This window comes from Taudactylus pleione, unplaced genomic scaffold, assembly GCF_031769625.1.
Source record: "Taudactylus pleione unplaced genomic scaffold, aTauple2 ptg000179l, whole genome shotgun sequence".
Taxonomy (NCBI): domain Eukaryota; kingdom Metazoa; phylum Chordata; class Amphibia; order Anura; family Myobatrachidae; genus Taudactylus; species Taudactylus pleione.
This window is the reverse complement of record NW_028284581.1, coordinates 23,726,620-23,870,798: the sequence shown is the minus strand read 5'-3', so window position 1 is coordinate 23,870,798 and position 144,179 is coordinate 23,726,620.

Genomic DNA, 144,179 nt, shown 5'->3' with positions numbered 1-144,179 from the left:
CATATACAGTAGTTGCATACACCTCCTAACATAAATCTTGAACAGCGATGTGATAATAACACAGGAACTGTGCAGTGCTGTGTTTTACCAACCATCTAAATAAATGTTTAGTACTGTAAGTCACTGTGGAGAGCTGAGAATCTGTCAGTTTTGAAAGCCAATGCTGGACACACGTTAGACACTTTTTTGGCCAATTTGGCTGATTCCGACGACAAATTGTCTAGTGTGTACCCACTATGTCACTGACAATACGCGCTCCTGTGGGTCATAAGCGACAACCCCTGTCGGACCTAGATGCTGGTCCAATGGGATGTCGTTAGCGAGGGCCATGCTACCGAATGCAGCATGGCCCCCATCGTCGTTCCATCGCTGCCCACATTGGCGAGTGTGTATGTACTTGCCAATGCCAGTTCCTCCAGCAGATCCCGTCACTGCAGATGTCGGGCTGGGTACACATCATCTAGTATGTACCCAGCCTTAGTCTTAAAGTTTGATACAAAACAGTTTCTGTAACCTCTTACCTGGCACAGTCGCATGAGATATTACCACAGTCGGCTGGGGTTTAGCTGACACAGTCGCTATAGATATGTGAGTGACTTATATGGAGCTTCATTTCTTCTGATGTCTGTACTTACAGCAAATTTGTCATTTCCAAAGTTTGGGGGTAGACTCCTGAAGGTATATTTACTAAAGGTCGATTTAAATATACCCCCTTATGTGCTCTTGTATTTTGGGGTGGAAACCTATTGGTTCGTGTTTAAGAAGCTGATGAATAGTCGAACACTGTTGTGACCACTTTAGCGTCTGTTGCCGTAGTTGCACCTGCGACTGTATGCTAATGCCAGTATCAGCGCTTCCCCCAGGTGTACAAGTGTCTTCAATCGCTGTAATACCCCTTGATGCATCTCTAGATGCAACCATTAGTCACACGATGGAAACTTGCACCAGACGACTGCTAGGTGCACAATCTCCGTCATTCACCAACATGCCAGGACACTCTCATAACACGCCCATACGACACTGCCCAGTATGCACCTTGGACATTTTAGTGACTTTCACACATGGGCAGTTGAAAAACACTGGCCATTTGCGAGAATATCAGCATTGTGTGTGACTCAGTATCAGGCCCATAATATGTTTTAAATAAACACTGTATTCACCTGGGGGTTTACCTTTGTTCAGTCTAGTATAAGTTAAGTAATCGATTGGTTTGCATGAAGGGGCGTATCTATAATGGGTGCAGGGTGTGCGGGGAACATGGGCCCCTGGGTCCAGGGGGGCCCCGCACTGCACACCCTGCACCCATAGTATTACTTACCTCTCCGGAGTCCCACATCATAGCGGGGGTCCGGCGCAGTAAAAACCACTGGAAAATGGCCACCGTAGCCATTTTCCCGTCATTTGCGCATGAGCAGTACAGGGAAAATGGCCGCCACGGGCATTTTCCTGGTGACCAGCGCATCCTCTATAGACTCTGGGCGCACTCTGGTGCCCAGAGTCTATAACTCCGGCACTGGCCGCGCACAGCTCAGTGCGCTGCCGGCCGCCGGACAGATAGGAGGGGGCCCGTGTCAGAGAATGCACATGGGCCCCCTCCTCTCTAGAAACGCCCGTTTGCATGGTTTTTGCACATTTTGCCTTTGGAAGCAAACTGGTGACCCTTATTTGTGGCTCAATTTATACTGACTTTGTGAAATGCATTGTGGGTGGAGAACGCTCTTCTGACTGCTGTGACATGGGTATTTTTCAAGTCATATTTTTTAGGCCAGAAAAAACATGCTTTGTTCAGAAGCTGTTAGAAGCCAATGTATTCACTTAATACAGTCAATATGAAACAGTGTTTCTCTGCCACACAAGAGAACTTCGGCAGTAAATATGCTTCATGCCAAGATTTTATAGCTACAGTGTGCTCCTGCAACTGGGAAATAAGGTTTCTTACATAGGGGGACAAGTATCAAGTGTTGGAGAGAGATAAAGTGGAGAAGTTGCCCAAGGCAACCAATCAGCTTCTGTCATTTCATATATTGTGCTAGATAAATGTCAGGCAGAAACTGATTGGTTGCTTTGGGCAACTTTTCTTCTCCACTTTATCTCTCTCCAAAATGTGCTGTCATTACTTCTCTTATAAATGAATATTTGACACCAACCTATGTGATCATCATTTTGTACCTTTCTTTCTAAAATTAATCCAGATTTGAAAGAGACACTGGTTCAGCTAACATTCCCTTCCTTTGTAGCATTCTTTTTCTCACTGTCCTTACCTAAAAAAACCTTTTCCTCTGCTCATTGATAAAATCAACTCTTGAGAAAAAAATATTTTCCTTAACTCACAAATCAAATCATTTTCCTTTTGGCATTTATAATATTGACCAAGTTAAGTTCCATTAAGACTAGCATTGGTTAATCTTAACTTCAGCATGAGCTTGGATCCCACCAATAAAAAGAGTTAAAGACATTGGGGTCTATGTACTAAGCCTTGGAGAGAGATAAAGTGGACGGAGATAAAGTGCCAACCAATCAGTCCCTAACTGTCATTTTTCAAACACAGCCTGTAAAGTGACAGTTGAGCTGATTGGTTGGTACTTTATTTCAGTCAACTTTATTTCTCTCCAAGGGCTCTATTTATCAACATTATTTTTATTAAAATAATGTGAAAAAGGGTGTTTTCACACCCTTTTCACATTATTTTAGTATCACCTACAGTTACTATAGGGCAATTGGAGTAGAATTCGTAAAATTCTACTCCAACCCCTAATTATCACTTATTTTTAGTAAAGCAGATAGCATTTCCCATAACTGTAATGGGAAATGTGATCCGACCAGAGTTACTAAAAATAAATTGTGAAAAAATATCGGGGAAAGCCCTGGAGGTGGCGTTATCCAGGGTCTCCCCCGGTTACCAGCCTCCTGCCCTGCTCTAACGGGCAGAGCAGAGCCGGGAGTCGGTCCCAGTAATCAGCTGTGTGGTCTAAACAGACCGCAAGCTGATTACTGTAAAAAAAAAAAAAAAAAAAGTACTTACCTGACTCCAGGGACCGGTGATCGGGCCTCCGGTCATGACTCCCCTCCGGTCAGCTGGTCTCCCATAGTGCACTGCAGCCCGGTCATCAGGTGATCGGGCCCCAGTGCAGTATGGGAGATCACCTGACCGGAGGAATGGAGAACATCACCGGAGGCCCGGAGCATGCAGGTAAGTGCTATTAAGGGAGGGGGGGTTGCGGGGGGTCCACGATCATGGGGGTGGGGCTTAGTGCGGGGCGGGGCTTAGCACCGGGGGTGGGGGTAGCAGCGGCGATCAGTCGGCGCATGCGCGGGCACTTAATCACGGTATTTTTTGCGAAAATACCCTGATTAGGATCCGAAGGGGATTTGCAGGGACAGAGCTTTATGGCAAGATCTGTCCCTGCAAGGGATTTGTAGTAAATCCCTGTAATATTTCCTGAATTCGCAATGCGAATTCACTCGGTAATATCACACTACAATCTGCATTCAGTATGCGGATTGTAGTAAATAGAGCCCGAAGACTTAAGCTGGGTGCACATTTAACGATGTGTAACCAGCTGACCTCTCGTGCGATGGTATACACACTTGACGCATGCAGGTCCAACGGGCGATGCCGCTGACGATGCGCGGGAGCGTGCATTGTCAGTGACATTGAGGGTACACACTAGATGATATTGCTGGCATGTCGTCCGATCTGGCCAGATCGGATGACATGCCAGCAATATCGTCTAGTGTGTACCCGCCAAAACTGTAGTAAATAGACCCCAGGTTGTGTGTACTGCATAAACACATCTAACTCTGGGCTTGATTCAGCAAGGAATGCAAAGGAGAGAATGCACGCACTTGGCCGATGTTTTTGATCTGTGCGTGCGTATGCATTGCACTGTGCGTGCGCGAACTAGCCAGTGCGATCGGGTTATGGTACGCAGACTGCATGCAGTGTGCACACAGACCCTTCCGATATTGATTGACAGGAAGTTCCGCTTGTGGGTGGTGATGGGGGATGGTCAAGTGAACGCAGGTGTTATAACGCCGTTATAAGGGCGTGCATAATTAAGGCAGTGTGGCGGCATATGCAGCCATACCGTAAGCTGTACACAGGAAACGGCCAAAATCTTGCGGCAGGACAGGTCAACCACTATTGTGTGTATGAGTCCGATGGTTCTTGATGTTACCGATGTTTACACTAAGTTGCGTACTGATCAGGCTGTGAGTGAGGGAAATGGGCGGCTTAATATGGGGCTGGGCATCTGCATCTTGTGCTGCGGTCTCCGTGCGTATGCATTGATTAGCATATTCTCACAGTGTAAGCGTGCGTTCCTTGCTGAATCAGACCCTCTGTCTGAAAACAGGATGGTAGCCAGGAAGTCAGAGTATTGTCCAATATGATCAGAAGACTATTTTCTGTATACATTTTTTTATGATATATATATATATATATATATATATGTTTATCACCAAATGGTGGAACAAGTATTGGCACCTAACCAAACCAGATGGATGACAGTTACATTTTGTTTTTTAAATCCTTGTGGTAGAGAAACCTTGAAGAGTTCTCTGAAAACTCACCTCTACAGACGAGTTTATCAAATTCCTGAACCACCCATTTTACCTCAATAATCTATTCTACCCAATTACCTCCCTTTTACACAGTTCACACAAAACTTGCATTTATTTTAATTCTGTACTCAAACAACAATTAGGGGTCTATTTACTAAGCAGTGTTGGGAGACACAGTGAAAAGTGATAAGGTGCCAGCCAATCAGCTCCCAGCTGCCATTTCACAGGCTGTGTTTGAAAAATGACAGTTGGGAGCTGATTGGCTGGCACCTTATCACTTTTCACTCTGTCTCTTAACACTGCTTAGTAAATAGACCCCTAAGACTCCAGATCAACATTTCTGTGCGACCTGATCATGTAACTCACCGATCACTTCTTAATCTTGCAATCTTGCTGGACCAAAATGTTTGTGGCACTTAAATTTATTATATACCTACATCCTATAGACTGTATTCTTGTGAGCAGGACCCTCTCTCTTACCTCTCTGTGGCTGTTAATACACCAGTTTGCTTTATGACTGTTTTGTTCCCAATTGTAAAGTACAATGGAATATGCTGGTGCTGTATAAATAGATACAGTACCACTGATCCCTCAGAACAGTAATTAAAAAATAGGTGCTTAAAAAATAACAAACGTGAATTTTAAGTAATGTCACAGCGCAGTATTTGTCCTAGCAATACACTGCAAATTACATGATAAAATAACTGTGCTGATAATATATTCTATAAGGAAATGAAAGCTTTTGCATCTTCTCTCTTCTGTTTTTGCACTGTCTTAGCTCCTTGTCTTCTAAACTGACCTTCATGAATACAACTACTGGAGTATAGCTAACAATAGCCATAAAGCTATTTTATTCCGTTTTCCAAACAAAGCATCTTACAGCAATAGTAATTGTAGTTTTACTAGACCTCTAAATGAGAAGCAGCCACTTATTAAGTTTTGATGTGGAGAGCTGATTAGACAAGTTAAACAGAAAGGTACAATTTATGCTTAGAACCACATGTTCATGTACTATAGTTGCTCTAATGCTTGTGCTTGGCACTCACTCACATAATGAGTCCTGCCAGCTTCAGTTTTATGCTATTTACAAGTTACAAGCAGTAAAAAGGAAAGATGCTGGATTTTACATGAAATAATATTCATAAATCTTCTCATGGGAAATTACCATACCATCTTACAAATGGAAAATGCCTATATTTACTAAGTTCCATTATTTAGGTGGGGGGGGTTGGGTTAAATACCAATAAATAGAACAATTTTATTTACATCCCCAAAAAATAAACCATAGGACTGCTTCTGTAAAACTAAAATCTAACAGCTGAATCACATATACAACAGTTAAGGCTAGTGAACGCACTAGAGCGACCTCTATTTCTGAATAGAGTTAGCTTAAAATGTGGCAAATAACTGATAATTCAGCAACCTTCCCTCCAGTAATATAACCTCGCCGGGCACGTATGTAGTATTAGAATAACCAACTCTTTGGGCACTTGTAATGGCACTTTCTGTCTGGCTGACAAGTGAGTGTACTTTGGGTTGATTCAGCAGCGATCGCAAATGCAGCTTCGTACACAGATCGAGCGATTGTTAGCCATTGGGCATGCGCATAAGCCGCATTGCATGTGCGCTGCAATCACACTGCAATTACGTATGCACAGAGGAATCCATTGCAGAGTGACAGGCTGTGATCGTTTGGGAGAAGTGACGGGGGAGTGGGTGGAAAAACTTAGGCGTGCCTGCCTGTTTGAATGCCATTGCTTGGGCATGAATAAATTAGCCACTGCGATTGCATACGCAGCTTGAGAGCCCACTGCGTGCGAGGAGACATGCAGTTTCTGCAGCTGGTCAGACTTGGTCTAAATGCTCTGCACCTGTCCGATGTGCGTCAATGGTACGGATGTTTACGCAGAAGAGCGACATTGGCCATATGTGAGAATGCAGTAGTGGGGCGTTTTTATGCTGGCTAAACTTTGGAAAGCATTAGAATATTTTCGCCGCTGCGTTCTGTAAAGAATCGCAGCTGTGAACACTATTGCGATCCCGACTGAATCAGGCCCTTTGATAGTAAACTGTATGTTTTGGAGAGTTGTTGGTGGAGCAGGACACATGTCCTTGCAGTTGGATAAAAGATCCTCATAGCTCAGGGCCGGTCCCAGGTCTGCTCCCTAATCCAGCTATATCCGCCTCCCAAACACATTGACCCCACACAGGAATTATGCCACACAGTGCCCCATTATAATGCCACAGTGTCCCATGTTTATGTCACACAGTGCCCCATTATTAAGCCACACAGTGCCCCATTATTATGCCACACAAATGAATGCCCCATTATAATGCCACACAGTGCCACTAATATGTAGCAAAATGTCTCTTTAGGTTGACCTCTGTTGTGGCAGGTTCTAACCTCCTGATGACATACTGCCATGGGTGCAGGCAGCGCAGATTTTGGCTCCCTTAAATTAAGTCTTGGGAGCAGGGAGGCAGAGCTTCAGCACTCCGCTTCTGGCAGTAACAGGTCAGGTGTTCCTGCCCTCCATATCTGGGTACAGGTACCGCTGGGCACCTGTTCTCGGAAAGTTCCCCTGGCCCTTTACTTCCATTAGTCCAGCACAGTCCTACTAGAATTATAAAAGAATGATCTGGCAGGCTGTGCTGGTCGGACGGCGCCTAATGGGTGTGCAGGCACAGTGCTATAATCATCCCCGTGGCTGCACAGCGCCACCAATAGTTGGCGCCCCTGTTTGCCTGCTTTGCTAGAACGGCCCTCGAGCCACCCCTGTCACAGCTGGAATGGCATGGATATCCCATAAAATCAGGACTGACCTGTTAGGAGCTGGGCAGTTAAGAGAAATGTTTAAATTGTGTAGTCCATGTTCCTAGCTGCAGGTTGAAATACAGGATAACATAAAGTGGGTCATGCCACAGATCAACAATCCTAGACAACACAGGTAATTCATTAACAGAATGAATGAAGCAGAAGTTGTTTGATTTAGTTAAATTAATGCCCTGACCATAACACAATCTAGGCCTTGAAGTAAGTAGTTTATTTAAGATAGACTTAGGGCCATATTCCATATGGGGTGATGACGTAATTTTCTCCTATTTCCATTATCCCCGTATTCAATTTCATTGACTTTTCACCGGTGCATTGGAGACAGACTTTTCGCTAGTGCGAAAAGTCAATGTAAAAAAATTGGGATTATCTTTCGCTTGCCTTTAGCAGGTGAAAAAAAGTGCAGAATTGGGGTTTAGGGGTGTAGGCTTAAAAAAAATAGCCTGCACCCCAGGGAATGGTCCCTAAAAATGATCTGTGTTAAAAAAAAAAGTAAAAAAAAAAATAGGGACACCCCAAAAAATGTATTTAAATGTTGGGGTGTAAAAAAAAAAATAGTGAACACACTTCTAAAATAGCGGAATGGAGTCCAGAGGGGTTCCCTTATATGCGGCAGCTGTTTTCTTCATTGCGGGAGTAGTGGCAGGTGCATTTTTGCAGAATTTTTAAATATCATTTTAGGGACTTAAAAATATACTTACCCCCATTTTCATGTACCCCAAATTTGATAGATTTTTTTCTTTGTAAAAATAACTATTCCTAAGTGCTATTCTTCACCCCTTCTTCATAGCCGCAAATATGCACCTGCTGCGGCTATTAGAAACCCCGACTTCCTTCAGCAGGTAAAAATGGGGGTACCCATAGTGATCCCCCATGTCTAGACATATTTAGGGGGCTCCCTGCAATTTTTCCAGAAAAATCCAGTTTTTTGGCAATACTTACCTTTCTGCCGACTCCCTTTTTTGTTGATTTCTAATTGAATACGGGGATAAAGCAGGCACGCGCCCATTACTTTATCCCCGGTAAACCTCCGATATGGAGCGAAAAGTCCAGCACTGACTGTTCACTCCCATATTGAATACCCCCCTTAAACTGTCAAGGAGTGGAAAGCAGGTCTGTAAAGAGAAGGAGGAATGACACAAAATACTGCCAAGTGTTTGATTGAGCAACAGGTACAGGAAAGATTTATTGAAACTACTACAGTAAATGATCTTCTGCAATTAGCTATAATTTTTTTTAATAAAAATTGTGAATGTTGTACCAGTATGTTAGTAAACATGTTACTGTACTTGCTTAATCACATTCTCATTATGTATAATTGGGATGTGGACTTATAAAGTTCTCAGTTTAGGATCCACAAATTTTGACCTGATCCTAGTTGTGACTGCAATGCACGTGTCTGCTAAACCTAATGTACATGACACAACCCTTACTGTGTGTGCTTTGCACGTTAGGCGTGATGTGCACATGCATGCTGGACTGAGGAGAGAGAAGACGACGGGAAGGGGGGTGGTAATTATAATGGGTCTGAAGGGGGAGGGGGTAGGGATGGACGTGTATGGGGAAGAGAGGGGGTGAGAATAGGTAGAGCTGCTGAGGGGTGAGTGGCTGATTTATTTGTTAGAATATATATACCTCAGGCACAGCAGATAGTTGAGTGCCATGGATGAAAGCCTATTGTCTATAATGATATTTAATGGTCACATTTTCTCTTGCACCCCATTTTAGCATATGTAAGCCAATTCTTGTCAGCTACAGTCGCAAATCTTGTCAGAAACCTCAGTACCAAAGCCTGTCACTTGCCTGTCAGGAGTATCTGCTGGTGTACCGGGAGATGTCAGCATCCCTATTCATCATCCGCAGCCATAACAGTCCCCACTGTCCCAATCCTCCAGCTGCTTCTCTCCACAGGCAGCCATGACGCACTTTCCCCGGCATCCCAAGTGGATCAAGTCTGGTCCCATCCTGGTGCATCCAGTCTGATCCCATTTGGGTTCATACAAAACCACAGCTATCCAAGAGTGATTTCATTACTCCAACCTAGGGGTGAGCGGGTTCGGATTTCTGAAATCCGAACCCCCCCGAACCCCCCGATCCGAGGCTGATCCGAGTCATGCTCGACTTTTCCCGCCTGACTCGGATCTGAAATTGAGGCAAAACGTCATCATCCCGCCTTCCGGGTCTCGCGGGTTTTGGATTCTATATAAGGTACCCGCGTCGGCGCCAGTTTCTCACTCGGCTGTGGACAGTGAAGAGGGAGGGTGGGAGTTAGGGCTGGCTGGGCTGTGTAGTGTAGTATAGTGCAGTGTAGTGTTGTGCTGTGCTGTGCTGCTGTTGTCCATAGGGGCTGTTTCCACTCCTCCAAAGTCCATAGGGGCTGGCTGTGTTGTGCTGTGCTGCTGTTGTCCATAGGGGCTGTGTCCACTCCTCCAAAGTCCATAGGGGCTGGCTGTGTTGTGCTGTGCTGCTGTTGTCCATAGGGGCTGTGTCCACTCCTCCAAAGTCCATAGGGGCTGGCTGTGTTGTGCTGTGCTGCTGTTGTCCATAGGGGCTGTGTCCACTCCTCCAAAGTCCATAGGGGCTGGCTGGGCTGTGTTGTGCATCAGTTGTCCATAGGAGCTGTGTCCACTCCAAAGTCCTGTGCAGTGCCCCAGTCCTAAAGGGGTGCTGTAGTGTTGTCCAGGGGGTGCTCTGTCCATCAGGGGTGCTCCCCCAGAATGCAAAAATAAATAAATATTTTTTCTGTGTTTGTGAATTGTGTTCGCAGTAGCCGCATGTGCATCAACAAAGTAGCGCCAAGCGTGAGCCTGTGTCATAAGTAAAGGGCCAGCTGGCTCATCCGTTAAAGGGTGCTGTAACCCCCAAAGTGCACTCCAAATAATATATATTTTTTTCTGTGTTTGTGAATTGTGTGCGCAGTAGCTGCACGTGCATCAACAAAGTAGCACCAATGGTGCGCCTGTGTCATAAGTAAAGGGCCGGCTGGCTTGTCTATTAAAGGGTGCTGTAACCCCCAAAGTGCACTCCAAAAAAAATAAAAAAATATATTTTTTTGTGTTTGTGAATTGTGTGCGCAGTAGCTGCACATGCATCAACAAAGTAGCGCCAAGCGTGCGTCTGTCTGTCATAAGTAAAGGGCCGGCTGGCTCGTCTGTTAAAGGGTGGTGTAACCCCCCAAAGTGCACTCCAAACAAAATAAAAAAATATTTTCTGTGTTTGTGAATTGTGTGCACTGTGGCTGCACGTGCATCAACAAAGGAGCAGCGCCAAGCATGCACCTGTGTCCCATAAGTCTGTTAAAGGGTGGTGTAACCCCCAAAGTGCACTCCACAAAAAATAAACAATTCTTTTTTTTCTGTGTTTGTGTGCGAAATGTATGCGCAGTAGCCGCACGTGCATCAACACAGCAGCAGCGCCAAGCGTACACCTGTGTCAGAAGTCATGGGCCGGTTTGGACATCTGGTCCGGACTGAAGGACGTGCCAACAATTTCTGACATGTCTACTGTCACTGCATATGATACTGTCACCACTGACAGAATGGTGGAGGAATTATTTTCTGTGTTTGTGAATTGTGTGCGCTGTGGCTGCACGTGCATCAACAAAGGAGCAGCGCCAAGCGTGCGCCTGTGTCATAAGTAAAGGGCCGGCTGGCTTGTCCGTTAAAGGGTGCTGTAACCCCCAAAGGGCACTCCAAACAAAATAAAAAAATATTTTCTGTGTTTGTGAATTGTGTGCACTGTGGCTGCACGTGCATCAACAAAGGAGCAGCGCCAAGCGTGTGTCTGTCTGTTAAAGGGTGGTGTAACCCCCAAAGTGCGCTCCAACCAAAATAAAATAATCTTTTTTTCTGTTTTTGTGTGTGAAATGTATGCGCAGTGGCCGCACCTGCATCCTCAAAGCAGCAGCGACAAGCGTGCTTCTGTCTGTCAAAGGATTACATCGGTGACAGCATCCAAGTAGGCATGTCAGACAGTCAGTACCTGTACTGGCAGGAAAAAGAGGCAATTTGGAGGCCCTTGTACAAACTGGCTCTATTTTACCTGAGTTGTCCCCCCTCCAGTGTGTACTCCGAAAGAGTGTTTAGTGCAGCCGGGAACCTTGTCAGCGAAAGGCGTAGGAGGTTGTTTCCACAAAATGTGGAGAAGATGATGTTCATAAAAATGAATTATCAACTCTTCCAGGGAGACCAGCCTCCAGAACGTACAGAGGGACATGTGGTGGTGGATTCCAGCGGGGAAAAATTAATACTCTTTGAGGATGAGGATGTACATAACACTGAAGAGGGTGAGGAATCGGTGAATGAGGAGGAAGAGGATGACATCTTGCCTCCGTAGAGCCAGTTTGTGCAGGGACAGATTAATTGCTAGCTTGTTTTGTGGGGGCCCAAATGAACCAATCATTTCAGCCACAGTCGTGTGGCAGACCCTGGCGCTAAAATGATTGGTTTGTTAAAGTGTGCATGTCCTGTTTAAACAACATAAGGGTGGGTGGGAGGGCCCAAGGACAATTCCATCTTGCACCTCTTTTTTTTCTTTGCATTATGTACAGTTTGGGGCCTAGTTTTTCAAACTGCCATCCTGTCTGCCACTGCAGTGTCACTCCTATATGGGCCACATGTTTGTGCCGCCCACTCGTGTTGCTTAGCATAGTCATCCAGCTACCTCGGTGCAACCTTTTGGACATAAAAACACTATTGTGTGGTGTGAGGTGTTCAGAATAGACTGGAAATGAGTGGAAATTAAGGTTATTGAGGTTAATAATAGCATAGAGCAGAAAAACCAACATATTCTGTGCTTTTTAAAAAAAAAATACAGATCCAAAACACAAAACCCAGAACCCAAAACACGGAAGGGTGGTTTTGGCAAAACCAATCCAGATCCAAAACACGAAGAAAGATCCAGATCCAAAACCAAAACACGAAAAGTGGCCGGTGCACACCCCTACTCCAACCATAGTCCGGTTTAGGGAAACCCAAACAGAGGACCGCGACCTGCATGTCGGGCACAGCCAAGCCCAAATCCCCTTGTGTGGGTCACTGGTGAACACCACCGCCATGTTAGTTATCTGTCTTCAGTTCTCAGCCCATGTCTTGGAATTTCATCAAGCCTCCCAGCTTCAATGTGTGTATTCCTGAACACTTGCCTACTAGTGTCTACAGCTTGGGTTCACAAACAAACCACACATGTGTGACAATGCCACAGTTGCCCATTAATTGATATGTTTGGGGGTGGTTCTGTCTCTTTAAGTCTAAGAGCTAGCAGACTTCAACCAATGAAAAAAGCATAGTTTGTGTCCCGTTTCAATCTTTGACCTCCTGCTTCTCTGCATTGTAAATCAAATCCGCTGGATTCTTTAGATTCTTCACTGCAGCCAGAGTGCCACCAAGGAATTTCTGGGCAAATACAGTGATTTGCTGTAGTCACTATAACTGCTGTCTGGGCTCATTGGTCTCTGCTGTCGACTCTCAGCAAATCCATGTTGGACCCCAGCAGGATGTAACACATTTTTCCAGAGCCCTGTGATCAGTGTCTTCTTATCTCAGTGTCTGATACTGTTGTTAGTGTGTGTGAGCTGTGGCTGACGGTGAGAATGTTTTATAAGTAATCTTTAGTTAAACACACACAAAGGGCAATACAATAAATAGTTTTAAAATTTGTTTATTTACCAAGAGATGATCATTTAAGAAAGTCTGTAAATTCTTATCGTTTGTGGTAAACCAATTGTAATTAGGCAAAATATAGGTTCAAAAGTAGTTGCATCGGCATCACATTTATCATGTATATTGAGCTGAGTGAGAAGAAAAGAAACATCACAGCGAATATATGAAAACAAGAAATCCATTATTGGAGGCAGCAATGTTAGTACCAAAACTTGCAAAAGTTCCCAAAATATATTGCTATTAATGTCATATAGAAATATCTTGCAACAAGCATTTAAGCATACAGTATACTGTATATATGCTCATATGTGGAGATAGACACACTCTTTATGTGGAGCATGACACACCCTCAATGGCATGTGGTGCATTCTACTACCAACTAGAATCTCTCTGAAACTAGTTTACAAAAGTAGGAAAGTATGGTATAGTGACTGACTAGAAGGAAAGACTTTGACGTAGTTAGCCGTGTGAAGAATTATTGATTTTATATGATTGTGAGTTTGTTCCATAATAATTTGTTGTTGAACGTTGGGCCCTCACTGATCAATAAGATGCTAATGTCATATGACTCACATGTTACTTATTCTTTGAAGTATACAGGGCAGGAAGACCTTTTGGTTAACGTCAGTCAGAATAGCTCAGGTAACGAATTCAGGAAATACTAAACAGATTTTTCTAGTTTAGAGCCCATCTGCCAGTTCATTCAATTGGGGTACCATTGTCATCAGGACATATTTATTGCTCAGCCCTTTGTGTTTGTATCTATAGGAAGCAAGTGTGAGGTTCTGAATTTGTTGTGGATCCGGGGTGGTGATAGAAGCAGACACAGGAGCAGACTTAAATGAAAAAGTGGGGTTTTTAATAAGTGACTTAGAAGACATGGGAATGGCAAACAAAAGGTCCAGGTATAGCACTAAAGTGCACTTGATAACTGTAGTGAGGGTTAATGAACAAATGTCCAGATAGTGACAGGCAGGAACAGTCCAGTATAAGTATGGTGAGATAAAACAGAATGCAGGTATGATGAGCTGTAACAAATGCAGGCTTGATGAGCTGTAACTCAATGCAGGTTTGGTGAGCTGTAACTGATGCAGACAGAGGTAGTGAAGTCCAGCTGGGAGTGAAGTGAAGCAAGGTGCAGGGAAACAGCAGGTTCAGGTACTCAGGCAGGTAAGAAGGTATATGGAGGGTGCAGGGTAAGTCCAGCAGGTTGGAGCAGGCAAGGTTCAGGCTAGAAGTGTATACAAGCAGGCAGATAAGACACAGGTACTCTCTCTCAGCCGCAGCTGAGAAACACGTTGCACTGGCAAAGGAAGGAAGGCTCTGGACCTTACTAAATACTCAGTGCCGCACTGTGACTGGCTGGAATGAGCACATGACCTACCAGGATTGGACACCCGGAATCACATGGCCGCAGGCAAGATGGCGGCGCCCATGCCTACGGAACGGAAACACCACCAGACCTCACCAGACCTAGTGACAATGTGCACGCACAGAACCACGTGCAGCCAATGCCCCTCACCAAACACCAGCACCGCTGCCAGAGACCCCCCGCGATAACGACCTCACAGGTAATACCCAGTGACTACTATGCCGAAAAACCCTGGTTGTTACAGCAAGCACCATAGGGGGTAAAACAAAGAGTAACCAGGCTGACATCACAAGGTGTGATGAGATATAGCCAGATCAAAATAGCAGTCATCTTTGGATGGTTTATGTGACAAAATTGATGTAAAATTTATGTATAGCTGGTAGCTGGGAAAATTAAAAACACATAACTGGAAACAACATCCAGGTTGGGTGTGATTCCCAGATCACTGAGACATACAGTTTTAAAGATATGAGATATCTCAAGAAGAAACCATCACAACCCCATCATATCTACACTCCTATAATTTATAAAATAAGGACCAGAAAGATGAACACCAGGGCCGGCTCCAGGGTTTGGAGCACCATGTGCCGACCCTTGAGAAGGCGCCCTAACATCGTGACCAAATTTGGGGGAATGGCCTAATTACCATAGGCCACGGCCCCTGTGTGACATTATTTTGAGGCGTGCCCGCATGGCACGCCTCCAAATAACGTCAGGCTGGGGGTAAAGCCAAGCACTCCGTCACTGGCTGGGCTTCCCCCAGCCCTCTCCCGTCAGTGAATGGTTGGCGCGCGCATGCACTGGTCGAACACCCCTTGAGCCGGCCCTGATGAATACCCCGTATTGTAGGTAATCCATCCGCAGGGGAAGTTATTAGGCTTATTCTGTTTTAAGTTTAAAGGGATTTAGAAGCTAGCTGGGAATTTCCTGTCCCCCAATTATCTAATCCACCAATCAGAGACGACTGTTATGACATCATATTAGGTGTGATGCTTTTCTGATAAAAGGGATTGAAGTCCTGGGTTTTGTGTTCAAACTGAGGGATCCATTTCACATGGGAGTTTACCCTGTAGTCCTTGCATTTCCTACTGTTTCCTTCCAGGCAAGTTAGCAAGCTAATTTGTAAGTATTCCTTTTTAGTTGATATTGCTATACATGTATGTACCTTTGTAACCAGTGGCGGGCTGGGCCGGGGGGCAGGGTGCCATGTGCCCCCCGGGCCGCAGCGTCATGCGGGCCGTGGGCCGGTGCAGTCTGTGTCACTGTGACACAGACTGCACCGCGTGTGTAGCGCTGACCGGACGGAGTCCGGTCAGCGCTACACAGCACAAACACACAGCCGCCGGAGCCGGCAGCTGTGTGTTTGCTGTAATCAGCAGCCGCTGAGAGTCTATCAGATTCTCATCAGCTGCTGCTGCTCCCACTGCGGGAGCCATCTTCCGGCTCCCGCAGTGGGTAATGGGAGAGCCGTCGTCATGAGGAGCCGGTGGAAGCGTCGGGACCAGGAGCGGGAGTTTCAGGTAAGTGGTTTTTTTTTTTAATTAAGTCTCTCGCTACTGGGGGCACTACCAAGGGGGGGATTACTATGGGGGCACTACCAGGGGGGGATTACTATGGGGGCACTACCAGGGGGGATTTCTATGGTGGAACTACCAGGGGGGGATTACTACTGGGGGCACTACAAGGGGAGGGGACTACTACTAGGGGCACTGCATAGGGGGGAGGGGACTACTACTAGGGGCACTACATAGGGGGAGGGACCACTGCTGGGGGCTCTATATAAAGGGCAATACTGGGGGTACTGCATAGGGGGGAGACTACAACTGGGGCCACTATTTAAGGGACATTGCATAAGGGTTACCACTATTGGGGGCACTGCATGGGGGGGTGGACTGCTACTGGGGGCACTGCATAGGGGGTACCACTATTGGGGGCACTATATAAGGTGCTTACTACTGGGGGCACAAGGGGCACTGAACAGGGAGGACCACTACTGGGGGCACAAGGGGCACTGCATAGGGGGGGATCACTATTGGGGGCACTACTGGAGGCCTGCATAAGGGTGTTATCTCCTGTGGCACACGGGGGCACTACGACAGGGGGCTGCCCCTAATCTTTATTTTTACCTTACATTAATCCCATATGGACCCGCCTCCTCCCTGAAACACTTGAGGGGGGGCGGCGCCGTAGCACGCACGTTATTCGGGCACCCTGGCTACACGCTACTCCTCTGCCAGGGCCACCTGCATGCATTTGCCCCCCAGGCTAAAAGTTGCCAGCCAGCCCCTGTTTGTAACCATTCTTTTCTTTCTAACATACTTTCTAAGCATTGTACTCCTTTTTTGTAAATAAAGTATTCTTTATTAGTTTATTTAATATATGCTCCAAAACCTAGTCTTTGAAGAGATTATTAGTCTGCTAGGGTGACGCTACACCTATTGTTAAGTACGGGAAGCAGAGGGTTGGTCTCAGCGAACTGTGTGGTCGTCTGGGACGCAGATTCTGCGCATTTGTGGAGAGGTTATGCAATAACTGTGATAATTGCTAGAAGCAGCAAGCAACAGATTAACTGTGTGGGAATCTGGTTGCCGAGTCAGTGCAATTATTGGGGTAATAGAGGACCGGTGGCCTCTTTAAATCTTTGCAAAGGTATTTGTATTACGGCGCTCTGTCTATAGCAGAGGTGCACCCCCACATCAGGGATACTGGGTACGGGTCCCTGGTAGCCGGTTTAACAAATTATTGCAATATTTTGGAACATACATTCCTTGAATTCAAATGACATACAGTTTGGATTGTAATTAGGTGAGTGCATAGCATGTATGTTTTTTTTATTAAATGGTGTTGTCACATACCTCATGCACCGCAGATAGTTTTATTTAGATGAGTTAATGCCCTGGATTAAAGTTTATTGTTTATAATAAAACGTTGTTGTCACATTTTCTCTTGCACCTCATTTTCCCATATGTAAGACAATTCTTGTCAGCTAGTTCCCCAGGTGAACTATATGGTTCAGGCCCCCATTTATCAACGATATTAAACACCAGTAAAATTTTTCGTTCAGTATTACTGTGATACAAATGAAAAATGTACTGGTATTTAACAGTGCTTATCCCTCTGGCAAGGTCCCTCGAAGTGCTCATTCTCAGTGAGGTCCCCTGCTGGGCTGCTGGGTTCCGGTGCTATGCGCATGCGCGACGGTCCCTCTGCGCATGTGCATGACACAGGGACCCGGCAGTGCCTGGAAGGCTACGCTGAAGCTGCAAAGACAGCACCGGGTCTCCATTGCAGGCAATGGGGCCTATATCGCTCCCGCCATCTAAAAGATGGTGAGAGCGATGCTTGACAAATAGCGGTAATCTTAGATTACTGCTGTTTGTTAAATCCAGATACCTGGCATAACCCCTTTAACGAGCACTAAAGGGGTTATGCATCATTGATAAATGGGGACCTCTGTCTTTTTATGCTTATGAGCTAGCAGACCTCATTCCATGAAAAAGAATTGCTTGTGTATAAAGTCTGTGTGGTATCTGATGGCAAATGATGCAGAGTTCTCATGTTTTTGTGAGTCAGTAAGGGCTGGCTAGATGGGAAGACTTTGATGAAGCTGACTGGCTTAACAAATGATTGCAAGAAGAGCAGCCAGCATCAGGGGGCGATCCTAAGGATCCTATGGATCGCCCATGACTTCTGGCTGGGAAGGGAAGAGTACAAGGGAAGATGGGATGTTAGATTTCATGGTGAGTCCAGCAATGGACACTCTACAGGTCGCTCTGCACAGGGAGTCAGTGCATATGTGAATACAAGCAATTCTTTGGGTCTTCTTTCACCCTCCATAGAGGGTTATCCCTGGGAGAGAGCTGCAGAACAGGCATGAAATGTTCTCTGTGCAGTGTTTCCAGTGTGTGAAGTATACTTAGTTGTGCTGTGCCACCTTTAATTTTAGGCAGTTGTAGGGGGTTACTTCTCTAGATTACTGTACAAACTTTATGTGCCACTCGGGAGCAATGCTTTGGCTCTCTAGCTGTTTATACCCAAATGACCTGCCGGGCGTGTACCAAGATGAATCACGGAGACCAAGGTATGAACTAGCCACCCTGCCTACTGACTTTCTAAGTTGGATGTGAGCAGGAAATGGGTGGGTAGACATATTAAGCCCAGTTACTCTGCCAATATGTGTGTGCAGAAAGTATATGGGTCTCAGAGCGATGTACTACAGAAATCGTTCCCATATGTATCAATAGTATGGTTAATCTTTGGTGCCAGCACTCAAGGAGGATCTCATATCTTTTTTATGTGCAAGGGTGGTCATGCAGGTCCTAGTCATGAGTGGTAAGATTTCCCGTGATAACACGGTTAATATTGGAACACTGCATATCCACCAACATTTGTTGCCTAACCTATCAGCAAGTTGAGTGATAAATTGGTCTTATGGATTCGGATTCTTTGCCAGGATGAAGAGCCACCGATCAGAGGCTGTGGTCACGCTGTGCAATTTGTAAGAGTTTAAAAGTAGTGTACACAAGATCTGCAGGCAATTGCTGGATGAAAAACAGTGGATATAATTAAAGCTTACAATTTGAAAGATGGTTTATAGCAGTGGCCTAACCATGAGGCAGTAGCCATAGTTATTGTACCACGCAATAAATCATTAAAAAAATTAAATAGTGGATTTGCCACTAATCCACTGCCTAGTAGCACCACGTAGTGCCAGTCAGTGTCTGCAGAAGTAAATAGAATCCTGGGAAAGTGGCATAAATGCATGCAACACAAACATGCTATTACCAGTTAATTAATCAGTTGTTAGACCACGGGCCAAATGTTATAGGGTGAGAGCTTCGAAAATGTAGAGTTTAGCAGTAAACTCTTACATTGGTCGAGTTTTATCTTCAATATGGGAAAACATCTGATTGAGAGTTTAAAATCATGAGAGTTTTTTTAGTCTAAAAACAGGCGAGTTTGCATGTTCTCTAACTATTACATTGGCTGAGTTTAAAAAGTGTGAGAGTTTACTGCTAAACCCTCACATTTTCTAAACTCTCACCCTATTACATTTGGCCCCACATCTACTATTTAAAAGCGAAAATTTGTCCTTCTGTCCCTCTGTCTTTCTATACAAATCCACAGTTTAAAAGCCATGATCGTGAAATTTTACATACAGTACGAGTGTATTAAAACACGACGGAGGCAACTAAAAATTTTTTTAAATCGAAATTAATTACTGTTCATTTTTAATTAATGAAAAACCACAATTTTTGCATAGCATTCGCCCTCTACAGGTCAGGTACGGAATTAAAAAAGGATTTAGCTTATCTACTATTTTTTCTTTTCTATCTTCTCTACTAAATCAAAATGAATTACTGTTACTTTTTAATTAATTAAAAACACAATTTTTGCATCGCATTCGCCCTCTACAGATCAGGTACGGAATTACAAAAGGATTTAGCTTATCTACTATTTTTTCTTTTCTATCTTCTCTACTATATCAAAGCATAAATGTTTCCTTCTGTACTTCTGTCTTTCTATACAAATCCACAGTTTACAAGCGAAGATCATGACATTTTACATACGATCATATTAAAAAACGGCGGAGGCAACTAAAAGTTTTTTTTAAATCAAAATTAATTACTGTTAATTTTTAATTAATTTAAAACCACAATTTTTGCTGAGCGCTCATTGTGGGGCCTCACGGCATATGGGTAGGGCCTCGGAGCAAACGTTTTGTGTTGTCGTGTTTTGTCATGATCTTAATGTTTATTATCGAAGAGAGCTTTAGCGGGCTTTGCCAGCATTCTCAGCTCTCTGACTATACCAAATGACGCAACAACATTTACTTCTTTCTTCCAACTGTGTCAAAATGATGACTTTGCAAGGACCCTGCTGTACTGTGAGCTACCAAAATATTACACATGGAATGCTTCTCCCAAAGTTTTTCTGCGCAGAAAACAGGGAGTCGCTGTAGATGGTCATCCTGGTATCAGAGCAACAGAAGCTCTTGACCGTGTTTACACTGTACATCCTACAAATTTTGAATGCTTCTATCTCCGAAGTTTGCTTTACACTGTTACAGGTCCTACTTCATTTGAAGACCTTAGGACTGTTGATGGGGAAGTTTGTCACACTTTTTGTGAGGCCTGCTTAAGGAGAGGTTGGTTGGAGGATGATGTGCAAACAAACATTTTTAAAATCCCGAGCAACGCCGGGTACTCCAGCTAGTCTTTAATATGGTATTACTATATACAGTAGTATACCTCTCAACTGTACCGATTTTGTTGGGACTGTCCAGATATCCTGTCCAGATATGTGCTATATAAATTTTTCACCATTGGGTGGTACATAGGGGCCCTTATAAATGTTTGCTATAGGGTTTTATAGAAAGAATGAAAATTGAAACGTCATTTGATTTTTTATTTTACTTAGAATAAAACTGAAAAAACCCCCATAAAAGTAGTATTTTCTTTTCTATTTAATTCAACAGAAAGAACAAACTAGGAAAAAACATTTCCTTGTAGTTACAGAACCTTTAGTTTTGTTCTCGTTCTGATCTCGTTCAAGATCCAGTAAAATAAAAATAAATGTACAGTAGAACAAGTGCTGTTAATTGATAAGGCAAAGCACGAGTTGGTCCTCCATATGCTTTCTCCAATAGAGTACAGGTATGTCACATTTCACGTTCATGAAGACTTGGGCGGGTAAATACATCACTTATCTAATTAATGTTATAGACAATGGTTTAAAATATATGTATACACATTAGGCTGGTGGTTTTAATGTTATGGCAGAATGGTGTGTGTATATATAAATATATACTGTATATATTACAGAGAGAGAGAGAGAGATGGCATGTGATGGCACTCAGGTATAATAAAGACACAGGTAATTTCCATAATTTCAATGTATATTCACATCGTCACCTGTGCTAGATACAGTACATTGGCCTCCTTGCTTGGAGTGTCTACGGAGGTCACTGAGGACTATACCACTAAATGGTAAAGTATCCGATCAGCCGATAGCTAGGCACTTTGCTGAGTTAAGGCACATGTTTATCAAGCTTTAGACATATTTAGATCATGACCCGGGGGACAAAAGAGGTGGGGACAGACACAAAAAATTGCTTTGATTGGAATCCAGGTGGATTTACACCTTGGATACGTTAAAACCACGTGGGCTAAATGACCACTTAAACTGGAATGTATTTCTGTAGCTTTTTCATATGATTGATGTCTCATTAGTATGTTATAGGGTTAATGAAAATATAACTACTGGCTCATACCTTCCAAAATGACCCTCTCGAGGAGGTACACAATGTTCTGATCCTGGACTTCCCTGGTAATTTATGATTGGTGCCGGCTCCAGAGGTGGGGCTGCAGTACAGTCCAAAATTCAAATAGGGGAGTCATACCAACTGCCTGTGAGTCCCAGCCAGTGATGTTTGGCAGCGTGTAAAATAGCAGTTGGTGTGGCTCCCCTATTTGAATTTTGAACTGCGCTGCAGCCTGATCTCTTACCAGGGAAGTCCAGGACCAGAGCATTGTGTCCCTCCTGGAGAGGGTCATGTTGGGAGGTATGCTGGCTGCATGCAATATTGCTATATTTGCAGTAATATATACTGTTCTTATTGATACAATGTATGATTAATGAGATTGTGATTGCTGGTGATTTGGCCATATAGAATTGCTATATTTATATTGATAACACAATGTCCTTAATACTTATTGTTATTGGTGTACTGCTATGGAATATTGATTCTTTTAATGTTATGTATATTTGTTTATCTTGACCAGATTACACATTGGTGGTGGTCACTGCACTATTTTCACTGAGCAGCTATGGTTACTGTGGGAGCAAGCTTGTGTGGGAGTAGCCGATTTCCACACAGAAGTCCGACATGCACTGCTGAGGGCACCGACAGCTGACCAGCGTTCAGCACTCACGGGGTGCCTGCAAATAGGTAAGATTAAACTTTTTGTACTTTGTATATACTGCCTGAAGATGGGGATTAAACCCCAAAATGTTGCAGGAGCTATGCACTGTGTCTTTTTTTTTTATAGCTGATGGGAAGTCCACAGAGTGTTGCTGTATTGCTGTATATAACTTTCTTCTGAGTGTGCACCTTGGCAAATACAGCAAATAGGAGAGTGCCGGCTGTTGGGTTGATTTTATATATATATATATATACATATATATATATATATATATATAGTTGTGAGAGGGCTTGTCTCTCACCTGAATTGCCCACGTTCTGGTGGGATAAGCTCCCTCCAAGGGAGAGGAAAACAAGACCAGCACATTCTGCAATTACACTAGAAATTTGGAATTCCGTATTTTCTGGACTGCACAGCTCAAAGTGGAGATATGGAACTCCTTTTTTCCAGGTCGCCCAGAGCCAGCAGAAAGTCAGCAGCACAGGAAGGGTTTAAAACTCTCACACACCAGTTGCTCATTGCTCCTCATGCTGGACAAACTGGCCAGGCGATAGGCCAGGGGTGGTGGTTAGCATTAGGGTGCCCAGACCTGGAGGGTCCACAGACATTAGCACAAGGAGTGCTGAGACATTTACTTTTATGTTGTTTGCTTATTTTCTGTTATGTGCCTGTGTGTGTCCAGGCCTATGCTCACGTATGCTAAGGTGCAGTGTCTGCCACCATTAAAAAGACACTGTTCACCAAGTACCTGCCTGTCTAGAGTCCTCATTTCAATACCCTGTGTTATAATATATATCAGTCCAAAATGGTGGCACTCACAGGGTTTGTTAAACAGATAAAGGGTGGTGTAAATACACCTAACTCACAGCAGGAACCTGTCGTCCTGACAACATTTTTCAATAAATGAAACGTTGACCTGAGTAAGGTTCCTGCTGTGAGTTAGGTGTATTTACACCACCCTCTTTTGGACTGATTTTGTATTATGCAAGTTTGGGAGGCACCCAGGTGAGATGGACATGTAAAGTATTGAGTGCCAGCCATTTTTTGAATATATATATATATATATTAGGGGTGTGCACCGGCCACTTTTCGTGTTTTGTGTTTTGGTTTTGGATCTGGATCTTTCTTCGTGTTTTGGATCTGGATTGGTTTTGCCAAAACCACCCTTCCGTGTTTTGGGTTCTGGGTTTTGTGTTTTGGATCTGTATTTTTTTTAAAAAAAGCATAAAAACAGCTAAAATCACAGAATTTGTAGGTTTTTCTGCTCCTATGCTATTATTAACCTCAATAACCTTAATTTCCACTCATTTCCAGTCTATTCTGAACACCTCACACCTCACAATAGTGTTTTTATGTCCAAAACGTTGCACCGAGGTAGCTGGATGACTATGCTAAGCGACACGAGTGGGCGGCACAAACACGTGACCCATCTAGGCGTGAAACTGCAGTGGCAGACAGGATGGCAGTTTGAAAAACTAGGCCCCAAACTGTACATAATGCAAAGAAAAAAAAGAGGTGCAAGATGGAATTGTCCTTGGGCCCTCCCACCCACCCTTATGTTGTATAAACAGGACATGCACACTTTAACAAACCAATCATTTCAGCGCCAGGGTCTGCCACACAACTGTGGCTGAAATGATTGGTTCGTTTGGGCCCCCACAAAACAAGCTGGCAATTAATGTGTCCCTGCACAAACTGGCTCTATGGAGGCAAGATGTCATCCTCATCCTCCTCATCCACCGATTCCTCACCCTCTTCAGTGTGTACATCCTCATCCTCACAAAGTATTAACTCGTCCCCACTTGAATCCACCACCACAGGTCCCTCTGTACCTTCTGGAGGCTGGTCTCCCTGGAAGAGCTGATAATTCATTTTGATGAACATCATCTTCTCCACATTCTGTGGAAGCAACCTCCTACGCCTTTCGCTGACAAGGTTCCCGGCTGCACTAAACACTCTTTCGGAGTACACACTGGAGGGGGGGCAACTCAGGTAAAATAGAGCCAGTTTGTACAGGGGCCTCCAAATTGCCTCTTTTTCCTGCCAGTACAGGTATGGACTGTCTGCCATGCCTACTTGGATGCTGTCACCGATGTAATCCTCCACCATTCTGTCAATGGTGACAGTATCATATGCAGTGACAGTAGACATGTCAGAAATTGTTGCCAGGTCCTTCAGTCCGGACCAGATGTCCAAACTTGGTCCTGCCTGCCCTGCATCACCGCCAGCGGGTTGCTTAGGATACCTAAGTTTTTTCCTGGCAGCCCCAGTTGCAGGAGAAAATGAAGAAGGAGCCGTTGACGTGTCACGTTCCGCTTCAGCTGACAGTGTGTTCACCAGCAGGTCTTTGCACCTCTGCAGGCTTGTGTCGGCCGGAAAGAGAGACACCACATAGGCTTTAAACCTAGGATCGAGCACGGTGGCCAAAACGTAGTGGTCTGATTTCAACAGATTGACCACCCTGGAATCCTGGCAAAGCGAATGAAGGGCTTCATCCACAAGTCCCACATGCCGAGCGGAATCGCTCCGTCTTAGCTCCTCCTTCACTTTCTCCAGCTGCTTCTGCAAAAGCCTGATGAGGGGAATGACCTGACTCAAGCTGGCAGTGTCTGAACTGACTTCACGTGTGGCAAGTTCGAAGGGCTGGAGAACCTTGCACAACACGGAAATCATTCTCCACTGCGCTTGAGTCAGGTGCATACCCCCTCCTTTGCCTATGTCATAGGTGGATGTATAGGCTTGTATGGCCTTTTGCTGCTCCTCCATCCTCTGAAGCATATAGAGGGTTGAGTTCCACCGCGTCACAACCTCTTGCTTCAGGTGATGGCGGGGCAGGTTCAAGAGTGTTTGCTGGCACTCCAGTCTTCGGCATGCAGTCGCTGAATGGCGAAAGTGGCCAGAAATTTTTCGGGCCACCCAAAGCGTCTCCTGCACGCCCCTGTCGCTTTTCAGAAAATTCTGCACCACCAAGTTTATTGTGTGAGCAAAACATGGGACGTGCTGGAATTTGCCCAGATGTAATGCCCGCACAATATTGGTGGCGTTGTCAGATATCACAAATCCCCAGGAGAGTCTAAGTGGGGTAAGCCACTGGGCGATGATTTCCCTCAGTTTCTCTAAGAGGTTGTCGGCGGTGTGCCTCTTACTGAAACCGGTGATACACAGCGTAGCCTGCCTTGTAACGAGCTGGCATTTCTGAGATGCTGCTACTGGTGACGCTGCTGCTGTTGCTGCGTAAGGTGATACATCTACCCAGTGGGCTGTCACAGTCATATAGTCCTTAGTCTGCCCTGTTCCACTTGTCCACATGTCCGTGGTTAAGTGGACATTGTGTACAACGGCATTTTTCAGGACACTGAGGACACTTTTTCTGACGTTTCTGTACAGTCTCGGTATCGCCTGCCTAGTGAAGTGGAATCTAGACGGGATTTGGAACCGGGGACACACTACCTCCATCAATTGTCTAAATCCCACTGCACTAATGGCGGATACCGGACGCACGTCTAACACCAACATAGCAGTCAAGGCCTCAGTTATACGTTTTGCTTCAGGATGACTGCTGTCGTACTTCATCCTCCTCGCTAAGGACTGTTGGAGGGTCAATTGTTTAGTAAAAGTAGTGGTGTTCCTACTTCCTCTCTGGGATGATGAACGACTCCCAGCAGCAGCAACAGCAGCAGCGGCAGCAGTAGGCGTAGCAATGCAGGATCCTCCGGAGGAATCCCGGATAGGAGAGTCAGTCATGCCAGTGACATGGCCTGCAGGACTACTTCCGATCCTAACTAAGGAGGAAATTGACGAGGAGGGAGTTGACGGTGTGGTTTGCAGGCGCTTGGATACAACAGGACAACGGGATTTAGGTGTCCCTGGACTGCTTACGGTCTTAGCCAAAGTTTCTGAACTTGACAGTAACTTTTTATGAACGCGCTGCAGGTGCCGTATAAGGGAGGATGTTCCTAGGTGGTTGACGTCCCTACCCCTACTTATTTCACCTTTACATATGGTACATATGGCAAGACAGTTGTTGTCCGGATTTGGATAGAAATATTGCCAGACCAAAGAGGTGGAATGTTTGGTCTTCTGCCCAGGCATGACCGTGATGGGCTTTTTCATCCCACGGACAACAACTGTCTCCCCCGGAGCCTGATTTAAACAAACCACATCACCATCAGAATCCTCCTCGCCAACTTCCTCCTCAGCGCCAGCTACACCAGTATCCTCATCCTGTTGTACTTCAACAGTGACATCTTCAATTTGCATATCAGCAAGTGGACTGTGGGTGCTCCTTTCAGCACTTGCAGGGGGCGTGCAAATGGTGGAAAGAGCCACCTCTTCCCGTCCAGTGCTGGGAAGGTCAGGCATCGCAACCACCACCACACTTGGACTCTCCTTGGGGATTTGTGATATCTTCTTAGAAAGCACAGTTCTTCGCTGTGCTTTTGCCAGCTTAACTCTTTTGATTTTTTTAGTGGGAGGAGGGCTTCCATCGTCATGAGAAGCTGAACCACTAGTCATGAACATACTAGGGATCGACCTTAGCCGTTCCTTGCCACTCCGTGTCGTAAATGGCATATTGGCAAGTTTACGTTTCTCTTCAGCTGATTTAAATGTCTTTTTCAAGGTCATTTTCCTGAACTTTGCCATTTGGGATTGTATGTGCCCTCTACTATGACATTGGGCATCGGCCTTGGCAGACGACGTTGATGGCATGTTATCGTCTATGTCATGACTAGTGGCAGCAGCTTCAGCACTAGGAGGAAGTGGTTCTTGATCTTTCTCTATTTTATTTTTATCGGAGAAAGTTTGGTCCTCCATTTATGTTATATCGATTTGATATATACGTGCGGCTAAACACAGAAAATAATTTTTTTTTGGGTTTGGACTGGAGTGTACTTTGTGGGTTACAGCACCCTTTAACGGTCAAGCCAGCCGGCCCTTTACTTATGACACAGGCGCACGCTTGGCACTACTTTGTTGATGCACGTGCGGCTACTGCGCACACAATTCACAAACACAGAAAATAATTTTTTTTTGGTTTGGACTGGAGTGTACTTTCGGGGGTTACAGCACCCTTTAACGGTCAAGCCAGCCGGCCCTTTACTTATGACACAGGCGCACGCTTGGCACTACTTTGTTGATGCACGTGCGGCTACTGCGCACACAATTCACAAACACAGAAAATAATTTTTTTTTTGGTTTGGACTGGAGTGTACTTTCGGGGGTTACAGCACCCTTAACGGTCAAGCCAGCCGGCCCTTTACTTATGACACAGGCGCACGCTTGGCACTACTTTGTTGATGCACGTGCGGCTACTGCGCACACAATTCACAAACACAGAAAATAATTTTTTTTTAGTTTGGACTGGAGTGTACTTTCGGGGGTTACAGCACCCTTTAACGGTCAAGCCAGCTGGCCCTTTACTTATGACACAGGCGCACGCTTGGCACTACTTTGTTGATGCACGTGCGGCTACTGCGCACACAATTCACAAACACAGAAAATAATTTTTTTTTTGGTTTGGACTGGAGTGTACTTTCGGGGGTTACAGCACCCTTAACGGTCAAGCCAGCCGGCCCTTTACTTATGACACAGGCGCACGCTTGGCACTACTTTGTTGATGCACGTGCGGCTACTGCGCACACAATTCACAAACACAGAAAATATTTTTTTTTTGGTTTGGACTGGAGTGTACTTTTGGGGGTTACAGCACCCTTTAACGGTCAAGCCAGCCGGCCCTTTACTTATGACACAGGCGCACGCTTGGCACTACTTTGTTGATGCACGTGCGGCTACTGCGCACACAATTCACAAACACAGAAAATAATTTTTTTTTTGGTTTGGACTGGAGTGTACTTTGGGGGTTACAGCACCCTTTAACGGTCAAGCCAGTCGGCCCTTTACTTATGACACAGGCGCACGCTTGGCACTACTTTGTTGATGCACGTGCGGCTACTGCGCACACAATTCACAAACACAGAAAAAAATTTTTTTTTTGGTTTGGACTGGAGTGTACTTTCGTGGGTTACAGCACCCTTAACGGTCAAGCCAGCCGGCCCTTTACTTATGACACAGGCGCACGCTTGGCACTACTTTGTTGATGCACGTGCGGCTACTGCGCACACAATTCACAAACACAGAAAATAATTTTTTTTTGGTTTGGACTGGAGTGTACTTTCGGGGGTTACAGCACCCTTTAACGGTCAAGCCAGCCGGCCCTTTACTTATGACACAGGCGCACGCTTGGCACTACTTTGTTGATGCACGTGCGGCTACTGCGCACACAATTCACAAACACAGAAAATATATTATTTTTTTAGCACTTGGGGGGAGCACCCCTGATGGACAGAGCACCCCCTGGACAACACTACAGCACTCCTTTAGGACTGGGACACTGCACAGGACTTTGGAGTGGACACAGCCCCTATGGAGAACTGACTGCACAACACAGTCCAGCCAGCCCCTATGGACTTTGAAGTAGTGGACACAGCCCCTATTAACAACAGCAGCACAGCACAACACAGCCAGCCCCTATGGACTTTGAAGTAGTGGACAACAGCAGCACTACACTACACTACACTACACTACACTACACTACACTACACAGCCCTAACTCCCACCCTCCCTCTTCACTGTCCACAGCCGAGTGAGAAAATGGCGCCGACGCGGGTACCTTATATAGGATCCAAAACCCGCGAGACTCGGAAGGCGGGATGATGACGTTTTGCCTCGATTTCAGATCCGAGTCAGGCGGGAAAAGTCGAGCCTGACTCGGATCGGACTCGGATCGGGGGGGCTCGGGGGGGTTCGGATTTCAGAAATCCGAACCCGCTCACCCCTAATATATATATATATATATATATATATATATATATATGTACATACATACACAGTACCAGTCAAAAGTTTGGATTATTTTCAACATAGTAGATTAATACTGAAGACATCAAAACTATGATAGAACACGTATGGAATTTTGTTGTAAACAAAATAGTGTTAAACAAATCAAAATATGTTATATATTTTAGATTCCTCAAAGTAGCCCCCTTTTGCTTGGATGACAGCTTTGCACAGTCTTGGCATTCTCTCAGTCTGCTTCATGAGGTAGTCTCCTGGAATGGTTTTGAATTAACAGGTGTGCCTTGTCAAGAGTCAATCTGTGGAATTACTTGCCGTCTTAATGTGTTTGAGACCATCAGTTGTGTTGTGCAGAGGTAGGGTTAGTACACAGTGGACACCACTATTTGACTACTGTTGTAATCCATATTATGGCACCAACCACTCAACTCAGTAAAAAGAAATGACAGTCCATCATTACTTTAAGATATGAAGGTCAGTCGATACAGAAAATTTCAAGAACTTTGAATGTACTGTATCCTCAAGTGCAGTTGCAATAACCATCAAACGCTATGATGAAACTGGCTCTCATGAGGACCGCCCCAGGAAAGGAAGACCAAGAGTTACCTCTGCTGCAGAGGATAAGTTCATTAGAGTTACCAGCCTCAGAAACCGCTACTTAACAGCACCTCCGATTAGAGACCACATAAAGTCTTCAGAGAGTTCAAGTAGCAGACAAATCTCAACATCAACTGTTCAGATGAGACTGCGTGAATCAGGCCTTCGTGGTCGTATTGCTGCGAAGAAGCCACTACTGAGGATGAACAAGAAGAGGAGAATTGTTTGGGCCAAGAAACACAAGGAATGGCCATTAGACTAGTGGAAATCTGTACTTTGGTCTGATGAGTCCAAATTTGAGATATTTGGTTACAACTGCCATGTGTTTGTGAGACGCAGAGAAGGTGAGCGGATGGTTTCTGCATGTGTTGTTCCCACTGTGAAGCATGGAGGAGGAGGTGTGATGGTGTGGGGGTGCTTTGCTGGTGACACTGTTGGTGATTTATTCAAAATTCAAGGCACACTTAACCAGCATGGCTATCAGAGCATTCTGCAGTGCCATGCCATGCCATGCCATCTGGTTTGCGCTTACTGGGACCATCATTTGTTTTTCAACAAGACAATGACCCCAAACAAAACTCCAGGCTATGTAAGGGCTACTTGACCAAGAAGGAAAGTGATGGAGTGCTGCGTCAGATGACCTGGCCACCACAATCACCCGACCTAAACCCAATTGAGCTGGTTTGGGATGAATTGGACCGCAGAGTGAAGGAAAAGCAGCCAACAGGTGCTCAGCACCTCTGGGAACTCCTTCAAGACTGTTGGAAAACCATTCCAGGAGACTACCTCATGAAGCTGATTGAGAGAATGCCAAGAGTGTGCAAAGCTGTCATCCAAGCAAAAGGGAGATACTTTGAGGAATGTAAAATATAAAACATTTTGATTTAACACTTTTTTGTTTACAACATAATTCCATATGTGTTCTTTCATAGTTTTGATGTATTCAGTATTAATCTACTATGTTGAAAATAATTAAAATAAACAAAAACCATTGAATGAGAAGGTGGGTCCAAACTTTTGACTGGTACTGTATATATGGTGCTTCTTGGTGGCCTGTTTGCCCTGATGCAATTGTTGTGTGGTTGTGCCTCCTGAGGATGGTCCTATATGCACTGAAACGTTGAGATACCTCCTCAAGCCTGATGCCTGTAGTATGGTATACATGGAATAAATCAAAATATTTTTTTCACTTTTCCAAAATCTGGTGAGTGCTCCATATTATATTTTTTATTTTCTCTCTCTCCACCTCTCCTCTCTCTCTCCCCCCCTCTCTCCCCCCCCTCTCTCCCCCCCTTATGCTTTCTTTAAAAATTTATAAAACCAGCTAAAACCATGTAACTTGGACCTGCTTTTGTTCCTAGAGCATTATTAACATCAATAACATTAATTTCCTGTCAATTTTGACCACATCACAGCATCTGAAATCACAAGGGAGGGACTTAAATTAAATTAAAAATGTATTCGATCCAGTTTTTAAATCCAAGTTCTACTCAGAACCCCAAAGTGATTCCAAACTGAGCCTGAGACCCAAAGTTCGGGTGTTACTAGTAAGTGAGCCCTCTATCTATCTATCTATCTATCTATCTATCTAAAATAAGCTATTGATTATAATGTTGCTTGTATCATTTTATTGTTGCTATTTTGTAGCTAAATGCAATTGTCTCTGCCTAGACAAGAATTACAAATGACTGTACCTGCTGGCTTTAACTGGAATCCAAACATCAAACATCTCATGTATTTCAAATTCAGGGACCTATTCATCATTACATAATTATCACTAGTGATAATTATGTTTTAAACTCGCTGCTAGTTTAAAAGATGTTTTGGCGGCATTCATCATGCCCTAATAAAAGTATCAGTGCTGCCTGTGTCCGTCCCTGCCTGTCCCCCTTCCCCCCACGGCCGCTGGTGTCCATTGCCCCCTCCACCCTCCTGCGCCACCTGTGTCTGTCCCCCATTCCCATCGCGACCGCTATTGCTTTTTCGGAACTTGATGAATAGCCCTGACTATTTTTTACAAAAGTATGTGAAAATGTTAATTTTCACATACCTTTGTGAAAAATAAGTGATGATGAATAAGCCCTTAAGTCACTTTAACCCTCTTTAAAGTGAGTCTGTGGAGGACATTATGAAACACTAAATGGTCAAGGCACAGTGTAAAATCAGCTTTGGTCCATGCACAGACATGCATGGACTTCTGTTTATTGTATGCAGAGAATGATGTTTTAATTAATAGAGGAACAGAAATTGGGCATAGTGAAGGCATTCCTTGCACAGTATGGAATAGGTGCAGTCAGTGTTGCAGATCAGTGCAAAGATAATGCAGGGGTGGATCTAGACTTTTAGGGGGGAGGAGGTTCAATATTTAATATAGCCTCTACCTACAGTTGTATTCCTGACTCCTCCCACTTCTTAGCCTGTACAGGTTGAGTCTCCCATCTCCAAATATTCCGAAATACGGAATATTCTGAAATACAGAATTTTTTTGGCATGACTGAAAAAATTAAACCTTTAATTTTTGATGGTTCAATGTACACAAACTATGTCTAAGGCACAAATTATTAAAAATATTGTATAACATTACCTTCAGGCTGTGTGTATAGGGTGTATATTAGAGATGAGCTGGTTCGGATCTCAGAGACCCAAACCAACCCGAATTTTGAGATCTGGGGCGAGAACCGAACATGCGTTCGGTTTCCCCGCCGGCCCCAGATCTCATTCACTCCACGAAGTGGCAAGGAAAGGATAAGACCTTGGCCTTTCTTTAAGAAGACTGATGATTCTGAGTCTGATAGCCCATCTGCTTGTAGTAGTAGTGGTGGTGGTACCATTAAAAAATTGAAAGTTGTTAAGATGAGTAAGACAGCTCCGGAAAAAACAACTGTGTGCCCTGAGAAATCGAAATCACAAATCCCCGAGGAGAGTGCAAGTGTGTCCGCGGTTGCCATGTGTGAGCCAGACCTAAATACTAGTGTACTGGAGGATCCTCCAAGTTCCAACATTTGTGTGCCCTCTGTAAATGTGGGGAAGGACAGTCAACATCTTGCAGACGTAGTCAGTGAGGATGCTTCTGTGGAATTGCACATGGAGGAGGAGGATATTTTGGTAGTAGAAGGCGCTAAGGATGATGAGGATATTGGTGATGAGAATGTTGATGCCGAGGATGTCCTTTGTGTAAGTAAGGCAACAGCTGTTGCCCATGGATTGAAAAAAAGCCAAAGCCCATTATTGTCATGCCAGGGCAAAAGACAAAAAAATCCACTTCTCACGTGTGGAATTATTTCCACCCCGATACGGACAACAGTTTTCAAGCCATATGTAACCATTGCCAAGTAAGAGTGAGTAGAGGGAGGGACCTAGACCACCTAGGAACCTCCTCCTTGTTATGTCACTTGGAGCGCATTCATCAAATATCAAAGTGTATGTCGCGAAGATCCAAAACTCAAAATGTAACAAGTCCAGTGTCACGGACCTGCTCCCTCTCTGTGGGAACCAAGCGCCTGCATCATCAACATCCTGTCATTATGTCCACAATAGTCAGTAGTAATACTAAAGATATATCTTCAACTGGAACATTTATTATGTATGGTGAGCGCTCCTACTATTTATGCATTGATTACTTATTTGTGCAATAGGGTTTTAATTTCCTTATATTATTCCTATATTGTACTGTTTAGAATTATATATTGTTAGTTATATGTAAGTACACATCTTTTAGTTTAATATATGGCTGAATATATGCTCTAAATATTGTGTTAACTATATTAAGTATTCGGTACATTTGTGTTTGCAGTGACAACCCATTCCCCTTTTTTATTCAATGTGTCTTTTTTGAGAGCATTGGCATTACTCCAGTAACGTGCAGTGAGGTCAATGGCTGGGGAGGCACACATGGAGATGGGTCGGAGTGCTAGGAGCCTGTCTCACCCTCTACTCACTAACTATATCCTCACTACACTAAGCTTCATTGTTCATTGATTCTCCTACTTGCATCACTGTGTCTTCTCTTGCTGCTGCTGACTGAGCTGAAATCCAATCTCTAAACACTGCAGTGCACGTCCTGATCAAATGACACATCCAAGGTGTCCATCAGTGCTCAAGGCATGCCCCCATCCTCAGAGTCTTGCCTCTATTAGCTTTCTATCTGTGCAGCTTACTGCCAGTGGTGTGGCCCCGCCCCCAGCTCTGCAAGCAGTGTATGACTATACAGAAGCGAGGCTGAGCTGTTGCTGCCTCATCTATTGTCTCCTTGCAGTTCCAGGGAGCTCCACAAAGCTGGTGAGTGTTAACTATAAAAATTATTTCAATAAACAAAGAAGATGTTTATGAGTTATAAATATCTACTTTGTATTATTCTAATCATTTTTACATAAAATCTCAGGAGTATGACAGGGGAGACTCTGCCTCCCCTGCCTATCCTGACTACACATCCCTGCATTAATCTCAGGTGGTGTGCAGCAGCCTTCTCATTTGGGTTACTGACTACAAAGTGGTAGCTTGGTGCCTGATTTACTCCTTTTAACCTACACTTGGGACCCATTTTGTGCTCCTTGTTACACTCTAGCAGAAAAATGCATGTTCTAGGCACATTTCAAAGTCATAGAAAGCTTTACACACACACACACACACACACACGTTGCTCACATATAATAATTATACACGTTCTATGAAGACTACAGCCAGCCTATATAATATACATATGTCAGTAAGTAAAAAGATCTGGGCCCCATAGCAACATTTTGAAGGGGCCCCTTCACCCTACTAGAGAAACACCTCAGCAGTTTATGCACCAAAGTAGTGCCCTAGTTCAGTTTATGCACCATAGTAGTGCCCTAGATCAGTTTATGCCCCATAATAGTTCCCTAGTTCATTTTGTGAACTATAGTGGTGCCCTAGTTAATGTTATCCCCCATCATAGTGCCGTAGTTCACTTATACCACACAGTGCCCTCAGTTCATAAAAAGTCGCATTGTCGTGCCCCGAGTCAACAATATTTCGCATTGTTTTGTCTTCAGTACACATGCCATACAGTTCCCCCAGGTCACATTATGCCACACAGTGCTTAGCGGGCAATCTATGGAACCTGGTAGACAACTTAATAACATGGGTGCAGTTGAGTCATGCACCAGAGGTGGGCCCCCTAAGCCTCTGGACCCCATAGTAATGGCACTCCCTGCACTCACTATAGTTATGCTCATGGATGTACCCATCTTCTTGTGTCAGGCCCCACAATGTCATATTGGCTCTATACAGTACATAGTTTCACCCACAACTTAATTTGCATTCCCCAGGACTATTCAGTTGATCGAAAGCACTTACAGAACATTTCAGATACATGATCAAAGAACTTTAATCCCAATTAAATTTTTTAAATTTCAGTTGTTTTTGTTTTTTTTAAATGAATTGCTCTGCATTTTGCAATAGTGTACAAGAAAGCTTATCATCATACATTACCTCCTGAGAGAATGACTGACTATGTTTCAGAACAGACACCACACTTGAGCTGTGAATAGACAGTCCGTGATTTAAATTACAGATGTATAGGCTTTTAAGCAACATAAGATCTATCAAAGCAACATTTCTTATCTACATATAAGCATGTAGTAGTATAATATCTTCTGGTGAAATGAAAAATCATTTTTTAACAGTTCTAATGTGTATTACTCTAGTCTGATAAATGTTTTACTGTCTCTTTATTTTTCCTGCTGACAGAAAGCTAAAAATACATTATATTACAACAGTGAAAAAAAGTATTGGAATTTTGACTTTGTCTATTCTTAAAATATAAAATTAATGACACAAAAGTTCAATGTCAGATTTCCCAAAAAGTTACATATTCATTTTAATAATGAAAAGAAAATGTATACTTAGTTAAAAATAAAACACATAAACACCTTGGTAATAATCAGCTTATATACTAATCTATCTATATTCCTCTATAGGGTGTTGTGTGTAGTTTTTGTATATGGCGTGTGCTGTTACCTATGAAATTATGATGTCATTAATAGGATTTCAGACACTGGGCTCTATTTATTAACATTATTTTGACTAAAATAAAGGGAAAAGGGTGTTTTCACACCCTTTTCACATTATTTTAGTATCACCTATAGTTATTACGTAAAATTCTACTCCAACCCCTAAGTATCACTTCTTTTTAGTAATCACATCGCATTTCCCATAATTGTAATGGTAAATGTGATCTGGCCAAAGTTACTAAAAATAAATTGTAAAAATATAATCGGGGCAAGCCCTGTGATAATAACTCCACCTGGAGGTGGCGTTATCCAGGGTCTCCCTCGGTTACCAGCCTCCAACTCTGCTCTAACGGGCAGAGCAGAGCCGAGAGTCGGTCCCAGTGATCAGCTATGTGGTCTAAACAGACTGCAAGCTGATTACTGTAAAAAAAAGAAAAAAAAAAATTAAAATTTTTTTTTTACTTACCTGACTCCAGGGACCGGTGATCAGGCCTCTGGTGATGTCTCCCGTCCAGTCAGCTGGTCTCCCATAGTGCACTGCGGCCCGGTCATCAGGTGATCGGGTCCCAGTGCAGTATGGGAGATCACGTAATCGAAGGCATGGAGGACATCACCGGAGGCCCGTATCATGCAGGTAAGTGTAATTAAGGGAGAAGGGGGTCATGGGGAGGAGGGGGGGGGTCACAGGGGGTCTGCGATCGGGGGGGGCAGGGCTTAGCACCGGGGAGCATAGCTTAGCGCCGGGGGGGTAGCAGCGGTGGCCGGACGGCGCATGTGCAGGCACTTTAGTCACAGCATTTTTGCAAAAATGCCGTGACTAGTGTGCGGAAGGGATTCGCAGGGACAGAGCTTTATCGCAAGCTCTATCCCTGCAAGGGATTTGTAGTAAATCCCTGTGATATTGCCTTAATTTGCAATGCGACTTCAGTCGATAATATCACACTACAATCTGCATTCAATATGCGGATTGTAGTAAATAGAGCCCACTATCCTGTGTTAGAGTATATCTATGCTTATGTTATTGCATGTAAAAAAATACTTTGTTATTAATATCATACATGGATTATACGAGTAGTTAACAGTAGAAAACAAATTAGTGCATATGTGAGGCTAATTCTGAGTTGGGTGGGGAGAGGGTGGGACCGAGAGGGGGCTGGATGGGACAGAGTGATGGGCAGGGGCAGATCTCAAATTGTTACCTAAAGAAAAAAAGTTTACAAACTTTACATAAATGATAAAGGGATCCACATGACTGCATGGCCATAGGGATGGGCATTGAAAGCCTGTCATTGAATGGTGGATGGGCATCCAACATTGAATTTTGCAATGCAATGGTTACTTATCATTGAGTCCATTGGACCAACTATCGTAATGGTTAATGCATACGCAAAACACAAGGTTCACGCATGGGCCCTCATCGCATCACAGCAGTCGGGCAGCGCTGACAAAATATAAAATGGTCTAAATTTGAAACATCCCCCAAAAAAATCGATGGTTGTAACCATCGAATATTGATGTCCATCCTTAGATGACCTCCAGTCTCCCAACCTTGGCTTTCAATGACAGTGTCTCTGATGATACGACTAAGAATCATATTTGTTTTGTGGCCACGCAACCCCAGTCTCCAGTCTCAGCATCAGGGCCGGATTACTAATGGGGCTGATGGAGCTAGAACTCCAGGCCCACTATTACAATAGGCCCACACAGAAGGATCTGCTGCGTGTGCCTGCTATAGACAAGATTATGTTTCCCCTTCCACAGCAGCCTGCCAGTTGACGTCCGAGGCCCAGCCCCCCCGCCGCGCACTAACCTCCCTCCAACCCGCAGCTCAAAAGCCAAAAGTAAAACATGATGGCGGCATATAGAGGGCTTTAGTAGCCCTCCAAGCGCCAATATGCACCCTCAGTCATTTGGCGGCGGCTCCACCTCCGCGCCACGTGACGCACTGGGAGTTACGTCACATGTAGGTGCCGCCCGCCACCACAGCAGCAGCAGGCTGAAGGAGGCAAGCCAAGCAGCCCAGCTATGTCTACCAGCACAGGCAGGCACAGCAGCTCCTCATGAAGACGGCCTGTCAGCAGCCGTCCTGAGGTGAGTTGCTGCTTGTCATTACTGCTGGCCAGGTTGCCTGGCTGCTGCTGTATTATAGTGTACATTTTATACATAATAATGAGTCAGTTATAAACGTTTAAGAATTATATCTAAACACATATTTTGAGTATACTCCAAATGTTTGTAATATATACACACATTTATACTTTATATATGTATATACACTGTATGTGTGTGTGTGTATATATATATATATATATATATATATATACATACATACATACATACATGCACGCACACACATATATATATGTGTGTGTGTGTGTGTGTGTGCGCGCATGTATGTATGTATATATATATATAACCCCCCCGAGTCCCCCCAATCAGAGGCAGATCCGAGTCAGGCTCGACTTTTCCCGCCTGACTCGGATCTGAAATCGAGGCAAAACGTCATCATCCCGCCTTCCGAGTCTCGCGGGTTTTGGATCCTATATAAGGTACCCGCGTCGGCGCCATTTTCTCACTCGGCTGTGGACAGTGAAGAGGGAGGGTGGGAGTTAGGGCTGGCTGGGCTGTGTAGTGTAGTGTAGTGCAGAGTAGTGTTGTGCTGTGCTGTGCTGCGCTGTGCTGCTGTTGTCCACTACTTCAAAGTCCATAGGGGCTGGCTGTGTTGTGCTGTGCTGCTGTTGTTAATAGGGGCTGTGTCCACTACTTCAAAGTCCATAGGGGCTGGCTGGACTGTGTTGTGCAGTCAGTTCTCCATAGGGGCTGTGTCCACTCCAAAGTCCTGTGCAGTGTCCCAGTCCTAAAGGGGTGCTGTAGTGTTGTCCAGGGGGTGCTCTGTCCATCAGGGGTGCTCCCCCCAAGTGCTAAAAAAATAATATATTTTCTGTGTTTGTGAATTGTGTGCGCAGTAGCCGCACGTGCATCAACAAAGTAGTGCCAAGCGTGCGCCTGTGTCATAAGTAAAGGGCCGGCTGGCTTGACCGTTAAAGGGTGCTGTAACCCCCAAAGTACACTCCAGTCCAAACCAAAAAAAAAATTATTTTCTGTTTGTGAATTGTGTGCGCAGTAGCCGCACCTGCATCAACAAAGTAGTGTCAAGCGTACGCCTGTGTCATAAGTAAAGGGCCGGCTGGCTTGACCGTTAAAGGGTGCTGTAACCCCCAAAGTACACTCCAGTCCAAACCAAAAAAAAAATTATTTTCTGTGTTTGTGAATTGTGTGCGCAGTAGCCGCACGTGCATCAATAAAGTAGTGCCAAGCGTGCGCCTGTGTCATAAGTAAAGGGCCGGTTGGCTTGACCGTTAAAGGGTGCTGTAACCCCCAAAGTACAATCCAGTCCAAACCAAAAAAATATATATTTTCTGTGTTTGTGAATTGTGTGCGCAGTAGCCGCACGTGCATCAACAAAGTAGTGCCAAGCGTGCGCCTGTGTCATAAGTAAAGGGCCGGCTGGCTTGACCATTAAAGGGTGCTGTAACCCCCAAAGTACACTCCAGTCCAAACCAAAAAAAAAATTATTTTCTGTGTTTGTGAATTGTGTGCGCAGTAGCCGCACGTGCATCAACAAAGTAGTGTCAAGTGTGCGCCTGTGTCATAAGTAAAGGGCCGGCTGGCTTGACCGTTAAAGGGTGCTGTAACCCCCAAAGTACACTCCAAACCAAAAAAAAAAATATTTTCTGTGTTTGTGTGCGCTTTAGCTGCACGTATATATCAATATAACATAAATGGAGGACCAAACTTTCTCCGATAAAAATAAAATAGGGAAAGATCAAGAACCACTTCCTCCTAGTGCTATTGCTGCTGCCGGGAGTTGTTCATCATCCCAGAGAGGAAGTAGGAACATTACTACTTTTACTAAACAATTGACCCTCCAACAGTCCCTAGCGATGAGGATGAAGTACGACAGCAGTCATCCTGAAGCAAAACGTATAACTGAGGCCTTGACTGCTATGTTGGTGTTAGATGTGCGTCCGGTATCCGCCATTAGTGCAGTGGGATTTAGACAATTGATGGAGGTAGTGTGTCCCCGGTTCCAAATCCCGTCTAGATTCCACCTGCATCCTCAAAGCAGCAGCGACAAGCGTGCGCCTGTGTCATAAGTCAAGGGCTGGTTTGGACATCTGGTCCGGACTGAAGGACGTGCCAACAATTTCTGACAAGTCTACTGTCACTGCATATGATACTGTCCTCAAAGCAGCAGCGACAAGCGTGCGTCTGTCTGTTAAAGGGTGGTGACACCCTCAAAGTGTGCTACACAAACAATAAAAATATTGTTCTTTTTTTTTCTGTCTTTGTGAATTGTGTGGGCTGTAGCCGCACTTGCATCCTCAAAGCAGCAGCGACAAGCGTGCGTCTGTCTGTTAAAGGATTACATCCGTGACAGCATCCAAGTAGGCATGTCAGACAGTCCGTACCTGTACTGGCAGGAAAGAGAAGCAATTTGGAGGTCCCTGTACAAACTGGCTCTATTTTACCTGAGTTGCCCCCCCTCCAGTGTGTACTCCGAAAGAGTGTTTAGTGCAGCCGGGAACCTTGTCAGCGAAAGGCGTAGGAGGTTGCTTCCACAAAATGTGGAGAAGATGATGTTCATAAAATGAATTATCAACTCTTCCAGGGAGACCAGCCTCCAGAACGTACAGAGGGACCTGTGGTTCCAGCAGGGACGAATTAATACTCTGTGAGGATGAGGATGTACACACTGAAGAGGGTGAGGAATCGGTGGATGAGGAGGATGAGGATGACATCTTGCCTCCGTAGAGCCAGTTTGTGCAGGGACAGATTAATTGCCAGCTTGTTTTGTGGGGGCCCAAACGAACCAATCATTTCAGCCACAGTCGTGTGGCAGACCCTGGCGCTGAAATGATTGGTTTGTTAAAGTGTGCATGTCCTGTTTATACAACATAAGGGTGGGTGGGAGGGCCCAAGGACAATTCCTTCTTGCACCTCTTTTTTTTCTTTGCATTATGTACAGTTTGGGGCCTAGTTTTTCAAACTGCCATCCTGTCTGCCACTGCAGTTTCACGCCTAGATGGGTCACGTGTTTGTGCCGCCCACTCGTGTCGCTTAGCATAGTCATCCAGCTACCTCGGTGCAACCTTTTGGACATAAAAACACTATTGTGAGGTGTGAGGTGTTCAGAATAGACTGGAAATGAGTGGAAATTAAGGTTATTGAGGTTAATAATAGCATAGGAGCAGAAAAACCTACAAATTCTGTGATTTTAGCTGTTTTTATGCATTTTTTCAAAAAAATACAGATCCAAAACACAAAACCCAGAACCCAAAACACGGAAGGGTGGTTTTGGCAAAACCAATCCAGATCCAAAACACGAAGAAAGATCCAGGTCCAAAACCAAAAACACAAAACACGAAAAGTGGCCGGTGCACACCCCTAATATATATAAACACACTATATATTGTGTGTGTGTATATATATATATATATATATATATATACACACATACATACACACACACTGTGTATGTATATATATTCACTGTGTGTGTGCATATATAAATCATGTATATGCAGTTGTGTGTGTGTGTGTATATATATATATATATATATATATATATATGTATATTTATGTATGCATATCTATATATAATAAAAAATATATGTATGTGTTTATATATAAAGAGAGAGCGCATGTTTGATTTTTGGATGTCTGAAACAATTGTAAATAAAAGTGCAATATTTGAATGAGATAGGAAGGGGCAGGTGCAAGATTAAAATTTTTATATAATTACCAAGCTAAATACCGACACTGGGCCAACAATGGTGATCTCTATCACACTCTGTTTACAGCTTAGGCCCGTATTCAATTTGAAGCGAATAGCCGAGATCCGCGAAAAGTATCACCGATTGCGACTTTTCACCAGGCGGAAAATTATCTCCGTATTTAATTGCAAACACTTTACGTGTACGCGAAAACGCAATGCAATGTAATAGGCGAAAAAGATTTTCCTCTATATAGGTGGAGAAACATTAGCAAAATCGCTATTTTGTGGTGCAAAGGTGGGGGAATCACTCAGTACCCTTGGGACAGCCCCCCAAAGAATAAATGCGTCAAAAACCCCTAAAACAAAATGAGGAACACCCCCAAAGAAACACTATGAAAAAGTGCAAAGTGGGGGTACAAACGTAAAAAGTAGCGAAATAGACTTTTGGGGGGTCTGCAAGTATGGGGGAGGTGTTTTTTTGATTGCAGGTGTTTGCTGAAGATGCGTTTTTTACGTTTCTTATAACTTCACTTTAGCAACTTTTAAATATGCTTGCACCCATTTTCAAGTACTCCACATTTGACAGGATTACTTATTTCCGCCAAAAAATACTGCTTTATGCTATTCTTCACTACTTGTGCAAAGATGCTAATTAGAGGCAATTGTGTGAACTTAAGTACCCCAAACTGTTTCATTAGGGCTAATTGGGCACTACTACATTGATCCCCAATGTTTCAGCATCTTTTTGGGGGGCTGATTTTCCCGATTCAGACACCACTTTTCACCTGTTCTGACTTCGCTTGTCTCAATTTTTGCGTCTTTTGGAATTGAATACGGCAAATCGTGGGTACGTGCGTGATAAGTTTCCGCTGTGTGATGACTTGGGGTATTTAGCTCGGCAGAGGGTGGATGGGTGCAGTGTTTAGGTGCTTATTGAGGGTCCACACACGGCTTTCAAGTAAACAAATGATGCTTTTACTTCCAGCTTGTGAATTCAGGATACAGAAAATAACAAACAAAAAATAACAAAACAACCTAGCCCCTGTTTAGGGCATCTAGCTCACTTCTTGAGCCCTCTCTATAAGGGTGCAGCTAGTCTGCCAACACAGTCTCTGTAATTGGGGGTCCTTCCTGCCATGTGCAGAACTGGACCCTGGCCTCCTGGCCTGATATAGCTTCCTTAGCCTGCAGCCTCGCTGCTTTATAGTACCACAGTCTGAGAGTTTGATGGTCCCCCCTTGCCTCTTGCAAGAACCGGACTCAGGCCTCCTGGCCCCCAATGGCTCGCTTAGCTTCACTGGGCTCTCCTGGCTGCTACAGTCTCCCCTAGACTGTCCCCAGCAGCCTGACTGCTCGGCCTTCTCATTAGCTCACACCTGAGCTCTCTCCTCTCAACAGGTGTATCACCACACAGTAGTTCAACCCTGTGTGGGAGGATCTCTCCAATCCCACACAGAATCTGCTGCTCACCAACGCCATCTCTGGTGACACTGCCACATATCCCCCTCCCCAGCATGAAGCCCCTGGGTTCAGCGACATGGGACGAGGCATTCTCATGACGATGTCCCTTTTTACTTTCCTCATGAGGGAACTCTACCACATCCATGGTCATACACACTCTTGTGATCTCTGGGGGTCTCAGAGTTTATCTTCCACCTCACTTTTCTCCTTACTTTATGGTACCAATTGTACTTATTGCTTTCATGACGCAGTACTTGAGGCTCCGCGCTGGGTACGATGTCAGGCAGCGAGAACTTGATGTTAATTTTCCCGAAGTGACATACTTCCTCTTCACCCTTGTCAACTTCAGCAGAACCCCGCAAGTTCTTTTCCTCATCTTCTGGTTCATACAAAGAACGGCTTTTCCTTTGTTTCTTTTTAACCAAACAAAGGTTTCTCTTGCTTACACCTCTTGGAAGCACACATTTTTGCCAACTGCTCTTTGTCACATCTTTAACCTTCAGCCTGGAAGCCCTGTATTGGCTACTGGCATACTTCACTAACAGCTCCTCTTCTGATTTTTCCACTACCATGTGGAACTTTATCTGAGCCCTAGACAGCTGCTCTCCCAGCTGCGCAATTTTCACCATGGCGCTTTCCAACTTGCTCTCAGATTGCAGTAGTTTGCGCTCCACAACTTAATGTTCAGCAAGTCTCAACTTTTGTACAATTATGTCAGACTCCGCAACTTTTAATTCATATTGCAATTCCATTTCTTTGGTATTCCTCTCCACTTGGAGTCCTTGTAACTGGTCCTGTGTACTTAGCAGACACTTCTCAAGGTTCTCACGCTGTACTTGCAACTCCCAAGCCCTGCCATGGGCAAGGTTAAGCTCTCCCTCTAAAGATTAATTTTGCTTTGCAGCTTTATGTAGACTTTCCTCCAGGAATCCATTTCTCTCTGTCAGACATTCTGAAACTGCTTTAGCTGCAAGTAAATGAGAATGGAGAGTTTGTACTTGCTCCTCACAGCTGACTTCAAGACGGACCATCTCCATCTCTTTTCTTTCATGGTCAGTTTCCCACTGAGCGAGAGTCTGCAGCATCTGGAGATACTTCTCTTTTAATTCACAAAACTTTTCCGCCAGAGAAGTTTTCTCCAATTCACAATCTTTAAGCATTACTTGAGTGGATACAATTAGAGAGTCTTTTTCTTTTAACACCAGAGCCAGATCCACCACTTTCACTTGTGCGTGCTCTGCATCACTCTGATATCTCTGGACCCCTTCGTTCAACTCTTCTACTTCCTGCTGAAGTACAATACACTTTTGCTGCAATTCCACAACATCTTGCTGCAATGCATCAATCTTTCTTAGCAGCACATCATTCTCATACTTTGTAACACACTTGAAAAGTTCAGCTTCCTCAAGGCATTCAGCCATAGCTGCCAGTTTGAGGTCTGTCTCTTTAAGAACTTCACGGTTTTTTATTTCTTCCTGCTCAAATGCCATTTTCACAGCGGACAATTCACTCCGTAATTTCTTTACAGTTTGTTCATGAACATTTCTCTCGTCAGCTAATTGCTCCGTTAAGTCATCAACCTTCCCAGCAAAATACGCATTACCTTCATTCAAAGCGTTACGCATTCTGTCAAATTCTTCCAGGCTGATATAGCCCTCATTGGACGGACCTTGCACCATTCACTGACCACACACACACACCGACATATTTATTCTGCTTTGAAAATGTCTCTTTCAACGGAGTAACACTGTTTACCCCATCAATTAGAAAGGATTCACCACAGAGGACTTTAAACAACTCTAAATCCCTTCCCTGTAATAGTCTTTCTTCACAGTTAGACTGTAGACTCCAGTCCTGGATTTGCAAATCTCCAGCCTTAAACTAGACCTTTGCAGCAGGCATTCTGCCTTTAAAATTTCTTTTTTTATTTCCCATGATTATTGGCCCAAAATACACAGGAACAACTGGTTTTTATTTTCACTGTATCACACTTTTGTCTTCATAGGTACCTTTTAACATAGCAAAACAATTTTTCTTCATGTGGCACCACAATTACCAGCATGTCAATTACTGTCTGTTTAACAGCCTTTCAATAGGAGCCTCTGCTCCCTCAGTACCACACCTTGACTTAACGAGCTTGATGATTCAACAGAACTTTAAACCACACAATTTCTTTTTAACCCTTCCAATGCTGAGGGAAAGTGCACATTTGCAGACAATTCTCTTAAACAGTTCAACTTGCGTTGTTTCCACTCACCACCTTGACAAGCCACGCAAGTGCAGTGAGCCACTTTATGTCCATTTACTTGCTGTAGTCCACTTTTGCACAGATCTTTTTGCATAGAATCTCTTGTGCCCGCATTCTCCACCATATTGTGATGACTTGGGGTATTTAGCTCGGCAGAGGGTGGATGGGTGCAGTGTTTAGGTGCTTATTGAGGGTCCACACACGGCTTTCAAGTAAACAAATGATGCTTTTACTTCCAGCTTGTGAATTCAGGATACAGAAAATAACAAACAGAAAATAACAAAACAACTTAGCCCCTGTTTAGGGCATCTAGCTCACTTCTTGAGCCCTCTCTATAAGGGTGCAGCTAGTCTGCCAACACAGTCTCTGTAAATGGGGGTCCTTCCTGCCACATGCAGAACTGGACCCTGGCCTCCTGGCCTGATATAGCTTCCTTAGCCTGCAGCCTCGCTGCTTTATAGTACCACAGTCTGAGAGTTTGATGGTCCCCCCTTGCCTCTTGCAAGAACCGGACTCAGGCCTCCTGGCCCCCAATGGCTCGCTTAGCTTCACTGGGCTCTCCTGGCTGCTACAGTCTCACCTAGACTGTCCCCAGCAGCCTGACTGCTCGGCCTTCTCATTAGCTCACACCAGAGCTCTCTCCTCTTGACAGGTGTATCACCACTCAGTCTTTCAACCCTGTGTGGGAGGATCTCTCCAATCCCACACAGAATCTGCTGCTCACCAACGCCATCTCTGGTGATACTGCCACAGCTGCTAAAATACGCAATGTAAGCGAAAATTATTGAATACGGGCCTTACTTGTAGTGTGGATGCTCCTAAACTACGTTAGACCTATGACGTCATCATGTGCGATGAAGTAGCACCATGATAGGTCTGGTGTGGGTATTTCAACTAAATATTTTTATTAGCGAAAAATTTTCAATACAGATCATATATATCAATACAGAAATATACTATACAGAACAAAAATAAAAATATAGTAGTAATGAACATAACAGATCAAAAAAATTGGAGATAAGATAGAAAATAAAACAAAATAAAATAAAAAGAAATAAAAAGAAAATAAAGAGAAAAATAGTACCACATACACATGATAATCACTAATAAAGATAAAGAAATACAACCACCGTATTACATGTATTATCAATGTGAAACACGGACAATACTAATAGGAGATGGCTTCGATATGTGACCATCATAGAAATCAGACCAAGGTCGCCATTGACTCAAAGGGGATGAATTTAAAATAGAATATTTGAACCCAAAAGTTTCCATTTCAAAACTTCAGTGGATCTTGAAGATTATTGTCGAGAGAAGAGGGGGATCAGATCTCCTCCAAAATTGTGCCAAAGCCACTCTAGTAGCTATAAAGATATGCCCAATAACATATTTATTACTATTTTGCACTGAAAGGGGGAAATAATGGAAGAGAGCAGTTTCAGGCAACTGTGGAAGGGCCTCCCCTGTGATCTGGGTAATCAACTGAAATACCTCCGTCCATAAAGAAAGGATCACGGGGCAAGACCAGTATATATGTAGAAGGGTGCCCTCATTTCTGGTGTGGGTATTAAGTATTATGTCTGTATGCATCCTGCGGAAAATTTGGGTCTTGCAACTGTATCTATCTATCTGATCTATCTATTGACTGCAGTCCGCAGGTGGACTATGGTCTGATCCCTATGTACCAAATTCCAAAAAGCGTACCTTTTTACAGTTTGGCCCCATACTTATGGAGCCATTTTTGCAGTCACAGTTTACATATATTATTTGTATTTAATATTAATATTTTATAATGTGCATATTAAGTAATATGCAGATCACATATTTTTATTGAATATTTATTTAGTATTATTTATAATGTTTTCATGTTCTGCACCTTTTTACTTTGTTCAAAGGGAAATATTGGAAAACTAGCAATTTTCAGGTATATTTCTGTTAAAGCTCCTTATTAATAAATATTGTTGCATTTTATTAATAAACCATAGTTTGTATTTTTTTTTTTTATAGAATAGGTGGTGTATGGTTCATATAATCAAAGAGGGGAGGGAGATTGAGATGTTTGAATGTAGGTGGGTAGCTATGCTTCATTGTGCTAGCCACACCCCATGGTACAGACCACACCCCCACATCACTGGTCACACCCCCATATCAGTAATCACACCTTCTGCGGAAGCACGCAATAGGCCCTTCATAAATTTCAGCTCCAGCCCCACGGGGGCCTTAATCTGGCACTGCTCAGCATTGGCAATCTGGTGGGGGCGGTTAGGACTCCAACAACATCCAGTGATTCATGGCTTCATCTCAGTTATTTCTGCAGAGTATGTGTACCCTCCTGCATAACACTGTAAATGTACCCTCTCTACTCCATCATACATATTACTTATAGGGGACTATATTGTGATAATAAACCATAGTTAACCACCTGAACATTGCAGGAGAGATTCTCATTACTCCAGCCAGCAGTATCCTCTGTAATATGCGTGTCTGCCAGCTCCTGACTTTTTACTACTAGCGCAAAAATATTGCACAGAAATGTTTTACCTATGAAATCAATGGAACTGTTTAAAAATAATATCACAATCCTTTGTTGCTAGAAATCACATTCCTTTTTTCTTACTCATGTAAGTAATTGATTTTATAATTCCCTGCTTGATGTTTTATGTACTCCTATCAATGACGTAATTGAGCAGCATATATTCAAACATGTCATTCAGAAACCGATATTCCTGGCATACCGCATGTAAAGGTCTGGCCAGATTAGGGATGATAGTACATTGAGGAAGGGTAGGTTTCTTCTTACATCCAGATGGCTCATGTTTGTATCTTGGCAGGAAATTCAATGTGATTGTTTTTAGATCAAATGCTAAGTTTCTTAAGGACAAGGATTTCTAGGCGATTGGCAATTTTCCTATTATTGATTTAGAGATTTGTTCAAGTTAACTGCGGGAAGCATAGATACTCCATTCAATGCCCACATAAAAGGAATGTGTTTTTCAATATGCCCGCATATCTTACTTCATGATCGTTAGATTCATTTTAACCTATTACTTATTAGCAATCAAATTACACAGGTCTGCAAACTTTAAGGTATTGAAAGCTTTTTTTAATAATACTTTTATATTCTTAATTATACTGCTGTGTACATCAAGAAACAGTATATTAAAAAAAATACCACATTCATTTACCTATAAGGGGGTTACATACATTTTTAAGAAAAAAACAAGACGTTTAATTATTTTTGACATATTTATTGTGAAATACGAAGAAGTATAGATGATATCACTGTGTTTTTGTCTTAATTACATAATAAAATAACAATAAAATCAAACAATAGTAGAAACAAAAAACATAATTACTGAAAAAATCGTTAATATCATGCTGACGTCCCAACTACCCTGGTATCTTCTTTCTACATCTTTAATGTCTTGGTGGAACCATTCACCCTGTTCTTCACTGTAGTCTCTGAGATTATTCGGGAAATGCTCACTATGGGAATTCAAAAAATGTACCTTTAAACTCATATTGAAGCCAAGGTTTCTGTAACTATTAAGCATTTCCCTGACAATTTCTTTGTAGTTTGGATCCTTGACTTATACTGTATGAGTGATGTGTACTGTATATGTACTGTGTGTGTGTAGTGTGTACTGTGTGTGTGTATGTGGTGGTAGGCAGGGGTTAAAATATGGCGGGACAGGGCAAAACTATGTTGCATCTGTTGTATTTGGTTCCACCTTTGCCATCTCACCTTGTAGTTGTTGTGTGTGTGCAATGTTCCTTTAGACAGTATGGGGTTTAGGCCCTTTGTAAATTTCAGCTCCAGGCCCATGTGGACCTTAATCTGGCACTGGGCGGGGGGAAGTTTTATGACGAGAACTGAATTGCAACATTCTATACTACCGACTGAATTCATTTAAGACAATGTTTTATAATAAATGTAGGCAGAATACATTTATTACTTTAAAGAATATGAAAAAAATTACTTATTCATAAATACACGTTTTGCAGAAAAACGTGATGTGATATGCAAAATCGGGAGTCATTTTCGTGTTCAGAAGCCAAAAATCTATAAGTGTCACATAAATTCGTTAAAAAAGCTTTTTCATCGCAGACCTGTGTTATTAGAAAATATATATATTTATTTGAGGATTGATATTGTTTTTAGACTTACTGTAAAACCTACCATTTTAAAAAAATTTCCTGGCTTTGCAAGTAGAAACAGTGATCCCAACCAAGTAACTGATGAATAGTTAAGTAAAGACCATTTAATGCATAATTGCACAGGTTGTTTCAATGTTATATCTCCTGGCTGTTTGAAATTTGTTTGCCCAAAGTGCACAAACCCTTCGAACTGTAACCATATCTGTATTTCTATCAACCCCTATTCTAGACCTGAATGGCCTGCAAAAAGCAATATGCTAGGTAATTAAAGTAACAAAATGATTGTACCTTGAAACTGTTTATTATGAATAAACTCATGAGAGGATGTCATTGGTGAGTTCAATTTGAAAATGTTAGATAAGCAAGTGGCAGCATTCATCAGCGTCTGTATGTCCCACAACTGAGCTTCTGTAAATAATATTCTCTGCATTTACGACACGCCCTATTAGCTTTTGGAGCACATTAAATTCCCTGACAAATCGACCATTTAAAAAACTCTGACATCCCCTCTATTTAGTAACTTCACTTCCAGAAGGTTTTTATTTTTTCTCTAGTTTCAAAAAATAACATCAAATGTATTTGTTTGGCTCTGGGTCTCATGAAGGCTGGGGTATTCCATCAATCTTAATAAAACTCTCATAAGACAAAGGTAGGCAGGTGATTATTTGCTTATTTCTATCCATAATTCCAATATGCAGATTATAGTCATAAACTTTTTTGTTTCTGTGTGGAATTGCTGGTTAACTCAGGAAATAAGCAGATATACTAATAGAAATCAGACAAATGGATGTCAGACAACCTGTGTCGTCATCTGGTAGGTAGCAACCTGTGATCTTATCTGGTGGCTAGTAACCTACACCCTCATATGGTGACAAGCAACCGGTCTCCTCATCTGTGTCCTCAAGTGGTGGCTCACAGCCCGTGTCTTCAACTGCTGGCTTGCAACCTGTGACCTAATCTGGTGGTTAGTAACCTCTTCCCTAATCTGATGGCTAACAACCTGTATCTTCATCTGAGGGCTCGCACTCTGTCTCCATACCTGGTGGCTTGCAGCCTGTATCCTCATCTGGTGGGTTGCAGCCTGTGCCCTCATCTGGTGGCTAGTAACCTGTGACCTTATCTTGTGGCTAGTAACCTACTCCCTAATCAGATGGGTAGCAATCTGTCTCCTCATCTGATGGCACTAAGCCTGTGTCCTTTTGTGGTGGCTCGTAGCCCGTGTCCTCAATTGATGGTTAGCAATTTATGCCCTAATCTGGTGGCTAGCAACCTGCGTATTCATCTGACAGCTCACAGCCTGTCTTCATATCTTGCAGCTCGCACCCTGTCTCCATTTCTGATGGCTCTCAGCCTCTCTCCTCATCTGGTGGCTCACAGCCAGTGTCCTCATCTGGGGAATAGTAACCTGTGACCTTATCTTGTGGCTAGTAACGTACTCCCTAATCATATGGGTAGCAATCTGTCTCCTCATCTGATGGCACTTAGCCTGTGTCCTCATGTGGTGGCTCGTAGCCCATGTCCTCAATTGGTGGCTAGCAACCTATGCCCTAATCTGGTGGCTAGAAACCTATGCCCTAATCTGGTGGCTAGCAACCTGCATCTTCATCTGACAGCTCGCAGCCTGTCTCCATATCTGATGTCTCTCAGCCTCTCTCCTCATCTGGTGGCTCACAGCCAGTGTCCTCATCTGGGGGCTAGTAACCTATGACCTTATCTTGTGGCTAGTAACCTATGCCATAATCTGGTAGCTAGCAACCTGTGTACTCATCTGGTGGCTAGCAACCTGCTTCCTTATCTGGCGGCTCGCAGCCTGTGCCCTCATCTGGAGGCTAGTAACCTGGGACCTTATCTGGTGGCTATTAACCTATGCCCTAATCTAATGACTAGCAACATGTGTACTCATCTGTTGGCTTGCATCAACAAAGTACTTATTCTGGCTGCTATAATACAAAGTACAGCTGATTATATAAGAGATGTAGATATATAGGCTGTCCTAAAAACTATTTTTGCTCTGTATTTACTGATGAATTGGTCACCTACCTAAAGGGAAATTATGTACACTACTTTGCTGTGGACACAACTATTTTTACTACTGTACATAAGAAGTGATAGTTCAATTCTCAATTTAAAAGTAGATAAAATTTGTAAGTAAATCAGGGGATATCGTGAATTTATATTTTAATAGGGCTTTTGATATAGTCCTCCAAAAAAATGAATTTAGAAACTTAAAAACCTTGGATTTGACTCAAAGACATTGGAATGGTTAAATGTTTGGATAAAGGACAGGAAACAGTGTTGTAGTTAATTGAGTAAGCTCAGACAAATGTCTGGTTACCTCAGGGATCAGTCATGAGTCTTGTTTTGTTTAATGTTTTCAGTGGTTATATAACTTGTACTATACAAGGCAGGTATGACTTATAGATGAACAAAGATATCAGCATTGTTTTCAATGACAAAAATGTACTGGTACACAGAAAAAATGCACTGGTACTAAGAAAAAAAGGTACAGGAGTTAAAAAAGCTTCAATACTTTAAGAACTTAAAAATCGTTAAGAACTGCATCAATATATCCTTGTTTATCAACTGTGACAGTTTCTTTAGTCAAGTTTTGCAAGATTCTTAAACCTAACTGGTGATGTGGAGGCCCTAAGTCTTTCAACTTGAACTTCTTGACTGGCTATGTCCATTTCTTGACCTGCTAGAAACAAGTCATCCACATACACAACAATGATGAACAGTCTCTGCTCTGTTGTTTTTTGGTAAAGACAGTGAACAGTCTCTGAACATACAGTACAAAGGGCCTGATTCAGAGATGTAGGTTAATACGATGGTTTAGGGCCTGCGCATGCCCATGACCTGTTCTGTGCTTGTGCAAAATGGGTCCTGCAATCAATCTCGCACACCCCTAGGCCACAGAATAATTGCCATGCTGCGGTGTTTGGGGGGGGGGCAGAGCGGTGGTGTGGCTGACCCCTGTTCCCAGAAATGGAGGTGAGTTGCCCCTGTTTTCCAGGAGGGACATGGCCAGGGTCTGTGGACATAGATTTCCTGTCCTCACAGCTTCCAGGAAGCTTCATCTTCCACAGCCTAGCTAAAAGAGCAACCATCACTACCATCGGTGATGGTGATGCCAGGCTGTGACCTCACAGAGCTGGGATCACAGATGCAGCAAGGAGGTATCTATTTTCTGCAGACACCTCCTACTGCATTTGCATTCTAGATGAACGGAATGGCACAACCGATTGTGTGCAGCTCTTCAATTCCATATCCAAGGTGACCTAGCCACCTGTATCACAGTTTCATGGACTGACTTATCTCAAAGGTTGTCGTCGCACAATATTCCTCTGTGTCTAGGACATATAGTTGCTGGCACCAAGTTTCTGTTGCTATCACAGTCCCTCTTTTATTTTGCACAACACACTTGCCCTCTGAGAACTTGATCTTTATTTTCTAAGATGCTTATGGTTTGTCCCAAAATCTGATACAAATAATACATCTTGGATGTCTATGACTATGGTTTCACCTTTTATTTTCAGATGCACCGTGATTGTCCTGACTTTTGTGGCTGTAAAGACTTTGGGCCAAATGTAATAGGGTGAGAGTTTAGAAAATGGGAGAGTTTAGCAGTAAACTCTCACATTTGTTGAGTTTTATCTTCAAAATGGGAAAACATCGGAATGAGATTTTAAATCGTAAGAGTTTTTTAAGTCTAAAAAAACATGCAAGTTCGCTCTGTTACTTTGTTTTTGGACTCTATTACATTTGCAAAGTTTAAAAAGTGTCAGAAACTCTCACTTTTCTAAACTCTCACCCTATTACATTTTGCCCTTTGTCTCCAATCCCTCTGACTGTTATAGGATCACACATGCTCAGTGATGTAAACCATTCTTGATTGCAACTGAAATGCCTTGTGGCTTCTAAGTCCATGTACCTTCTTGCGACTGTTAAATCGCTGAATCGTTTATTTTGTCATGCTTCATTTGTTGTGTACCACTTGCATCTCTCTGTATGCACTCAGAGACTTTGGGTATATTTACTAAAGTGTAGGTTTTTAAAAGTGTAGATGTTGCCCATAGCAACCAATCAGATTCCACTTATCATTTATCTAGCACCTTCTAAAAGATAATAGCTAGAATCTGATTGGTTGCTATGGGCAACATCTCCACTTGTAAAAACCCACACTTTAATAAAAATACCCCTTTATGTCTCATCTTGTGACTTATGAAACACTTGTACTCATTAATATCTCTGCATGTGCTCAGTATGATACCATACAGTGTATGCCTCAGGTTTATTTTCTCATAAGTCTCTTAAGCTGGGTACACACTAAATGATGTGTGTACGCAGTAATGTCGACGACTATCCCAGCCAACATATCGGGCGGTCTGTACACACTGGGTGATCTGGTGCCCGATCGCCTGATATGTCGCCCCCCCACATAGTGCTGCATGGGATTATCAGCTGCATCACCTGATCTTACATGCAGTACATTAGATTAGATGATGAGGCTGATGACCCCATGGGAGTGTGCACTACACAATATAGTGCATACATACTACACATTTTTAACGATTTGTCATTCCAATGTGTCAGAATCGGCCAAATCGTTAAAGATATTGTGTAGTGTGTAGGGGTCTTTATCTTCATACACTGCCTGCAGGGCTATCCACAAGTCAAGTGTTGACATTTTCACACATGCTGCTCCCATGGCCCTACCCACTTTCTCAGGATTTGGATTGTCATCTGGATCATTTGTGATTTTTCACAGCTTTTCCCATTTCAGCTGCATTTCCATAATGAACTTCCACATGGTGTAGTTCTCTAAACCTCTCAGTTTGGAGAAGATCATGCTTGCAGCTACATTGTTTTTCTGTATATGCTGAATAAAATACAGGAACTTTCTGTTTACTTCACACTTGGTGTCGCTGGGCCCATAAACTAATGATGTAGCCTATTGGGGTAGTGGTAAGAATAGGTATCAGGAGGAATGTGAAATTGACTGTTGGGCCACACAGAGAGTCCTTAACCAGGATGCTGGGTTTATTAATATCAATAGGCTAACAGGTAACAGTTTTAACACAGTAGTATCAGCAGTAAGCAGAAAAGCGGTATTGCAGGGGTTAACAGCAATATTTAGTTGTCTTACCTCAGGAGCTAAGTACTGTGCATCCACATAGTACTGTGGTCCTCTACACAGTAAATATGGCACCAAGTGCACATGAGAAGTAGCCCAGCAGTGACATAATTAGGTTGGAGGTTGGTCCTCCCTCTGACTCTGAGTCCTAGTACCCAGCATGTATAGTAGAGAGAGTAGACAGTGCCAGAGTGCACTGCTCTCTAACAGATATTCACTAAGAAACAGCATCAGAGTGTCATGCTGTAAGGTTTTTTAACCATGGACGAGTAGAGCTGACAAAACAATAATTTTGAATGTGCCACTGTCTAACCTGCCTCTTATGCACACCAGAAGGTGGTTCTAATACTTCTGCTTCCTCACTGTGTATAGTGACAGGCTCAGGATGTCTATCTAGCTATATTGTGCAGAATACAGAAATTATTCCCAATTGCAATCACATTTGCAGGGATGCCCCACTAGATTTGTTAAGGCACCATATCCAGGTCTTTAAAAGTTCAATGGTGCATTCTATTACAGCCCTAGTGGTTATATGAACCTCATTATAGATGTTTTCAGCAGGAGTCTAATGATTCAATAGTGGAATTATTAACCAGGAGAAATCCATATTCTGGATCACCTGAAATTATACATAGCAAACAAGTTAACTTTACTAAACCTATAATGCATTTAGCAGATGTAAAGCATAGGCCAAAAAAAAACCATCAGACAGAAAACAATGCTTATTGTAGATACCCAGTAGCCAGCCCTATGGCATTTTTCAAATAGACATTAGTAAGATTTGAAAAATTTAATCAGTGAAGGGCTACTGGAATGGTGCTTGGATTGCATAAAACAACTTAACATGTACAGCTTAGAGGACAGAAGGGACACAAGTGATATTATGGGAACATTCAAATATATCAAAATTATTAAGAGTTCTAAAAGGCAGTATTTTTAATGGGAGAATTAGGGGGACGCACATTCAAACTGGAGGGAGGAAGACTGAAAGGTAAGATATTGAAGGACTTTTTATTTTTTTACAGAAAGGTGATAGAGCCATAGAGCTGTCTTCCTGCAGTTATGGCGGTGACTCAAATAGGAAAAGACTTCAGGAATATATGAGAGTAACACAGGCCCAGCGATAGGGGAGTACAAAGGGGACCCTTGTACCGGGCCCCGAGATTCTGAGGTGCCCCAGCCCCCCAGGAATATCCGGAGCCCAGGGCACAAAATACTCTGCAGGGCACAAAGAGACAACATGGGCAGTCAGAGAAAGTTGGAGTAAGGCCTGGAGCAAACAAGTTTTCTTTGGGTGCCAGTACCGTGCGTGAAGTCACGCCGCTGGGGCAGAGAGGAGCCAGGCCCGAGCCACTGGAGAAGAGGAACACGGCAGCAGGTAAGCATTGGCTAGGGACAGGGCTGTCATCAGAAATTGTGAGGCCCGGTACTGACAAAATAGGCAGCCCCCCCAGGGCTATGGGGCAGAGGTGGGCATTTGGTCTAGAGGGGCAAAGGGCAGGGAAGACCGGCTGGACATGGGGGGATAGGGCAGGGCAGCTAAGGCAGGCTGCCTAGCTGGACTGGGGGGGTGGCAGTGAAGGCTGGCTGGACTGGGGGGTGCAGTGAAGGGTGGCTGGACTGGGGGGTGCAGTGAAGGCTGGCTGGACTGGGGGGTGCAGGAAAGGCTGGCTGGACTGGGGGCAGCCTGGCAGGGAAGGCAGGCTGGCTGGACTAGGAGAGGGGGGATGCAGGGAAGGCTGGCTAGACTGGGGGTGACAAGACATGGAAGGCAGGCTGGCTGGATTTGGGGGGCATGGGGGAGGCAAAGCTGGCTGGACTGGGGTGTACAGGGAAGGCTGGCTGGACTGGGGAGAGACAGTGCTGGAAAGCTGGCTGACTGATCTAGAGGGGGCACAGGGTAGAGTGAGCATACCTGGTTTCTTCTGCCGGCGACGGAGCCCTGAAAAATTACACTTCTTCTATTGGCCTCCTGGGTTGCAGGGTAGAAGGCCATTGGGGTGGTCCTTGGATGTGACTCCCTGGTCCACTGAGGACAGGGCCAGGGGAGGTGAGGAGGATTCTTCCCCCGGAGAGTGTGGGTTGATGCTGCTGATCGAGAAGGAGGGGTCCATGCTGGATCATGGCAGAGACTGGATGTGCTACTGTCATCTCTGATCAGGACCCCTGAAGTGATTGTGCCCACCAACTGCCGCAAGTGTGGCTGCTGCCCCTGTCCGGGCCTGGGACTGGAGTCCCAGCAGTCCCCCCTGATGGCAGCCCTGGCTGGGAAGTAGAGCCATGGTATGGGCGGTGGTTGGCGAGGGAGAAGAGCTGGAGACGAAGATGATGTGGGAGGAGAGCTGGGATATGAAGATGCTGGGGGGGAGCTGGAGATGAATATGTTGAGGGAGCTGTAGATGAAGACGCTGTGGTGGCTATGAGACATGGGCTGGGGGTTTTGAGACACGGGCTGAGGGCTGTGAGACACAGGGGCTGGTGGCTGTGAAGCATGGGGGCTGTGAGGCACAGGGGTTGGAGGCTGTGAAGAACAGGGCTGGGGGCTGTGAGGAACAGGGGCTGGGAGTTGTAAGGCACAGAGGCTGGGGGTTGTGAGGCATGGGCTGAGGGTTGTGAGACAGGGGCTGATGGGTGTGAGACACAGGGGCTGGGTTTGAAGCTGGATGACATGGACTGAGACACAGGGGCTGGGTTTGGGGCTGAGAGACACAGGCTGGGTTTGGGGCTAAGAGGCGCATGGGGCTGGGTTTGGGGCCGAGAGACACAAGGGGCTGGGATTGGGGCTGAGAGATGCAGGGGCTGGATTTGGGGATGAGAGACACAGTGGATGGGTTTGGGGCTCAGAGATGCAGGGGCTGGGGCTGTGACTGAGAGACAGAGGGGTTGGGTTTTTGGCTGAGATATGCAGTGGATGGGTTTGGGGCTGAGAAATGCAGTGGATGGGTTTGGGGCTGAGAGATGCAGAGACTGGGTTTGGGGCTGAGAGACAAAGTGGTTGGCTTTGAGGCTGAGAGATACAGGGTCTGGGGAATAAAGCTGAGACATGCAGGGTCTGGTGGAATGAAGCTGAGACATGCAGGGTCTGGGGAATGAAGCTGAGACATGCAGGGTCTGGGGAATGAAGCTAAGACACACAGAATCTGGGGATTGAAGCTGAGAGAAACTGGGTGGGGGGATCCAGCTGAGAGACATGGATGGGGAATGAAGCTGAGAGACACAGAGGAGATGAGTGGATGGCTGGAGATGGAGACATAGGGGCAAAGATTGGAGACACATGGATGTGCTGGAGAGATGAGGGTTGAGGCTGGTGCAGCCCAGGTGAGGATGAGGATAGAGAGACACAGGAGGTTAAGGTTGAGAGACATAGTTGGGGATGAGGCTGAGAGAAAGTTGGGGATGAGCCAATGGCGACCTGCATGTACCTACTGGGAGGGGATAGGGGTCCCCAAAAAACATGAGTGTGTCGGGCCACAAGATTTCTGTTGCCAGCCCTGGAGTATCATATTGGCTTTACTTTGTCTTCTAATCAACAGATAAGTTCCCAGTTTTTTTCTGACCATCAAGAAATGACCAGTTTGTAAACTACTCTACCAAAGCAAAATGCATTCCATTCACCAGGAAGGGTCTGTTTTGTACATTAGCTGTATAGGAGTCTGATTTACATATCAGGCTTCTTATTTGGGTCAGTTTTGTATTCTTACACTTCTTTATTGCTTACAATATACAATCTTATACATTTTTCTCTTTAACAAGTACAGTATTTGACTACTGTTTGGTCCTTGCAGATTATATCACCTGATACACTAGTTAATATGGATTCTTGAAACTGTTATTACCAGTACCACATGAACCCTTTTGTGTTTGGCTAATGTCACCTTTATGATTTATGTTCTGTGCCATATATTTTATTATATAAGGCAGGGGTGGGGAACCTTTTTTATGCCGAGGGCCATTTTGATATATATAACATTATTTGCGGGCCCAGTGCAGGCCACGCTCCCTCCACATGATGTCACACAGGGGTGGGGCCACAATCTCCAGTGATTACAGCAATACCCAGAGCATCCTGAGGATGAAGTGCCCTAAGGACGCTGTAGATGACACTGCTACATAGACTCTGGCTTCAGGGTGCCATTCTAGGCACCCTGCTAGCCAGATGAGGCTTGCAGAAAAAAGCTCAGAGGGCCAGACCAAATGATTCCCAGGGCCTTATACGGCCCCGGGCAGGAGGTTCCCCATCCCTGATTTACAGCATTAAGAGTAATCTTAAATCTTAAAGTAATGCCCCATTTAAATTTCCTGTCTGTCTTCCATGTTTATATACTATAGTTTTGTATTCTAGTCACCATACTGGAGCCTGCAAAGCAATTGGTCTGTTTTGTATACTTCCCATCAGTACTACAGTATGTTTTCTGTACTAGCTGACACAATTAGTTCAGTTTTATATAGTTGTTACCATAATCAAACATGGAAACATAGAAATCTACTATGGAAAGAAATAAGAGATCATTCTAGTATGTCAATGTTGTATGTATGTTTCTTTTTTATGGAATATATGAGAGTAAAACCAAGAAAGGTGGACCTTAAACATAGAAACATAGAATTTGATAGCAGATAAGAACCATTTGGCCCATCTAGTCTGCCCCTATAGGGTTACATTATTCGGGTTAGGGTTGTTTGGGTATTAGTGTTAGGGTTTTAGGGTTAGGAGTGGGTATTAGGGTATTAGGTTAGGGGCTTGGGGGTTAAGGTTGATAGAGGATTAGGATGTTTGGTTTTAGTGTTAGGGTATTAGGGTTAGGGGATAGTGATATCGTATTATGGTTAGGGAATAGTGTTAGGATATTAGGTTACAGATTTAGGGGGGTAGGGTATTAGGGTGAGGTTTAGGGTAGGTAGACAGATACTCACATCCAGGTCACCGAGAGCCATAGGGTGTTTAGTAAGTAGTGTCCAGGATATTAGTGTGGCAGAAATTATGGAAGGTGGAGACATGTCTGATGTTGAGTAGATTTTACAGTGCTAAGAGTCACTTCAGTTGCAAAAGTACATATCTAGTGCTACACATAATATACTAAGAGTCTGATTCTGAGTTGGACACAGCAGCGATGTTGGACGCAGTGGAGCACTTTTTTTCATGTGACTGGGTTTGCACTGCGCATGCATCTCAAATTTATACGTACATAGTCATTGTACAGATTTGGATGCACGGTATCAGAAATGGAAGGGGTGCTCCAGGAGATGTAGTCATAATGTCGCCATTCATAATATAGTAGTCAGGCACAAGGGGAATGGTTAGGGTTAGGCGACAGGAGGAGAGGGATAGTGTTAGGCACCGGGAGGAGAGGGTTAGTGTTTGGTGATGGGAGGAAAGGGTTACGATTAGGCACTAGGGGGAGTGTTAGGATTAGCAATAGTCACTGTGGGAAGTACTGCATGATCTGCCTGAAGTCAGCAGTACATCATCGCCAGACCGGGAAGACACCACTGGAGCCGGTGGACCCACCAGACTAGTCAAGTCATCACTAGATCATCAAGGACGTTTTGTCAACATTCTAATAATGTCATAATTTCATCAGTGTCAACATGCCAAGCATTTTGACAAGCTGCATATCAACATTATAATCATTTCAACATTCTCATGTTAATATTATGAATGTCAACATGATGAATGCTGACAAAATATGCAACACCCATTCCTGGATGGTGGCTGGGAGGTAACAGGGGAGGTGGCTGAAAGGATGCACGGAGATGTTGCATGTTATTGGAGTGTTGTGGGCGTGTCACTTAAAGCGATTGCGTAGAGAGACTCTGAACCACTTACAGAGGAGGCCATACTCGGATAGAATTTCTTCACCTAGCTCTAAGTTTTAATGGTGCGACCTATGCTGTGTTTAAAGATGCACCAAGCAGTATTTCAGTATTTCAGTTTCAACGAATGCTGACAGTGGGCGTCTCAGTCCTTGTTCATCTAGAAGCATGGATGTACACCAGGGATCTGCTTTACAGCAGCATTAGAATAAAGACACAGACGCGACTGCGGCAAAACATGCAGATGCGGCCGTGTCTGTGTTTGATTCTGATTCATTATCTGGTGCCAACTATAGAAAACTAATCCAGATCTTACTATTTTGATATTATTTACTTATATACACTGGTGTGAAAGGTTTTTGCCCCTTCTAGATTTTTTCTTATTTTGCACATTTAACTGCTTCAAATCGTCAAACAAAATTGAGCATAAGACAAAGACATCCTGAGTAAACACAAAATACCGTTTTTAAATGTACATTTTGTTTATTTAAGGAAAAAGTTATCCAACACCTACAGCGGGTATAATAAGTATTGAACACATCAACATTTTTCTCAGTAAATATATTAGTAATGGGGCTATTGTAATGAAATGTTCACCAAATGTCAGCAACATCCCATGCAATCCACACATGCAAAGAAACAGGGCAGGATTAAGGCATGTGGGGGCCCTGGGGCAACTAAGTTGTGGGGGCCCCCACCAAGCCACATGGAGCCTACCCCTTCCCCCGCCACACCGCGTTAAACACGGACACACACATATAATACATATGTAGCAAACATGTTTTCTATAACATACATACTAACACACACATGTACAGTATACACAAATACCTACACAGTATACACACACTAGCACATACTGTATATACACATTAACATATACATACACACTAACACATGCACAGTATACACACACACTAACACATACTGTATATACAATAACACATACACATATACACACTAACATATACAGTACTGTATACAGTATACAATAACACATATATACACTTAAACACATACATATACACATATAGACTATAGTAAACTTACATTCTATGCAGGCTGCTGCTCACTTCATTAGGCCCCGCCCCCTCGCGCTGTACTGCCGTGAATCTCGGGTCATATGGGGGTGGGGCTTGCCATGTTGGCTCCGCCCCCATTTTGGGAAAAGCAGAAGGGGGGATTGGTCGTCAGGGGGGTGGTATCTAGCTGACCTGCAGCAGCAGCAGGGTGCAAGGAGCTGGCTGGCTGTGCACTCTCCCTCCTCAGCGTGACACTGACACACCCCCCGGATCATGCACTGAGATGAGCAGGCTGTAGTTCAGCCTGTACTATGATCGGAGCCTGTGTAATACGCTGCCCGCGCATTACACAGGCTCCGATCACAGCACAGGCTCAGCGCATGATCCGGACTGTGCTAGGGGGGCGATCGCTCCAATCGCCCCCCCTGGATCCGCCGCTGGTGTGGGGGCCCTCTGTGTGTGGGGGCCCAGGGACGACCGCCCCTGTCGCCCCCCTTTAATCCGGCCCTGCAAAGAAATCAAACCATAGATGTCCATAAATTAAGTTATGTGGAATAATGTGAAATGACAAAATGCCACGCAGCCCTCTACATATATTGAAAATGCCACACAGATTGCTGCGTATGCCCCACAGACTACTCAGACATTCATCAGGCCACTAGGACCTCCCCAAATCACAGTCAACTACTCTCTCATTCCACTCAGATCTCCCTACATGCTCCCACCCAGTGGCTGATCTATAATCTAGCAACCTAAGTCCTATAATTAAATCATTAATTTGAATACATTTTATTGATGGCAGCCTAAATATTCCTTACATTTCGTCAAAAGCTCACAGAGGAAGTATGGAGAACATGTGGTACAGAATATACTATACCCCCCCCCCTACTTCTCTGGTGTGTTGCCTGACCTCCTTTCCTTGTGCAGAGGAGGTCATGTGATGTGCAGAGGAGGTCATGTGATGTGCAGAGGAGGTCATGTGATGTGCAGAGGAGGTCATGTGATGTGCAGAGAAGGTCATGTGATGCGGAAACCGATTGTTCCACTGCGGTCTTATGCTTTGCTTTATGCGAATGGCGCCAATTCAAATACACACAAGGAAATTTGCAACATGTGTCCTACACACATAACAGCAATTACCGCATTACTGAGAGCAGGAAAGAGCAAGAGACACATGTACGGAAGCCATTATGGTGGAACCTCATGTGTAATTGAAAAGCCTATTATAAGAGTGGGAACACCCAGAGCTGGGGACAACAGGATGCTGTTGGCTCGCTGGCCAATTGCTGCCCATTACTGGGTGTGCTCTTACGTTTAGTTCTGGGGTGTTTTATGCATTGTCTGACCCCTGATATTGTCTGTCATCTGTCGGCCCTGATTTTAGATTTGGACTATTTTTTTGGATACTGATGTTCTACACCTGCCTGGCTATAGCTGATCTGGCCAGACATTGACCTTAACTTTTGTATTTCTGAATTTCAATACTCTTTTGCTGTCAGCACAACATGTTTTAGGGAAAGGAGGCGGCTCTAAGCACGCTAGCTTAGTTAGTGGGAGTGGGCCCAGACGTGACATTGTCTTGATTAAATTCATGTAAATATGTAGCCTACAGTCTGGAGAATGTTGAGTGACAAAAAGCATTTGCAGAAAAGTATATGCTTTACAACGTGTAACAACTTTTGATTTTGATAAATATATCTCATCTGTAAGAAAAACCACATTCTGTAATGTTTACACTTTAAATGTTATATGACATTTGAAATACTGTAATCGTTTTGATGCCTGAGAGTTGAATATTCACTAGAGATTTGTTTTTCATTTGGAATTGGAGTAAGTCAGTCAACAGTCATCCATCTTAGAAGAATGTTCATTATTATGAGGCACCCAAGACTGAAAGAAGTTGTTTGCAATAAATTAGAACAGCTTACAAATGATGCCTTGAGACACGAAGGTTAGTTCTCAGACTACACACGAGGCAAACTCATCTAGTGTGATACGCAGTCACAGCCATTTACATTTAGCCTACCTAAAGGCAGCCTTGTATTTTATTTTGCACTGCAGTATTTCCATTAATAGATATGTTTCCTAAATATGTCTAAAGGGGAACAATGATTGTATTTATTAAGTGTGAGAATGTGTTGAGGTCTCCAGTTGGCTAGAGGACTCTACACAATTGGCTCATTCTTCACTGTGATTGTAAATATTCAATTTAAGAGGTTTCCCAAAATACTAACCCCAACCTACAACACTTTACCCACTGCACTTCAATCTTTTTAATAAAACATTTAAAACTTATAAAGCTGTTGGCATCCTAGACAATGTTAATTTCATTCTAAGTTCTAGATTAAGTGGAATATTGCCCACAGACAGTGCACTATCTGCATCAATATCCAGCAATTGGCTCAACATCTAGTAGATGCTGTCTCAAAATGGCCGTTATGTGTGATAATGTTGGTATACGTGGTTATAAATTGCCTCTATTGGCATGTATGTGTGTAGTCTTACTCCCATTTGCTCTGTGCGACTGGCCCCAGTGAGGTTAGAAGTTACCTGGTTGTCCAGTCTTGTGCTGAATAGACAATTGATGACAACCATGTCTCTTGTGTGTGTTGCCATATTGGATATTTATTCTGTTGCTATTATCTTGTAGTGAGCTTTAGTTGTGTTTATTCTGTTGGCTGTAGGTCTCAGTTGTCCTAAGAGAATAGATTCAGACCTTTATATATTCCTAATAGGCCCGATATATGTGTTATAAATGTCTTAGCACTGCAAGATTGTAAACTTTCAAGAGAGGGGCCCTCTTTCCTTCTGTCTTATTATCTGCTCATATCTAAAGGTAAATGCATCTTTGTAATTTCTTTTTGTTTCACATAATGTCAACACTAAAGGCCCCCATGCATCAGAACGATATCATTCCAACCAACCAACTAGCTGGCTGGTTGGAATGATAATCGGCTAGTGTGTGGGAGCAAACGATAGTCAGCCACACGCTGAAAAGCGGCCAAAAACTGTCGTTCCAACTAGTTGGTGAAAATCAAACATGTTTGATTTTCACCAACTATCGTTCTAGTGTAGTGGGAAAGTTCCCCCCAACTGAACGATAAGTAGGTGGACACTGGCTGGTAGTGTCCGCCTACTTCACCTCCTGCCGGCTGTACTGCCCCTTTCAATGGGCGGCTGAGCGGGGCAGAGGATCACTACAGCTGCTGCACAGACCAGGTCCTCATAATAAGCTGCACCCCCCCGCAATCACAGGTGAACACCTCACCTGCGATCACAGCTGCAGCACTCCCACGATCACAGCAGCACCGCCCGCGGGTACATACTCCCCCTCCCCCCGTGATCACAGAAGCACCCCACGCGCGTACAAATCCCCCTCCCCCAGCGATCACAGCTGCACCCCCCCGCAGGTATAAACTCCCCCTCGCAATCTCAGCTGCACCACCCCACGGTTGCCCCCCCTCCTGCGGGTGTACCCCTCCTCCCCCTGCAATCACGAAGGCACCCCTCCCCCCTGCCCTGCGGGTTCTGACCACCCCCCCTCCCAGATCCCGATACTCACCTGCCCTATCTCCGGTGCATTGATGAAGCCGGAGTCCTCCTGACCTTCCTCCTGTCAATTCTGTGACTACCTGGATGCTGCCTGACTGACCTCTGATCCCTGTAGTACAGGCACTGGGGTGCTGTGGATGGCCTCCCTCTTCAGGTTGTTGGACCTGATGCCCGTTGGTACCATATTGTGAGTGTATATTATATATATATCTGTCTGTATATATAGATCTATCTGTATATATAGATATTGTTACACAGTCGAGATAGGGGTCCCTCTCCTGGGGTAGATGGACTCCCTCTTTACACACACAGCAGCCGTAGAAACAGGACACAAGTCTGATGTTCTCATACAAACTGGTCGGTGCCAGTATTTATTGTGCCAAATGAATATAACAAATCATAAACCAAAATCCTAGCCCGTCTGGGCAATAACTTAACAGTAGGTACCCTCACTACCAGGACGGTAGGGCCTACTGCCCACACCGTCAACAACAGCACGTACACAGTACTTACAGGATTGTCATAACAGTGTCTCTGGACATGCTAGCCTGCATGTCTACTTCCCCAGGTGTGAGACTTTCAGCTACAACTGAACACAGCTTATATCAGCCAGTTCCAGCTGTAAGCCCTAATGAGTCTGCTACCAGGCTGAAAGGCCCAAAACCTGGAGTAGCCTGTGGATGGAGCCCTCCCTCTCCTCACATCCACACCCACAGGACCAAAACTGGCTTTTCCAAAAGCCGATACTCTGGTCTGCTTACAAAACAGACTTCTCCTGGGGTTTTTTAGAGCACATAGCCCAAAAACCTAGGACAAATGTACCTGCCATTGACCACTTTACCAGTGCTTCTATCACAATATTTAAATATATAAATATTGGATTGAAATACCGGCGGCTGAAATCCCGACAGCAGATGCCCAACAGAGGAGATCCCGACTGGGGTAGGTAAGTATACTAACCCTCCCCCTAACCCTAACCAACCCTCCCTTAGGGGTGCCTAACCATAACCTCCCCCCCATGGGTGCGTAAATCTAACCCCCCCTCCCCACACCCTAAACCTAAGCCTCCCGGGGGATGCCTGACCCTAACCTCTGCCCTGGTGCCTAACCATAACCCCCCCTTACCCTAGCCTAACCCTAATCTTCCCCAGAGGTGGGGTGCCTAACCCTAACCTTGAGATACCGTTTGTTTTTTTTGTCCCTAGATGCCTACTTACTTCACATAGGAAATGGTGAGTAAGGTTTCTTATCACAGGTCCACTATGGACAATCTACTGGACAAGTGGACCGATGCTACAGGGATACATAGGTGAGTATGAGTACATGTGTGTGTACATGTATGTGTGCATGTATGTTTAATAAACTTATACTTTGTATGGTGTGTTTGTCCTCTGTTTATTTTCATTTGCAGTGTAACTAAAGGTACCAGAGGGCCTGTAATACCCCGAATGCTGGTAGTTGTGGTTCTCTAAGTACCAGCATACGGGGGAGGCTTGCTGGGACCTGCAGTTCCACAGCAAAAGACAATATTAGTTCATCTATTTTTTACACACACTATATACAATCAACTCGACACTCACCGCCAAGGGTGCCGGGAATAGCCCTGGGCTATCAGCCTGGCCCAGGGGTGTCCTGGAGAGGGGGACCCCTTTATTGGGGGAGTCCCCAGCTCCCCAGGGATCCCAGGCCTGGGCTGACTAGTGGTCAGGGTTAATGCTTTGGTTGGGGGGCCCCCTGCCTGTGGCATTAGCCCCCCGCTAGAAAAAGTTTGGTGCTGGTTCTGGATATTACAGGGGGACCCTACTCATTTTTTCCCCCTGTATTTCCAGAACCAGGTCTGGATCAAAGTCCAGTGCTGGTTGCGCAAAATACGGGGGACCCCTACGTCATTTGTCCCCCGTATTTTGGCAACCAGGGCTGGTTCTGACTAGCCTGTTGCTGGTTGTGCTTAGGTACCCCTACATCGTTTGTTCACCGTATTTTGCACAACCAGCACTGGGTCACTAAAGCCCGGGGCTGGTTGTTCTTTTGGGGGAGGGGTCACGCCATTTTTTTTAAACACAGCAGCACAGACAGGTCTCACTGTTCCCATCCCTGCATCTGTGTTAATTTTTTTACAGACAGATACATGTATCATGGATATCCCTGATCCATGCAAGCATCTGTCTGCTATCCTGCACGATCTAAAGATCGGCAAATCTTTAGATCGTGCACGATAGATCTTGTGACACATCATGCAGCTTTTGCTGTACATCATGTACTGGAGTGCCGGGGAGCTGCCGGGGAAAGTCCAAGGGAAATCGGACATGATATCGGATTGTGACCACACTGCCTAGTATGTAGGCACCTTAAGTTCCCCCCGGTGGTTCCTAAACCTAACCCCCCCATCCCCGGGCTAAGTGTCGTACTTACCTGGCAGGAGGACATTTGGTTCGGCGTCGGGATTAACATAGGCGCGGTATTTTGACACCTCTGTTAAATCTCTTGCAGGGATTCTGCATTTGGAATTGAGACCGTCGGTCTCATAACTACATCCCTATGGATCATATGTATGTATATATATGTGTGTGGCCCATTTGGTAATGATCGCATTTGCAATGTGATCTGGGCGCCATATTAGCGCTCATAATTGCATTGCAGGATGCGATCATACCACACGGATGTATGAAGTTCCACCTGCAGAGACAGCGGTCACTTCACTCCTGTGCTTGGATCCTGCGCATGTGCTGTCTGCAGACCACGCATGCGCTGCGGCCATTGCCAAGGGAGGATTCCTATGGAACTCTCTCATGGACAGATTTGTGATGTGTAGCCCTTAGGCTACAGCAGCTTACATCATCTTCAGATGGCTTATGCTGCGTGCATCAAGGTCCAGAATGTTTTGTATTCCTGAACTTAATAAATCTGTCAGCATTGCATCCCCTATAGAAACTAATGGTTGTTGCATTGCCGATGGAAATGGAGGGATAGCAACAGATATCGGAGAATACTTAATATTTGCAGCTATCCCCCGAAAACGGGTGTTTTCGGGGAATACAGCACAAATATTGAATGATAAACAGGCCCCTATATATTTTATGACAATCTGACATCTACTGCATCCGGCCACCATCCTCCCAACCATCACGGCTACGTATCTGCCGATCCATCCCAACTCTCCTCCCGTCATTCGGCACTGTCCAGTGTCACACACACATATATATATATATATATATATATATAAATAATTGAAAAAAGAGCGCACTCACCAGGCTTTTCCAAAATTGAAAGGTATACTCAACAGTTTATTGCATCATGTAGTCATAGAAGGTCAACCTTTCGGTCCACACAGGGACCTTTCTCAAGACCAACAACCTGCACAGCAACCACACATAGTGAAGATGAAGCCCCATACTGACACCTGTGTGCCCTTATATACCCATAACAACGATAGTATACACCTGCAGCATAATTGCCAACCGGAAGTCACCATCTCCAAGCTCCAACATCGTTATGACCATAGCTCATATCAGCCTTAGTATAACAACATCTTAAATATATAACATACCTAGTGCGCCCGTTCACACTGTAACCCATCTAGGTACAGCCACGCGCTACTCAAAGCGTCGCGGCATACTCCCCGCAGTCTCTCTCTAAGCAAACAGCCAGGAAGTCCCACACTAAGCGACTACGAGGCGTGGAACGCATAACCTGACAACTGAACAGGCTTGCGTTCCACCTGCATTAGGAGCCGATCACATGATCAAATCACAAGCCGAATGAGAGATCCGGAACACATAACTAAATGGCAGTTAGTGTTCCACAGTGTCATAACAGTCTCCCTGTCCATTACCATGAGCCAGAAAACTTAACGTGTAGAGCCCAATACCAACTCCTAATCTACGTTATATCACTCATAGTCAGGGTCCAGAACACACAGGTGTCAGTGAACACACCCATAAATTACCATTTTGATACTTCTAATATGAAAATGCAACACATGTACATATTAAAAACATAAAACACATTCATTATAATTAACCTGATCACCAGCTGTTTTAAAACAAAAAAACTTAGTGATACCGAATCATAACATCTCAGGTATTAATCTAGACGATAAGCCCTTAGACAAAAATAGAAAAAGAATTCATCTCATTAAGGCCCCTGGGGGCCACTGTTCCCAGATGGTGTATCCACCACGCTTCCTTCTTTAGTAACCTCAAGCCTCGGTCACCACCCCTTGATAATGGGGGTATCCAATCTATCATCATACAACGTAATGTTGCCAACTGGTGATTTTCCTTGAGGAAATGCAACGCCACAGGTTTATCAGAGGAGCCACTGTTATAGGCCAAACGAATTGATGATCTATGTTGGTTCATCCTTTCGCAAAAAGTGCGTATCGTTTTCCCAATGTACATCAGGCCACAGGGACACATCAACAAATAGATTACATGATCCATAAGGCAGGTCAACCGATAACGAAGGTAGATCTTTCTCCCAGTGTGTGGGTGACTAAAGTACTTCCCCACTATCATTGCTCGACAGGTTGTACATCCGAGACATCTATAACAGCCTTTCTGTTGCGATAACCAATTATCGTCCCCGCATTTTACAGGTTGCATATTAGGTCTCAATAGGGCGTCCTTTAGATTGGGTCCCCTTTTCACACTCAATAGTGGTCGATGACCATGTAATTTCTTAAATGCAGAGTCACTGGTTACCAACGGCCAATGGCCCTCATTCAGAGCCGCACGTTAACAACAGTACGCTCGTTGCGTTCCGATGTTGACTAACCGCGCATGCGTCGGTGTTACACTGCGCATGTGCGTACGGCAGATTGCGTTTTTTTTTTCTCTCGTTCCTAAAATAGCGTACAGGAAGTGACATGTCAAATGTGATTGACAGAACAGGGCGTTTTTGGGTGTTGACGGGGGTGGAGATGAAAAAACGCAGGCGTGGCGAGGCGTTTTTGGGGCGTACATACATTAGCAGATGCGAACGTCAAATGTGTTCGGACCGTCTCATACGTCACTGAAACATCCGCTTTCCCTTCAAAAATTCTCGCACAGCTTAGGGTCAGGATTACTCGACCACATTGGCGATGGCCTTCTCCTCCGTCCCGGACTCCACGATGGTGCTGCGATTAATCGCGGCTGGTCAGTAAAGTAATTAGTGTTGGATTGAAATCCGGCTTGGTATGTGTTTGGAAAGCAGTTTATTGGGATAGCACAAAAGCGTACGCAGGTGGAAATCAGAGCTGCTAATGTCATGATTACACAATCAATTAGCGTACATTTTTGGGGTTTTATTTTGGCCACAATTTGTTGGTTATGGCCTATTGTAACAATAATGTCATCATCTTTTAATTAGCTCCCCATTTTTTTGGTTTACTGTGGAATTTGCATCGCTATGTGATTTTTGAAACGTTCCTTAAAGAGGCCTTTTTTTTGTTTTAAGAGGGTCAGTTTTTGCCTTTAGGGCCAGGATTAAATGTAACCCATTTGTACAATAATGTCACAATACAATGTCAGTTTTTTGTTTTTAATTTATTGTTTAAACACAAACAAATTGGCCTAATATTTTGTTGCCTTTTTTTGTGGCAAAGATATTTGATCAAAAAAAAAAAAAAGCCATAACTGGTAACATAAACGTAAATACCAAAATTAAAAACATTTCACAAGAAAGGAGAGGGAAGTTTTGACCAGAAAGGAATATGAGCCAAGCACAGAAGGAGTGTGGGAAAAGTCGCCATTGCTGTCACCGTTTTCTCGCCCGTTTGGCTGGGTGAGGGTGGGCGCCAGACCGGGTTCGGGATGCCATCGGGCTGGCCTGTCCAGAGGCAGATGTTGTGGCCTCTGGACTAGGCACAGGGCTAGGCACATTTGGAGGATTGGCTGATGTTGTGCCAGAGGTGGAGGATCCGGATGTTCCGGCAGGAAGGGAGGTCGGCTCCACCATGTGCTGGCGAACGAGCTGCTCCAGGGCATCGGCGATGCGGATGTTGGCCCTGGTATTTTCCGCCAGGGCCTGAGCAATGGTCACGTTGGCCGCAGCATTTTGCTCCAGGGCCTCAGCCACCCGTATCAGACTGGCGTCCATCCTCTGCAGAATCTCCGTATGGAAATCCGATTTAAAATTGAGTTCTGTGAGGAGGCCCACTGCCTGCGAGGGGGCACGCCCTGGACTGGCTTCTGCAGGGTCCTCAGCCGGATGTACTGGTTCCTCCCCTGCAGAGCCAGCAGAAATTCTGCGGCCAAGGCTCCCCTCTGGAGCAGACTCATCCGCCTCTGTCTCTGTTAGGAAATTGGAGAAAAGACTCACATTAGAATCTACATATTGGCACAATAGCATTTCAGAGTTGGTGACATCACAAGACTTACCTTGGCCAACATGAGGAGCCGCAAAGTCTGGCATGTCCGTATCCATGTTGGACACGCCAAACACCTCCACAGCCTGCACACACCCCTGTGCCATCTCTTCTAAGTCTGTCAACTCCAATGACACAGGGGTGGGACCCCCACCTGTCCCCCTTGCATGCCTAGCCCTGTCGGCAAGTTTTTGTTTGAGACGATATTTGAAGTCTGCCCATCTGTGGAATGAAATTGGAACCATTATCCTTTTTTTTACAATGGGGTTTGTTTATAGGATGGGAAAGTGTTTACTTACCGCCGTTTGACATCCCGGGCTAGACGGACATAATCACCCACCCTATTGACAGCAACGGCGACCTCCTCCCACATTCTCCACTTCTGGCTTTGGCTCATATTCCTGGCTGCCTGGGGCAGGATGTCAACGCACTTCTGGATCAAAACCTCCATCTCCTTGCTTGTGAAATGTGGCTGCCTTTTTTTTTTGGCAGCTTTGGCGGGTTGACTGGGGCCAGCAGTCTCTTCCATGTCATCCTCCTCACCTATTTGGGTAAATATGCAGATTTAGCCACTTCACAACTTGACCAATATATTTGTTTTAAAATAATCATGGAGACAAAATGCATGAAGGCCTTACCGCCGGATTTTTGACCATTGTTTCCCTGGTCTGAAGCCATGTTTCTGCTTCCAGAATGAAATCAACCAGAAATTCAATGTGATTTCGTGACGTATTTATACATGCGTCCTTTGTTTGCGGCCGCATCATTGATTGTGCGTCCCTATGATTCATCCTTAATTTGTGCGGGAAAATAAACACTATTTATGGCTTGGTGTGTGTGGAGTCGAGGTGGGGTTGTTGGATTGTTGGCGGTTAAGTTGTTTGGATTTGGTTGTTTGCGGTTGGAGGATTTGGCAGAGTTGGTTTTTTGTTTGTTTTTGCTACAGTTCTTTTGTTTTTCCGTTCGCATTTTTTTCCTTTTTTCAACATCCTTTCCTGATTTGGTAAGTTTTGTGCAGTCAAATTTGTGGGCAATTGGTGTCTTCTTCTGTTTTGTGGTTAGTTAATTTTTTTAACACTCATTTCATCTTTTTTAGTTTTTTTTGGCTTTCGGACCCAAAGACGTTTTTTTTGGAAATCTTATATATTCGAGTTGGGTAAGTCCATTTTTTGTCTTGCATTTGCGAATTAATTACCGCATATATGACTGTTGGTGTAGTGACTTGCATTTGCGAATTAATTACCGCATTTTTGACTGTTGGTGTAGTGACTTGCATTTGCGAATTAATTACCGCATTTTTGACTGTTGGTGTAGTGACTTGCATTTGCGAATTAATTACCGCATTTTTGACTGTTGGTGTAGTGACTTGCATTTGCGAATTAATTAACGCATTTTTGGCGGCTTATTCATCATGTAATCCAGTTTTGCTTTTCCCTTTTCCATTTTTGGGGTCCATTTGAACCCTATTTGACGTACGGTGTGCAATGTCGTTTTCATCGATGGCCAAATGTGTGTTTCGGCTATTTTCTGTGTTGGCTTGCAACAATTTGAAAAAAAAAATTCACCCTCTAAATTTTTGAAGTCTCATTTTTGGCTTTTTTACAGTTTATACGTATCATGACCATACCCCGGCATGTAAGCAGCTATGGATGGTATCAGAAAGCTAAGTTGTTTTTTGTTACTTTTGGGGTGGGTCAAAAGCCTTACATTGTAAACTTTGAATTTCAGGTAGATCTGGGGCGAATTGTTCTGGCCCTGCTCCCGGAAGACGACCAACCTCAAACTCGTCCCAGGCGTAGGCATCGTAGGCATGCAAGGCCCCAGATATTTCGAACACGTGTCACCCTTTTTGGAATGCCCGATGATGAGGTTTTAAGACGCTACCGTCTACCTCCCAAAATCATCATAGACACTCTCTCATTAATAGAAAGTGATCTTGAGCGGCAAATTGACAGTCCAACAGCAATACCACCACTGACGCAATTTATGGCGGTGTTACATTTCTGTGCCTCAGGATCGTTTCAAACAACGGTGGGAATAGTGGCGGGCATCTCCCAATCCTCCTTTTCCCGGATCCTGAGGGCAGTGATGGAGGCACTTTTCAAGCACCTCCATCATTTTATTAAAATGCCTTTGGATATGGGTGCCCTTAGTGTGGCCAAGGCCAATTTTTACCAAATAGCTGGCTTCCCACACATCATAGGGGTTGTGGATGGTACTCACATACCACTTCAGCCTCCAGCACGGCTGGAGGCAATATTTAGAAACCGTAAACACTATCACTCCCTGAATGTAATGGTGGTATGTGATGCCTCCCTCCAGATCCTGTCCCTGAATGCTAAATTACCCGGAAGTGCTCATGACTCCTTCGTCATCCGGCAATCAGGGATATGGCAGAAATTAACCAACCTACAAGCTGGTGATGCGTGGCTTCTGGGTAAGTGGAGACCTTTAGTACATAACAATGTTAAGCTTGATACACAGTGTTCCTGATGTGGTCTATTTTTGTTCACAGGAGACAGTGGATACCCTTGCATGTCCTGGCTGCTCACTCCTTATTTGGCTCCCACACCAGGGCCACAAAGTGCGTATAATTCCGCACTTACAGCCACCAGGCAAGTGGTGGAGCGCTGTATCGGCCTTTTAAAAGGCCGATTCAGATGCCTCAACCGCTCTGGTGGCGAGCTCATGTATGTGCCGGATATGGTGTCTAAAATTGTGGTCCTGTGTGGGATATTTCACAACATTGCCATAAGGAGTGGTGTCCCAATGCAGCCAGAGGATGCCTTACCTGAGGATGGCCCCCCCGAGGTTGGTCGAAGGTCAGTATGTGGGGGGGCCATACGCGATGATGTGGTGGCCAGATTTTTTAGGTAAGTTTGAACAAAACTCCAGTGTTTATACCTAATGTGTTTGTGTTTGTTTGCGAACATCTAATTTATTTTTATTTTTCTCACCATCTTCTGTTTGTTCACATAATCTTTGGCACTCCAACGCTCACTACTTCCTGCTACCCTTACCAAACCTGGATCTGGTCCTTTTGGGCATATATTCTGGAACCCATATCGCAACGCCATGTTTGTGGAATCATGTTGGCATGGTCCTTCGTCAACCAGTTCTTGATTTTGTGTTTTTATTTAATTATTTCTTGGTATGTGTTGTATTTGAATTTATCACTGTGTTTTTTTTTTGGGAGTGACCACTTTGTTTTCTCTGTTATGTTGTGAATAAATGTTTGGAGAGTGAAATGGTCTTCCTTTTTTGGGACGTTAACAGCAAGTGTAACCAGGTTAACACAAGTTACATTTGACTAAGGGGTAAACCAGTACTGACGCCAGTTGAGCTAAACTGAAATATGTTTTCAGCTTCACAATCCACACCAAAAGGAAGCCTGGCCCAACCTTGGGATTTGTAAGATTGGCCTAAGCAGCTTGCGCACCAAGTAGGAACCTGGAAAATGTAGAAATATGTAATTGACACTACACCCAAAAAGGGAAATTACATTGTTACTGTTATGTGTTTCTTGTGTCTGTTTGACATACAAAGACAAAACACAATCTAACTTTTAAAAAAGGGAAATCCTTGCAGGAACAGTCTACTTATGTCAGGCTAAACTATCTTGGTTTGGGTTTTTAAAAATGAGCCACAACGTATATTTGTCTTAATAAATTTAATTGGAAAATAGAACAAAAATAAAAAAACTAATGCCGAAGGAGGCCAGACAGCCGGTCGAGGGCCACCAGAATGCCGATGACATGTTGGCGCATCTGCCCCACAACATCCGCCACCTCTTGCCGACGCCTCTGTTCCTCTGTGGGTGAGAAAAGTGTGTGGGTTAATACAACAATAGGGAATCCACATAAAAAAAAAAAACACAACCAAATCACTCCTAAACCCAAAACCAAAAAAAAAAAGGGGCGGCTGGCAAAAATACAAGGCCTAGGTACAACTTCCCACAGGTATGATATGTGTATGTTTAAATCACCAGGAAGAGGTAAAGGCAAACCTTCACAATCACCAAAAGTCAAGCCACAAAAACACGAAGAAAGGCACGACACATGATTACATACAAACAGTTTGTGCTTTAAAAAAAAAAAAAAAAAAAACATACCGGGAGACAAAACGGGAGCTCCGGGCAAACCTCCATGATCCTCCTCGGAGGATCCGTCATTACCCAAAGAATGGGGCGGAGTTATGATGGACTCCGGGGAGGGGGTAATTGGAAGAGGGGTGGGTGGAGGAGAGGGGGAAGTGGGACGGAGGGGAAGGAGGCCCGACATTTCCGGGAGAGGGTCTGGGAAGGATGGGGAGGAGTGGGGAATAGGGGAAAGATTTGGGGTGGAGTGTTGGCTGGGGGTTGGGGATAGTGGCCGGGAACGCCGTCTGGACGGACGGTGATGGCGGAGTCTTGGCTGTCCCCCTAAAATATGTCAAAGAAATTGCGTTTAGTTTATGGACAAATCCGGGCAACCAAACTAAAAATAAAAAAAAAAAAAAAACAAATAAGCCAAATAGCAGTAGAATTAATAAATCAGAAATAGAGGGGAAACATGCACACGCAGATATGAGTACAAATAATAAATAGAACAGACAGGAAAACATGCACACGCAGATATGAGTACAAATAATAAATAGAACAGACAGGAAAACATGCACACGCAGATATGAGTCCAAATAATAAATAGAACAGACAGGAAAACATGCACACGCAGATATGAGTACAAATAATAAATAGAACAGACAGGAAAACATGCACACGCAGTTTGCCCCACAAACACAAACATTAAAACCACAATACATAACACTTACTTGCCAGGATCTGCATGCGAAAGCATGCCAGCAAGCGGGGCGTGCCGTTGCAGGTCGGACCACCTGCGCTCCAGCTGCCCGATGTTGCGGCGTGAGCCGAAGGACCGCAGGCGGGACCGTGCCTCCGCATACGCGGAGCGCTTCTGCCGGTTGGTCATGGGTTGAGGCTGGCTGGTGATCCGGCGATCCATGACCTCCGTAAGCACCAGCAGCTCGCGCCTGGTGAATGCGGAGGCTCTCATGATGGCAATGGTGTTTTTCTTAAAAATCATTTTTGATAAAGTGTGTAAAAATTTTCTGATTGGCTAATGTATTTTGGAAAATAACAGGAGCAATTTTATTGGTTAGTGTATGAGTCATGTGTTCGACAGGGCCAGAAATCTCTGGAGAGTTAGGATAGGCTTGATGCAGTGACATGCGTAAGCAAATTTAAATAAAGAAATGAACCCAGGGAAATATGCGGGGATCCACAGCAATAGTACAATTGTTTAATTGTGGTTCACATGTTTTTTGAACAATAAAAGCGAATGTTTCATCCGTACGTATTCTGCGGGTAAACACAAACACGGACAAGAGTAAAGTTTCTTGCATTGTGTTGAAAAAAACAAACAATTAAGCTAACTGATACATTGATTGGCATGATACGATTGATGGAGGTAGGCAGAATAAAGGAGCAGGTAATCGACATCTGACAAGGCCACTTCCTGTTTATACTTGTGCGTGTGTTCCTTTCAAGCCATTTCGGGGATGTACGCTCGCTATTTTGTACGCTCGTTAGTTAGAGGAGGGGTCGTCAGAGTTTTGGGAGGAATTTTAGATGCGAACGAAAATACGAGCGAGCCATTGAATTTAAATATTTTTGTACGTACGCCTAACGTACGTGCGCCCGCTTGCGAGTGGGTCTGAATGAGGGCCAATGTCTTTTCACCGTTCTCTGTACTGTTTTCAGGCTGGTGTCACAATGAGTGTTGAGAATCACTCTATTAGAGATGTTCTTCTTGGACCCACCTTCATTGGATCCCATATAGAATGACTTTTTAGCTCTGGTGAGGCACCTTTTTACCACCTTGGGACGATAGCCCCTCTCAATAAATCGCCGTTTACACTCCTCCAATTGTATCTCAGCTCTGGAGTTGTCAGAGTTGTTCCTCAATATGCGCAGAAATTGAGATATAGGCAAATTCGATTTGAGTGAATCTGGATGGTGACTTGTGGCCCACAACAACATATTTCTGTCAGTGGGCTTCCGATATAGGGTGAATTCAAGTGTGCATCCCATTTTCAACACAGTAACATCCAAAAAATTCATAGTTGCTGCGTCAATCGATGCTGTAAATTTTATAGGGCTATTCAAATCATTCAAAGATTTAACCATACTGTTAAATGATTCGGCATCATTCCCCATATCAAAAATACATCGTCTATAAATCGACGAAAGTACAGTATATCCTCAAAAAATTCTTGCAGATTATATTTATGCTCAAATCTATTCATGTAGATATTAGCATATGCGTGTGCGATATTCAATCCCATAGCAGTTCCCGCAATTTGGAAATAGTACTCCCCCTGATACATAAAGTAACATAGATCATCAATTCGTTTGGCCTATAAACCTCTGATAAACCTGTGGCGTTGCATTTCCTCAAGGAAAATCACCAGTTGGCAACATTACGTTGTATGATGATAGATTGGATACCCCCATTATCAAGGGGTGGTGACCGAGGCTTGAGGTTACTAAAGAAAGAAGCGTGGTGGATACACCATCTGGGAACAGTGGCCCCCAGGGGCCTTAATGAGATGAATTCTTTTTCTATTTTTGTCTAAGGGCTTATCGTCTAGATTAATACCTGAGATGTTATGATTCGGTATCACTAAGTTTTTTTGTTTTAAAACAGCTGGTGATCAGGTTAATTATAATGAATGTGTTTTATGTTTTTAATATGTACATGTGTTGCATTTTCATATTAGAAGTATCAAAATGGTAATTTATGGGTGTGTTCACTGACACCTGTGTGTTCTGGACCCTGACTATGAGTGATATAACGTAGATTAGGAGTTGGTATTGGGCTCTACACGTTAAGTTTTCTGGCTCATGGTAATGGACAGGGAGACTGTTATGACACTGTGGAACACTAACTGCCATTTAGTTATGTGTTCCGGATCTCTCATTCGGCTTGTGATTTGATCATGTGATCGGCTCCTAATGCAGGTGGAACGCAAGCCTGTTCAGTTGTCAGGTTATGCGTTCCACGCCTCGTAGCCGCTTAGTGTGGGACTTCCTGGCTGTTTGCTTAGAGAGAGACTGCGGGGAGTATGCCGCGACGCTTTGAGTAGCGCGTGGCTGTACCTAGATGGGTTACAGTGTGAACGGGCGCACTAGGTATGTTATATATTAAAGGTGTTGTTATACTAAGGCTAATATGAGATATGGTCATAACGATGTTGGAGCTTGGAGATGGTGACTTCCGGTTGGCAATTATGCTGCAGGTGTATACTATCGTTGTTATGGGTATATAAGGGCACACAGGTGTCAGTATGGGGCTTCATCTTCACTATGTGTGGTTGCTGTGCAGGTTGTTGGTCTTGAGAAAGGTCCCTGTGTGGACCGAAACGTCGACCTTCTATGACTACATGATGCAATAAACTGTTGAGTATACCTTTCAATTTTGGAAAAGCCTGGTGAGTGCGCTCTTTTTTCAATTATTTATATTGGCTCCTTTTTGGATATACAAGCCTGAGTGTGGCACCCCAGCAAGAATGTACATTTAATAGTGAGTGCTGCTCTATTCCTGATATATATATATATATATATATATACATACACACATATATATACATTTATATATATGTATCTATATATATATATATATATATATATATATATAGTATACACACACGGACTTATATGTGTATGTGTATATATATATATATATATTATACACACACAGTATAATATATATATATATATATATATATATACACACACACACAGATATATATATATATATATATATATATATATATATATATGTGTGTGTGTGTTCAATATATTTATTAAAAACATGCAGAAGTAGACAGGCAGTCTCCGCCTACTTCTGTGACATCACAAGTTGGACAGAAGTTGGCTGGTCTGATGAAAAAAGTTGGGAGGATGGCTGGTTGGATGAAAAGTTGGTTAGATGTGTGGGGAAGCATTTTAGTTGGACAGACAAGTTTGACGGTTGGTCAGTTGGTTGGTTGGAGGAAAGTTGGTCTGATGTGTGGGGGCCTTTACCCTAACCTAAAATTCTAACCCTAACGCTAATATCAACATGTCATATGTCGGCATTTTGTCCATGTTCACATTTTGCAGGTATCGACATATTAGATGTTGCAAGTTTAACCATATCGACATTATAGCATTCATCATTCTGGTGTCGACATTATAAATGCATACTCTCTGACACAGGTGGGCAGAATAACATATAGGGGTAATTTACTAAATCATAAAAAAAGGAAAAGTGGAGGAGTTGTTATAGCAACCAATCAAATTCTGGCTACCATATTCTACAATGTACTAGATAAAATCTAGAATTTGATTGGTTCCAACTAATCCTTTTTTAAAGTATTAGTATTTCTAATGTAAATGCGCTGCTGTGGGTAAGCACTGACAGCCTCATTTAATGAAAGGAGTAAACCAACTAAAAGGGGCAATTTTGCACTTTGGCAAAAAATGTTGTGCAGAATGTGTGTGTGGGGGGGTTTAAAATGTGCAGACAGATTTGAGAGGGGTATCCTGGCACAAGTGTAAATTGAAGTGCAAATATAAATCTACCCAATATTATTATGCCATATGCAAAGACTGCAGCATTTCCCCTTATTTGAATATACTGTACAAATTGCACTATAGCTTTATACTAATACCACTCTAAGCTCTTTAGGATGTAGTTGGGATACTGGCAGTCGGGATGCTGGCAGTCACAATCCCGGCTGGCTCCACAATCCCGACCGCCAACATTCTGACGGTAAGTATTAGGCTTGGGGTTAGGGTAGTGGTTAGGGTTAGGCACACGGATAGGGTTAGGGTTAGGCCGTGGGGGGAGGGTTAGGGGGAGGGTTAGGATAGGGGATCCCATACCCAACCCAGCTCTTTTCAGGTGTACATACATGTGTATAAATATGCAAGGACTGGGACGCCCAATTTGAGCATCTTTATATGTTCATATATCGGTTGGTGCTTCTTTAGACGCCACCATCAGCCATACCATGGAAATTTGCACCAGCCAGATGTTAGGTGCAGATTCTCTGTCTGAGTATGGCCTCCAATGTGAGTGTTTGAGCTTTGTGTATGCAAAACTTTCAGTGACATGCCCACGACACTCCCATAACACACCCATAAGACAGAACATCTCCAGGCGTCTGAATGGCCACTTCCCAGTCACCGCCCAGGAACGCCAAAACATTTTCAATGCATTTCTCCATGTGTACATCTGAAATCACAACTGGGACTCTATATGACCACAATTGGGACTCCTGCATGGTGCGAATTAGAAATGAAAAGAGAAATTACTCAGACTCAGACCCTATGTGACAGAAGCGTAATTATGCCGATTGTCAGTTGGATCTTTTATACTGTACCAAGGATAGGTCTGGTAAAAATGCGCACTGATGATGATGATAGCGCCTACAAAACAAAGCATACGGATAGAGATACATACAACTCTGTATACTGGCGAATTTACGCAATGTGGGAGCTATTACAGCCGACTTGCGTTTTGCTATTCATCAGCCCGTATGAGTTAAGTGTTGGGCCAAACAAGTTAAACAATGTAAGGATAGTATGCCAGATTCTCAATTATATAGATAATTTTGCTTGGTTAAAAATAAAGAAACTGATGAGTATGTGTAAATGCAGTCATATTCATTTTCACATCTTCAAATCTGTAATGCAAAAAAGTAGGTCTCTGTATGGAAGCATACAAACAGGGTCAGTGCAAATAAATAACGGTAACTGCATTAATGATGTAAGTGCTAATTTATGCTACCAAGATAATTTTTTTCCCTTCAGCATTAGAGGAAAATAGACACACTGCTCTTTGTAGTGTCTAGGAGCAGTTCAAAAACCTGACATAGTCGCTCCAGTTTATGGGAAAATTGACATAATTTAAAAAAAGAGCCAAATCATTTGTAAACTGGATTTTGCATAATGGGATTAATTTGGTTGACTGTCACATCTACTCTGCTGCTGCATGCAAAGCATCATTCTTATCTTATTCAGAGAAATAAGGATATTTCTTTTTTATTTGACTGTTCATTCATTTGAATATGTGCAATATATTTCAAGCAGATGACAGGTAAAGTTTGAGTACGGTAATACAGTTATAACAGGCTAATGACCCCTTTTCTCCGATGACTGAGTGTGTGAACCTCGGTAGCAGGGGCTGAATCTATACAGTTTTTACTTGAATTGTCTGCTACAAAGACACTCACATTTAATTGAAAGAAATACATTTGCATATCTGCAAAACATTTGAACAAAAAGTATTTGTAAATCATCATTATCTTATCAGTCTCCACAATATTTGTATGAAATAAATATCCCAAGAGCTAAGCACACAGTAAAGCAGAGTTAAATAATATAATGTGGGAGCTTAATAAGTGTGACCTAATTATGCAACTAAGATAAAACAGTGGTGAATTATTAACTTATTTAAACCTAAATAATATATATGTAATATTTCCAGGTAAAAGAAACACATCTATGATGTTCTCAAATGAAGATTTCAAAGGCATCCTATAATTTATTTATGCAGCAACAATATATCCTGCTGAGATTTACTCTAAAAGGCCTATAACTTGTAACAAATTTACAAAATGTATAAAATAATATAAATGCTGTTATGATTAATGTTTAAGAGTAAAATGAACCTAAAAATAATGTAACATGAAAAAAGCTATTATCTCATAAATTATGAAAATGTTAACAGCTCGATCATCTGCACTAAGGTGATTGGATGAATGTATATGAATCACCTCCGCTGATTGGATGAATTTATGTAAATCACCTACACCCAAAAACACTGCACACTAATTGCAGAAAGTGCTGGGGGCTTTGCCATCTGGTTATGACTATAAAGTAGTAAGTAGATTGCTTTCTTCATACTTTGAACAGGTAGGTCTCCAGGGGTGGGGAACCTCTTTTCTGCCAAGGGCCATTTTGATATATATAACATTATTTGCGGGGCCGGTGCAGGCCATGCCCACTCCATGTGATGTCACATGGGACGGGGCCACAATCGCCAGTGATTACAGCAATGTCTGGAGCATCCTGAGGATGCTCCGGGGAGCTGTAAGGGCAACAGTGTGACTGTCTGAATGGTCCTAAGGATGCTCCAGGCGGTACTACTGCATAGATTCTGGCTGTAGGGTGCCATTCTAGGCACCCTGCTAGCCAGATGGGGCTAGCAGAAAAAAGCTCGGAGGGCTAGACCAAATGATTCCACAGGCCTTATATGGCCCCCGGGCCTGAGGTTCCCCATCCTTGCTCTATAGCGACTCAAAAATTCTGAAATATCATCATCATTCTGGGCTCTATAGAGTCCTCAGAAGAGCTATAAGGGCTTGTATTTCCCCTGTGGAAACAGGAGACTGGTCTCTAGTGTCTTGTATGTGTGAACCAGTTATAAGCATCACTTTTTATGATGGTAATCAGGATTACCAAGTTGGGGGGAGCAGGTACCACATACCTGGGCCCAAGCTTGACTGAGAGGCCCGGGAGGAGAAAGGCCCTCCTTTGCAGCTAAGCGCATGGTATTTTTCTTTTTCTTTTTCAAGCGGGTGTGGCCATACCTCCCAGATTTGACCACATCTCTTGTATCAACCGGGCGCGCCAAATGTCTCTTTGGCCCTGATTGATAGTTTAAAGGGGCAAAAGCTCTGTGTTACCACCTTTAGAAGTGTTGTGTTTAGTTATTTTAATAACCATAAGTTTTAATATATGATAAGTTAGAATTGTTATAGCTTATAAGTGATTAACTTAATATTTTTTATGATAATTTATGGCCTGATTCTGAGTTGGGTGCAAATTGTCAACGTAGGCCCACCACGCTCCCATGAGACGCATGTGTTCCTTGCGTCCGTGTGGCAACCAGCCTATTGCCGCCCAGAAAAGTCCATTTCATGGAATGTTATGTCTCCTCCAAACCCAACTCGTACAAAGCTCTTGCCATTCTGGAAGCTACATGACAGGCATGCCTAGAGCACATTGTTCTTGCTGTATGTACAGTTTGCAGAAAATTGTGAGGTGTATCCACTTGTGCCAGACTCAAAATCAAGCCCTTAATGTGTAGACATGTTTTATCAAAAGCCCCTACCAACATGTGGTAATACAGAGTTTGGATGGTGATGGTGGCTGTATTGCTTCTTCTAGAGAGTGTGTCCCAACCCCAACACAGAGAGAGGGGATTCCCCTAACCAAGATGACCCAAGAAAACCTAACACAAAAAGGAAAATCTTTATTACTAGGGAATAGGAAAAGGGGTTGGGCATGAAATACCGGCAGCCGGGATGCCTTCTGTCAAAATGCCTACAGCGGCATCCTGATGCTCGGTAACCCGACAGGGGTTGGGTAAGTATACTAACCCTCCGCCCTTCTCCCCCTAACCCTCCCTTCTTGCAAACTAACCCTCCCCACCCCACACCCTAACCCAGGGTTGCCTACCTTTAACATTCTCTACCTGGGAGAAGCCCGGGTAAGAGATGCAGCAGGGGGCCGACGGGGGTGGGGCTTGATGATTCGCGTCATTAAGCCCTGCCCCCTTGCGGTAAAATTGCCGCGATTGGGCACAATTTACATAGGGGGCGGGGCCAAATGCTGTGATTCATGCAGAATCACAGCTTAAGCCCCGCCCCTTCACGGAGACCCGCGATTGCCGCGGGTATTCTCCTAATTCTGCCCATTTCACTAGAAAGTGGGCAGAATGCGGGAGAAATGCCTACCCTTCCGGGGGTGCGGGGGGTTACCCGAAAAATCGGGAGCCTCCCGCGAAAACCGGGAGGGTAGGCATGTATGCCCTAACCCCCTAACCCTCTCCATTAGTGCCTAAACCTAACAATCCCCCCTTAGTGCCGAACCCTAACCTCCCAGTGGTGCCTAACCCATAGCTCCCACAGCCTAACCCAAACCCCCCCTTGGTGCCTAAACTTAACCCTTCCTCTCCCCCACTGCTAACAGCTAAGACGCCCTGGTGTACCTTCATTCAGGATTGCAGCTATCGAGATTCCGGCGTCGTAATATAGAATGGCATCGGGATTTCGACACTTATTTTTAATCCTGCGTCGGGATTCCGACTGCTGGCATCTCGTCCGCCATCATATTACTAACTACATCCTGTTGGGCACTGCTGCACATTGGTGTTTTTAATTGTTTTCATTCATTCCACATTGCTGATTCCAAGAATTTTAGCAGCAAATTATAGATTTTGTTTTTGAAGGAAGTAGAGATAAGATAACTAAGGAGGCCCCAGTCATCTTCATTAGAACTGACTAACACTTTACTGTCGATAATTTACTTGAATTAAGTAAATGAATAAACCTTAATTTCCCAATAACATTTTGGGGCAGATGTACTAAGCTCTGGAAAGTGATCAATTGGAGAGTGATAATGTACCAACCAATCAGCTCCTAACTGTTATTTTTCAAACACAGCCTCTAACGTGACAGTTAGTAGCTGAGTGGCTGGTAGTTTATCACTTTCCAGAGCTTAGTACATCTCCCCCTTTGTATGAAGTTGGGACTTCCATTAGACATGTATGAGCTAGTTTACCAGATTAATAAACTTGTAAAATATATGGAAATGATTTGCAACATATTTCTATTAAACCTGAAGAAAACCGAAAGTCAGTGTAGCCACCTAAAGTATGAATAAACTGTATATATGTCTGTCTCACTCTGCAAAAAATCTTCGTTGACATTTTCTCACAAAGTCCTGTTCCACCATTGGAAACAAATATGTTTAGTAACCATTATATATTTACATAGTTCAAACTTATTACGCAGCACTTTGCAGAGAATGTTTAATTATTCCCTCAGTCCCTGCCCCAGTAGAGATTACTGCTGACATTTTCTTTCACACAAACAGACACTAACATTAACCTTACAGAGTGTTTCTGGGCTGTGGCACCTCAAACCATACTGTACAAATTCTATGTAGATGTTTCCCTATAAGACAACAATGCATACCTCCAAGACGTCTGAAAAATGAAGACACTATAATAATCATAAGGAGTAATTCAATTAGCCGTGGGATATACCCCATAGCTAATTGATCGCGCAACGCAAGGAATAGTTATTCACTGGGTTAATATGTGCTTACCCATTGATTCTGTGTAAAATGTGGAATCAATGGCTTTCCCCCACATTAAATGCAGAATTTGCATTTTAATGCTGATTCTTCCTCACAGCTCCTGAGGCAGTGAGGAAAAATCTTGTTTCTGGTAATTAGGGTGCGGGGTATGCGTAGCCTCTGGTAATTAGCATGCAGGGTTCCCGCAGCAGCCTCTGCTAATTAGCGTGTGGGATACCTGCAGCCTCTGGTAATTAGTGTGTGGGGTTCCTGCAACCTCTGGTAATTAGCGTGTTGGGTTCCCGCAGCCTCTGGTAATTAGTGTGTGGGGTTCCTGCAGTTCCTGGTAATTAGTGTGTGGGGCTCCTGCAGACTCTGGTAATTAGTGTGCGGGGTTCCTGCAGCCTCTGGTAATTAGCATGCGGGGTTCCTGCAGCCTCTGGCAATTAGCGTGCGGGGTTCCTGAAGCTTCTGGTAATTAGGGTCTGGGGTTCCTGCAGCCTCTGGTAATTAGTGTGCGGGGTTCCTGCAGCCTCTGGTAAGTAGCGTGCAGGGTTCCTGCAGCCTCTGCTAATTAGTGTGCGGAGTTCCTGCAGCCTCTGGTAATTAGCGTGCAGGGTTCCGGCAACCTCTGGTAATTAGGGCACAGGGTTCCTGCAGCTAACTGAAATGGGCAGCTTGATCAATAAGCTGCCAGATAAACCCTGCAGCTAATTGAATTCCCCTCATAATGGTCACAGTGTTACAAATACACTGCTTCTATTCATATGCTGTCTTACACAAATTAAAATAGAACAATTCAAACTTCAGTTTTTGTGTTTTTGAAAGTGATAAATTAATTTTATGTGAATGATTTTGTTACATTATTCTTTTAATTGAAATTGTGGATTTGAAGCTATTCTCCACCACACTGACAAGTTTTACCAAACTAAACATAAAAAAACATTCTTCAGCCCTTTTTACTGCACTGTCACTGGAATTTGTATTAAGACACCCACTAGCAGCACCTCAAGTCCGGCACTTGTGTACACAGATGCACCATCGCTCCCAGCATCGATCTTCTGAGAAACCATATGGTCGCGCAGAATGTCCATCGGAAGTAAAGTGCCGGAGCCAAACCCACTGCATATGCATATATGCAGTACCAGGCACGCCCCCAAATTATTGCGACATGCCACCCCCATTACCTCCAACAAACGCTCCCCATCTGTCAATCATACTGCATCCAAGTCCTCAGCCTTCGGTGATGAATCTTGGCGCATGCCCAATGTGGCTCATCTGCATGCACAGTATAATATAAATCGCTCAACAGCGCAAACATTGGCATAGTGTCCAATTCTGAATCAGGCCCAATAAGTGACCTAACAAAAGAATACAGCTGCTGCAAGGACACTAAGGGATGATTAATGTAGTTACTGTACTTTCAGAATCTAAATTGTGATAAAGAATTGAGGGGTCTATTTACTAAGCAGTGTTAGGAGACAGAGTGAAAAGTGATAAGAAAGTGATAAGGTGCCAGCCAATCAGCTCCCAACTGTCATTTTTCAAACACAGCCTGTGAGATGACTGTTGGGAGCTGATTGGCTGGAACCTTATCACTTTCTTATCACTTTTCACTCTGTCTCCTAACACTGCTTAGTAAATAGACCCCTCAATCTTTTCACGTCCTCCCAGTACACAGGCTCTGAGGTGCAGGCAATGACAGTTCTCTAAAAGTAAAAGCTGTTCTAGAAAAATATGATAATGTTTTATGTAGTTTTCAGCTTTATGAATCAGGGAGAAAGAATGCTCCAGATTGTCTCCATAAGGAAAAGTCACTTAGGGAAAACATACCGTATGTCAATATATGGCCAGGGCCCTAAAAGTTTTTGAAACGGTCATTGCATCTTACTTTAGTCTCCAGTGACTACTCCTGGGAATAAGGAGATGTGAGGTAGCCTCCTCTTTTCTCAGGTGATTAATGGTAGCTCTACCTGCTGCTGCTACAAAGCTTTCCATCTATTCACTAAGACAGTAACCTCAAAATCCCTTTTAGTCTAAACTCCACAAACCTACAGTATACTGCAGGCAGGGGCTTAAGAATTAACTCTGACTCCGCCCATCTCTACTTATGACTCCTCCTACTTCCAATCCTGACCCCTCCCATTGTATTGTTATTTGTATAGTTTATATTTGATGCATTTTTTTGTCCCTCCGCAACTCTTCACTTATATGGATAGTTAATTATTTTTTGTTGTTACCCTCACCCCTTCTCTTATTTATAAATAATGCTCCCCTATTACCCTTCACATACACTTATTGTATATGTATGTGTGTGTTTTGTTTAATACCACTTTGTCCCCTACTCCCTTTTACTTAAATTATACATATGCTCAAATAATTTTTGGCCTCTCTTCACTTGTATACTTTTCTTGTGTGTGTCCTCCCCTCCCCTTCATCACAATCTATATCTATCTATCTATCTATCTATATATATATATAAAGTCCTCAAGGGTGGCACTCCTATAGCCAAATGTACAACATGCAGGTGCCCTCCAATAAAGGCCAACTGCTGTTGACCTAAAATATGAAATTCACATAGTCGGCACTCTGTCTCCAATAAAGCAGCACAGGTAAATGTTAAAAAAATCACCGATGTTTCGGAGCATTTATTGTAGCCCCTTCATCAAGGTAAAACATTTAAACAACATTCAACAAAAAACATTTATACTCACATAACACCACGTGAAGTCCGCACTGTGTGACGTCCGAGGTCGGGTCACACGCTGATGACATCATCACACCTGTCCCTCACACCGGCATTGTTACCGCGTCAGTCCTAGGATAGTGGAGCCTCCCCCAGCCTGGATATTCGTTACCCCAGTAACGCGCACTGTCCGGACATAAACAACAACTAAAACATGTCAGATACAGAAATAGATAAATCCATATAACATTTGGAACAACACTTCATGGACATCACATAAAGGGCTAGATATTAGAAACTTATCAAGAAAATAAATTTATCTAGAAAGGTGGACATCGTGGACACAGGGACATAACCGTTGTCTCCCCCTATAACCTAAAACATCCTCATAATTAAATGCATATATGAATCTTCATATGATAAGCGACTAACACCTCGAGTTATAATAAATAGATCATGTTCAACCGAATATTGATAGCATATCACCAAAAATCTGAATGTAGAGCCAATGATAATAAACCTAGACCATGATTGAAAAGTTAAAAAAAAACTGACAGTTTGGAGAGCACATATAAACTCTACACATATGTCAGTCTAATGTTTTGGTAATAGATATAACCTGTAGAGTACTGTCCGGACTCCAAATTACACTGTTTTCTCTGAAAGTACCCTGACATAATGAAGTAATTGGGCATTAAACTTGGAGTCCGGACAGTACTCTACAGGTTATATCTATTACCAAAACATTAGACTGACATGTGCGTAGAGTTTATATGTGCTCTCCAATATATATTTATATATATATATATATATACACACATATATAGATCCAAAAGTACGGTGGCACTCATGGGTCTTCTTTGAACCAGAAAATTATCCACTGCTTATCACAGGCTTGAACTCCAATGTTTCAGATTATTTTAATCTTTTTTCAAGGATACAGCGTGCTGTATTCTTGAAAACAGAAGTGGGGAATTGGATGGTCTTATTGGGTGACGCTTCTTGAAGGCTAGATCAATAAGAACACGGCGGATTTCTTAACAGTTGATTTTCCCTTAACCCCAATTCTATACATGCTTCCTAAGGTGCACAAGACACTTGATAATCCTCCCGGTAGGCCTATTATTTCCGCCAGGGGGTCTGTATTACAGCCTCTGGCAGAATTGATTGATCATTATCTTCAGCAATGTGTGACAAGGTCAGAATCTTATACCAGAGACACAGGTCACTTCTTGGAGGTTATAGGTGGACTGTCTGACATTTCTGACCAATGTTTTTTAGCAACCATGGACGTATGCTTCCCCTACACCATGTAGAGGCAGTTCATCAGTGCTTAATACAAGGTCCTTATATGGGCCCACCAATTGAATTTCTTTTAATGCTATTGAAGGCAGTGTTGGCGTGTAACCACTTCAGGTATGATAATGACTTCTATATGCAAAATTCTGGGACAGCTATGGGGTCAAGCATGGCCCCAGCATACACAAATTTGTATATGGACCAGTACGAACGGACCAGTACGAACGGTGCCATATTCTCTTGAATTACAGGGATAGTATCGTCTATTATCAACGTTACATTGATGATGTCTTCATATCATGGCGTGGCAGTTCAGAATCTTTTAATGATATGGTGAAAGCTTTGAATGCTTTAGATAGCCCTATACGCTTCACTTCAGCAATAGATGAGAACTGTATGTGTTTTCTAGATGTGTTGCTCTTTAAAAAAAATGGTAAATTGGCATATACTTTATATAGAAAACCCACTGATAAGAATACAACTTTGCTGGCATCTAGCCACCACTCAGAAGGAATAAAAAATAACCTCCCGATATCACAGTTTATGCGTGTGTTTAGAAACAATTCTGAAAAAGATCTCATGGAAAATCAGCTGAATGATATTAAGCAGCGGTTTCTTGAACGGGGTTATACTAGACATACAGATGAAAGATGCCTCACCAGGGCACATGCACTGGCACAAGGAACAAGAAAGTCTAAGACCACTTTGATTCAGGATGACAGATTGATCTTGGGGACCAGGTGTGACACCGGGTTACGAGCCGTCCAGAGGTCAGTAAAGAAACACTGGCCTCTTTTAAAGACTGATCACAGCCTGGGTGCACTCGGACATAAACCACCTTTATTGAGTATCTACAGAGGTGCGAATTTAAAAGACCTGCTTTATAGGACTGATGTGTCCAATATGAGAGTGAAACAAGATGGCTGGCTATCAAAGAGTAATGGCTGTTACCGTTGTCTTGGCTGCACCACTTGCAGAGCATTATTGGTCGGAACGTCTTTTCCACATCCACAAATTGGAAAACGTATTATGATTAAATATCGGCTGTATTGCCAGATGGATCATATTATATATATCATGTGTTGCCCTTGCAGTCTAATGTACGTTGGGAAGACGATACGTACTTTTTGTGAACGGATGACTCAACACAGATCCGACATTAGATTGGCATATGAGAAGAAGGGCACAGACAAATCAGTGGCAGCCCACTTCTTATCTAAAGGTCATCAAGTGGCGTCCCTTAAGTATATGATGATTGATTGGATCCCTCCATCCAAAAGGGGTGGTGATCGTGATCTCCTGTTGCTTAAAAGAGAATCCTATTGGATACACACGCTGGGGACAGTGGCCCCTAAGGGGCTAAATGAATATAATCATCTGAATCACTTTTTATAAAAAGTTTCTTCAAGTTTTTTCTAAGGAACAGATTTTGTGAAAGGGATGTGCTTCATCAGGAAGATTTTCATATTTTCATATATTCATTTTTTTGCATATTTTTAGTTTTTTGTTTTGTATGTATGCGTGTGTAATTATGCTCATATATGCATAATAGCAATTTTTCGGTTTTCCTTCTCAGATGCCCAATTAAAATTAGAGCATATATTGTTTGATTAGCTATATGTGTTGGTTGGGTTCACTATTATTATTATTTTTTATGTTTATGTATTGTGATGCAGCTCCTCTATGGCCCCCCTATATACACATGTATACTGGTTTAATTTTGACCAACAGGCGTGAGTTGATGTGTATTTTGAATCATTAGATGAAGTTAGGTTTATTCATATGAAGAATTATATAAATGTTATCATTGTAGGTTTGCCACTGTATATGCAGCCCATTGATGTTTGGCCACGGGTTTGCCGCTGTATATGCAGCTTGATGGTCTCTTGTTGGATTGAGGAACCAGCCGATGGCGTGTGTTTCCCCAAGTGCGCTAGTGAGCGAACCGGAAGTGATGCTGTGTAGGTGGAACGCATGACTTCCGGGTCCGCTGGAACGCACGCCGGAAGTAAGTTACCGGCTGTGTTTGTTAAATGTATTATAGTATATGCACTATGGGTCTCATTCAGACCCGATTGCAAGCGACCGATGCGCTCGCAACCGGGTCGATAGTCCCCACAGAGCATGCGCACGACGGAGCCGGCTCCGTCGTGCGAATGCGCGAGACCTGGCTAGCGACGGGCGCTTCGTCGCTAGGGGTCTCGTAGCAGACGGGGCGAGCTGTTGATATTGAGTGACAGCTCGCCCTGTTTGCTGGGCGGACCGGAGGCGTGCCTGGCCAAACAGAGGCGTTCCAGTTGGAACGCTTACCGTTTGGGGGCGGCCCCACTGACATCATTGATGACGTCAGTGGGGAACTTTCTGCTCAAACAGAGCAGGAAGTTCCCTGGGGCTTACGAGTGCCCAGACCCAACCTTAGGGTGTGGACATAAGCCCCGATGGTCGCGATGGTGATGACCATCGTGAACATCACCCTGATCGCAAGCTAAGCTTTGGGTGGTAACCCACAGCTTAGCTTGCGACCTGGAGGCAGCACTTCAAAACAAGAAGTGCCCGCCCTTATTCAGAGTGAGCGATCGCTTCTTGCGATCGACTCTGAATGAGGGCCTATATGTGTTAGTCTTTATACAATGGCGCGCATACCGCTGTGATGTTGGTCACAGGCAGGAGAGTTTTAAACAAGGAGTTTATAGTGGATTCATGTGTCACTTTCGGTCCCGGAGGGGTAATGTGGGTGGAGCAATTAATGAGACTCATTAAGAGGGGTATATAGGGTGGCCAGTATGGAGGGTGCCTGTAGATCCTGTGTCTCACTGGTGGTGTCCTGAGGAAGACCGCGTTTGTGTGGTCGAAACGTCGATTCGTGACCTTTGAACTATGTGATCATTAGAGTAGGTTTTTTCACAATTCAGGAATCAAAAGTCCTGGTGAGTGCATTCTTTAAATGACTGGAATATTTATTGGTACTTCCAATGTGCCATTGAATGGTCACCCCGGGCTACACTGCTTGCTGCTTTATGTGAGTGCTGACCCTCCCTGAATATTATATATATATATATATATATATATTAGGGGTGAGCGGGTTCGGATTTCTGAAATCCGAACCCCCCCGAGCCCCCCCGATCCGAGTCCGATCCGAGTCAGGCTCGACTTTTCCCGCCTGACTCGGATCTGACATCGAGGCAAAACGTCATCATCCCGCCTTCCGAGTCTCGCGGGTTTTGGATCCTATATAAGGTACCCGCGTCGGCGCCATTTTCTCACTCGGCTGTGGACAGTGAAGAGGGAGGGTGGGAGTTAGTGCTGTGTAGTGTAGTGTAGTGTAGTGCTGCTGTTGTCCACTACTTCAAAGTCCATAGGGGCTGGCTGTGTTGTGCTGTGCTGCTGTTGTTAATAGGGGCTGTGTCCACTACTTCAAAGTCCATAGGGGCTGGCTGGACTGTGTTGTGCAGTCAGTTCCAAAGTCCTGTGCAGTGTCCCAGTCCTAAAGGGGTGCTGTAGTGTTGTCCAGGGGGTGCTCTGTCCATCAGGGGTGCTCCCCCCAAGTGCTAAAAAAATAATATATTTTCTGTGTTTGTGAATTGTGTGCGCAGTAGCCGCACGTGCATCAACAAAGTAGTGCCAAGCGTGCGCCTGTGTCATAAGTAAAGGGCCGGCTGGCTTGACCGTTAAGGGTGCTGTAACCCCCGAAAGTACACTCCAGTCCAAACCAAAAAAAAAATTATTTTCTGTGTTTGTGAATTGTGTGCGCAGTAGCCGCACGTGCATCAACAAAGTAGTGCCAAGCGTGCGCCTGTGTCATAAGTAAAGGGCCGGCTGGCTTGACCGTTAAGGGTGCTGTAACCCCCGAAAGTACACTCCAGTCCAAACCTAAAAAAAAATTATTTTCTGTGTTTGTGAATTGTGTGCGCAGTAGCCGCACGTGCATCAACAAAGTAGTGCCAAGCGTGCGCCTGTGTCATAAGTAAAGGGCCGGCTGGCTTGACCGTTAAAGGGTGCTGTAACCCCCGAAAGTACACTCCAGTCCAAACCAAAAAAAAATTATTTTCTGTGTTTGTGAATTGTGTGCGCAGTAGCCGCACGTGCATCAACAAAGTAGTGCCAAGCGTGCGCCTGTGTCATAAGTAAAGGGCCGGCTGGCTTGACCGTTAAGGGTGCTGTAACCCCCGAAAGTACACTCCAGTCCAAACCTAAAAAAAAATTATTTTCTGTGTTTGTGAATTGTGTGCGCAGTAGCCGCACGTGCATCAACAAAGTAGTGCCAAGAGTGCCCCTGTGTCATAAGTAAAGGGCCGGCTGGCTTGACCGTTAAAGGGTGCTGTAACCCCCGAAAGTACACTCCAGTCCAAACCAAAAAAAAATTATTTTCTGTGTTTGTGAATTGTGTGCGCAGTAGCCGCACGTGCATCAACAAAGTAGTGCCAAGCGTGCGCCTGTGTCATAAGTAAAGGGCCGGCTGGCTTGACCGTTAAGGGTGCTGTAACCCCCGAAAGTACACTCCAGTCCAAACCTAAAAAAAAATTATTTTCTGTGTTTGTGAATTGTGTGCGCAGTAGCCGCACGTGCATCAACAAAGTAGTGCCAAGCGTGCGCCTGTGTCATAAGTAAAGGGCCGGCTGGCTTGACCGTTAAAGGGTGCTGTAACCCCCGAAAGTACACTCCAGTCCAAACCAAAAAAAAATTATTTTCTGTGTTTGTGAATTGTGTGCGCAGTAGCCGCACGTGCATCAACAAAGTAGTGCCAAGCGTGCGCCTGTGTCATAAGTAAAGGGCCGGCTGGCTTGACCGTTAAAGGGTGCTGTAACCCCCAAAGTACACTCCAGTCCAAACCAAAAAAAAATTATTTTCTGTGTTTGTGAATTGTGTGCGCAGTAGCCGCACGTGCATCAACAAAGTAGTGCCAAGAGTGCGCCTGTGTCATAAGTAAAGGGCCGGCTGGCTTGACCGTTAAAGGGTGCTGTAACCCACAAAGTACACTCCAGTCCGAACCAAAAAAAAATTTATTTTCTGTGTTTAGCCGCACGTATATATCAAATCGATATAACATAAATGGAGGACCAAACTTTCTCCGATAAAAATAAAATAGAGAAAGATCAAGAACCACTTCCTCCTAGTGCTGAAGCTGCTGCCACTAGTCATGACATAGACGATAACATGCCATCAACGTCGTCTGCCAAGGCCGATGCCCAATGTCATAGTAGAGGGCACATACAATCCCAAATGGCAAAGTTCAGGAAAATGACCTTGAAAAAGACATTTAAATCAGCTGAAGAGAAACGTAAACTTGCCAATATGCCATTTACGACACGGAGTGGCAAGGAACGGCTAAGGTCGATCCCTAGTATGTTCATGACTAGTGGTTCAGCTTCACATGACGATGGAAGCACTCCTCCCACTAAAAAAATCAAAAGAGTTAAGCTGGCAAAAGCACAGCGAAGAACTGTGCTTTCTAAGAAGATATCACAAATCCCCAAAGAGAGTCCAAGTGTGGTGGTGGTTGCGATGCCTGACCTTCCCAGCACTGGACGGGAAGAGGTGGCTCTTTCCACCATTTGCACGCCCCCTGCAAGTGCTGAAAGGAGCACCCACAGTCCACTTGCTGATATGCAAATTGAAGATGTCACTGTTGAAGTACAACAGGATGAGGATACTGGTGTAGCTGGCGCTGAGGAGGAAGTTGGCGAGGAGGATTCTGATGGTGATGTGGTTTGTTTAAATCAGGCTCCGGGGGAGACAGTTGTTGTCCGTGGGATGAAAAAGCCCATCACGGTCATGCCTGGGCAGAAGACCAAACATTCCACCTCTTTGGTCTGGCAATATTTCTATCCAAATCCGGACAACAACTGTCTTGCCATATGTACCATATGTAAAGGTGAAATAAGTAGGGGTAGGGACGTCAACCACCTAGGAACATCCTCCCTTATACGGCACCTGCAGCGCGTTCATAAAAAGTTACTGTCAAGTTCAGAAACTTTGGCTCAGACCGTAAGCAGTCCAGGGACACCTAAATCCCGTTGTCCTGTTGTATCCAAGCGCCTGCAAACCACACCGTCAACTCCCTCCTCGTCAATTTCCTCCTTAGTCAGGATCGGAAGTAGTCCTGCAGGCCATATCACTGGCATGACTGACTCTCCTATCCGGGATTCCTCCGGAGGATCCTGCATTGCTACGCCTACTGCTGCCGCTGCTGCTGTTGCTGCTGCTGCTGGGAGTCGTTCATCATCCCAGAGAGGAAGTAGGAACACCACTACTTTTACTAAACAATTGACCCTCCAACAGTCCTTAGCGAGGAGGATGAAGTACGACAGCAGTCATCCTGAAGCAAAACGTATAACTGAGGCCTTGACTGCTATGTTGGTGTTAGACGTGCGTCCGGTATCCGCCATTAGTGCAGTGGGATTTAGACAATTGATGGAGGTAGTGTGTCCCCGGTTCCAAATCCCGTCTAGATTCCACTTCACTATGCAGGCGATACCGAGACTGTACAGAAACGTCAGAAAAAGTGTCCTCAGTGTCCTGAAAAATGCCGTTGTACACAATGTCCACTTAACCACGGACATGTGGACAAGTGGAACAGGGCAGACTAAGGACTATATGACTGTGACAGCCCACTGGGTAGATGTATCACCTTACGCAGCAACAGCAGCAGCGTCACCAGTAGCAGCATCTCAGAAACGCCAGCTCGTTACAAGGCAGGCTACGCTGTGTATCACCGGTTTCAGTAAGAGGCACACCGCCGACAACCTCTTAGAGAAACTGAGGGAAATCATCGCCCAGTGGCTTACCCCACTTAGACTCTCCTGGGGATTTGTGATATCTGACAACGCCACCAATATTGTGCGGGCATTACATCTGGGCAAATTCCAGCACGTCCCATGTTTTGCTCACACAATAAACTTGGTGGTGCAGAATTTTCTGAAAAGCGACAGGGGCGTGCAGGAGACGCTTTGGGTGGCCCGAAAAATTTCTGGCCACTTTCGCCATTCAGCGACTGCGTGCCGAAGACTGGAGCGCCAGCAAACACTCTTGAACCTGCCCCGCCATCACCTGAAGCAAGAGGTTGTGACGCGGTGGAACTCAACCCTCTATATGCTTCAGAGGATGGAGGAGCAGCAAAAGGCCATACAAGCCTATACATCCACCTATGACATAGGCAAAGGAGGGGGTATGCACCTGACTCAAGCGCAGTGGAGAATGATTTCCGTGTTGTGCAAGGTTCTTCAGCCCTTCGAACTTGCCACACGTGAAGTCAGTTCAGACACTGCCAGCTTGAGTCAGGTCATTCCCCTCATCAGGGTTTTGCAGAAGCAGCTGGAGAAAGTGAAGGAGGAGCTAAGACGGAGCGATTCCGCTCGGCATGTGGGACTTGTGGATGAAGCCCTTCATTCGCTTTGCCAGGATTCCAGGGTGGTCAATCTGTTGAAATCAGACCACTACATTTTGGCCACCGTGCTCGATCCTAGGTTTAAAGCCTATGTGGTGTCTCTCTTTCCGGCCGACACAAGCCTGCAGAGGTGCAAAGACCTGCTGGTGAACACACTGTCAGCTGAAGCGGAACGTGACACGTCAACGGCTCCTTCTTCATTTTCTCCCGCAACTGGGGCTGCCAGGAAAAAACTTAGGTATCCTAAGCAACCCGCTGGCGGTGATGCAGGGCAGGCAGGACCAAGTTTGGACATCTGGTCCGGACTGAAGGACCTGGCAACAATTTCTGACATGTCTACTGTCACTGCATATGATACTGTCACCATTGACAGAATGGTGGAGGATTACATCGGTGACAGCATCCAAGTAGGCATGTCAGACAGTCCATACCTGTACTGGCAGGAAAAAGAGGCAATTTGGAGGCCCCTGTACAAACTGGCTCTATTTTACCTGAGTTGCCCCCCCTCCAGTGTGTACTCCGAAAGAGTGTTTAGTGCAGCCGGGAACCTTGTCAGCGAAAGGCGTAGGAGGTTGCTTCCACAGAATGTGGAGAAGATGATGTTCATCAAAATGAATTATCAGCTCTTCCAGGGAGACCAGCCTCCAGAAGGTACAGAGGGACCTGTGGTGGTGGATTCAAGTGGGGACGAGTTAATACTTTGTGAGGATGAGGATGTACACACTGAAGAGGGTGAGGAATCGGTGGATGAGGAGGATGAGGATGACATCTTGCCTCCGTAGAGCCAGTTTGTGCAGGGACACATTAATTGCCAGCTTGTTTTGTGGGGGCCCAAACGAACCAATCATTTCAGCCACAGTTGTGTGGCAGACCCTGGCGCTGAAATGATTGATTTGTTAAAGTGTGCATGTCCTGTTTATACAACATAAGGGTGGGTGGGAGGGCCCAAGGACAATTCCATCTTGCACCTCTTTTTTTCTTTGCATTATGTACAGTTTGGGGCCTAGTTTTTCTAACTGCCATCCTGCCTGCCACTGCAGTGTCACTCCTAGATGGGTCACGTGTTTGTGCCGCCCACTCGTGTCGCTTAGCATAGTCATCCAGCTACCTCGGTGCAACCTTTTGGACATAAAAACACTATTGTGAGGTGTGAGGTGTTCAGAATAGACTGGAAATGAGTGGAAATTAAGGTTATTGAGGTTAATAATAGCATAGGAGCAGAAAAACCTACAAATTCTGTGATTTTAGCTGTTTTTATGCTTTTTTTCAAAAAAATACAGATCCAAAACACAAAACCCAGAACCCAAAACACGGAAGGGTGGTTTTGGCAAAACCAATCCAGATCCAAAACACGAAGAAAGATCCAGATCCAAAACCAAAACACAAAACACGAAAAGTGGCCGATGCACACCCCTAATATATATATATAATGTGTGTTTGTGTGACACACACAGCATACGTACAAACATGACATACTTACAAACACACACACAGCATACATACACACATGACATACTTGCAAGCACATACACAGCATACATACACACATGACATACACACATGACATACTTACAAACACATACACAGCATACATACACACATAACATACACACATGGCATACTTACAAACACACACACAGCATACATACACACATAACATACACACACATAACATACACACACCACACGACATACTTACAAACACACACTAACAAGCAGTGCCAGATTAAGGTCCAGATGAGCCTGGAGCTGAAATTTCTGAAGGGCCTATGGGCCTGATTCAGACCCAGACGCTATTTGCGGACGGTCGTTCAAAAAAAGGGGCCGGCTATTTAAATTGAGCGCTCGCTCATTGTGGTTTGTTGACGCCTCTGTGTCTGAGCGAGCGAACGAAAAATGCGCTCGCTATTTTGTAAAGATGCCCCTTTGCCGTTCGCATCACACGTCATCTCCGGTATATATTTGATTAATCGGGTACATCGAAAGGCATCTGAACTGCTCGCAGTGCTTGTGGTAGGTTTTTCTCAGTTCAGGCTAAAAGATAACCAAGTAACATGGTCGATGACGCTCCTTTACTAATTATGCACTCCCATTAAACACCCTTTTTACCGTTAGGCACGCCTGCGTTCGGATCTCCACTCCCCCGTTTTCAAGCACCTTCCCCTGTTACCACCCACAAACGGTACATTCTGTCAATCAAATTAGCAGCCCCTCGCTGTTTTGCGAGCGCACGATTTCCGACCGCAATGACTGGTTTGCGCATGCGCATTACAACCCATACGCATGCGCAGTTGTGCGAACATCGCTCAGAGCGAACGAGCGGCCGCTTACGTGCGGCTCTGAATCAGGCCCTATGTGTGATGCGGCAAGGGCTGTGGTATACACAGGAAGTGTGTGGGGTGTGGCTAGCACCATGGAGGGCATAGCTACTGCCTATCGTCAACCACTTAAATCCCTGTCCAATCATCGCTTATATGGAGTACACACACACATCATCTATCTATCTATAAATACATACATACAATGATCGCACCAACACGAAAATAACAGTACATTATGTGAGTCCCAGGCACCCATAATTTATAAAAGTTGAGGTCCTAACTCACAGTTTCAGGGTCCCATCATAATGTTATCAACATTTCTGTAAAACACAATGCTTGTGCTTTATTTAATCAGTGCATATAATTGTAGACAAACAAAAAGGAGCTTTCACCCTAAAGATGTTTGCAGTGTAGTTTAGGACACAAGGGGATCAATAAATCATATACACAGACTGCTTGCAGGCAGGGGCGTTTCTAGAGAGGAGGGGGCCCATGTGCAGTCTCCGACAATGGCCCCCTCCTCTCTGTCCGGCGGCCGGCAGCGCACTGAGCAGTGCGCGGCCAGCGCCGGAGGTATAGACTCTGGGCACTAGCGTGTGCCCAGAATCTATAGAGTGTGCGCAGGTCACCAGGAAATGGCCGCGGCGGCCATTTTCCCTGTACTGGGCATGCGCAAATGATGGGAAAATGGCCGCGGCGGCCATTTTCCTGTCGTTTTCACAGCGCCGGACCTCCGCGCCGACGTAGACTCCGGAGAGGTAAGTAATACTGTGGGTGCAGGGTGTGCGGCGCGGGCCCCCCTGGACCCAGGGGCCCGTGTGCCCCACACACCCTGCACCCATTATAGATATGCCCCTGCTTGCAGGGCAGAGAACAGTTAGAGATGAAGATTGGATGGCCCTGGCTGAGAGTTAAGACATCCGCTATTCAAGTTTTATTTATAATATCTTCCAAAGGCAAAATAGAAGAATCAAATCTCTGCACATACAGCCACATGCACATACAACTGTCCTGCCCACCGCCAAAACTCGCTTTTTCTCTTTTCTTACACCAGAGATTTTTAAATAACGGCACACTGAGGATGTTAAAATGATCATCAACATTCTTTTATTGCCCCGATACAGATTATGCCACATTGTAGTATCCCCGATACACATTGTGCTACATCATAGTGCCACCGATACACATTATGTCACATCATAGTGCCTCCGATACACATTATGTCACATCATAGTGCCACCGATACACATTATGTCACATTGTTGTATCCCCGATACACATTGTGCCACATCATAGTTCCCCCAATACACATTATGCCACATCATAGTGCCTCTGATACACATTTGGTCACATTATAGTATCCCCGATACACATTATGCTACATCAAAGTGCCATCGATACACATTATGTCACATTATAGTATTCCCGATACACATTATGCTACATCATAGTTCCCCCTATACACATTATGTCACATTGCAGTATTCCCGATACACATTATGCTACATCATAGTTTCCCCAATACACATTATGGCCCTCATTCAGAGCCACTCGCTAGCGGCAGTACGCTCGTTCCGAGCGATGTTCGCACATCTGGGCATGCGTACGGTTTTTAGTACGCATGCGCGAACCAGTCAGTGCGGCCGAAAATCGTTGGTACGCAATATAGCGAGGGCCTGCTATTTTGAGTGACAGAATGAGGCGTATGTGGGTGGTAACAGGGGAAGGTGCTTGAAAACGGGGAGTGGAGATCCGAACGCAGGCGTGCTTAAAGGTCAAAACGGGCGTTTTAAGGGTGTGCATAATTAATACAGCAGCGTCATTGACCACGTCACTTGTTTTTTTTTAACTCAGAACTGCTTGCAAAATAGCGGTTGAAAACACCAACCACAAGAATAGCGAGCAGTTCATACGCTGTACGATGTACTCGATTAATCTAATAAATAGCGGACATGACGTATGGTGCGTGCGGCCAGGGGGCGTTTTTATCAAAAAAACGAGCGTATGTTTTGCTCGCTCGTTCAGACTTAGAGGTGGGAACAGACTGCAATTTGCGAACGGATCATTTGAATAGCCACCCTTGTTTTTGAACGAACGACCACAAATAGCGAACGGCTCTGAATCAGGCCCTATGTCACATCGTTGTATCCTCAATACACATTATTCCACATCATAGTGCCTCCGATACACATTATTCCACATCATAGAGCCTCCGATACACATTATTCCAGATCATAGTGCCTCCGATACACATTGTGCCACATCATAGTTCCCCCAATACACATTATGCCACATTATAGTGCCTCCGATACATATTAAGTCACATCGTAGTATCCCCAATACGCATTGTGCTACATCATAGTGCCTCCGATACACATTATGTCTCATCATAGTATACCCGATACACATTATGCTACATCAAAGTGCCACCGATACACATTGTCACATTATAGTATTCCCGATACACATTATGCTACATCATAGTGCCATCGATACACATTATGTCAAATCATTGTATCCCTGATATACATTGTGCCACATCATAGTTCCCCCAATACACATTATGCCACATCATAGTGCCTCCGATACAGATTATGCTACATCATAGTGCCTCTGATACACATTATTCCACATCATAGTGCCTCCGATACAAATTATACTACATCGTTGTATCCCTGATACACATTGTGCCACATCATAGTGCCTCCGATACACATTATGCTATATCATAGTGCCTCTGATACACATTATGCTACATCATAGTGCCTCCGATACACATTATTCCACATCATAGTGCCTCCGATACACATTATGTTACATCAAAGTGCCTCTGATACACATTATATCACATCATAGTGCCTCCGATACAGATTATGCTACATCATAGTGCCTCTGATACACATTATTCCACATCATAGTGCCTCCGATACAAATTATACTACATCGTTGTATCCCTGATACACATTGTGCCACATCATAGTTCCCCCAATACACATTATGCCACATCATAGTGCCTCCGATACACATTATGCTATATCATAGTGCCTCTGATACACATTATTCCACATCATAGTGCCTCCGATACACATTATGCTACATCATAGTGCCTCCAATACACATTATTCCACATCATAGTGCCTCTGATACACATTATGTTATATCAAAGTGCCTCTGATACACATTATATCACATCGTAGTATCCCCGATACACATTATTCCACATCATAGTGCCTCTGATACACATTATTCCACATCATAGTGCCTCTGATACACATTATGTCACATCAAAGTGCCTCCAAAACACATTATGCCACATCATGGTCTCCCAGATACACATTATTCCACAACATAGTGCCCCGATACACATTACACCACATTGCAGTACCCCATATACACATTATGCCAGATCATGGTGTGAGAGATACACGGCTGAACCAAAGTGGGGCAACTCATCGGCATCTGGATGAGGTCTGACACAGCAAGATCTAATTGGCTGCAGCATATCCTAAAGGACATGCTCATTTTGAAGAACTAAGTTGATACCTGTCTAAATGTATAAACAGATGCGTTTTAAGAACGGAGGGGGCCTGTGTGCAGCCTCTGTTTGGGCCCCCAACTCTCTGACGGCGGGTCAGCAGCACTGAGCGCTGTAGATTTTGGCTTTATGATCTGGCTGCCCCCAGTAGTCAGTAAGTGTGCACTGACCTGTGAGAAGGAACTTTGGTAATGCATGTTCCCTGCTGCAGGCAGCTCTGCCTAGTCTGCATCTCTACAGGAAGAGCTCTCTCACTTTGTGAAGTTGCTGAGGGTGAATGGGCGGAGCTTTGGGTGGCTGGGGGTGGAGCTTCGTGCACCCGGTGTGATGGGCGGAGCTTCAGATGACAGGGACATTGATGAGCAGGGGGAATGGGTGTGCTTCTGGTGGGTGGGGGAAATATTTGAGCACCAATGAGCAGGCAAAGCTAATGTGCAGGGCTTCTGTTAGAGCACCTCAAGTAAATGTTTGGTGTTTCCTGCACCCGTCGGGATGGGGGGAGCTTTTGAATTATCCAGGGCTGAGTAGACTGGTGATTATCCTGATGTCTGTACTCCACTGGTGGTGACAGGAAAAAAATATTTTCTGTCAGCACTTTCTGCATTGGATGCTGTGGCCTATTTTCATTGGGGGCCTGGAGCTGGAGCTCCACCTGCCCCATTGTTAATCTAGCCCTGCTAACAAGAGACTGACCTTCTAACCCACCCCACCCCCTACCTGGCAACCTCTCAATGCCATGCCGAACAGCTCCTCGATCCCTTGCACTAGGAGGAGTTGAGTCACTGGAGAGGCTGGAAAGCCAGTGCGCCATGCAGGAGCCAGGGGAGGCTGAGCTCACAGGCTCACAGCAGGGTTGTGGATAGATCCCCTTCCGTAGATGTACCTACTGAAGGGGATCTATACACAACCCTTACGTTATAGGACAGCCGGGTGCGCCGCTGATATACATCACAGCGGGCACTCGGCAAACAGAAATTGCAGCAGCGTCCGGGTCAGGTGTGCCCCTTGAGCATTCTCCGCTCTGAGTTCCACCCTACCTATCCTTTGCAGCGGCTGCCTGCCCAGCACACCATACCCGTCCACAGCGGAGTGCATGTATTGCTATGTTGGCACTGTCGGGTGGTGCCCCCTGGCGGCCGGCGCCCCTGGCAAGTGCCATCCTGGCCAAAGTTTAGATATGTCCCTGACTGCAGGTTAGGCTAACTCCTCTACTGACATTAAAGCCCTGCATTAGTCCCAGCGCTGACACAAGGGAACAGTTTGGTGCTACATCCGCACAGCTGGAAAGAAAAGAGAGTCCATCTCTGGCTGAGAGGCAGCCAGTGCAGATGGAGGATGGGGTTGGAGGTTACAGACGGTTCTGGGTGCTGACAGAAGGATACAGACCTTAATTCAGGTTTCACACTGCTTCGTCCTTCAGTGCATGTAAGCACAAGGTAGGGCCTCACTTCATATGTCCCTAGCAGACACTAAGAGCAGGGAGGGAGCAGGGCCTACCTACCCTCAGCTCTATTGCACTGTTTCTAGACAGACATTTAAGACAAATTTATGGATTTACATTTATAGCACCACAGTGCTCTGCATCTCAGTACAGTAGAGAAGTCCTGGACATACATAAAATATAGAGACAAAGGGGAGAACTGCTTCCCGGCAGGTTGCGGGTCTATATTTAAAACGGCATCCGCAGTCAGTGTAAATCCCAACGTGCTTAACTCTGACTGCGGGTGCTGTTTTAAATATTCACTTGCAACCTGCCGGGAAGCATTGACTTAGACACTCTGACAGAGTTAGCGCAGCATACTTTTTCCTTAAATATTGCATCTTAGCTATATTGCAGCCATATTCAAAATGCTCACCGTGCACCAGAGATGATACTGTAGGCAGCAATTAGTACAACCTATGTACAAAGTTGCAGATTAAGTATAACAGAACATGGTAGAAGGAATAGCTGTGGCTGCTAGTAAGGAGAACCTGACTTAGTCGCAAACACAGAGGTACAAGTACCGCCAAGAACACGAGGTCAGTGAACGCTAGGAATGAAGTTTTGTCACTTCTCATTTTAGCGGTGTGAATAAGATGCAGATTTTTAGCAAAAAGGACATTTGGTGCTCTAGGGTCGGTTTGGCACCTAGAGCAAAGGTTTATGAAGACACATCTGTACAGAAAGGACTAACCACACACTCTGTATCAGAACATTTCAGAATGGCACACAACTATGAGCCTGCTCTCATTCATGGCAATTACAGGTGAACATCCTATGGAGAGGAGGCAACTATATAAAATCCATATTGAGAACAGACAAAATGCATTTTCTCATTAAAAACACTTGTACCAAAAGGAATGAAACTTTTTATAGAAGACTTTTTTATCCACCACACCTCTCAGTTTTTAGAGTAGAATGGATTTAGGGAGATTATTTTTTATTTTAAATTAGTCCTCTTTAGAAGGTATAACAAACCGCACCCCAAATCTCTTTTGAAGAACATCAATACAGATCTGTTAATACATTTACTTTGCCTCTTACAACAGGACACTGGTTGTAAACTATATTCATTCAGAACTAAAACTGACATATTCTGGCCATAGCATGATGAGAATTGTAGTTTGCCAGCTATAAATATGTCCAATGTAAATGCTTGCTACAGTAAATTGCTGCCATTTACAAACAAAGCAGTATTGTGGGAGCATATGTTACACAGTTCAACTTTATTTTACTCTTTAGTCACATATTAATCACAGCAGGCATTGTTTTTCTGAGGTTTTATGCACTCGATCCTCTAATATTTCCTCTAGAATTGTGTATTTAATTCCTAGGTTAACAATTACACTGCACTAATTGGCCTGTGTCAGTCCTGATGAGAAGCTAAACTAATATATTACAAGTGAAGGGCTCAGACAAAATGTGCCTAATTAAATTGATTAAAAAATGTGACAAGAAATTATGAAAAAAACATGCATCCATTGTGATTTTTCATTCTCATAACAGTTGCTCCTGTGGACACCTCTAATTAAAGATTTCATCTCACCTCAGTAACTGTCCCACCAGGTGGAAGAATCAGGTGATAAGTGACACAGTTTCTATTCACTGGCAACTCACCTGCTGCTACGTGCTGTACAAAGGAGCTCAGAAATAATATCTCTACTACTATGACTTTCCATTGTAACTAAATGACATCTTTCAACAAAGGACCCAGGGACCTATGTATCAAAGCTTAATGAGAGATATAATTGTGAGATAAAAAGTATTAACCAATCAGCTCCTAACTGTCATTTTTCAAACACAGCCTATAAAATGTAAGTTAGAAGCTGATTGGTTGGTGATGTATATCTCACAATTCTATCTCTCATTAAGCTTTGATACATAGGCCCCCCAGTCCTTCTAGTCACATCAGTGTTAGATGACCAGCTAGATTCAGCCAAAAGTAACTGGAATACTGTTAGGAATGAGCTGTATATTCTATATTTTTTTAGTGTGTAAAATTGTCAACTAACTCTTCAACAAACCTATACTTATATTTTGTTACTACAGTAACTATTCAATATTTTATATTTCTTTCCTGTTCGTAACAGAACACAGACATTGTATTGACTGTACTGGAAATAAATATATACAATGCTATTTAGTATTTATTTAAATTTTAAAGTAAAATAGTAATTATGGAAAAGAACTATCTAACACACATTTTGATGATTTTATCCAAATGGATAATTGCATTTAGATTCCCTGATATTTCCATGAGTATTTTGTCCTAAATTAGGGAAAAGCCCTATTATTTTGTCTGGATTTTTCTCTCCGCTGGAATCTTGTTGTACTACATGTTATGCACAATGTAGACAGCCGTGCAGTTTGTTTAAGCCCAAGAGACATCCATTTTGCATCATCATGTATAAAACATTACAGCTAGAAATACATTCTGTCTTTATATCACAATTCCAGCCGAACAATTTCCAGGTGTGCTCTGATAACTCTTTACAGCAGAGAGACATTTGATAAGCACATGACATATGTAGAATGCTTAAAGCAGAACTTTGACCATGAATTAGCATCTTCGATTATAATGGGGAATGAAAAACTACCACTGCTAAATGTTACATATTAGGTTAGCCATTTCTGCGGAAATAAACATTTCATCTATTGAATTTTCTTTTCCCCATCTTTTTCTACACTGGAATTCTAGGCAGATTACAGGAAAAAAGAGATCAGCAGACATTCTAGTATTAATTTCTATAGTTTTATTTCAGGATTCAATGTTATTATTATTGGAATATTGTTATCAAGAATTTTTTCATCAGTTTTGTATTGTCTAAAAAAATAGTGAACTAAAACAAAACATTTAAAACAGAGAACATTTAAAATTAAACTGGTATGTAAAACCAGAAAGAAGAAGAAGAAATGTATTAGTATTTAGTTGGTCACTTTGGGTTATATCATAATGTATATTCAAATGTAAAAGTTGCACATATATATTTATTACATGTATATCTTAACAGTTATTTATATAGCAAGTATTGCGCACGCAGTGGAGCTTACAATCTATATTCCCCATCACATGGACACACTTACACAAATAATTTTTTTTGCCATAAGCCAATTCACCTACCAATATATTGTAGGAGTGTGAAATGAAATCGGAGCACCCAGAGGAAACTCACGCTAACACAGGAAAAACATACACACTCTATACAGAAAGTGTCTTGGTCAGAAATTGAACTCATGACCTCAGTGCAGTAATGCTTAGCACTACACCAACTGTGCAGGGAATAAATACAGTATTCCTATTTTTATTCCCTTTGCTTAAGAGGTAGCTCATGCCTTGTAAAATACATATAGGTATGTTCATTTCAGCTCAGTAAATAAGTGCTTCATACTGACATCTAGGGGGCATATCCAATTAGGCTAATTGTCGGCACTGACCAGTTCAATTAGCACTCGATACCCCACATGTTAATTACCAGAGATGCACTTTTCCTCGCAGCCTCAGGAGCTGCAAGGAATAGTCATTGTAAACATGCACCTCTGGTAATTAACGCGCGATTTTCAGGCAGCAATCTTTATTTGCCATCTATTAAGGAATAAAAGATATCTATGAATTTTTCAGGTACTATACGCTATTCAGGTAGCTGTAGAAAATGGCTAAGCATGAAAATATTGTGTTGCTGCCTCAGATCTTGTTTTTGATTGAATAGATCACTGTGGCTGGACATGACTTTACTCACAAAGCAGTTGGGTGAATGTTGGGACCTCAAAATGTTTCTATGGAGCCCTGTAAGCTTTAGTTACGCCCCTGTCTTAATTATAAAATAAGTATATCAGACAGCATAAAGTTCACTCAGTGTTTGTTTTTTGCAACTTAAGGTGCGTATCCACTAGCAGATAGTGGAACGACAGTACTATTATAACATTGTAATCGTACATGTCGTTCCTCACCCCCTGTAGTGCCTACACTGAACGAAATGTTGTTCAGTGCAGGCACCTTCCCTCATCCCCAAACATGCCCAACTTGTCGTTATCGGCAGATTGACCGGCATGTTCAGGCCATGATTGATGTCGAAACCAGCATCGCTGGTCATTTTCAACATTTTCATGCCCGATTTGTGAACAATTAATGAACGATTGAACGATAACGATGTCATTATTGTTCAATCGCTCATTTTAATCGGCAAGTGGATACGCGGCATTAGAGATCCAGTGATAGATATACTGTTTAGCTATATAATGTATGTATAATTCATTATGACTGTTTAGCACATTTACAATCTATGATAAATAGATGCCTTGTACCCTAGAGATACTTTCCTCAATGATTGTAAATACACATTTGCAGTAAATAGTAGTGGGAGTACAAATAATCTCCTTCTTAGCCAGAGCAGCTGCAGATCACCAGATAGACTTCTTTTCTCTCCAGCCATCACAATGATGGATTGTGATACATAAGAATAATTCCCTTAAGAATGTCTTTAATATTTTATTTTTAGACCAAAGGGGAGGGTCAATTTAAAAAAAAAATGCTGTACTCATCGGAAAATTCATTGACATGGATCTGAGAGTGGACATTTGCTCTAGTTTTCTGTGAGCCTCCTCCCTTTCCCATATCACCACCTTACAGCTTTCAGTCTGATGATTAGGAATATGATGTATTTATTAAACTTTTACTTTTAAATAGTTTTTCTTAGTATCTTTATATACAAGTGTGACATGCACATTATGCAGTAAAGTTAAGTAACTGACAAATAAACAAATATTTCCATTGGCATTTTTATTGAATGTAAGAGACTTTATGATTACCAGAGGTAATGTCCACATAGAATACCAGATTATTTAAAAGTCATTTGGGGACAAATAGCACAATGAATTAGATTAAATGAATTTCACTTGGCCCCCACCTCTCTAACATCAATGGTTTGAACTGCTAATTTGATACCTAATGATTATTATTCTGTACAAAGGGTGATCTATGATCCCTCTACAGCTAATTACCCCTATGCTCCTAAACAGGAAATGCTGTACCTCACTATGACCCTACACTAAATTGCTAGCTATACATTTCATGGAGGTCTCATCAACAATTTTCAGACATATGGTGTTATATAATAATAAAACTACTGCTGTACTGTAGTTATGATAAAATGTGTATGTTGATAAATTACGGTGATGTAGTAGTCACTACGGTTATATAGTTCTGGACAGCTTGGGGCCTTTTACCTTACCTTTGTGACTGCAGGGCCGGTGCGAGGTGTCTGGGTGCCCTAGGCAACATTTCATCTACTGCCCATGCTCCCTCCAATACTATGCCACACAGTGGTGTCCCAAATTCATAATATACTATATAGAAATGCCCCAACTAAAATGTCACACAGCAGAGCCCCAAAATCATATTGTGTCTCATAACACTACATCCACATCACAATATGCCGTATATCTGTGCCATAAATTCATTATATGCTACACAGCTGTATCCTCAGTTCATAATTATGCTATACATCAATGCCTACAATATATATACTACACAGCTGTGCACCAAATGTATTGTATGCCACATAGCCTTGAATTATGCTATACAGTGCCCCTAATACATATGCGTCACATGTGCCCCAAATTCTTTATCTGCCATACAGCTGTGCCCCCAATACACTATGCCACACATCCATGCCCATTTATTTATGGGCATGGGCATATATTTATGCCACACATCTGTGCTCATTTATATGTCAGCATCCTTTAACCCCCCCTCACACACACACACCTCACCCTGCCAGCACTCATTAAACATACACAAACATACTGTACACTAACCCTGTCAGCACTCAATGAAACCACCAACACCCCTACACACACACTAAGTCTGTCTGCACTCATTAACACACACACACACACACACACACACACACACACACACACACACACACACACACCTGCATCAGCCTTGGTCATCAGTAGGTCACCCAGCCTGGACTGAAAGAGATGTCTTTCTTTTTGTTGTGGGCTCAGTGGCGCCCTCCAGTGGCCGGCGCCCCTAGGCAGCCGCCTAAACCTGCCTAATGGTAGCACTGGCCCTGTGTGGCTGTACAGCTCCACTCCTTATATATAGTGAGAGTAAAGTCTTAAGGCAAAGTCTAAATAAGCCTTTCCTAGTTGGCAGCGAACTAGCATTAGTAGTAAGGAGACTGGGGTCATACAATCAGGTGCAGCACTCTGTTGCTGAACCTTGCAGCTGCTGGTCACTGCAAATGTGGTGTCAATATGGGATTCGTCACAACAGTGGTTTGGTCTTGCCAGCCAGTAAATTTATGATGGGGGTCGACATCATCCAGTTTGTCAGTTTCTGCACCCCTAGTTTACACTTATGCTGATGTCAATGGTACTCTGTATACCACCAAGCAAGCCTGCACAAATATACATTTGGATTACTCAAAGCGGCGCAACTCGTGGATCCTTCTCTATATGTTTAGTATTTATCTAGGATAGTTATACGATAAATAACATAGTTCATTTCTTTATTTAAAAAAATAAATAAAATTAATTACATACTTTTTAAATGTGTAAGCTTCATCTTGAACTAAACTAAATTTTATTTTTTTATTTCTTAAATTAACATTCTTAATATGAAACAAATAATAAATGTCTGCCTTTGCCAGTTTCATTATTTAAATAAATAATGTGTGAACAAACACAGGGCAATAGACATGAAATAAGATAGTTACTCATTGCCCTTTCCGAGAGCAAAATCATGCAATTCCATGAAATTAATTCAATGAACATTTTAAACATTTTCAGGAGAGATGGATGTATCATTAACAAGGCTGCAAACAATATGACTTCTATTAAGAGACAACACTTTCATCTGATTAGGAAAATCCTTAAAATGTAAACAGTTAACATTCCACTTCTCTGTTCAAAGTAAAATCAACTTCTCTTTCTTGTGTTATCAACTGTTCATAGATATAAGATAAGGGGCAGATTTCATTGTATTGCTTATATGTCACTGCTTTTATTTCAGATGTTATTGCAAACCAGATTATTGAGTCTAGTAATTCTGAAGTATACAGTATTATCAGGATGTTCTGCTTTTCTGGATTTATTTGTGACATACACCTATTTATGTGATTGAATTCTGCAGTGCTGTGTTAAGATATGTAACAAGTTTACCTTGCTTAATATGTGCAACGATAATCTATTGCAAATAATTAAATTGTTAGACGTATAAACTTTTGTAGTTACTTTGTTTATCATTTCTAAAAGCAACACAATGGCACAATAATAAAAGTCATTGCTTCAGTTTTTAGCAACAGGTCTAATGTAAACTGGATGCCCACCTTTGTCCAAAGTAACCTTTCTGACCTGAGGTGGTTCTAAGATGTGGGTCACCACCATTACAGGGACAGCAGTGTTCACATAAGGGGACATGTATCAAGTCTTGGAGAGTGGAAAAGTTGTCCATAGCAACTAATCAGCTTCTAAAGGCCCCCACACACGGATCGATATAGCGGCCGACCTGACGGATTGGAGCGATATTGCAGCTGTATCATTCCGTGTGTGGGCATGATATTGTCCACTGCGCGCTCCCGTGGGGTCATCCATCGCCCCTCCAGATCTTTCTGAATGCACAAGAGATTTGGAGAAGTGATGAACGATCCCATGATGGTCTATGGGAGGAGGGGGGCGGGGAGAGGCCGGCAAATCGGGCGGTCGGACACCAGATCGCTCCTTGTGTGGGGACCGCCCAATATGTCGGCCGTTGGATCGTGGATTGCATCGCTGGGTACACATCGTACCGTTTGTACCCAGCTAAACTGTCATTTTATAGACTGTGCTAGATACATGGTAGCTAGAAGCTGATTGGTTTCTAAGGGCAACTTCTCCACTCTATCTCCTATCTCTCAAAGGTTGGATACATCTCCCCTATACTGATTTGTGGCCAATGGGACATGAAATTAATAGTTGATTGATCTGAAAAAACATCACATGCCTAGTTTGGCTTTCTGTGGGGCTGATGACGCATCTACAGCTGTTTTTTCATATGGGTCATTGCAACCTTATACTAATGCAGGTATCCTCCCATTTAATATTGAGCCTCCATGCGCCTGCATGCGGAGGGCCGGCACATCCATGGTTTTTCCATCTGCAGCCATCATTAATATTGAGACTTGCACACTCCATGCTGTACGCAAAAGATCTATCTGAAACAGGCACCCCATATATATTTGCATGCTATGAATGAGCATGGAGGTTGTGTTGCCTCCCTTGATACTCTTACGAGACAGACCAATTCCATGCGATCGCATTATCACCGCCCAGTCACCATCTGTGTGTGTGTGTCTATGGTGTAGCACTTGCACCATGGCGGTCGCTTCCTACAGGGCATGCACAGTTTGCAGATATCACGGAGACCCATTCACATTTCTTTTTGCGTGCGACTCAATCAAGCCCTGTATGTGGCCAAGCTGCCAAGCTGTCCACATATTCAGTGGTTTGGTAATCGGTCTGAATTACATGTTATATGGCCAACTGTTCAGTTTTATGATGTGTTTAGTTGATGAAAATGTTTATTTATGTCTGCTGTGACTGAAGGTGGAAGTAGGTGGGAGAGACAGTGGAATCACAAATGAGAAATTATGTTTTATACTACAACTACAACTGAAACACAAAACTCACAGCATTAGTTACATACTGATACTGTAGCTACTAATGTAAAAGATAAAAGTAAATACTGTGTACAAAGAATGGTTAAACAACTATGGTTCAGATGGCATAGGCTAAACATTGTGTCAGTCTTCAGAGTAAAGATGGGTAAATTTATACATATGTTATTACAGGAGAGAGATATTAAACACTGCTGTGAAGCCAATTTGGAAATTATAATTCTTCAGCATTGTGTCTTTTAGGCATTATTAATACAGTTGCCTTTGAATGTATCTAGCCTATGTAGAACCTGACAAGGTGAAGCAGATGTAGAAAAGAAGGCTAGGGTGGATAAGCAGTAACATTCTTTATGGTTTGGATAAGGTCAGTAGAGGAGTAGACCAATTAAGGCGATGCTGAAACAGTTCATAATTAGTGCATGAATAAAGAGTTTGGATTTGTCTTGTGTGAAAAAATTATACATAAAAAACCTATACCATTAGACACCCGAGTCTATAATGGTATATTGCTGAGCCAAAAAGAAAAAGTGTTGAGTCTCAATTTAGTATGTCAGTCAATTATTTAATATTCCTCCTTAAATTAGCTAGAGTATTCCCTCGCTATTTAATAATAAACCTGTTATCTGAACCTGGGAAAGTGTTTGACATGTACAGTATATATTAAATTTACTTTATTACTGATTTCACCTACTAGAACTGTTTTACTTTATACTATTTCATAAATTGGTACTTTTATAATTGTACAGCTTAACCCCAAAAGTTACAATAATTGTATAACTACATTGTTTGTCTGGCTGTATAAATCAATAAGGGAATTTATACCCATTCCAGCTTTATATTTGTTGCTCACGGTTTAGTCAGCACTCTACAGGAATTACAAAGACAAACAACTTTATCTAAACCACTAAACATGCACACAGATAATAAAGGTTACACAAAGAGACCACATTGAGAACAGGTTTTGAGGATCTGGTGATTCCTTGAGGTCTCCATGATTTAAGTACCATCAACAGCCACATGCTCATGGATTTCTCGGGTGGGCTTGAGACACATTATCAGTACCCTAGATGTAATTTGCCATGGAAAGAAATCGCAGCATTGAATGAGATGGGAAAAGCATCCTTAGCTGATCATGAGTTGCTGGAAAACCCACCTTTCAGTTTTATTTCTATGTAACAGCAAATTTTTCAGAAAATTTACTAATGTAATAAAACCGAAAGATGAACGATTCAGTTTTGGCTTGGATCTCCCCACCAAGTATAGATCTCAGAGCGAGGCAAAACGTCATCTTTCATGGATCTGTACAGAGAAGTCCATGGAAGATGACGTTTTGCTTCGTTCTGAGATCCAAACTTCGGAGAGAAGATCAGAGCCAGAAACGAACCTCTTATCTGTAATAAAATCATGCACAGTATAATAAAGTCTCCATAATTGCATGCTTCATTTAATTTTAGGTAAGCTTATCAATATAGTATAAGAAAAATATAGAAGCTGACATTTATGCCACAAAGTGGATGTAGTTTGGACTTTTGTGCTATTTCCATAACTGGGAAGTGAGTATGCACTTGGAAAGTCACTTAGTGAACAAGGCCCACTAGAGCGAACATGTTTAACAGTACTCTGGCTCAAGTCACCCCTGTCCATACATGAAACCATATACAACGCTGACTCAATGGGTTATTCCTGAATGACCCATAAATAAATATAAATACTAAGAATAAATATTATTATACATTTAAATAATAAAAAATACTTGATTGGGGTCAGCTCTAGGGACTGAGAAATACATCTCATATGGATAACGCTCATTAGACAAACGGGGTCTGGGTCACTTCCATTGCGGCCCTTCTGATACCACTGGCCCACCTTTTCCAAATAATTTGCTCTATTTAAACCATCTCTGGAAACAGCACCAGAGTATTATGTCTCCTTTGCTGCAGTGCACCTTGTTTTACAATATTTCTTGTGGATCTTCTGTGTAACAGTTCCCAGGCTTGTCCGTTATCTATTATTCCTGCTTTTGATCCTGACCTTGGATAGTTTTTGATCACTTTTCTGCCTGCTCTTCTGTAGCTCAATTCCTTCAGCTGATTAGTGACTTGGCTTATCCTGATGCTTCCCTGAGCCTATTGTGTGCACAGTGCTTCTTCTATCTCAGCCTCTTTGGCCAGTAAAGCAGGGCAGCAACCTAAATTTTACCATGCAGTGGGCTACAAACTTGCTTGTAGGGTTACCTAGTGAAGTCTCTGTTTTGGTAGAACTAATCTATGCTCACAATAAGGATCCCTATTTTCCATATGCTCAGTACAATGCAGACCATGCTCCTTGACTTCCACATAGTACAATAGAGAGGTTCATCTGGTGACATATCCCACTATAATGCAATTTTTTTCATCTAATAAATACCCCAGGTTAATTACGAACTTTGTCTGTTGACAAAACTCCTCTCCAGCCTCCAAATATAATTCATATTTACTCTGCTTACACATTTTCAAGTGTACTTCATTAACAAGTATAAAGGTTCATCCAGTGCAATCGAAATCATATTCTGGTGACTCCACCCTCCCCAAGCTTTAATGAACTTCAAGTAGAAAATTAGTAATGCTCTCCTTCACCCAGACCAATATAGGTGGTGTCCTACATCTGATTCATTAGGAAGGAGCATCTCAACCCCGATATCCGATATATCACAGATCCCATATTGCAGGATGGCTTCTGATATTTCAGATGTGCAGATCTGCACTCAAAGCCAATCATACAAATGAAAGCAGACTCTCTACAGTTTGTTACTCTGATTGGTAGCAATGAATTAGCAGCATGGCTGTTAGCTAGCAGGTCTGTGTCTGGTTCTCTGCCTCCCTGGACCCTGGACAGTGATCAGGAAACCAGACAAGACTTTGTGAATAAGTACTGTGCATATAAAAACCAGACAGGTTTCAGTGTAGCTAGTAGACACATTCCTATGTTGTCACACAAGTGGTTGTGCAGAGTATTTGCCAACTTCCAGCCCAGGTAGTAGTAATGCTCATCTGCTGAAATTAAAAGCTCTTTGTATCATCTAGATATTTTGTGGTAACTACATGGATATGGATTTAAAAGAAGGAAATCAGGTGCAGTATTTAAAAAAAGCTTATTAGTTCAACAGACACACAAACGTAGTTCCAATTTATCTCTGATTTACATATGGAAATTGTATGACCGGTGATGGTTTTACAATTTAAGAGCATGTAGGCACAAAACTGTTGATGTCTTAAGCCCAACCCCCTTCTACAGAAACATTGAAAATACATCAAATAGCTGTATCATATACTGGAAATTTAAAGCAATAATTTAAGTGTTCCAACTAATATATTAGATGACGTCAGTTACTGTGAAATATTCACATCCAAGCAGACCGGCAAAAAATGCAATGCAACATTATATCCATCCACGTATAGGGTGGGTGGAGCTAATTAATATTCATTACAGATAACAAAATAATCCTTGGAGAGGTATAAGCATGAAAAAAAGTATGTAGTCATACATAGATAATAAATCATAGTCCCTTTCTGAGCGTGTTACAATATCTTCCAGATGTAACACAAAGCTTGTCTCAAAGTCTGACCAACCATTTTTTTTTATTTAAAATAGGTAGAAAATAGATACAATTTATTAATAAAACAAAGCTTATGTGCAACTGCCAGAAATAAATTCTAACACAAAATCTTGCACTCACCTTTCACACAAACTAGAGTGTTATTACATACCAAAATAGCCAACACACTCTATCTAATATGTTACCACCTAAAGTTGATTCAGGGTGTACTATGCTCTGATAGCCCACTTTGCATTTATCACACATTCAAACAAACCAAAACACTGTTATTACTTAAACAAATAGGGTAAACATACCATAATTGCTCTTAAATAAATTGCAGAGTTACTTCAACAAACATAAAAAGTTAATTGTTTTAAATATTTTTAATTGACAAAAACAATTCACAATGTTTTTGCACAAAAACGTTTACAGGTAAAATACAGAATGGTAAACGCCATAAGCTCCGTGCTTTACCATCAATAAGGAACTGGAGATCCAAATTATACAGAAGGATGTTTCTAAAGTCTGTTTGTTTGACACTCACATTAGCAAGAGAAGCGGAGCCCAGATATGAAGACTGTTACTGTTTTTTTTGGTTTCATATAGATTTCAAGACACTGTATGGTTGCTAAGATAAATTTAGGGAATGGGATTGAAATGCCGGCGGCTGTTTAGCCACCAGTTCAAATCCCGACAGCTTCAGCCCGACAGGAGGAAATCCCGACAGTGGCAGGTAAAAAAATGCAGATAAAAAGAACAGTGCTGGTAAATATATGAGCACAACTACAATAGGAAATTATGAAGATGAATAATTTGGAGCTATTATGGGTGCAGGAATATAATACTAAAATAACCAATGTTAAAATTGCATAAATGTAAAGCAATGGTAAATAGCTATGACAATGCAGGTAGGCATTCATGGTAGATCACATCACCACCATTTTTGAAGCATTATTTATCTTTATTCTGACATGATGCAGATAATACTCCTTCCTCATAATGCCAAAGGGACAGTATCCTTCTCTCCTGTATAGACACTGAGGGTATATTTACTACAGTGAGAGTTTTTAGAAGTGGAGATGTTGCCCATAGCTAGCAACCAATCAGATTCTAGCTATTATCTTCTAGAAGGTGCTAGTTAAATGTTAATTAGAATCTGATTGGTTGCTATGGGCAACATCTCCATTTCTAAAAACTCTCACTTTAGTAAATATACCGCTAATAATATATCCCTTCAAGCAGCAAATGCGTGCACTTATTCAAAGTGAAGAACAAGAATGTGGAAGGGGCAGATCAAAAGGAGCTATACCTGAGACTAGGCACTCCATATTATTATTTATTATCATTTATTTGTGGATATACAACATTAACTGCAACAATTTAATACAAGTATGTTTACATCCAATTTTGCTGAAATTGCGGTAAATAGCCCCATATGGTGCCCCATGGACTTTGTGATTTGTCTTTTTCTTTAAACATGTGTCTTAGGGCATTTGAGTGATTTTTTTATACTGTGCATACATATGAGGTGCACTACGCATGTGCCAAGTGTGATTGACAGACAAGGAGCATTTATGGGATGGGAGGGAACGGGGGTGGCAACTCAAATGCAGGAGTAATTTTGTGGGCATGTCTGTGCCTGCGACTGCAAATTTGTACACAGTGGTTTTGGCTCCAGCAGCTTACTTCTGATGGACATTTATGGTGGGCGTAGGGTTTTTCAGAAGATCAATAGTGTAACCGATGTGTGACCGATGGTGCATCAGTTTACGACAGCAGCCAGACTTGAGAATCTCAAGCCGGCATCTTAATGCAAATCCCGGCTCATGTATAAGTGTCCACCTCTGAATCAGGACCTTAGTCACATCACTATTACTGCAAAATGACACTGACTACGGGGGTGGCACTACCTGTACTTGTGTGTGACTAACTTGCAAATTTGGGAACAAAAGGAAAAAGACAGAGTTCCGATACGAGCGCCATGCCACCCGCCATGTATTGTTATGCTTAATATGTACACGTTTTATACCAATTCCTTTATGACAGGAGTGGGGAACCTTTTTTCTTTTTTCTGCTGAGGGCCATTTTGATATATATAAAATTATTTGCGGGCCTGGTGCAGGCCACGCCCCCTCTGTGTGATGTCATCCTGAGGATGCTCCGGGGAGCTTTAAGGGCAGCGGTATGACCGTTTGAAGTGTTCTAAGGATGCTCCAGGCAGAACTGCTGCATAGATTTTTGCATTCCAGGCACCCTGTTAGCCAAATGAGGCTAGCAGAAAAAAGCTCTGAGGGCCAGACCAAATTATTCCGGGGGCCTTATACAGCCTCCGGGCCTGAGGTTCCCCATCCCTGCTTTATGATAATAATATTCTGTCCCTGGTACACTGTGAGTGACCTTGTATAGAGGCTAAGATGCAAATAAAATGCACATTTTAGAAAAAAGTGCACATCGCGACCAGCGTATCCTCTTTGTGTCAAGTGTTTGACGCTATATAGTACAAAGACGCTAGGAGAATGAAAACACATCTGTACTAGAGAATGCACAAAGTATAATAACCATACAAAAATTTAATGAAATGAAGGGTCTGAGGCTATCAGACATTACAATCTGTCCATTATCAGTGCCACATTCATTTTAAAAACATATTACTCTTCTTTAATCACCAGCTATGCATCCTTATAACTGTCAATGTTATATTTATGAAGAGGTTGTTTTTACCACATAGCATTTGAGAAAAGGCTGACAATAAAGGCTATCACAGAAAGAGTAATATGACAGGGATTACAATCCCCCCTTACTCACATGACAATTCTCTCAGAATATGAGAGACAAGCCCAGTGCCCTCATCTGCTTTCTTCCTGGTGGTACTGCACTGCCCTTAACCTGCCTTACAAAGCTTTATGTTAAAAACATAGAGCAAGTTGAACCTGTGGATAATATCTAACATCTGCACAAATGTAAACACCACCTCCTGATGTCTACTTGTTCACTGAATTTACAATACAGCCACAAGCTTAGATATTATATGTATATATATATATATATATATATATATATATTATATATATATACAGTCAGGTCCATAAATATTGGGATATTGACAGAATTTTCAGATTTTGGCCTCTATTCACCACCACAATGGTTTTGAAATGAAACAAACAAGATGTGCGTTAACTGCAGACTTTCAGATTTAATTTGAGGGTAATTACATCCAAATTGGGTGAACGGTGTAGGAATTACAACAGTTTCAATATGTGCCTCCCACTTTTTAAGGGGCCAAAAGTAATGGGACTATCAACTCAAAAGCTATTTCATGGACAGGTGTGGGCTATTCCCTCGTTATTTCATTATCAATTAAGCAGGTAAAAGGTCTGGAGTTGATTCTAGGTGTGACATTTGCATTTGGAATCAGTTGCTGTCAACTCTCAATATGAGATCCAAAGAGCTGTCACTATCAGTGAAGCAAGTCATCATTAGGCTGAAAAATCAAAACAAACCCATCAGAGAGATAGCAAAAACATTAGGTGTGGCCAAATCAACTGTTTGGAACATTCTTAAAAAGAAAGAATGCACTGGAGAGCTCAGCAACACCAAAAGACCTGGAAGACCACGGATTATAACTGCGGTGGATGACAGAAGAATTATTTCCCTGGTGACCAAAAACCCCTTCACAACAGTTGGCCAAATCAAGAACACTCTCCAGGAGGTAGATGTATATGTGTCAAAGTCAACAATCAAGAGAAGACTTCACAAGAGTGAATATAGAGGGTTCACCACAAGATGCAAACCATTGGTGATCCACAAAAACAGGAAGACCAGATTAGAGTTTGCCAAACAACATGTAAAAAAGCCATTACAGTTCTGGAACAACATCCTATGGACAGATGAGACAAAGATCAACTTCTACCAGAGTGATGGGAAGAGAAGGAAAGGAACTGCTCATGATCCAAAACATACCACCTCATCAGTGAAGCATGGTGGTGGTAGTGTCGTGGCGTGGGCATGTATGGCTGCCAATGGAACTGGTTCCCTTGTATTTATTGATGATGTGACTGCTGACAAAAGCAGCAGAATGAATTCTGAAGTGTTTCGGGCAATATTATATGCTCATATTCAGTCAAATGCTTCAGAACTCATTGGACGGCGCTTCACAGTGCAGATGGACAATGACCCGAAGCATACTGCAAAAGCAACCAAAGAGTTTTTTAAGACTAAAAAGTGGAATGTTATGCAATGGCCAAGTCAATCCCCTGACCTGAATCCGATTGAGCATGCATTTCACTTGATGAAGACAAAACTGAAGGGAAAATGCCCCAAGTAAAACAGGAACTGAAGACATTTGCAGTAGAGGCCTGGCAGAGCATCAACAGGGATGAAACCCAGCGTCTGGTGATGTCTATGCGTTCCAGACTTCAGACTGTAATTGCCTGCAAAGGATTTGCAACAAAGTATTAAAAAGTGAAAGTTAGATTTAGGATTGTTTAGTTTGTCCCATTACTTTTGGCCCCTTAAAAAGTGGGAGGCACATATAGAAACCGTTGTAATTCCTACACCGTTCACCTGATTTGGATGTAATTACCCTCAAATTAAATCTGAAAGTCTGCAGTCAGTTAAATCACATCTTGTTTGTTTCATTTCAAAGCCATTGTGGTGGTAAATAGAGGACAAAATATGAAAATTCTGTCAATGTCCCAATATTTATGGACCTGACTGTATATATATATATATATATATATATATATATATATATAGTGCCAGCATATTCTGTTGTGCTTTACAATTGGCTTTGCCGGACTTTCTTACCTAACATGCGCCCCTATTGGCTTTCTGTCTATTTCTTTGACTTGAACTTTTAAGCGTTTTTTTAACATGAAAAACAGCCTAAAGCTGTGTATGTTGTTTTCCACACAGTCATGTAATCATTGCTCTTTAGTCAGGTGTTTTGTCCACCATGTACTTTGAGTTGTCTATAGCACCATTATGCATTTGAAACAATTAATTTGTCTGTCCAAGGTTGAATATTTGTGAATGTTCTTTGTGTTTTCTTCTTTTTTATTACTATATTACACTTATTAGTGTGACACACATGGGTGCTGTCCTTTTCATACTGTCTCTGTTTTTTTAAATAAACACTGTGAGGCTGATTCTGAGTTGGGAGCAAAGCAAAAAAAAGTGACTTTGCACCTTGGTAAAACAATGTAGCACTGCAGGTGGGGGGAATTTTAAATGTGCAGAAAGATTTATATTTCAGAAGGGTGTATCCAAGCTCAAATGTAAATTACAGTGCAAAAATAAAGCTGCCCAAGGTTTGCGGGCTATATGCATGGGCACCAAGAGGAGGGGAGCAGGTACTAATTACCCGTGCCCAGGCTTGTTGGAGGGGCCCGGCAGGTGGCCCGGGTCCATTGCTGACCCCCACTCTTACCTGTCAGCAGCCCAGCACACACTGCTGTGTGCTGGGCTGCAGTGGAAGCAATGAGACTGCTGCCGTTGAGCAGCAGCAGCTTCCTCTTCCTGTGGGGGGGGAGTGATCGCGCGCCCCCCCCTCTGGATTTGCACTGGACTGAGGAGCTCACAGCTTTGCGGCGCTGCAAATAGCTTTATCACATTTTTTTCTAAGGGGCCACGCCCCCTCAATAGTACTGGGGCCTAGGCTGGTTAACTACGGCTCTGGCTATATGCAAAAGTAGCCAGTATTTACCTTTCATACAAAAATCAAATAAATGTATATGCACCCCTCGCATTGTAGAGTGGTTTATTTTCTCTTCACTCCCAAGTCAGAATCATCCCATATAATGCTAAGAATATTAGAACTTTTCTTTTTCAGGTGTCATTGACTTTGATTATATTTTACATGAGTTTCAGCTTGTCTTGTCTGCCTCTGCTAAATTTAAGGGATTAGTAATCACAGATTATAAATTCAATGTATGAGATTCCCCTTGGAGCACTACTAATGTGTGGCATAATGTGTAAAGGGGACTACTATGTGGCATAATGTGTCTAAGGGGTAGTACGGTGTAGCGTAATGTGAATAAGGGGCACTACTGTATGACATAATGTGAATAAGGGGTACTACTGCGTGGAATAATGTGTTTAAGGGGTACTACTGTGTGGCATAATGTGTATAAATGGTTTGTGGTTATACTTTGTGAAGTAATGTGAATAACAGACACAACTGTGCAGTGTAATGTGAATTGGTACTTTTTTTTGCCCATGTCCCTTCCCCTTGAGGCCACGCCTCCTTTATTTTTTGCATGTACTTTTGCCATACCTCCCAACATGACCCTCTCCAGGAGGGACACAATGCTCTGGTCCTGGACTTCCCTGGTAAGAGGCGGGACTGCAGCACAGTTCAAAATTCAAATAGGGGAGTCCCACCAACTGTCATTTCACACGCTGCCAAACATCATTGGCTGGGATTCACTGGCAGTTGGTGTGACTCCCCTATTTGAATTTTGGACTGTGCTGCAGCCCCACCTCTGGAGCCTCCACCAATCATAAATTACCAGGGAAGTCCAGGACCAGAGCATTGTGTCCCTCCTGTAGAGGGTCATGTTGGGAGGTATGCTTTTTCTGCGCACTATCCCTGTTTAGTATATGGGGGGAACTGGCACCAATGCTCTTTCTGGCACAGGCCAGCAAAATGCCTAAAGGTTGTTAGGGCGTGCGTGAAGGCGTTCGTGAAGACACCACTGTGATTGCACTGCGATCACGGAGATCACGTAGAGCCATCGTAGAATGATTGACAGGCAGTTTGGAGATGGTGACGGGGGGGGGGGTGAAACGCAGGTGTGCCTGTCCATTTGAATGCTGGGGCGTGCATAAATTACCCTTGCATACGCAGCTTGAGTACTCCATGCGTGCAATGAGGTTAGCAATTTAGGGGTAAGATCAGGGCTGCTGTAATTCTGCGTGAGGGGTCGATCATACTCAATGTTTCCAATGTTTGCAAGGTACCACTCTTAGCCAATCAGTTGCCCCTGTCATATAAGCGCTTTATTATTTTGCCAAGCCCCAGGGTGCCTACACGGAGTAGGTAAGTATGTAGTGTGAGTGAATAGGTTGGGTATGGGATGCCTAGGGTCGGATCCCGACAGCCAGAATCCCAACCCAACTAGGTAAGTAATCTATCCATCTCCCCCCACAGCCTAATCCTACCCCCCCGCAGTCTAACCCTAGCCCTCCCCCTAGTGCCTAACCCTAACTCCGAACCCTAAACCTAACCTCCACCTAACCCTAATGCTTACCGTCGGGATTCCACGGTCGGAATTCTAGCGACGGGATTCCGACTGCTGTTGGGATTCCAATGCTGGTATTGTGAGCGCCAGCACCCCGACTGCTGGAATGCTTTTTTTTGCCATGTTTTTTTTGCCATGTTTTGAAATATGATTCATGTTTTTACTCCCATGTTTGGGTTTGGTAAATCTCCATGTTTGAAAATCAGGGGAAACATGCCTGTGAATGCCATCTCGGACTGACACAATTCCTAGTAAATTCTCCCCTAGGGCTTTTTGGTGGTCAGAGTCTCCTAGCCCGAACTGTCCTCATGGACTCTGGGGAATAAAGACGCTTGGAGATGCCGCACATGTGCAGTAGCGCATACCAGAGGTCATACCTCTCTTACCTGAATCCCAGCGGGTGCTGGAAACTGCACTGGATCGCACTCCTTCCAAAGATGTGCTTAAGTATCGGAGTGTAAATAAAGTAAATAAATTAAGTCCAATAACTAATTGTGAAGCACTGCAGTCATCAAATACCTGTGCCAACATCTTGTGACTTTTCTATAAATCTGCATGTACCCCTTGTACACATAGCTCCCACACCCATGAGCTGGCCGGAGGAAAGGAAAGTTACAGAGCAGAGGTACATCACCTACACAGCATCTCACAACATGTGCACAGTCACATGGGGTACTTACTGTACTTATTTACGGAATCGGTATGTCATACCGCTGGACCTAAGCCCGGCAAATGAAATACCGACACTGGAAGGCCGGCAGCAGGATATCCGGTCAGAGGTAAGTATACCACCTAACCCTCCCCTCTCACCCCCTAACCCTAACCCTCCTTTAGGGGTGCCTAACCCTAACTTCCCCCTTGGGGTGCCTAAACCTAACCCCACCTCCCCGCACCCTAAACCTAACTGTTCCGGGGGGCTGCCTAACCCTAACCTCCCCCAGGGGTGCCTGACCCTAATCCCCCCTTCCCCTTGCCTAACCCTAACCCTCCCGGGAGCCCCTAAACCTAACCCTCCCCCCACGCGGCTATCCATTCCCGATGCCCGGTTTACCTACGATCGAGAAGCCGGGCATCAGGATTTCAGCGGGGGGGCTGATGATAGGCATCAGGATTTCAACGCCTATCATTAGTCTCTTGCCGGGATTAAACAGTCGGGAACCCGGTGGTCGGCATTTCGACCGCCGGCTTCCTAACTACATCCCCTTATTTACTGTTCATTGCAAAAATACAGACTTTCTAAAATGGTAATTTTGTAGCTGCTACAAAGATAATAAATGGGAATACAAGAAGTGCACTTCAATACTTACAATACAAAGCAGGACACGGACATGGATAATAAACATTGTTATATTAGTGACCTTTACACCCACATAAGCAGCCAAGTGTTAGTTGCCCTAGTGGGGGGTAACTGTTCGATTTCCCATTTTAATCGTATCATGAAATATAATAATTGTTTTAAGATTTAAAATGATATAACCTTGCAAAAAATAGCTTAATTTGTAAATATGGGCATCTGAACTTTCAGAACTACCACAAAATGTAAACACATATATTGAATTTGTTGCAGATAAATTATACATATTTTAGTAATTATTTAATATTAAATAGAGAAAAAGATATAAAAATGGCAGCATCTGGTGTCTGATTTTATGAAATGTCAGAATCCTTCAGCAATGAATCCTATATGCACTGTGTATATGAGGTTCTAGCGAATTCTGATGTAAATATTTTTTTCCGATTTGTGAAATGTAAATATGAAAGAACGAGTCTAGTATCAATTAGTTAAAGTGAATATATTATTAATATTAATGATAATTCCACTTTAACTGTAATGTTTAGAAAGTCTAGTGACTTGGCTTTGCAAGAGAGGGAAATAATTAAGAAAAACTGTTACAGGCCCCATTTACCTGGAGTTCACTCTAAATCCAAGTGACTGAAATGTGAATTGGCTATCATCAAAGAACAGATGCAATACATCGCCAAGGTGACATTGCCCGTGGTCTCAGAAGACAAGCAGAACCTTTGGGAGATTTGTTTAAAGAACAAAACTAACATTTCCTTTTGGATGGAGTTGAAGTGTCATTTTCCCAAATATTTTGTTACTGCAATTAGAATGGGAAAAATCTGGAATCCAGAAATGTCAGAGCACTTAGGAAACATAAGTTTTACAAAGCAAATCCTTCCTTACAAGAAGACATTTGTTTATAAGGGTAATTACACAAATGTTTAGTGCTACACTAGTTTTGTTAATGTCCAAGAGAATTTTTTTTTATTAAATTAGTTTGTAAAGTTTTTGTAGCTTTAACAGCAAATGCTATGTATTGCCAAATAATTAAAATAGCTGTTGTGTTTAGAATTTAATATGTACTGAAAAAGTTTAGAAGACCTTGCCTTAAAAGATGACATTCTTATTTACAGCAAATGTAAAGAAAGTATAAGTGAATAATTGTTAGGTACAGTAATAATACTGAGCAATTTGCTATTCAAACTTTGAAACTTAGAGACTTCTTTCCAAAGAAGATTTTCCAATTAACGTGCAGGTTTTGAATATTAACTTTGAAGCTATTTTTTATTTTTAATATTTTACAACAGATCACAGGATAATAGATCACATTAATAGGATGCTTATATAAACAATGAAAACTAATTATCTCCTTTGACATTATGTGTAATTTCCTACGTTTTTCTCTTACCATATGTGTTTTTTTTTTCATTTCAAACAAAAAAATATGCAAATATATTTATAACACATAAAAGGTATTGTAAACAATGCTGTAAAAATGTACATGTATATGAGTAAATGAGTAAATTAATTATGTTTAATTTAGGGCCTCTTTGCACACATCGGTTTGTTATTTTATTAAGTTATAAAAACCATACAGCTGGCTAATTTCCAATGATCAGCATTGGTACTGTTTAATGTAATTATAAAAAAATCTGAATTTCCTTACTTAACCTCCAATATCCAGAACTGTCCGCTGAACTAGTCAGTTTGAGGTAGGAAAGCATGGTCTGAAGATATCGCAAGAGCCGGTTTCTTCCTAATCATGATAACAGACCCTGTGTGGCTCATCATGAGGCTGATTTCTTACTTTATGTTGCATACGTAAGTTATTTATTTTCCTTTAAATTAGAGCTGGGCTACATGTGCATCATGGTGTACACCAACGGTTTAGCTATATCTTAATTATGTGTTATGTATTCTTAAATAATTTGATTTATTATACATCCCTTCATACATTTTATTTGAAAACATGATGACTATCATTTGGTAAATGTTCCATTTATTTATTGGCACAAAATCCTATATTGTTGGAAATTTTCACTAAATAACCTATATTGTTGTAGTTTAATAAATAGATTGTAAATGTTTTCAAAAGCTCACCTCAAGGGGACAACACATAGGGTTTGATGCAGAAAAGTAAGTAAATTGGGCATATGTTTATCCAAAGAAGCGGGAACAGACAAAATGTGTATGTTTGCTTGTTTGCAGAGTTGTACACATCTTGTGATATGACCACCACTATCTGTATTCCTGGATGCAAAAGATATGTCTGTAAACAGGCATATTAATATTTACATTCACATGGTGTCGACATGCCCGCACTGAACTTTGCCTATGTGAGAATGCCCTGTTGCAATCTAGTTATGTCTCTTCAGTAAAAATTGTAGATGCAATGCCCGTACTTGCATACACGGAATGGGTATGAAGTCCCGGTGGCTGAAATATCCCGAAGCCGGCAGCCCTAACCCTCCCCCTTAGTGGCAGTGGCGGAACTTGTGAGTGGTGGGCCCAGGTGCAAAAATTTGCTTTGGGCTCCCGTCCAAGTTCAAAGTGCAGTGGGTTGCAGAGAGAAGTAGAGGGTGACAGGGAGAGGCAAGAGGTAGACAAAGAGAGGCAAAAAGGTGACAAGGAGAGGGTGATAGGGAGAAGCAGTGGGTGACAGGGAGAGATAACAGGTAGTGTGTGACAGGGAAAGGGTGATAGGGAGAGATGACCGTGGGTTACAGGGAGAAGCAGTGGGTGACAGGGAGAGGTGACAGGCAGTGGGTGACAGGGAGAGGCAGTGTGACAGGGTAGAGGGTGAGAGGTGACAGGGAGAAGCAGTGGGTGACAGAGACGGGGAAAAAGTGACAGGGATAGTTGACAGGCAATGGGTGAAAGGGAGAGGGTGAGAGATGACCGTGGGTTACAGGGAGAAGCAGTGGGTGACAGGGAGAGGTGACAGGCAGTGGGTGACAGGGAGAGGCAGTGTGACAGGGTAGAGGGTGAGAGGTGACAGGGAGAAGCAGTGGGTGACAGAGACGGAGAAAAGGTGACAGGGATAGTTGACAGGCAATGGGTGAAAGGGAGAGGGGATAGGCAGTGCGTGACAGGGAGAGAGTGATAGGTAGAGGTGACAGGCAGAAGCAGTGGGTAAGATGGAGAGGATGACAGGCAGTGGGTGATAGGGAGAGATGACAAGCAATGGGTGACAGGGAGAGGGTGATAGGGAGAGATGACAAGCAGTGGGTGACAAGGAGAGGGTGACAGGCAGTGTGTGACATGGAAATGCAGTGCATACCTGACACATTATACCACACTGTAGTACCCCCTACATTATGTCACACTATAGTGCTCCACACATTATGGTAAACTGTAGTACCCCCCACATTATGCCACCTGTAGTGCCCATACATAATGCTACACTGTAGTGCACACACATTATGCCACCTGTCGTGCCCACACATTATGCCACCTCTAGTGCCCACACATTATGCTACATTGTAGTCCCCACACATTATGCCACCTATAGTGCCCACACAGTGTACTCACCAGCAGCACCCTCAGGCAGCCGGCAGAGCAGCAGTCACAGACTCACAATGAGTCACACCCATGAGGCTCCGCTGCTACTGGGTCAGGGGAGCATGTGATTGACTCCTCCAATCAGAGCTCAGCATATGCTCCTCTGACCCCACTGCAGAGACTACTGGGATTTATTACACAGTAGTGCACTGTAGTGCTGAGCCTGACTGCACTGTGCTTCGGTCCCCTGCATGTAGCTGCTGGCCGGGTCAGTCACAGCCTTGATGACTGCCCAGCAAGCAGCTGCACTGCAGCCTGCCCTACAGGCAGTGTGGACCCCTATATTGTGGCGGGCCCCAGTGCAGTGCACTAGCTGCACCGCCAGTAGTCCCGACCCTGCTTAGTAGTGTCCAACCCTAACCTCCCCCCTAGTGCCTAACCCTAACCTCCAACCGGGGGTGCCTAACCATAACCCCCCCTTACAGCACCCTAAACCTAACCTTCCTGGGGAGGTGCCTAACCTTAACCTCCCCCTGGGTGTGCCTAACCCTAACCCTCCCCCCTAGGGATGTCTAACGCTGACCCCCCCCCAAACCTAACCCTGCTACACTCGTTAAACCTAACCCCTCCCTCCACACGGCTAAAGCTAAGGCGCCCCGGACTTACGTCGTTTGGGCTGGTGTCCTTCGGCATTCCGACGTCAGGATTAAGACCTTGCGGCCGCCGGCATCATAATTACATCCCGCATACACTCAGTACCAGTGCTTGCACAGTGCTAAACATGCAAGATATGTTGCATAAACAGGGCTACATTCAACTCTGCATCAGCCGCAATGTGATCAGAAGAACTAGCTTTAGTCATTTTAGCTGCGTTCAACCCCATGTGTTCTTGATGATCCCTTTGCATCCTTGCATCCTTCCCCAGTGTCTACCTTGCTGTCGATCACTGCAGGGCGGGTAGCATGGCAGGATCCCCCACCCGGTGGCAGCTCAGAGGAGAACCAATGCGTAAATGCAGTCATGATGTCGTGATGGTCCAATCATCGATGGTCCGATATTGATGACTGATATGTTATAGATCAATATTAATTAAATAACATTGTGTTGGATAAGTTATAGAAAGATGTTCTTCACCCAATTAAATCATAAAAAACCTGACAGTTTCTGAGGGGTTTTTGGAAAAAATATTAGCCAGTTACTGGAAGTGTTTAATATCCATCAGTGTACAGTGCTGTATAGTATGTCAACGCTTTATAAATAAAAGAAAATAATAATAGCATGTGTTCTTGGATTTCTAATTCAGTATTAATGCTTATTATACAACACTACCTATAAACCAATAAGCTACAGGCAAAGAAATTATTTCCTTCAATTTACAGTTATGAGGCTGGGGAAAAGATACCTTCTTATCGCCTCTTTCTTTTTGTAAATCTCTGTATTTTTTAGCCCTCGGGAGGTAGGAACTCATGATGAATTCTTAAGCAGATCACACTGATAATTATATTTCAGGACTGTCAATTTCATGAAGAGTGTCCACGAAGGTGTTTTGCCTCACTTGAGCTATTTGTGTCAATGCTTTATATGGAACTCAACAGCGACCAAAAACCCCAAATCATTGGGGATATTGTTATGTCTTACAAAAGGATTACTAGCTGAAATACAATATATAGGTGTCACTTTGCAACAATTAAGAAGAAACTATTGATGAACTAAATTTCAAGATGAAAAATAAAGACCAGCCAATAGTCATATGGTTTACAGTGTCACTTGTTTGATTAATGGACCAATTGAGCAACAACAGGAAAAAATGAGTAATATAAACATTAAAAGATCATAAATATTGAATAAGTAGAACACAATACTGTTAAACTTGACTGCATTATGTTGAATTCTAAGGCAATATAGTCTATATTCAGCAAATAAATTGCTGTGGGGATTAAAAAAAACACAAATTGGAGTATTTGGAGAGTGTCACCTCCCCAACCTTGTCATTGTGATTAGTCTACCATGATTAATTAGTTTAGTTAGCTCAGCAATCAGGTCACAAACTGCTACCAGACTTCCTGTTTCTTACCATTCGGCTTACACCTGGTGTACTAAGGAGATAACTAACATAGCCTGTGGAAAAGATGGAAGTGAGAAAAAAAATCAGTGGTGTTGTTCTTAACTACAATTGTGCAAAGAAAATGAGGAGAGGTTAATGATATTTCACGCCTGATTTTTAAGTCAAGAGGATTGTGAGATCATTTCGAAGACAGCTACAGGACAATGGTCTGTTCTGTGCCAGATGCTTGTTTAACTAAGAATTTGTTTAGTTTTACAGATGGAAGGGAAAATATAAACTGTTTGATAAAGATTATAGCTTATGTTACATACACTATAACACCACAGCTTAATTGTAAACATGGGCATATTTCTGTCTGTATGACTGTTGTAACACATGGCGTGTAATGGCTAGATGTGATAAACTAGAAAGATAGGATTGAGAGGTGAAATATTCCTGTTGTTGCTATCAGTATCTGTTCTTGTTTTCATTTGTTTTCTTATCATTTCATTTACATTTTATATCAAATTTGTTTGCAAGATGTTGCATGCCTTCCAACATGCATGTAGGTTTACCAAATTAATTTACAACAAAAATATTAATCTCAAACCTAGCGAAGGCATGTAACAGTACTTTTGTATGTGTAGGCTAAATTCACCATAAAGCAATGTACTTTGAATTTTTTTTTCAAGTTAGAGGACCAATTAGAGACAATATGAAGGTGAGTACCCATATTATCCATGGTGATTATTTGACAATTTCATAAAAAAAATAAATGATTAAGCAATATATGTGATCTGTACAAGATTATCTGCCCTTTCCTTGTCTGTCTGTCTCCCTCTTTCTCCCTATGTGTGTCCTTGTTCCCCCTTTGTTTCCCCTTTCTTTGTGTATCTCTCTTTCTTTACTTTGTGTGTGTGCCTGTTTCTTTCTTTTATTTTTTGTGGGTCTCTAATTTTGTATGTGCACTTATGTCTTACCATTTGTATATCTTGCTTTAGTCCTTTTATTATATTTATACCCCACTATATTTTACCATTTGCCTCAACCACCAAATTTTTCCTTGTGCCCCTTACAATTATTCACTGTGTGGAGTTTATATATTCTACCTGTGCTTGCGTGGGTTTCCCCCGAGTTCTCCGGTTTCCCCCCACAATCCAAAAATATATATCAGTAGGTTAATTGGCTCCTGACAAAAATTAACACTAGTGTGTAAGTGTATGCATGTACATATGGTAGGGAATATAGATTGTAAGCTCCACTGGGGCAGAGACTGATGTGAGTGGCCAAATATTCTCTGCAAAGTGCTGCAGAATATGTGTGCACTATATAAATAACTGGTAGTAGTAATAATAATTATACATTCTTTTCATCAATCTCAAAACCCCTCATGCTAATGGAGTACACATGCTAACGGAGTATTGAGACACTGTTGGTAAAGAATTCTTCACTGAAAATTTTACTTGCAGAAGTTTCAAAGCAGTATATGGGAAATATTTCTGGACTGCACAACCTGACTTTCGGGTAGGTCGGGTAGGACCTACCCGAAAGAGGTTACCTGGATATGGTGGGTAGGCCCATAACCTTGGCGATGATTATGCTAAAAACCTCTATTGATTGCAAAATTTTATTGCATTTATATATATTATTAATAATTTGGAGTTGTGCACCTGAGATTTGTCTGTTTCTGTGCCTGCAATTAGTCTCATCAGGTAGCCCCTCCCATTATATATATAGTCAGGTTGTGCAGTCCAGAAATCTTTCCCATATACTCCATTTAATGTGCTTTATTGCACTTCTGAGGGAAATGAGATGACCTCATTCTGGACTAGCACCCTACCTTATTGGTTTAAAAGTATGGAGTATGGTAATGTATATGCACACTGTATTAGGCACAATTCTAGGTAAGTCCTAAAAGTTATATACTGTAGTGCAACTTTGGTTCATTTTTGGGTGTGGGTCCCCCTGGATTGCGTTGGCTGATTTGTCTCAGGGCACTGCATTATAACACATTTTCCATTATAATACATTTTAACCCTTCACTGTGTGTTTAATATATATGTACTTCACTTTTTTATTTTCATTCTTTATATGCAGCTGCAGCTGCTCCTAACTATCTCTTTACACTGCACTTTTCTTACTATGCTGGTGCCCTGGGGCAGTTTTGGGGGGTCCTGCGCTCTGGATTTGAACCCTAGTATGTTAGGGACCTACCCGAAAGAGGTAGGTCCCTAACATACTAGGGTTCAAATCCAGAGCGCAGGTGGATATGGTGGCCTACCCACCATATCCACCTGGATATGGTGGGTAGGCCCATAAGCTTGGCCATGATTATGCTAAAAACCTCTATTGATTGCAAAATTTTATTGCATTTATATATATTATTAATAATTTGGAGTTGTGCACCTGAGACTTGTCTGTTTCTGTAGATGTTTCAAAGCACAAGAAGCTATAGCATTACTTGTGAAAGTGATAGGATGACATGTATGATCATTATATCCTAAGATGGCCTTCTATGTAAGATGTATATTTTTTTAAATAGTTGAGTTAGGGTACTTACTGAGGTAACTGTGTCCTCCATGGCTGATACCACTTCTACATGAACTCCTACGATTGCACTGCCCCATTGGCCCTTTGTGTCAATGGGTATAGCAGATTATTGCCCTTACTATTACTCCAGCAAAGGAAGAGGAAGAGTAAAATGATTTACTCTATGCAGTTAAAGTGAATGAAGATGCCAGCTATACAGTATAAGATGTATAATCATCCCCCTTCATAGAGAAATCAAAATCATCCACACATTGTAGCATGCAAGCCCCCCAAAGGACAAATCAACAAAAAATAAAAAGAAATTACCTCAGAACACCCCAAAAAAAGACATGTAATTTTTGGGGCGAAAAAGTAAAAAGTGGGGGGAAAACTATAAACACTAGTGAAATAGACTTCTTGGGGTGCTGTAAGGAGGGGCCAAGTGTTTAAGAGATTGCAAGTGCATGTATTTAAAAGTTCACTTTAGAGACATAAAAATATGCTAGTACCCATTTTCAAGTACCTCAAATTTGACTGAACTACTTATTTTCGCCAAAAAATACAGCTTTATCCCATTCTTCATTACCTTTGCAAAGATGCAAATAAGAAGCAATTTAAACTACTTAAGTAACCCAAACACTTTTATTATGGGTATTAGTAAACATCTACTGTACATTAATTCCCTATGATAGTGCATCTTTTTTTGGGGTACAGACTGATTTCCCTAATTCTGACAGTACTTTCCGCCTGTTCCACATTCGCCGCTTTCCATTTTTGCCTGTTTAGGAATTGAATAGGGAGAAAAGCAGGGACGTGCGCGTAAAGATTTTGCCTCTGAAACAGGCGAAGGAGGTGGAAAGACGGACAGGCGAAACTTTGCTGACTTTTCACCTCTAATTGAATATAGGCCTTAGTCTTGGTGTTGTTAAGGCTTAATGCCGAGGCTAGGAAATATAAAATAAAGAGACATTTATAGAATTACCTGGAAGTAAATGAAAATGGCATATACAGTATGAAGGAGGAGACACTTGAAATGCCAGAAAATGGGAAATAGGGAATAAATGCCAGCAATATTCATCTAGGATTAGATCAGGAATTATCAATTGAATTACTTAAATTGGGAGATTTGGTAGATGGAGAAATGTATATAGAGTTCAGATTAACAGCAGCTTCCAACAGCAGCTTCACCCAGGGAAAGGTCCCCAACCAGTTCATTCCCCCAGTGAAAGCCCCTCCATTGGCACTTAGGAGTTCATTCAGAGCCGCTCGCTCGATGCAATCGCTCGCACCCAGCCTATGCAAATTCGGCAAAGTGACGGCATGGCAGGCGCTCGCTTGGAAAGGCATAAGCACGCCCACTTTGTGTTGGCGAGCGATCACTTTCTGTATATAGACGCCCATTAGCATATGTAGAGACGCCCACTAGCGCACGTCATCACCAGGAAGTTTATTAAAACATTGGTACATCGAGGACCATCGGAAGGGCTCGCAGCGCTTGTGGTTGCCTTACCTTACCGCAAGCACTGCAAGGACTTTAGTGTAAAAACCAGGCAGGTGACGTGTACTATGACGCTGGCTGATAATTATGCACGCCTCTGAAACGGCATTTCTACACTCAGGCACGCCTGCGTTCACACCTCCACTCCCCTGTTATTAGTGTCCTGCCCATGTTAACACCCACAAATGGCCTCTCCTGTCACTCATTACACTGGGCTGTCTTTGCTGGGCGAGTGAGCGGATTGTGAGGCAGAACGAATCGTGCGCACGTACGGTCGCTTACCATCAGCCACGAACGAGCGAGCGGCCACTTGCGAATGGGTCTGAATGCGCTCCTTAGACCTTATCAGAATATGGGTAAGCCCAGTGGTGCACGCTCTGTGTGATCCTCAGACATCTGTAGTGGGGATTTGCCCACCTCCCACAAGAAGCCTGTAATATAACACCATTGGCAGTCTTTAAAAAAATCTGGTTGGAATCAGGAATAGGACGGACCAAACTCGGTATACATATTTTGGTAAAGCAATCATTTTAAGAGTTATCGCTCGAGATCATGAGATTTCAAAGGTAGAGATGAGTGGTTCAGTTATGACTCTATTCTTTTCGCCAAATTAGTGCAAGTTCGGATTTATCTTATTGGCTATCTAAAACATGTGAGAGTTGATAGCTAATGAGATGCTATTTATGAGATCCAAACATAACTGAGTAAAACCGAACTGGTCATCTCTAATCAAAGGATCCACATGTGATCAGCAAATACTTAATATCCATGTAATTGAATTGTTACTCACTATGAGTACCATTTAAGTTGCTTTTGATATATACAGTGGATTCAAGTTTCACATTTGATGCTGAAATGGAACTTTGATAACTGCCTCAGTCCGCGCTCTATGCAGGTAATTAATGCTAGCAGACATTCACACCAGCATACATTGCAGTGCAAGTAGCACAACTTTTGATTAAACAACAATAACGTTTATTATGCTGTGATTCATTTACTATGTAATTCATCAGAGCAGAATTTTAATTTGAACGTTAAGTATGCTATATTTACCTATAATCCAACTTTGGATTTTACTGTATTTGATACTATTGTAATAATTGTGTTATCATTATTTACCTTTACAGTTTATATCATTTTACAATCAGTTATATACATTTATCAGTCTTGCAGCACATCTAATCTACACACTCTTTTTTAGTACTATACTCCTTAGTTTGCTGTACCGGCCTCTACCAGCAACATATTAATTCTATTAGTAACCAATACATCTGAAATGACCAGTGAGTAAAGCTTCAGCTGATCCAACATTTTCCCAGTCAGAAGAGCCACATGTAAGAACAAGGAAGTCCAACCTGTCAGAGTTGAATAATTAATAATTGAATAATGTGATCCTGGTTGCAGAGATGGGGATGAGGTACCTACTCTATGACACCAGTAGTTTGAACGGGTTTCCCCAAAGACAAGGTAACTGTGGAATTTTGGTTATTAGCCAGAACCCTCTATGACTTTGGATCTTAGTTGTGGACTGGTCTGCATGTACTGTAATTGTAGACAGCAGAGTGGAGGCATTCCTCTTTCTTTACAGGGGCAGAATGTAGTCATATCTGGAGTGGTAGGTATTGAGGATAAAGATTTAACCTTCTGGACACCCCCTATATTGACAGCTAGAGTATTAAATGTGCATACAGCTATTGTGATTATGCCAACATTTATGTGTTTGCATTGCAATATATTGTACAACTGTATATTTATTCATAAATGTTGCCAGGCTGGCTCATCCACACTGCCCTTGTAATGCTCCTTTATTTTGCGGCATATGTTTCTCTTTACTGCCCCTAAGATTCCCACTGGGTTGCACATGGTCTGGGTAAACATGCTGGTGCTAAGTCATAGAGGATGACCATTGTGAGGTAATGACTATTGCATTTTAAGGGACATCCCAATTGAAGCATGTCACAATGAGACCAGGAGAGTTTAAAAAAAAGCAAAATCATAGCACAGAAGGGTGTTTTTTGTTGTGGTCAGTAATGGCTCACAATATTTGCCCATAGGGCGTTTCCACTTACTTGTCATAAGAGGTCAGGTTTTTTGAGTCATTCCTTTATTTATTGGGCTGGGTGCCATAGATTAGGTAGGTGGGCTACCGCCTTACTGGGTGGTTGGCTGGTTCTTTGCTTAGGGACTAGGGAGCTCCATTGTGAAGGTTTGTTAGATTTGTGTTTATTTAATGTGTTGGCTAAAAAGGGTATGCTGGGTTGGTTGGCACTTTACTTGGGTTGAAATAATCTTTGTATGTGCAAAGGGATTGACCTTGTCCTGTGCGTTAAGGCCAAAATTAAGGAGGTCGAGAGATTATGAGGTGGGGTAAAGGTTATTTGGTCAAATAGCATTCAGAGATTCTGGAATTGTCCACTGGGGGGTGTGGTGACCAACAGGGTGATATATAAGGTGAATGCCCCTGTGGCTATATTTGCAGTACAGAGTGGTGGCTCTTCAATCTGTCATCCCCTTATTTGGTTCAAAGATGCCTGTCCACACAGGTTGGACACACAGGTTGGACAGTATTCGTCTTAGGGAAGCTGACTTTGTCCTGTTTTTAGAGCTGTTTTCATTCTTGTGATTTGCTCTTTGCCACCACAGGCAGGAGCAAGAGTTAATTGTGGGGCACTTCCTCTTTGGAGGTGCAATATGACATTGCCCTTAAGGGGTAACATGGGTATCTTGCTTGAGGTAGGGCCCAGTATTACTGAGGCAAGTTAAGGTAATGTGTGTCTCCACAACTGAAGTTATGTGAGGAGCATACGGCTACCCCTATTTTGGGGCCAGATTCTAAGTTGGGTGGATCTATTAGTGCAACGCAAATAGTGAGTTCTTGCATAAGGTGCATGTGCAGAGTAGAACTTGACCGATTCACTCTTTCCGCAAAATAGGGCATTTTGGGGTGGAAACTGGGAGGTGACAATGCAATAGCACATAACCACCCTGCCTAGTGGAAATGTCATGGGAGTTTCATGGGAGTATCATGGGAGTTTTAAAAGCTCTGTGCAATTAGAGCATATAGGATAAGGAAGCCTGTTTCTGAGGGGTCTTTTTCACTTAGCATGGGGCTGGTGCAAGTGCAACTGATGATGACAGTTGCTGCGGCTGATGTAAAATCAATGGGTGGCATGGGTTTCCTCTTTCACATGCAAAACCCCCACATTAGTTGAAAGGATTCTCGCATTAGCATAAGGTAGTAAATCTGTCTTCCATGGCTGCCTGCAACTTCAGCCATTTTGCAAATGACTCAGAATCAGCCCCATAAAATGTTCACTGAAGCTGATTTTCTATAACACCTTCTTGGTAACCTATCTTGTTATATATTTACTAATAAAGCTGTGGCCTTGTACTTCTATTTATGTGACTGTATTGTTATTTTACTTGTTGGTTGCTGGGTGTAATACCATGGCTAGGCAACTAAAGTGTAATACCATGGCTAGGCAACTAAAGTGTATCATCACTGCTAGGCAACTTAAGTGTAATACCATGGCTAGCCAACTGAAGTGTAATATCACTGCTAGGCAACTTAAGTGTAATGTATTTGACAGGCAACTTAAGTGTAATATCACGGGTAGGCAACTTAAGTGTAAAATCACTGCTAGGCAACTGAAGTGTAATATCACTGCTAGGCAACTGAAGTGTAATACCACGGCTAGGCAACTTAAGTGTAATACCACGGCTAGGCAACTTAAGTGTAATATCACGGCTAGGCAACTTACGTGTAATGTCACGACTAAGCAATTTGAGTGTAATATGCTAAGCAGTGACATGCTTCTGACTAGCACCTCTAGAGTAAGTACCAAAATGGTTTAAATGGGGTATGTATCCTACATCTAAGGAGAATAGGAACTTCCCAAATAGTTCCAGGGTATAAAGCAAGATAGATTTGTTTATCTCCAGTGCTGGACTAGGGAGCGCCAAATATAATCTGATAGGTGTATGATAGCCCCCAAAAATGTGCAAATCCTAAATAAACAAGGGTTCTAATTTCAGGGTAATTCTAATAAATAATGTTTAAATATATAAGGTCCACTAATTACTCAATTTCATGATATATCAAATAATAGAGAGGTCATCCAATAGTAAAATTATATTTTATTTAGAATATAGTGTCACTTTATACTAGAGATGAGCAGGTCCTGTTCTCTGAGAACTGGACCCACCCGAACTTCCAGATTCAAGGCAAGAACCAAGCTAGGCTTGGGTTTTCCTGCCTTACTCGGATTCGAAAACGAGGCAAACTGCATCATCCTCCCGCTGTCAGATTCTCCCGGGTTTTGGATTACATAGAGGTCCTCGCGATTGGTGCCATATCATCCTCCCGCTGTCAGATTCTCCCTGGTTTTGGATTACATAAAGGTCCCCGCGATCAGCGCCATTTTCACTCCGGCTGTAGAGAGAGAAGCTAGCAGACGTAGTCAGCCACTGTCAGTCACTCAGTGTGTGTGTCCAGTTGGGGTCTTGGCCTGAAGGCTGCTGCTGTGTTGTCCATAAAGGGGCTTAGGCTGCAGTATATAAAGGGGGCTTCATTCAGTGGGTGCTGCAGCTGCTGTGTCACTTGTCCTGTCAATTAACTGTGCCTGCTGCTGTGTTGTTGTCCTGTCAATCAGGCTAGGGCTGCAGTCCATAAAGGGGTGCTGTGTTGTCCAGGGGGCGGGTGCTCTGTCAAATAGGGGTGCTCTTCCCCAGTGTAAAAAAAATAAAAGTACTTTTTTTTTGTGTGTGTGCATGAGCAACTTAGCTGTGCTATTATTGTTCGGTGACACTGCTGCAGTTTATCATCCACATATTTGTGACTCTGCAGGTGGTCTATTAGTACTCGGCACTCGGCTTTATTGTCCATAAAAAATAGGTGCTGTCTGTGTTGCTCATTCAGGGGTGCTCTTCCCCAGTGTCCAAAAAAATAAGTGTTTTATTTGTGTGTGTGTGTGTGTGTGTGTGTGTGTGCGTTAGCAACCTAGCTGCGCTATTATTGTTTGGTGACACTGACAGCCAGACCACAGTTTATCGTCCTCGTATTGTGACACTATAAATTGTAGTGCAGTTTGTTATTCTTATTCATAAATAATCTTGTGACACTAAGTGGTAGCGCAGTGTGTTATTCTTATTCATAAATAATTAATCTTGCAACACTGTAAGTGGTAGCCAGTGGTGTGTTATTCTTATTCATAAATAATGCATCTTGTGACACTGTAAGTGGTAGCACAGTGTGTTATTCTTATTCATAAATAATTAATCTTGTGACACTAAGTGGTAGCGCAGTGTGTTATTCTTATTCATAAATAATTAATCTTGTGATACTGTAAGTGGTAGGGCAGTGTGTTATTCTTATTCAAAATAATCTTGTGACACTGTAAGTGGCAGCGCAGTGTGTTATTCTTTTCTTATTCATAAAAAAATCTTGTGACAGTGTAGGTCATTCATACCGCAGTGTAATATTTAAAATTGGTACAAATTGATGTGTGTGCTGTACCCAACTTCATTCGTGTTTGTTGATATGGAGGATGATCAATTGAGACTTGAGAGGAGAACAGGAACCACGTAGTAGTGCTGGAGCTGCTGCCAGTGCCACCAGTCATGATGATACTAGTCCATCTACATCATCTACTAAAGCTAATGCCCAAGGGCATACAGGGCTTAAGTCAGGGCATCTAAAATCAAGAACCAATCTTTTACAATGGTAAAGAAGAAAACATCAAAGGAAAAGTTAGCTGCAGAATGACATAAAATTGGCAACATGACAGTTTCACCACATGAAGTGGCAAGGAAGGGCTAAGGCCTTGGCCTTTATTTATGACTGGTGGTTCTGCCTCTTATGATGATGTAGGCACAAGTGAACATGCTGACATAGAAATCGAGAATGCTTCTGCAGAAGTGCACTAGGATGAGCAGGATATTTGTGTAGCTGACCCTAATAAGGATGTTGATGATGAGGATGCTGTTTGTGTAAATTAGGCACCAGTGGATGAAACAGTTGTTGCCCATGATAAGGAAAAGCCCAATGTCATGCCTGGGCACAAGACTCCCTGTTACATCATCTGCAGCGCATCCATTGAAAAAGTTTTTGTGTTTTGTGTTGACTCATCTGCATCACCAGTGGATTTTTTTGGGAAACTTTAGTTTTTTCTCGGCAGATCCACTTACTGGAGAAACTGAAGGAGTAGCCACCACTGCATCATGTGCCACTTGAGCTGACAATTTGCTTACCAACAGCTCTTTGCATCTCTTCAGATTTGTGTCCTTTGGGAAGAAAGACACAATGTCTTCATCCCTTCTGAGATGAAAATCCACTCCCAGCAGCAGCAGCATGCATAGTGCTCAAGGATTCTCAAGAAAGACACAACATAAGACTTAAACCTTAAATCTTAAGTTTGCTCTGTTCAGCTTGTCCACATATCTGTGGTTAAGTGGACAGTAGGTACAACAGCATTTTGGAGGACATTATTTAAGTTTTTTTAATGTCCCTGTACAGGTTGGGAATTGCTTTACTAGTGAAGTGGAATCTTTGCAAAGGATTGTTAACAGTCAATTGTTTTTTAAAGCACTACTAGTAGTCTTCCTGGTCCCCTTCTGGGATGAAAATCCACTCCCAGCAGCAAGCATAGTGCTCAAGAATTCTTCTGGGGCAAGGACTAATGTGAATGAGTAAAATATTTTTTCTGTAAATGCCTCCCCTCCTCCCTCATAAATTTGCTTCAGAATCAAAAAATTAAATTAAATTTACTACTAATCAAATCTTTCTTTCCCTGCCTTCAACTACATACATACTCCAACTCCCTCAGGCCTCTTGAATAATAAAAACATTTATTTCCTGATGTGCCATGTTGGAAGTTGAATTGCCACTGCTGCTGCAATCTTTGACATGCAGTTGCTGAATACCAAATATGTCCAGCAATGTTTATGGGCACAGACAGCATCTCCTGCATGCCCCTTTAATTAAAAAAAAAATATTCTAAACCACCAAGTTGATTTAGTGGGAAAAACATGGGACATATTGTTCACCCATGCTCTCCCCTCCTCCCTCATAAATTTGCTTTGGAATCAAAAAATTAAATTAAATTTACTACCAATCAACCCTTCCTGTCCCTGCCTTCAACTACATATGTTTCCTTATGTGCCATGTTGGAAGTTGACTGCAACATGTTTGTGCCAACCACTGCTGCCGTTTAGCTTAGTCAGCCAGCTAGCATGGTGCAAATTTTGGGCCTAAACCAGATGAAAACAATATTGTGAGCTGTAAGGTGGTCAAATTGACTGGAAAAGAGTGGAAATTAATGTTATTGAGGTTAATAATACTGTAGGAACAAAAACAAATGTAATTTTAGCAGATTTTATTAATTTATGAAAAAAAATACAGATCCAAAACCAAAACACACAAGGGGCGGTTTTGGTAAAACTTAATCCAGATCCAAAACACAAGGAGATACAGATCCAAAACCATAACCAGGGGTCGGCGCACATCCCTACTTTATACAGTAACTGGGGTGTTCAATCCTTCACTCCCAGTATAAGTTATCCTACAAACAGGTTACAACTGGTAGAGAGTTTAACTTCATTCTCATAATATGAATAATATTTGTCAATAAATAGCCTTCTAGTTAAAATGTATATGTAATGAATGTAAAATAAAAATGTTTGTGAACCAACACCTAATCATAGTAAAGAGAAGAGAGAAAGAAAACTCTCTTTTTGGGGGCACTCTAGTATAACTGATAGGTATCAAAATTCATAATAATAATTAACTTTTATTTGGTATACATTAAAACCCATTGGCAAGTAGAGATCTGCCAACGTATACCTCTTCTAAAAACCATATGGACCAGAGAAAAACACAGTACATAGAACAAGGACAAGATGACATGAACATCAACATATAACAAAAAGGATAATATTTCAGATCTTGCAAAGCTAAGTGAAATATTGCAAAAAGGTAACACAAAATGATTTGAAATGCTATATAATATAATAGCACAATGGCTAATCAGAACGCAGCAAGCACAAAAATATATAAATCAGCTCTATTAAAGTTTGATATTTACCAAGGTCTAGATACCAAAAATGAAAAAATAAATTAATATTCACACATATAGAAATAACTCATGATGTCAGGGAAATACATAACAGTTGAATGGTAGCATCCAGGGAAAAATACTCGTGTGGCACAAATGACACAAGAATTGCCTTGTAAGTCAATGAAGTATGCTATGTGATAATTATATATCTCAAGAGTGAAAGGTACCACTTCAAGGTTATCTCAATTTGCACATAAGCAACAGTATTGTATCACATGGATACACATCAGTCAATATAGCATCCCTTAAAAAATACATATGTGTAAATATCCAAAGGCAGATCATTCATGAGATGCCCTGAGGATTATCCAGGTACAGATAGACAGATAATTGTAAAAGAAATGAAAATTAGACTATTCCCTCATATGTGGTATCAAAACAGCAGCTGCTGCAAGTCATTGTGATATGTCAGTGAATGACTTGTGAGCGTACTGTTCAGCTTACCTAGGGTAGAGAATGAGTATAATGAGCATCTACTTTGGACCACGTGCAATAGAAGGTCCTGGTATATATATATATATATATATATATAGTGCAGGAGCCTCTTATGACCGGGCTCCAATGAGAGTGCCCATATGGATATAAAGTATCAAGCAGTAATAAGTGATCTAAATAAATCACGCAGCATAGGATCAGAATCTATGCTGCTGCCAATCACATACCACAGGGTTGTGGTGAATGGTGGGAAGCATAGATCACATATGCAGTGATGAGGAAGAAAGATTGTTGTAGCTGCAGTGTGACTAATACAGAGTGAGCAATGCTCTGTTGCCCATAGGTATTGCAGAGACCTGTGCTCACATATGCAATATATAGTCACTACATGCACTTGAAGTAAAGAGAAGGTGTTAAAGGTACCTGGATGCTCATAGCTAGAGAGCCGGCGTCAGATGAAAAGAAGGTCTGCCATAGAGAGCCTGTAATTGTGCTGCTGTGATGAATCCTGCCTGTACACAGCGGGATTTGCGGGTCTGAGACGCGCGTTTCACTCGTTGCTTCCTCAGTCAGATGCCGGTGAGCAGGAGTACACAGGTGAACTTTACCCTGTGTAGCGGCCAATCAGAGGGTGCGAGTCTTATGCAGTGAGTGTAAGACACTCACCAATAGGTTAAAGTTATGTCTGTCTCTATTGGTTAGTGATAGGGAGGAAAGGTTGAGTCATCAAGATGGGGGTGTTTATTCAAATGAGGCTAGAGACGCTCTGAGTTCCGATTAAGTAAAGGAACTAAGTATAGAACAACCACTATTACTGTGAATTGAATGTGGCATTTAATCACATGCAATAGCAAATTACATTGTGAGTAAATGAACTAGATAATGTAATGGGTGATAAATGAAAAAGAAAAATTTGAAGAATAAGTTGAATTGAATAAAATAAAATGAAACTAAGAAAATAAGTAGTTAGTTGATAAACATGAGAGATGGTGACGCTGGGTGAATGAAGTGAATATATTGTCATGAAGTAGTGTAAATAATAATAAGGAGTGATAAAAACAAGGAGTGATAAATTATTAGTGTAAATACGGAGAGATAAAAATTATATATATTATTATTAGATAGGATAGTGAAAATGAATAAGTAGCGTTGTGTAAGTAAA